This window comes from Malania oleifera, chromosome 7 (genome assembly GCF_029873635.1).
Source record: "Malania oleifera isolate guangnan ecotype guangnan chromosome 7, ASM2987363v1, whole genome shotgun sequence".
In the NCBI taxonomy this organism is placed as follows: Eukaryota; Viridiplantae; Streptophyta; class Magnoliopsida; order Santalales; family Ximeniaceae; genus Malania; species Malania oleifera.
In genome coordinates this window covers 1-116,780 of record NC_080423.1, presented here as the reverse complement: position 1 = coordinate 116,780, position 116,780 = coordinate 1, and the positions used below count along the sequence as shown (strand labels likewise).

The following is a 116,780-nucleotide window of genomic DNA, read 5'->3' as shown; positions in this document are numbered from 1 at the left end:
AGAATTAATTAATTATTTTTAGGATCACTACAAAGACATAAAAGAAAGGTGGTGAAGATACTTTGATAAGTTGTTCAAAGAAAACCAAAATGAAAGATTGAACTTGGAAGTGACAAATGAAGAGAAGATTAAAAAAAAGGAGATTTATTTGTAAAATTAGAGTCATTGAAGTTAAGATGACATTAAAAAAGATGGAAAGTGGGAAATCTATAGGACCAGATAAAATACCAATTGAAATTTGGAAATGTTTAGGGGACAAAAGAATTATTTGGTTAACTAATCGATTCAATAATATTATAAAAATCAAGAAAATGCTAGAAGAATGGATGAAAAGTATGTTAGCACCTCTATATAAAAACAAATGTGACATTCAAAAGTGTAATTACTATCATGGAATTAAGATTATGAGTCATATGATAAAATTATGGGAAAGGATAATTGAACATAGAATAAGATTAGAGATGAAGATTTTAGAAAATTAATTTGGTTTAATGCTTGGGAGATCAACAATAGAAGTTATTTAATTTTTAAGAAGTTTAATAGAAAGGTTTAGGGAAAAGAAAAGGACTTGCATATGATTTTTAGTGATCTAGGAAAAGCTTATGATAGAGTACCTAGGGAAGTGCTTTGATGGGTATTAGAAATGAAGGGAGTTTGCAGTAGATATAAGGATGTCATTAAGGATATGTATGATAGATAGAATAGTGACTAGCATTAGGATCATAGGAGGAGAGTCTAGATCGTTCCCAATCTCAATAGGTGTTCATCAAGGTTCTACTTTAAGTCGTTATCTTTTAGCTTTAGTAATTGATGAAATTACTAGGAATATCCAAGATGACATCCCTTGGTGTATGTTGTTTGCAAATGATATTGTGTTGACTAATAATAGTAGGAGCATAAAGGAATCTAAGATGGAACTTTGGAGAGCCACCTAGATTCTAAAGGGTTTAGGATAAAGTAGGACTTAGACTAAATATATGAAATGTAATTTAGTATTAAAAGGAGTAGTAAAAGAGGGAAGATTAAACTGGATAATCAAGTGATTAATAGTATTGATGGAGATTTAGATATTTTGGTTATATATGTTATGCAAGGTGAAGGAAAAATTGAAGAAGATGTAGTACATAGAATTAAGACAGGTTGGGTAAAATGGAGGAGTGCGTCAAGTGTGTTGAGTGGTCGTATAATATCCTTAAAATTAAAAGAAAAGTTTTATAAGATGACTACAAGACCAGCTATGCTTTATGGTTCAGAATGCTAGACAACTAAGAAACATCATATACAAAAAATAAAAGTTGCTAAGATACGTATGCTAAGGTGAATGAGTGTTTCAACATTAAAATATAAAGTAAGAAATGAGCATATACAAAACTTTAGGCATAACATCGATTGGAAACAATATAAGGGAGGGGCGACTTAGATGGTTTGGGCATTTAAAATGCAGGCCTAATAGAGCACCTATGAGATGGAGTGAGTTAGTTATGGTTTCTGACATCAAAAGTGGTGGGGGTAGGCCTAAAATTACTTTGAATGTGATAGTGAGGAGTGATTTAATAGCCCTTAATCTAATAGAGAAAATGCTCTAGATAAAGTGAACTGACAAAAAAGATTCATGTAGTTGACCCACTAGTGGGACTTAAGGCTTGTTGTTATTGTATCATGTATAGCCTTAAAATAATATTAAATATCAATTATTAATATCATTAATAAAAATATATAATATAAATTTTAATAACGATATAATAGTTAAAAATAGAATAAAATACTATTCTGTAATAAAATATAATGATATTGTGGTTGTTTTATTATATTATTATTTCATATCAAATAATACACTATAATATATGAGAATTTTGTTACATTTAATAAATTACATGTTAAAAATAATACTTATAAAATGTAAGATAAAATATAATGTGAATAATATAGTTAAAACAAAATAATAATAAATATAGTAAAATATAATATGCAAAGTATAATCAAGTACATAATTATCAAAATGATTTTATTGTAAAAAATATTTATTATATAGCTTGATAAAATAATAGTATGTAATAATTACATATTTATAATATTATTATTCCATATTAAATAAATTAAATAAATTTTTATACTATTATGACATAATTGATAAATTATACTCATTTCTAATTCCTATGTTTATATATATCAAAGACTATCATACAATTTCAATTCTAATTCCTTGTCAAACCAAACATGGGAGAGGAATATTTTGTTTTTGATTCCGATGATTTCCGATTCATATTCCGAATCCGATTTCAGCTATGAACCAAATGCTATCAAAAAGTGGTTTTTTTATTTTTAAGAAGACTAGAGAATTGGTTTCTTTGGGAATTTAAATAAAAATGCAACCAACCACATTTTAGTATGGTTTTTTGCATTTAAAGAAAACACAAAGAAAATGATACCAAACGGGTCTTAGTTCATTATTTAGTGTTCTAATTTGGAAAACTAGAGCGATAAAAAAATTAGGCTTTAAAAATTTTCCATACAAATGTAAAAGAACAAGATAAGTAAGACATTTTTGTGATTATATGAAAAAAAAATTATTTTTTATCAAAAAATATTTTTAATTTTTTTAAAATAATAAAATTGAGCAATTTTCGGTGCCTTTTTTGTTTAAAAAATTCATAAAAAGAATTAGAAAAAAATATTTTTTTCACAATAATATTTTTTTCCAAGTGATCCTTCGTGGTATTTTACTGCATTTTTATTTTATTTTGTAACTTGACAGGGTTGTCCTTATCTTTTCACAAGGTAATAATACAACGTTAGGATCACAATGGCTTGACTTAATTCTTAGTTATCATTTTTGGCTTAACTTAATTCTCAAACATCTGTATGATTTTGCTTTTAAATATTCACATTTTTTGGGTCTTGGTTTAAGGTTTAGGGCTTTGAGATTTTGGATTTGGGTATTTTGTATTTAGGTTTTAGGTTTTAGGGATTAGCGGTTGAGGTTTGGGTTTTATGTCATGTTAAATGGGGTAGGAAATGGAATGCAATGAAATTTTAAATAAAGTCCACAACAAAATCAAATGATAAGTTCAATTCAATCCCTTAGGATTTCTATCGACGTCGAATTCCATCTGGGGTATCGACTTGGAAAATATGCATGATAATCCTTGAATAAGAAAGCAATGGAAAATGAGAGACGAACAATCATAAATAAGACATAGAGTCGCCATCTAATTTTTTTTGAAAGATAGGGAAAAAAAAAAAATCCTAAGTCTATGAAAATCAAAGATTGAGTTTGGGAGCACATTTGCATGTTAGGAAGGTAAATGCTTAGCCGTGTTAGTGATGGTTAACCAATCAACACCCCTAACGGCGCTCATTCATAGAACAATAACCGCAACTATGGGTGTGTATGTTTCTCCCAATTTTTTAAATTATAAAAAAAAAAAAAAAAAAACACCCATTTTGGTCATCCAATAAGAATTACCGTCTATGAGCACTCCAACACAACTTCTAAAAGCCTAAAGTATAACACTTAAAAGGGGTTTGACCTTAAAACCCTAATTTTGAAAAAAAAATGATGATAATATAGATTGAAAAATATTGGGTTTGTGTTACTGACTTGAAAACTAAAGTTAAGAAAAGGGTCACGGGATTTGTATTACTAGTCTTTGAAGAAGGTGAGAAAAAAGAGTGAGTTTTGAAAAAGGTTTTGATAAAATGCATGATTTTTGAAAACTGCTACCATTAATTCTAAACAATAAACGTTTGATTAGGTGTTCTTGAGTTCATTTAATCTAATCCCTTTGATTGGTACAATAATGCAACTTATGCAATACACTTGCCAATACATGTACATACACTAATTACACCAACCCTACATAGTAATAACATCAATAATATATATGTCATCACAAAATAATAGTCACACACTAACATTAGTCATGTGTACACTTTGTATCAAAGCAACACTTCCTTAAGTAAATAGAAATAAAATGGGTGGTGTAAAATTCTTTGATTTAGAAAGAAAAATCCCTTTTGTTTTGATTGAAAATATAAAAAGAAAAGGACATGACATCTAAATTGCCTTTTAGAAATAAAATAAAATGATTTGAGGTTGAGTTTACTTTAGGCCCCTACCTTCATCCCATGAATTATGCTTTTGGATTAAGCAAAACCTCAAGTTTAGGGTCCCTTCCATTTTGGTAAATATATTTTTTGTTGGGGTGTCAAATATTTTAAGTGATTAATTATTACTTTTATTAAGATCCATGTTAGAAAAAAAGAAAAAGAGTTCTAAACAAATCTTCCATTCAAGAAAAGAGATTACTCCCTTGAACCCTGTCTAGGTATTGAATATGGTTTCATATGGTCTAAAATAAAATAAATCCATCATCCCAAAGTTAAAGGTCAAGGTCAAAACATAAACTTGATAAAAAGGACATAACTTAATAAAAAGCACATAAACTCCAATTGAACAACTTATGCCCAATAGACAATAACTTCCTCCGCAAATCTTTAATTTAGGCAAAAGTACCACCACTTGAACCTAGACTCATGGGGCTTCAAAGTTATAGGTGGTAAGTCACATGGTTCTATTATATGAGTTCACAGTATGAGTCCACGATTGAGTCTCAAAAACTGTCCATAGGAGGTGCAATCCATGTTGCCAGTTTAGATAAAAATGGCCATAACTTTACTTTTAAATGTATAAATTTTGAACCAAAAAACCATCAAAAAGTAGTTTCTTAGAGCCTTAAAATGATATGTAATTGGTAAAATAACTCAATGATATGAAAAAAAATAGGATATGGTCAATGTAGGAACTTGGAAAATTTCGTTAAATTTCCTTGATACCACTTGTAATAACCTGAATATGTCATATTATAATAATCACTGATAAAGATAGCAGAAGTCCTTAAATGCTAATTACCAGAGTACTAAACTATCCCCAATACAACAACAATATCATTTCCAACATCACATTTTACATATCCTTAAAAGACTAGTATGAATACATCAAAAAACATGATTTAATTAAATATCTATTCTAAATAAAACCTTCTATCCCACCCACGCTTCCATTGCGCTACTCTGATTACTATTATGCTCCTCGTGACATCTGAAAAATATTTGATAATGATGGGGCATGACACCTTTTAGTAAGACAGAATAGATTATTATTAGTGTGTGGCAACATGAGTTTTAGTATATCAAAAATATTTCCATTAACTAATTAACTTTAACTTGAGAAATCATGTAAAACTATACTCACACCTGTGTATATATATTTTGATAATACATACTTTTCTCAAAAGGTTTAATAAATTTCTTTGTGTTCGTAATTCAACATATATAATCATGAAGAACCTCCCTCAATGGACAATCATATAACCATTATATAATAACCCCACATGATTGGGTTGTGCGGCCCAAATGTAAGACTTAGCATTGGCTAACCTACTAAGTTAAGTCAAACTATACGTGTCTGCAAGTAAGATTGGCCTACCTAGCCTGGTCCAGACTCTCATAGGGGTGCTCTACACTCCTCTGGGCTCAATTGACTTTATAATGACCAACACTCTTGCTATAGTGTGGTTGCACTGATATAACACACTAGCAACGGTACCGTACTCAGAACATAATTAGTCCATCAAGGTTCTCATAGACTATGATGAAACCTTTGCCCCTGTAGCTAGAATGGAAGCTATTAGAATGTTATTAGCCTATGCCTCCTACAAAAATTTTAAGTTATACCAAATGGATGTCAAAAGTGCATTCTTGAATGGGTATATTAATGAAGAGGTATATGTTGAACAACACCCTGGTTTTGAGGATATGGAAAATCCTAACCATATATTTAGACTAACTAAGGCGTTGTATGGACTAAAGGCCCCTAGGGCTTGGTATAAAAGACTTAGTGGATTTATAATCGAGAAGGGATTTTCAATAGGAAAAATTGATAGTACATTGTTATTTAAAAATAAGGAAAATGACATACTCTTAGTTCAAATCTACATAGATGATATAATATTCGGTGTTACAAATGAACATTTATGTAAAGAATTTGCAAAGTGTATGCAAGATGAATTTGAAATGAGCATGATGGGGGAATTGAACTATTTTCTAGGACTTTAAATCAAACAAGCAAAGAATGAAACTTTTATAAGTCAATCCAAATACATAAAAGAAATGATACAAAAATTTGGTATGGAAAATAGTAAACCCATACCTATGAGTACCACTATTAATCTAGACAAAGATGAAAAGGGAAAATCCGTAAATACAAAGCACTATAGAGGTATGAATAGAAGTCTGTTATATTTAAAGTTAGTAGACCCGACATAATATTTAGTGTGTATATGTGTGCACGTTTTCAATCAGCACCTAAGGAATCACACCAAATCGCCATTAAAAGAATCCTAAGATACTTGATAGATACTATTAACTTAGGACTATGGTGCCCTAAAGACACCGGTTTTGAAATGATCAGTTATTCAGATACGGACTATGCCGGTTGTAAGATAGATAGAAAAAGTACAAGTGGCACATGCCACTTCTTAGGAAGATCTTTAGTTTCTTGGTTTTCTAAGAAACAAAATTTTGTGGCTTTGTCAACTGCTGAGGCTGAATACATAGCAGCTGGTAGTTGTTGTGCACAAACACTTTATATGAAACAATAATTAAGAGATTTCAAGTTGAAATACACAACTATACCAATTAAGTGTGATAATACAAATGCTATTAATATATCTAAAGTTCCTATTTCACACTCAAGAACAAAGCTCATTGATATAAAACACCACTTCCTCAGAGATCATGTTCAAAAAGAAGAAATCATTCTAGAATTCATTAATACAAATGATCAATGGGCTGATATCTTTACTAAACCACTCTTAGAAGACAGATTTATAACCATTAGAAGAGAACTTGGTCAACTACATAGTAGAGAAACAAACTAAAAGAACAAGGCTTAAAGAAAAATCTACAGTCAGCCAACTGATCCTAAGGTCAGTCGACTAACTGAAGTGTTTTTCTTTTGGAACAGAGGCCAGTCAGCCAACTGACTCTAAGGTCAGCCAACTAACTGAGGTAGATTGCCTTGAACCCGAGAGCAGTCATCCAACTGACACTGAGGTCAGCCGACTGACTGACAGAGCAACCCTAGACTTGTTTAAGAAACTTAAAATTGTCAGTCTACTGCCTAAGGTTTGTCTCTTTGTGTGATCTAAGTTTGTTGTACACTTTAAAGTGTTGTATGATACAACACTTAGCTTGATTTTTGCTTGAAAAATAGGCTCATGATGTGTGATAAGCAGCATGTTACGTCTAGATGTTTTAAATTGCTATCTTGAAACTGGTATTTTTGGAAATTTGAGCATAAAGTCATTTAGTATGAAAAATGTTTTTGAAATATCTTGACCATGTATGCATATGATCCTATGAATGAATAAGAATTTGGCATCTCTAAGAAGTGCATGACATGATGTCAACTAAAGAAGTACATTGGTATCTATAAATATATTAACTGTTATTACTTGGTTTTTGAGAAATAAAGCATAATTATCAGCATGTAATGATACCTACACTATGACCATGATTTCGAAATTGAATGCTAAATATAAAAACAAGCATGACTATTTGACCATCGTAGCACACTATATATATTATATTGTAAAATATTGAGAAGTGTGTGATCATATGAATTTTTACCCTTTTTGATTGATGTCAAAAGGGGGAGTAGTATTTGAGCAAAAACTTTGGCAACTTTGGCATGATTAAGCATGATATTAAATTTTAAGCATGTTGAGCATGATATGAAAAATTGAGTAATGAGCATGTTTGGCCTTGAAACTAGAAATTGTTAAAATGATACTTATTGTAAGGGGGAATAGAATAATGCTAGTTGTAAGGGGGAGTTCTTTTCAACGCTACGCTTATTCATATTTTTTTTGCTCCTCATTTGTCATCATAAAAAAGGGAGAGATTGTTGGCCTAATTGGGCTTTTCAATCTTGTTTTGATGATAACAAAATGAAGGATGCTTTAACATGTGGTGTTGAGTGATTTGATTTTAGAACTAGGTAAAAGAACACTCACATGGAAGTAAGTTGAAGATCAATGACAATCTAGTGAAAGCTCCTCAGCACATTGAAGCAATGAACGTTAAATAAAGTAGCTTAAAGGCCAAGGAAAGCTTGAAGTCAAAGTGAACCTCGAGAGGCTGAAGGACTTAATGATTAAGGAGACAGTGCTTAGAAGAGTTTTGTAAGTACTTCAAAACCAATGCTATTTAGATATGTGAAACCCCTTAAAAAACAAAGACCTAGAGATCATCATTCGAAAATTCCTTAAAAATGTTTTGAAAATGTTCCAATTAAGTTTTTCAAGTAAACTAGAGCTTTAAAGAAATCAAGAATTGAAAAAATTGGAAAATGAGGTCTGCCCAGCCGACTGACCTATTTTGAACGTGGTTCAGTCAGCCGACTGACAGATAAACTTTAGAAAAGTTAACTATCCATCCGACTGACTCAAATGAACTACAAATACCTAGCCAACTGACAAAGCCCAGCCAACTGACTAAATTGAACGTGGTTCAGTCAGCTGAATGACAATTAATTTGAATTAAATTTTTTGAAAGTCAGAATGGTGTTAGCTGCTTGTCCAGCCGACTAACTAGTACAAAAATGACCCAGTCGAGTGGGTCAGCCGACTAACTCTGCGGGAAATTTTAAATTTCAAAAATGTGCTAGATATCTTTCAAATTTAATTCTCTCAATTAATAATTTTTGAAAAGTTGCCGAAAGGATCTGTTTTAAATAAGGAAACTTTTTCAAAAAAAGAGTCTATAAATACCACCTTTGAGCAATTAAAAAAAACGATAAGAAAAGCAAGCCAAAAGATCAAACGAACTATACGCTAAGGCCATCCTTGCACTGAAATTATCCTTAAGTTCCGTTTGCTCACATCATCTTGCTGGAGAAAAATTCTACGTTTTTGGTGGATTAAAAAATCAAAAGCTTGGTTCCGAGTTGCATTCAAATGTTTCTTTAGAACCATCGGTGACTACTAAAACTTTAGAGTTTCTCATGTTCTATTTTAGCTTTGGTTTTTGAAGTACAATTTAGAACTTAATTTGTACAACCTGCTCTAAATTTTGAGAGTATTTTTTGTACGCAGATCTACTTCTATCTTCTTGTACTTTGAACAATTCAAAGGTTTGTTGGATCGCTGGACCGAGCACAGGTCAGTGCTTGGAGAGGTTTCTTTTCTTGAAAAATGTAAGGTTTTTGTTCCACCCAGAAGGAACAAAATATAGTAAATTCCTTAGGTGGTTGACCTAAGGCGATGACGTAGGCTAGGGTAAGCTGAACCTCGTAAAAAGTGGTGGTGTCACTCTCTTCTCCTTACTCTTTTTTAATTTCAACAACGATATAACCTGCGTGAATGTTTTAATACTTGTAATCATAAAGTAATACATATCGGAATTTAAGTAAACCCAAAAAGTCTAATTTGTTCTTGGGCTTGCAGAAACCGAACAGGAGTACGTTGGTTAATCGATCTTTTGCGAAAACCGAACGGAAGTACGTTGATTGGTTAACACCCAAAACCTATTAACTAAAGGTTTAATTAAGTTATGATATTGAAAAGGTGTTTGAATTCATAAGTCAACAACAGGAATTGTACATTCATATATAAGACCTCTAAATATTCCAAATTGATTTCTTGTTATATGATTGTTGTGTTTGAATGGTAAATCAATTGATTGTGTTGGTTGATTGTGGATTGATTAGAAGAAATAGGAGTTAGTGTGGATTGCCTAATTAATAAAAATATAAGAAAACCTTAAGAGATTGTAAAAAGGAACAAGAGCTCCAAAAAGGGATCAAAGGAATTTTTAATAAACCCAATTCACCTCCCCTCTTGGGACTACACCTTAGGTTTCACCATAATTTCCAAATTAATAGGTATACCCGTAAATATAACCAATTTGCCAAATTTTCCAAATCCCACTCTCGCTTTGGAGTGATGCTTAGAAAACCCCAATTAAGAATTTCCCCACGTCAAAATGATGACAATCGCGACTAGGACCACGTGGTGGTACCTGATCGTCGATTTGACAACATATTTAAAAAGAAATTGGGAAAATGGGGAAAAGTTATCTTTCCCTAGGAGTACTGCCTAAGTTGTTCCCACGACAAATCTGCTCCAATAGAAATGTCGGCAGCAGGACCAGGAATCTAACAACACCTTCCGTTTTCCGATCTGCTACAAATCCATCGAGAAATTGAGAGAGAGAGAGAGAGAGAGAGAGAGAGAGAGAGAGAGAGAGAGAGAGAGAGAGAGAGAGAGAGAGAGAGAGAGACGGAGCGAGCTAAGGGTAGGAGGGGGCGGCTTCCTCTATTCTCCGGATCTCCTAAAGTTATCTTTAGGAATACATATATATATATATATATATATATATATATATATATATATAGATCTTATTTCAATTAGTTTTTTTTTTAAATCCAATGTAATAATGTTTAATTTAATAACTAATTATTTAATTTATCTTAATTTAAATTAATTTTTAATTTTTTTTATTATTTCAATCATTTTAATTTTTCGGGTCTTTACATTCTCCTCTCCTTAAGAAATTTCGTCCTCGAAATTTTATTAACTAATCATCCCTTCATATTACTTAAATTTATTTGCTAACTATCACTATAAGAAATCAGCATACATATCATCATATAAAACATTCAATTATTCTTCATTAAATTAAATCCGATACAAATCCAAAATCTTCATATAAGTACCAATATCACGACTAAGAAATATCACCGTCGATGGATTTACCGTGGTTTTCTGAAACCATCGACTGAATCAGAAAATCACAAAAGTCTGCCAAGAGATTTTTGCCTCCAAGCTATAAGACAAAATCTTATACTTCTCTACACCATACCCACTTCTCAACACCTAACCTACCCATCTCCTATTTTTCATCCTAACTCATTCCTATACTCTGGTATAAATCATCTCTAAATCCTCAAAATCCCAAAATCATTGCTTTGATACCATAATGTAACACCCCAAAGCCTTAAACTCGGGTCCGACTCGTTATACCTGATAAAATCCTGATAATCCATAATTCATAATATACGTAGTGGAAAACATAAACATAATTTCCATATAACATAATACCAGAGTTTACTAATTCTAACTATAACCCATAATAAATCATCCATCACCTACATTTTCATAAATTTACATAACTCCCAAAACATTTCAGTTTTTTCACAAACATTCTTTACTTAACAGCCTTAACACATAAAGACATAAAACATAAATATTTACATTCCCCAAAATTAAAATAGAAATATACCCTTTTCTTTTTCTATTTTCTCAATAATGCTATAAAAACCTCGAGCTCTCAAAGCTCGACCTCGAGGATGTCCTGAAAAAGGTAAATTCATATTCAGGTGAGACACATCCTGTGACGCCCCGATTTTCATACAATTTTTTTTAAATAATAAATAAATAATCATGTCATAAATCCATTAATCGGCCACATCAACAATCCTACTATCATTCATGCAACCTGACCCGCATTGGGTATCGGGAAAAAAAAAAGTATTTTATTAAACAACCTTACAGCGGAAGACAATATATACACATAAGTCAAAATACAATACCCAGAGTATCAACGTACATAAATACACAACACTATCTCATACCCAAAAATAATACAACCCTAGGGAATCACACCTCCCTAGTCAAAACTCACCCTGTATCTCAGGGTCCCAGCTCCCTATGATCATGGAGCTCTACCACCTGGCCTATCTCTGTCCCCTGAAAAATTTACATAATTTGGTTGAGACACATCTTAGTAAGAAGGAATAGATTATTTACAGTGTGTGGCCAAATGAGTACAATTATAATACACTTTACTTTTGAAATCACCATTTCATCTGAGAAAATACACTGATATTCACATACACATAATCATATAGATATACAACACAAGCTTTTATAGGCTTTAAAATCATTTATCAAATTCAATGATTTCCAACACATATTTACACGCGAAGTTCCTGAGAATAAGGAAGATTACCCGCCCATACAGGTAGCTTCCCTCTGCCCTAACACGTTATGTAGCCGGGTATAGCCATATCTGATACCCATCAGGGCAGTCACCTTACTCAATAAGCCCTCAGGCGGAGAGTTTCACTTCGCCTTATTATTTATATTATTAACTCACACTGCTCCATTTCTCAATTTTATCATTCTTTATTTCTTAATTTTCATTCTTTCTTTCATTCCTCATTTTAGCCAATTTAATCATTCTTTCACTTTTCATTTCCACTTTACTTTCCAGCTCATGAGTATCCTCAGTATCAAATACCAACATCGCGTCTGTAACTCATGGCCACCCTGAGGATCTTTCTATACACGCCATGCTTCCCCCCATGGTCAAGGTTGTGTGGCCCGAAGGCTGGATCTAACCGCGGTTGACCGACCTGGTTAGATCAAATATCATATCACATATCGCGTCTGTAGTACGACTGGCCGGCCTAATACCCTGATCCGAACTCAGGGGGTCCAACAACCTTACACAATGGCACAGTCGACTGTCACGCCACACGCTCCAAGAGTCCATGTGGTTGCACTAACACCACTCGCAACGGTACCGTACTAAATATCATAACCATCCAACAGGACTTACCACCACATACCCACAATCATTATGCGATATTGGCATTTCATTAATTATATTCCAATATATCACAATTCAGTTCAATATAAATATTCTCATCATTTTATGTGCACATTTCATCATCTCGTAATATCATATATCATATTTCATGTATTTTTCACATTTTCCTAAAATACTCATTTCTCATGCAAATAATTTCCACTCACAAATAAATACCACATTTCATTATTTTTCAATATCAATAATTCACAAAATCCCATTTTCCAGGCGAAACATTTCTACTCATATAATAATACCATATTACATTATTTTTCACTAATCAGATCAGTAATTCTCATTTCAATATTTTCTCAGAAATTACACATTATTATATTTTACACTCCAAAATATCACAATTTACATTTACTCAAATGCCACATAATTTATCTGATATTTATATCATAATAATTTTCAGACAAAATATCATATGCTCAATTTCACATATTCATTCAAATAATAATTCTAAAAACACTGCTATAATTTATTCCCCTTACCTGGCTTACTGAGAGTCTCGTTAGAATCCAAAATTTCACGCCCTTGGCGCTCAAAATTTAACTCCTGTAATTTACATTTTCCCCAAATTAATTAATCTATTTCTCCAAAGTAATACCCATCTAGCCTTCCTTAGGCCCTATATACCTCAAATGAATATTTAAACTATTATTTAAAACACCCACTTAATTTTCTAAATTTTTCCTGCAGGTCCCAAAATTACACCCGCGGTGCTCACCCGGACCCTAAATTCCAAAAATCCTACTTCAACCCAAAATGCTCAATATTTTAGCATTTATAAATTAATACTAATTAATTAAAAATAAGCCCCTAAATAACCCCTGCACTCCAAATTTGGGGTTTTGATCCGACACCCCCATAAGAATTTCGTTCCGCTAGACTTGTAGAGTAGATTCTCGTGGTGATGTTTGTTCGTCAATTGGGCTTATATTTTACAAGAAATTAAAGAAAAAAGAGGAAAATGGCTTATCCCAGGGAATATGCCTACACCGTTCCTACCACCGATCCGCTCTAGTAGAAATGACAGTAACGGCAAATGGAGTCCAGTGGTATCTTTGAATTTTCGATCGGGCGAAAATCCGCCACGAAATCAAGGAGAGAGGGAGAGAGAACGTGAGGAGAGAGAATGAGCCTGCGTGCGCAGGAAAAGGAAAATAAAAGAAGAAGAAAAGAAAGAAGAAGAAGAAGAAGAAAAATCTTGAAGAAGCCTGAAGCTTCTAGGCTTCAGGAAATAATAATAATAATAATAATAATAATAATAATAATAATAATAATAATAATAATATATTTAATTAATATAATAATAATATATTTTATTAATAAAAATAAAAATAAATTTTAATTAATTTTTTTTCTTTTTCTTTTTCTTTTAAATCCGATTAATTAATTATTATTTATTTATTTATTTATTATTATTATTATTATTTTTTTTTGAAAATCAATCCGCTAATTTTTTTATATCTCTGTTTTTGGGGTTTTTACATATCCTAGTAAGGGAAGAAAGATACATATTAAAACAGCGTGTGACCAACATAGGATAAATAAATATCATTTTAATTACATTTGCAAATCATCACATAACATTGAAATCGTTTTCTGAACCTAAACAATCACATGCAAATATTTAACCCACGAGATTACCCAAGGATAAGGGTGATTACCCGCCCATACAAGTAGCACCCATCTACTTTGATACTTAGGCAACCCTGAGGTCACAACTAAAGCATATCAGGGCACTCACCTTACTCAGTAAGCCCTCACGTGTTAACTTGATCTCGTACTCACGCATTCAACAATGGTTTACCGACAAAGGCCCTAAGGATAGGGAAATCTACCCACCCATACAAATAGGTTTCCTTTGCCCTAGTACGTACGTTATGTAACTACTGCCACATCTGAAACTGCTAGTGCACTCGCTTTTCTCAGTAAGCCCTCAGGCGGAGAGTTTGCCTCGCCTAACCGTAATATATTCTACATACATAAATACTTCTAATATCATAATACATCATTCTTTCTGTCTTTATTTAATCATACATATCCATTCATGTTCATAACTTAACATTGTATTGCATTTCACTTTAAATGACTCTTTCCCATTTACATCATTCACATTTGTCATTTCATTTCATGGTCATTCCATTATAATTTCATCGCATAACATTTTCATTTCATTCATTCTTTTTACATTTGGTCTTTAACCATCATTTGTTAGTCCACATAGAAATGCGCTAGAATCTGCTAACATGACTGTCTTTCAATAATCTTACATTTACATGGTTGCGTTTAACATACACAAGCAACATTGTCCATAACATACTTTATTCTCAATACTTTACTTATTTAGCTTGCATCTCATACATTTAACATATATTTGCACAGAATCTTATGCTACACAGTTTAACAATAAAATTCATATACATTCCTTACAAAATAAGTCAACCCATAATTAACATTTATATGCTGTAAATACATTTCATTTCTTATTTAACTTCTCAGAAAATTCCTTTCACTTTCACATATACATAACTATATCGATAATACTAGGCTCAGAAAACATAAATTTCATGGCTGGCATTTTAAACCCACATAAAAACATATATGCATAAATAACACATAATATTTTTTAATTCATAAGAACCTAATTTAATATATAAATTTCCCCCTTACTTGAATTCTCGAACTACATCGACAGGAATCCCACACAGATGCACGCGGCGCTCACCCGAACTCTGATTCAAAAACTCTAGTTCCATTAAATTATTCCTAAATAAAATACTATTTAAATATTTCCTAGGGCCATAATTTCCAAATTAATAGTTATACCCTCAAATATAACCAATTTGCCAAATTTTCCAAATCTCACTCTCGCTTTGGAGTGGGGCCTAGAAAACTCCAATTGAAAACTTTCCACGTCAAAATGACAACAATCACGACTAGGACCACGTGGTGGTGCCTGATCATCGATTTAATAGCATATTTAAAGAGAAATTGGGAAAATGGGGAAAAGTTATATTTTTCTAGGAGTAGTGCCTAAGTCGTTCCCACGACAAATCTGCTCTAGTAAAAATGTCGGCAGCCAAACCAGGAATCCAACGACACGTTCCGTTTCCCGATCCGCTGCAAATCCGTTGAGAAATTAAGAGAGAGAGAGAGAGAGAGAGAGAGAGAGAGAGAGAGAGACGAAGACGGAGTGAGTTGAGGGCAAGAGGGGGCGGCTTCCTCTGTTCTCTGGATCTTCTGAAGTTATCTTTAGGAGATTTGCTTATATATATATATATATATTATATAATAACTAACCTATATATATATATGTGCATATAGATCTTATTTCATTTAGTTTTTTTTTTTTAAATCCAATGTAATAATGTTTAATTTAATAATTAATTATTTAATTATTTAAATATTTAATTAATCTTAATTTAATTTAATTTTTTAATTTTTTTTTATTATTTCAATCATTTTAATTTTTTGGGTCTTTACAGTAGAAGAGATTTCCTTCTTCTTCTTAAAACTCATTCTTGCTTGTTTTCCTAGTTGACAAGCCTCACAAATTTTATCTTTGATGAATTTTGTCTTAGGCAATCCTTTAACTATGTCTTCCTTAACTAGTTTAGATATTAAGTCCATGTTTGCATGTCCAAGTCTCCTATGTCAAATCCAGCTAATTTCATTCATAACAGAGAAGCATGTCACACTCTGTGAGGTTAAGTTATCAAAACTGGTGATATAAACGTTTTCATGACGCTCAGTAGTGAACAATATCTTATTATCAGTTTTGTGTTCAACAATGCACTTGTCATGTTCAAAAGACACTTTATAACCTTTATCACACAGTTGGCTTATACTCAATAAGTTGTGTTTTAAACCATCAACCAGTAAAACATCATCTATAATTAGTGATGAATCATTACCAATTTTACCTACACCTGTGATCCATCCCTTAGCATTATCTCCAACAATGACAAATCCCTCATCTTTGGGGGTGATGGATGTGAACTTCGCTTTATCCCCGGTCATGTGACGTGAACATCTGCTATCCATATACCATCTGTCTTTTGAGGATGATGATCTTAAGCATATCTGCAAAAGACACAATTAGATAACTAGTTTTTGTACCCAGATTTTCTTAGGTCCATGGGGGGGGCCTAGCAAAACGGGTCATAACCCGTCGAGTCACCCAGACCCGCCCATTTTAAATGGGTCCAGGTTTAAGAAAGTTAACCCATTTAATAATTGGGTGGGTCATGGGTCAACCCGTTTATAAACGGGTTAAGTGGGTTTGGGCGGGTGACCCATTAATTTCAGTTCAGTGCTTCTTCCTTCTTCTCACATGCCTCACCAATCACCCTCATGGTTCACACTTCACAATCACACACACTTAAAAAAAAAAAAACCTAAGGCTATGTAAAGTGCCCCTTCCCGACTCCCTAACCCAGTAACCCCAAGTCCCTAACCCGCGCTGCGCCTCTCCACAGTCCACTCCAGTCTCCAATCTCCTCATTTGGCGGTTGGCCGTCTGGGTCGTCTCTGACCTCTCGGCTCTCAGCTCTCAGCTCTCAGCTCTCGGCTCTCAGCTCTCACTCTCTCTGTCTCTCAGATTCTCATTCAATCCTCTCCATCTTTCCTCTCTAGTCCGGCAGTCTTTCCTCTCCTCTGATGACTAGTGTGCTGCTACGTGCCGCCGTGCCGGACCTGCCAGTCGTCGTCTCTTGTGAACGATCCACTCGGACCACTCCACACCTTGAGCAGATCGAGTCGTCGTCTCCTCCAGGCACCACAGACCACTACCACAAGCATCAATCCCCCCCTCCACATGCGTCAATCTCCCCCCCCCCCGCTCCGCAGAGGACCAGCCGACAGCCGACAAGAGGTGGAGCTGTGGAGTTTTTTTTTTTAAATAAAATGCAGTTTTTTTTTTTTTAAAAAATGTCATTTTATATGAAATTTTAAAATAAAAAAATTATATATTTTTAAACAGGTGACCCGTTACTCACCCGTTTATTAAACGGGCGGATTAGGGTTGGCATGTGTGTGATCCGTTTAACATCGACCCGACCCGTTTATGACCCAGCCCGTTAGTGACCCGTCCAAACCTGGCCCGCCCGCCCGTTTTCTAGGCCTAATGGGGATTAGTACTAGATTCTCCTTTGACTTTTCATACTTTCTTAATTTTGACATCTTTATTTTTGAAAGGACAGTCAATTTTTATGTGACCCAATCTCTTACATTTAAAACATGTAATATTTCTATGATAGTCTTTAGTTGGAACATATGATTTTGACTCTCTTACAAAATATCCTATATAAAGATGTCTCTATTTCAGATTTTTCTTCCCATTAAAACCAACACCTTCCTTTTCTAGGGAATTTCTTTGAGCTCTTAGGAGTTTTTCAAAATTATTTTGTCCTTCAGTAAATTTATAAATAATCTTAGATTTATCTTTCGAATTCTTTTCTACCTCCTCAATTTTCAAATCCTTGAGAGATTTATTTTGGCATTCAACTAAACTTGAAAGTTCTTTGACTTTATTTTTCAAATCGAAAATTTTCTTAATTTTCTTCTCAAGCATTTTAATAGTGTACAAATATTGTTGTTTCAGTTCATCATATGAAAGCATGTCATTCTCATTTTCAGAATCACTACAATAATAAGAATATGATGAGAATGATGATTGTACCTCAAGGTCATCATGTGCCATTAGACACAGATTGACAATCTTGTTATCACTGGATTCAGATTCTGAACAGCTTGTGTTGTGCGTATCCCAATCGAATTTTAGCGCCTTCTTCTTTTTATTGGAGGCTTTCATTAGTTTGGGACACTCAGTCTTGATGCGTCCAACCTCTCTGCAGTTGTAGCATGTTGGTGGATATTCCTTCTTTTTCTTCATGCTTGACTCTCCTCTTTCTGATTTTGAGTTCCGAAATTTTCTGTTGAACTTCTTATTCTTCTTCAAGAACTTTCCAAACTTCTTTGTTAGCAAGGCCATGTTGTCTTTCAAATTAGAATCACTTTCTTCACTAGAGTTATTTGACGACGTCTTAAGTGTTGTGACTTTCTTTGCTTTGCTTTGCTCATTCTTCCTCTTATTTATTGCAAGTTCATAGGTGATGAGCAATCCAATGAGTTCGTCAACAAACATCTCCTTGAGATTTCTCCCTTTTACTATTGCAGTAGCTTTAGCTTCCCAAACTGGATGTAGTCCCTTGAGTATTTTCCTGATAAACTCATAAGTAGGGTAAGTTTTTTCAAGTGCATTTAAAGAATTTGTGATGTGTGTGAATCTAGTGTACATGGATTGAATAGAGTCATCAATAGTCATTTTAAATGCTTTATATTCACTAGTGAGTATGTCTATCCTACTATCTTTTACCTCCTTAGTGCCTTCATATGTAACTTATAATTTTTCCCAAATTTCTTTAGCAGAGTTACATGCCATTACCCTAATAAATTCATTTATATCTAATGCACATAAAAGCAAGTTCATCGCAGTTACATTTATTTGCACTGATTTCCAATCCTCTTCAGTATACTCATCTTCAGTTTTAGGTACATTTACCTTATCAACTACTTTCATGGGAACATGATTTCCCTTAGTAACTATTTTCCATATCTTCTAATCTACATTTAACAAGTATATGCTCATCCTATGTTTCCAATAGGTGTAATTTACACCACAAAAAATTGGTGGTCTAGTGGATGAGTATCCCTCATTGAATAGAGTTACACCAATGAGTGCCACGTGATCTTTTTACGAATGAACTATTAAATCTATGTAAACCCGCTCTGATACCAATTGTTGATTTAGGTGTAATCCTAAGAGGGGGGGGGGGTGAATTGGGTATTTTCAAAATCTTTCAGATTATTTACCACTTAAACCCTATTTCGAAATTTAATAAATTAATTGTAGGGGTTTAAGACTTATTTAAATTATTATACCAATGAATTCCTATCACCCAATTAATTGTTAAGTGCGTGTGAGGTTATTAAACATACACAAGCAAGATAGATATTAAAATGTAGTGTGGGAAATAAAAAGATAAGGGAAGAGAGAATGCAAACGCAAATTTACGAGGTTCAGCCAACCCGTCCTACGTCCTCGTTTTGAGCAACCCACTCAAGGATTCTACTAAAATCCTTACTCCTTATAATTGGGATGAAGCTTCCTTTACATCTGCTGCTTAGAAGAGGTACAACTTCCTCCTAATTTGTTGCTTACAAGAGATACAACTCTCTCCTCAAACCCGGTTTACAATCCGAATCGTGATTACAATTTAATATCAAATCTGCAAAACACTCAATGTTGTTTCTAACAAAGTTAGCGAGTACAATTGAAATTCCTAAAACATAATCATATGATGAAACTTGAAACTCAATATGTATGTAACGATACAATCATTAGTGAATGAATATGCTTCACCAAATTTCTCTTTTATCAAATCTTCAAAAATATTTGTATGAGTAATAGCTTTGAAGACAAGATGCACAAATATCAAATATGATCTTGTTAAAAGGTTTGTCTTGAATATTATAAAGATCTAAATCAATAAGCTTTCTCCCAAATTTTCAATCACAATATGATCTTTGTAATATGCAAATTAATATATGTATATATATGATGTGATTACCAAAAATCAAAACCTAATATAAGATTTTTTAGAAAATATCCCTCAATGAAATATATAGTTATGAACTTCTAAGGATATTTAATCAAATGGTTTTGAAGTATAAAAAATATCAAGTCTTTAACTAGATACACTCTTGAATAAAAAACTATTCAACCAATGGCAAAAGCCTTTCTCAAGTAATGATCTTATCAAAAACAATCTCTATATGTATATGAAGACTCAAGATCAATCTCTCTAATGATATTCAATTATAAATGATGAGAAGAAAAACTTTTGAAAATAATAAGTCGAATTACCAAACTTCAATACCAAGTTGAAATCAAGATGTGTAAATGAATTCCCTTTGATTTTTTGAGTTGATTTGCTCAAGCTTGATGAGTATAAGTTGGAGTGCAGGCAATCGTATAGCAATCTATTCAAGTCTCTCAATTATATGTCAAAAAGATGTTCTCTTTGCTTCTCGTTGATCTTGGCTTTCGCACTAGGGTTTAGATGTTCAATATATAGGCATCTTGCCCTTAGAATATATCTCAACCGTTGGATCAAAAAATAGCTCGCGTGTTCTTTCATTAAAAATTAGATTTTTAAACTTTCCCGCAGGTTCATATGACTAAGATTAAAAGCCCAGACAACTGAAGTTCCTTAGAGCTTCAAAAAATTAACTTGGACACAGGGTCAGACGACTAAAGTTGGGGTTCAGTCTTCTGAAGTGTCGGGTTCAGACGATTGAAGTCTGAGTTCAGTCTTCTGAGGTGCTTCTATCAGGTTATGTGTTTCATCATGAATTTTTCAGATGACTGAATTCAATCTTCGGTCTTCTGAAGAAATTCTTTAAACGACCGAACTTATCTTCGGTCTTTTGAAGTGCAATCTTCAGATGACTGAACGCTGAGTTCGGTCTTTTGAAGTGACCAATTCTTGGTTTTTTTTTTTTCTTTTTGATTCAAAAAATCTGCTTCGCTCTCTTTCTTGGCTCTTTTATAAAAATATTTTCTGGGATTTTAAAAATATTTCTAAGTCCATGAATGTCCCCTAATGATGTCCATGAGATGCATGAGTCTTAAGATCATTTAGGTTATGATTTGAGCCTCAAATTAAATCATATGAAGTATGTGAATACAAAAATTCTAAGTACCCATTCCCATGATGATCTCGAACTTGCTGCTTGCATCTTCATTCTTCTACTCTTTTAGTTTCATGGATTGTGCTAAGATATGTATGCTTTAATTTTCATGGCTTCCATGACTTGTTATCCTTTCTACATGCTAAATATTGTTCCTGTTCACAATCTCAATGCACATATCAAATACCAAGTGATTTATCCTTATCAAAACCAGATTGGACTCATAGATTCAACACCGTCATCACATATTCTAATATAAAATCATATTTCATCATTTCACAATATCTGCCGTTTTTTCAATATTTCCCATAAACCAGTATAAATCACATTTTATCATAAAATATTCTTACATGTTTATTGTACAGTAACAAAACCATTTCTCATGCCACACTAATTTTAAGTAATATTTCATTATATAATAATTGCTTAGAAAAATATATAATAATCCAAAACCACTGCTTTCATATGTCTGATAAGTCAGAAAATTATATACAATAGTTTCATATTCTCATGCTTTAAATTAATCAATTAATTTCCAAAATGCCTGACTTAATTTATTCCTCTTACCTTATCCCAAGAATGGTGCTTACGACGTCCCGATGACGAATCCACTCCGGTTAAAATGTTCGTAACAGAAATAGGGGTGAGCATAATTCGGTGAAAACCGAATTAACTGGATTAATCGGCTGAAATTGGCCGGTTCGGTTCGGGTAAAAAATCTGGTTCGGTCGGTTCGGTTAGAATTCTACAAACTTTCGGTTAATCGGTTTCGGTTCGGTTAACGGTAAAAGAATATCAGTTAACCGATTAACCGAATTACTAATTAATTACATTTTTAATATAATTTATAATTGGGTCGGGCAGTGAACGGTTACAGCAGTTAGGCTTGGGGCTTGGGGCCTGAGGGGAAAAAGGGTTTCGTTCACAGTGGGGATTGGGGATTAGAGTTAGGGCTAGGTTTCTCACTTTCTCTGCGCTCTGCAGATGCAGTCGATCTGCCCTGCAGGACCGTAGCTCTCCATCGGACCACCTCTCGGAGTCGGCAAATCCCCTCTGGCCTCTTCGAGTCTTCGGCAGCTCGGCTCTCCAGAGTCGAGCCTCTCGGCCCTCAGCGTCTCATTCTCAAGCTCTCAGCCACCAGCTCGCCGTGTTGCGTACAAACTCGGACCCCAATAACTCTTCCTCTCCTCCAGACCTCCTCCTTCGCTTCTTCTTGTTCTTATTCTTCTTCTTCTTCTTCCACTTTTGTTATTATATTTATCCTTCAGATTATTCAACAAATTTGGTTTTGTGTGTATTAGAGAATTCAACTTCAAAATATTTAATGGATGCTCCCAAACACCACCTTAGAGGTCGTTTGGTTAAAATCGGTTAACCGAATTACCCGAATGGTAATTCGGTCAGGTTCGGTTTGGTTTCCTTCTTCAATTCAGGCGGTTCGGTTAATGGTATTATTTAACTGAATTTTTTCGGTTAATTCGGTTAATTACTCGAATTTGGCCGAACCGACCGTTTGCTCACCCCTAAATAGAAATTGAAACTCAGGAATATTTTCCGTTTTTCAATTGATGCTCGTTTCACCGAAAAATTGAGGAGAGAGAGTGGTGTGAGAGAAGGGGGGTCTTAGGAAATAAATTTCCTGAGACTTCCTATATCTATATATATATATATAATATAATATAATATAATATTAATATATTATTATATAATATAATACTATTTAATTAATAGTTATTAATTAATTAATTAATTAAAATTTTTTTTGAATGACACTTGCACACATTATTTTTGGGATCGTTACACATTTTGCCTATAAATACAAGTCCAAAGACTTGTTTAAAGATTAATCTTAGTAATCATATATTATTTGCAAGCATACTTCAATTACTTCATCATATTTGTGCTCAACTTCTCTCTTACTCTTCAATCTTAGTGTGATACATTACTTTGAGTGAGTTGTTTGAGGATTTGATTATATCAATTATCAGCTCATTTAATGAGCATTTGTTTTGTAAATCATTATCATCATCTTGTTGAATTAGGGTTCTTGGTGAACCTAGTTCAAAGGTGCTTGGTGAACCAAAGTGAGAGAGTTCTTAGTGAACCGAATTGCAAGAGCTTTTGATGAACCTTACTGAAAGGCTCTTAGTGAACAAAAATGATTTGTTCCCGTAGTGTAAAGGTTTCTCCGCTTGTGAAGGAGTTGTGTTAGTGGATTGTGAAAAACTTGGGTGTGACTTAAGGGGTGAACGTAGGTAAAGGGCCGAACCACGTTAACATCGGTATTGAGTTTTTCTTCCCTTCACTTTAGTTTATATCTTGTGCATGAATTTTTTTTTTGTTTTTTTGTATAATGTGATATAATCATTTGTATCTTGTAAATGTTTAATATTTTGTAGAGAAAAGCAAAAATGCGCAATAAAATCTATTCAACCCCTGTAGACTTGACACTAGGGCCAACACCAACTAATACTTATCACTTTTTTAGTCCAAGTACCCATGTGATAAAATACATGTAACTATCACAAAAAACACATTATTGTCCAAATGATTGAATACATGTAACTATCACAAAAAACACTTTAATTGTCCTAATAAATTAAAGTAAATAATTTCACAAATTAACTTATTTATTAAATAAATTATAAAACTGAAAATTACTCTCTTATATAATGAACCAATTTACACAAACTCTTACTGAATCAAACTTTTAAAGTATTCCATTGGTGAGTTGCTTCATTTGCGGATGCGGTCCCAAGTATGGCTATAGTTTCCTCTTCCAGAAAGGAAGAAAAGAAGGGTGCAATCAGCAAAGTTGGTTTTGACGAGCGAGGGGAGAGCGGATAAAATTGACTACCTCACCTTGGGTTGTGTTTTGATTAGCTCTTCCCCAGCCTCCACTCTCGCTCTCTCAAAACAACTTGATTATTGTTTAATAATTATGCATCTTCCTTTCCTGTCGTCTCCTTTCGAGATTAATCTGCTTGGTCCGTGACCATCTTTGTTTGATCTAGGGTTCCAAATGAATTTTATTTTGGAAATTGGAATGATTTTTTTTTTTTTTTTGTGGGGGTGACGATTCAAAAATTTCTTGGCTCGTTATTGTCATATTTACATCAGTAAATTGTTTTCTATTGGGTCTGCTTGCCTCATCAGAGAGCGATGGATTTTATTTCCGAATGATTTCTTTTTAAAAAATTTTCCAGTGGGGATGACGATGCAAATGTTACTAGGTTCGTCATTGTCATGCCTGCAAATCGGTAAATAGTTCTCTCTTGGGTAATTATTTATACGCGTACCGAGGGACTGCTTGCATCATCAGATAGCTTCTGTCCAGCAAAATTTCCGAAGCGTCCTCAATTTCTTCTTCTTCTTGTTTAAATAAAAATTTCGCAGCTTGGAATCTTATGATTGGACTTAAACCTTCAGAATTCAAAATTTTCGAAGCGTCTTCAATTTCTTCTTCTTCTTGTTTAAATAAAAATTTCGCAGCTTGGATTCTTATGATTGGACCTAAACCTTCAGAATTAATGTCGGCATCACTTGTAACCTCTAGGGCGAAGATTGAATTGCTGATTAAAGATCTCTGTTGAGAAACATGGATTTGCATACCAATGCTCAGCCTGAATCTGCACGAATGGAACAAATCGTTTCCCAGTTTTTTTTAAAGAGTTTGCACATTATTCTGAACTCAAGGATTCCTTCTCTGAGACCACATAATCATAGTGATGAACTATCATCAGCATCACGAGTGAGAAGGAGTGACAAATGGTTCAGCTTAGTACTAGGAGACCGCCCTGCGGCCTTAGATAATCTGAATTTCTGGCACAGATATTTAATGGATCCAATGATAATTGACATCATCGTTGTTCAAAGAGGACTAGATTCTTCAGCTGCCGGGGCATCTGTTGAGACGGTCATAGAGAGGTGGGTTGTCCAATATGAATCTCTTCCGACAGTGGCTGCTCAAGCTGGTGAAATTTCTTCTACATCTTACAAGAAGACGTACAAAAAGTCAATCATACTTCTACGTTCCCTATATTCAACAATGAGGCTTCTCCCGGTGTCTCGGATATTTCAGCAGCTGGGTTCATCAACTCAGACCTATGATTTTGATATTATCTACAAGGTTTCTTCATTTAGTAATCCATTTAGAAGGGAAGATGAGGAATGCATGAAGCGATACAGTTTTGCCCCTGTGGATGCTTTTCCTGGCCGCCTTTGTGTCTCTGTGGTATATCGTCCAACACTGTCGGATTTCAATCTCAGGCCTTCAACTTCATCGCCACCACACATAATTACAGATTATGTTGGCAGCTCTGCCACCGATCCTATGAGGGCGTTTCCCTCTTCTGAGAAGGGCTTCCATGCTACCTCCTTCCCACTGAGAAGAACTCAGTTACCTTCTTCTGCATCCTTTCAACGCCCGCACAGCTGGACAAGTGGCCTCCACAAAGCAGCTCCTTTTATGCAGAATCAACCCCTCAGTGTCTCTCCGCCTGCATCCCACACGTATTCTGTACCATTTGATTTACCTACTCCATCCCATGATGTTTGTGGTAGGAATAAGATTCAAGATTATAGACCTCCGGCTAATCAAAAGGCTACTAGTTTTGATGAGTATCAGCTTTCACCTCCTTTCTCGCTATCTCCATCACCATCTCCTCCATCTTACCTTCTCCGTGCTAATCATGTGCATACTCATTTACGCTCGGAGACTGCTCCTGTAACTATTCCTCTTCCAGCAACGGGCAGAGGCCCCAAATACCCTTCTCCCTATTCTTCTGACCCAAGTAGGCATTATCTCCCCCCTTTGTCCCCCAAAAGCACAAAGCATGACCATTCACCACAGGAGTCTCCATCTGGATATCGGTCGTTGAGGAAAGCAGAATCACCAAGGACTGGAGAAATATTTTCTGGGATGACAAATCATTATGCTGGTCAGAAGGTACTGCTTCTATTTGTTGGTCTGGCTTTCCCTGTACTAAAATTTAATTTTTTTTATCTTTTTTTGTGTGCTGCCAAGTTCCATACTATTTTGCTTCATAGGTGTCCAAGGACAGCAAAGATGATTCAGGGCCATTCTCAGGGTTGCTATCTTCTAGTGGCTCCCCACATATTGGATGTTCAAGAAGCTCTAGTAGATTATCGTTTGAGGATGACTTGGATGACTGTGACTTCTCATGTCCTTTTGTTGTTGATGATGTTGATGCATCAGATTGCCAAGCTGGGTAATTTTATCTGCCTCTTATATCTTCCATTGTTAATGCATAGTGTCAATAATTACTCATTCAATTGAAATTGCAGTCTGTGTAAATTGGTGTCTTATTGTCTAAGTCATTGCAAGATACACACACACACACACACACACACACACACACACACACACATATTTGTGATTTCAGATAGCGTTTATGATAGAAGACTTCCTTGGGCTGACAGAATGTTATGTACAGAGGTTTCCTGCTATCATAATTCACATAATTCACCTTGACATACATTATTTGTTTCCATGGCCTGAGCTGGGCAACTTATTTTAATTTCTAGACTTGCAATTGCATATTCAATTTGTTTGTTCACTCTACTAGTTTGATGTAAATTGTTTGATGAGGGTTGTGATATATGAAATTTTAAACTATTCTGCTGACAAAGCTGTTGGAAAGAAGTGAACCTTCTACAGTATAGGGACACCAAAAACACAATTCTGTCCCATGATCTCAAATTTTTTTTTTTGTGCATTTCTCTCCATCCAAATAACCCAAGGAACAATAAAATAGAGCACCACCACAAAATCCTTTTGTTTTATCACTTTCCAAAATCTCTAAAATCAACAATCAAGGAAGCCTCCAATGACCAAGGACACACCCAACGCTCTTCCGACAAACCAAATGGGTTGTTCTATAAACACCAAGCTATGGGTAGTGCAAAAATAAATGAGCATTATCCTCACTACCATAATTGTCAAATTGAGATTCAAATCATGAATCGAAATTCCATTAGTGAATCATGAATCAAGAATCGAATTTGATTTTGTATAGAATTTGAAAAATTGTTTCCAAATGACATGCACTTATGTACTACAAAATAAAATAGCAAAACACTTTGAAGTTTCAACAAACATGGATCAATCATGTTGTTAATTGGAATGACGCTTGCTGTTGAAGCAAGTTTAGTAGGTCTTATCACCCTCCTATTATTGTTTTGTTACTACTTTGTCGTCTACTACCCTTCCTAAATCTATTTCGGAAGCGTTAGCCCATTATGGGTGGAAGGATGCTATGGTTGAAGAGATGAATGCTTTACATGACAATGGTACTTACAACTTGGTACCTCTTTCTCTTGACAAGTTTGTGGTTGGTTGTAGTTGGGTTTACATTGTGAAAGTCAACCCTTGTGGTTCTGTGGCTCGTTTAAAGGTCCGTCTTGTTGCTAAGGGATACACTCAGGTGTATGCTTTGGATTATTCTGATACTTTTTCTCCGGTTGCCAAAGTTACATCAGTACGTCTATTTATCTCCTTGGCTACTACTTGTAACTAGCCTCCGCACAAGTTAGATGTGAAAAATGTCTTCTTGCATGGTGGCCTTGAGGTGGAGGTTTATATGGAGCAACCACTTGGGTTTGTTGCTCAGGGGGATTCAGGCTTAGTGTGTCGGCTCAAGAAGGCTCCATATGGTTTGAAATAGTCTCCCAGAGCATGGTTTGGTCGTTTCAGTGCTGTAGTACTTGAGTTTGGTCTTCAACAATGTGTTTTGGATCATTTTGTGTACTATTGTCATACCCCACCAAGTAGGATCCTTCTTGTTGTTTATGTGGATGATATTGTTATTACATCTGATGATGATAAGGATATTCAGACTCTCAAACTTTTTCTACAAACTAAGTTTCAAACCTAAGATTGGGGACCCTTGAAATACTTCTTGGGTATAGAAATCTTTGGATCTCGTATTGGAACTGTTGTGTCACAGAGGAAGTATGTTCTTGAATTTGTTGGATCAAACTAGCTTGTTGGGATTTAACTAGTTGGTGCACCCATGGATCCTAACAAGAAGTTAATGTCCAATATGGGTGATTTGCTACATAATCCTGGACAATACTAGAGACTTGTTGGAAAGTTGAATTATCTCACAGTTACTCTGCCGAATATATCTTTCGCAACAAGTGTTGTGAGTCAATTTCTAGATTCTCCAAGGACAAGTCATTGGGACACAGTAATTCACATTTGGAGATATCTGAAAGGTGCACCTAAGAGAGATCTTTTATATCGTGATCAGGGTCACACTTGTATCCATGGATATACAAATGCAGATTGGGCTGGATCGCCGTCCGTTCGGAGATCCACCACCAGGTGTTGTATCTTGGTTCGTGGTAATTTAGTTTCTTGGAAAAGTAAGAAACAGATTGTGGTGGCAAGGTCAAGTGCTGAATCATAATATAGAGCTATGGCTCACACTTCTTGTGAACTTGTCTGGTTGAAGAACATGTTGGAAGAATTGGGTTTTTTGCATTCTCAGCCTATGAAGTTGAGGTGCAAAAATGGGACCAAATGTTAGAGGAGGAAAGCTTTATGGATTAAGAAGCAACGCAGTTGGTGTGGGGTCTTCAAAGATACAGAAGGAAACATTGGAGATAATAGAAGAATCGGATATGTAGAGGGATTGTAGTCCTGTTCACTCTCCAGGTTTTGCTTTGGATCACATTCATCCACTCCATCAAAGGGAAAAGGTAAAAAAGCCCAAAACTAGAGAGTCAGAGCATGTAGAAAGATTTGTTCGCAACTTAATCATGAAAGAACTAGAGTCTAAGCTGTTCCTTATTGTAAGCATCGTTTCTATGAAAAATTCTCCAAAATGGACGTCATTACTCCAATACTCATTGATGCAAGTTCTTTGAAAAGAATGGGTACTCCATTACAGAATTTTTTGCGGAACAAAGTTGAAATGAGTTATGTTTAATAGAATAAAAAAACTATATTGATGCCATACAATTATTTTACTCAAACTTGGAACAAAAAGGAGGGTCAAATGATCTCATTATCAAATCTAATGTTCACCAAATCTAGATAAACATTAATGTTGAAGATATTTCAAAAATGTTTAACCTCCCACTAGAAGGAATTTCTTCCTTAAAGGACCTAAATAAAAGGAAAGCTCAAAAGGTCGTGTTTGGTGAGTTGAGTGCTAAGCAAGATGTCTCCTTTTTAACTGTTGAAAGAAGGATAATTCATCACATAATTTCAAATCTATTGCTTCCTAGATAAGGATCCATCATAGAGGTTATTGATACTGATCTATTGTTCTTGTGGGGTATCATTAAGAAGAAGAAGAATAATCTACCAATGTTTCGGATGAATCATATGTTGAATGCAACAATGAAGAAATCCAATTCTCTTCCTTATCCCTATGTTGTTCATAAACTCCTCCTTCTAAGTAGAATTAAGTTGGATGATATTGCTACTCCAATCAAACCCATTACTTATAACAAGCATGCCCTTGTGTCCATGCAATTCATAGAAACAGAATCTATGTGGGTTAGGAAAAAGGATAAACCATAGGCTGTACACTTGCCTCAGAGTCTATACCAACACTTCTACTGCAGATCCCATTTCCAGCTATGTTTGTTATGACTTCTTATCAACTTCCTATTATTGTTTTGTTATTGATCTATCATCTACTACCCTTCGTAAAGCTATTTCAGAGGCCTTAGCCTACTTTGGGTGGAGGAATGCTATGGTTGATGCATTGAATGCTTTATAGGACAATGATCCTTGGGACTTTGTATCTCTTCCTCTCAATAAGTATATGGTTGGTTATTGCTGGGTATACATTGTGAAAGTTAATCCTGATGGTTCTATGGCTTGTCTTGTTACTAAGGGGTATACTCAGGTGTATGGCTTGGATTATTTTGACTCCTTTTTTTTTTTTGGGTTGCCAAACTTGCATCAGTATGCCTATTCGTATCCTTGGCTACTACTTGTCACTAGCCTCTTCATCAATTAGATATGAAGAATGCCTTTGCATGGAGATCTTGAGGAGGAGGTCTATATGAAGCAACCATCCGAGTTTGTTGCTCAAGGGGAGTCGGGCTTAGTGTGTCATCTCAAGAAGGCACTATTTGGTTTACAACGGTCTGCTAGAGCATAGTTTGGTTGTTTTAGTGCTATAGTACTTGAGTTTGGTCTTCAATGGTGTATAGTGGATCATTATGTTTTTATTATCATACTTCATCGAGTGGATCCTTCTTGTTGTTTATGTGAATGATATTGTTATTACAGGTGATGATGATAAAAGTATTTAGAGTCTCTAACTTTTTCTACAAACTAAATTTCAAATGAAAGATTTGGGTCCGTTGAAATGCGTCTTGGGTATAGAAGTATCTAGATCTCGTATTGGAATTGTTTTGTCACAGAGGAAGTATGTTTTTGATATGTTGGATAAAATTGGATTGGGATCTAATTGGATGGTACACCCATGGAATGTAACAGCAAGTTAGAGCTGGATATGGGTGATTTGCTACCTAATCGTGGACAATAGTAGAGACTTGTTGGAAAGTTGAATTATCTCACAGTCACTCGGTCGGATATATCTTTTCTAACAAGTGTTGCGAGTCAATTTCTAGGTTCTTTTGAGGACAAGTCATTGGGACGCAGTAATTCGCATCTTGAGATATCTCAAAGGTGCACCTGAAAGAGGTCTTTTATATTGAGATCAAGGTCACTCTTATATCCATGGATATATAGATGCAGATTGGGCTAGGTCGTCTTTCGAACAGAGATCCATAATCAGGTATCATATCTTGGTTGGTGATAATTTGGTTTCTTGGAAGAGTAAGAAGCAAACTATGGTAGCGTCAAGTGCTAAATGAGAATATATAGCCTTGGAAGTTGGGTTGGCCGTTGTCCTATCTAGGGGTTCCTTTGGGAGGTAATCCTAGATCATCTAGTTTTTGGGATCTAGTGGTGGAGAGAGTGTCCAACCTTTTAGATGGGTGGAAAGGAGCCCTTTTTCCTTTAGGAGGGAGGATTACTCTTATTCAAGCTTGTCTTTCTAGTATTCTGTTGTATTTTCCTTCTATCTTTAAAATTCCAATGGGAGTCACTAGTAAGCTTGAGAGAATTATGAGGGATTTTCTTTGGTTAGGGGTAGCGGGTTTTGGGGATCATTTGGTGAGTTGGGAGGTGGTTTGTAAAACTAAGAGGGAGGGTGGTTTGGGTCTTTTAAATTTGGTGTCTAAGAACACGACTCTTTTGGCTAAATGACTCTGGTGGTTCCCGCTAGAGGTTTCTTCTAGCTTAAAGTTATCAAAAGTAAATTTGGACTTGATGGGAATGGATGGGATACTAATTTGGGTTCTAGTTCTAGATGCTCTTCGGAAAGTCTGTGGAAAGCTATCTCTCAAATTTACCCTCTCTTTATTCCCTGAACAAAATTTATTTTGGTTAAGGGTTGTAATATCTGTTTTTGGAAAGACTTATGGATGGAATGTTGTTTTGTCCTCCTCTTTTCCCCGCCCTTTTCAATTGAGCTTAGAGAAAATGATCCCATTTCTTCGTTTAGTGTATACTCGGGCCATCTTTTACCTTTTTGGAATTTTCATTTCAGGAGAGCCTTGAATGACAAGGAGACTATTGAGTTTATTGTCTTTGTTGGTTATGTTGAATAAATGTAGTGAATCTTCCAAAAATGATAACTGATATTGGTTGTTGGGTCCTTTGGGAGTTTGTTCTTGTAAATATTTCTTTGAATTCTTGGTTGGGACAAATTTCTTTTCTCCACTCTACAAGATTATATGGAAGGTCAAAATATCTCCTAAAATTAAAGCATATCTTTGGTTGGTTGTGCTTAGTAGGATAAATACTAATGACTTGTTGCAAATAAGGAGACTTTAAAAGCTCTTCTTCATGATATATGTATGCTTTGCTTTGATTGTTCAAAATTTGTTTCACATATTTTCTTGCATTGTGATTTTGCATGGAAGGTTTGGAAAAAGTTACTCAAAATTACTTTGAGGAAATGTAGGACTTATTGGCAATTTCTTTTGTGGTGTTTAGGAAGAAGAAGGAAGGAGTTGCATTATGGAATTGTGCTTTAGTGGCTGTGTCTTGGGGCTTGTGGAAGTAACGTAACTTGCACATATTTTCAATTAAGAAGTCACCATATTGGTTGGTGTGGGAAAAGGTTCTAAGAAGAGACTGCCAATTGCATTGAACATGTGAAATACACATCCCCTTGAAAAGGTTCTTTTTATTTTATGGTTTGTGGGATATGGAAATTTCAAAGGGATGTGTATTTCATATGTTCAGCGCGATTGGCAGTCTCTTCTTAGTTGCTGTCTTTTATTTTTCGTGTTTCTTCTTTTTAGGTTTTCTTGGGGTTTCCTAGATTTCGTTAAAGAGATGTATTCTCTGCTGATTGTTCATTATTTCTTTGTCTAATGAATTTTTTTTTTCTATAAAAAAAAAATTGAGTTGATACTCCTTTGGAACATGATGTTGTGAAAGGATGTTGGACCGGATTTTGAAAACAAACATTGATATAGGCATTTAGTTGGCAAGTTGATCTACTTGAGTGTTACTAGACATATCTTTTGTAGTGGGGGTGGTGAATTGGTTTAGGGAAAATCCCAAACAACCCCATTGGTATGTTGTTTGTAGGATATTGCGATATCTCAAAGGTTCTCCCATCCAAGGCCATTTTCTTTTTAGATGATCAAAGTCCCCCTTTTATGACTTTTTTGGGTCTTCTCCATGTTTTTGAGAGGGTGTTTGGGTTTCAGACTAACATGGGGAAGAGTGGTTTAGCTGCTATTAATGTGCTTGTTGTGCGTGCTAGGTAGTGATCCTTTATTGTGGGGTGTGGTTTTTTTGGATTGACCTTTGACATATCTAGGGGCCCTTTTGGAAGGAAATCCAAGATATGTGAATTTTTGGAATCCGGTAGTGAAAAGGTTGGGAAAGCATCAAGATGGTTGGAAGGGGACTCTATTCTCTCTTAGGGGTAGGATCACTTTTATTTAGGCTTGTTTGTCTAGTATCTTGTTTTATTTGTCAATATTTAAGATTCTTGTGGGGATTGCGAGTAAGATTGAGAAAATTATGACAATTCTTGTGATCCGAGATTGGGGGTCATAGGGATCATTTGGTGAGTTTGGATTTGATCAAAATTGGAGGATAGTTTGGGTCTTGGAAGTTTAGCGTATAAAGGCACTGTTCACTTAGCTAAATGGCTCTGGCAATTTCCCTTTGAGGATTCTACGCTTTGGCATATAGTCATTAGATGCAAGTTTGAGCTGAATGAGAATGGGCGTAATACCAAATTCGGTTATAGAAGTTCATTGGAGAGCCTGTTGAGATCTATCTCTCAAATTTACCCCCTATTCATTCCCCTTTACTATTTTGGTGGCTAATGAGTCCGTGGAAGATATTCATAGAAGGAATAAGAGTGGGTTCATTTTTAAATTGGATTTTGAGAAAGCCTATGATAGAGTTAGTTGGAGTTTTTTGGATAAAATCTTAAGGGTTTGTGGTGAGCGTTGGCCCCCACAGTTAAGGGGTTCTCAATAGTTGTGAATTGGGAACATATATCTTGGTTTAGGGCTTCAAGAGGTATTAGAAAACGTGATCCACTTTCCCCTTTTTGCTCGTCCTTGTAGTTGATCTTTTGAGTTTGATGGTGGATAAGGTTGTGGATTAGGGGTTGGTGAAAGGGTTGGAAGTGGGAGAGAGGGAGTGGCGGTTTCTCATCTTCAGTTTGAGAACAAAATGATCTTCTTTTTAGATGATCGGAACCCTTCATTCAAAAGTATTTTGGGTATCCTTTAAATTTTTTAGATGGGTGTTGGGGCTTAAAATAAAGATGGGGGAAAGTGGTTTAGGAAATATAAATGTGCTTGTTTACTATTGAGTGAGTGTCTTCTGAAATTGGTTGTGATATTTTGGATTGGCCTTTGACTTATTTAGAGGTCCCTTTGAGGGGTAATCTCAAAGTTATGGAGTTTTGGAATTCGGTAATGGAGAGGGTGGCCAAGCAGCTAGATGGTTGGAAGGGGGCCTTTTTTTCCTGGGTGTGGAATCACTCTTATTCAGGCTTGTGTATCTAGTATCTTGTTATATTATTTGTCTATTTTTAAGATTCTAGTGAGGATTGCAAATAGGATGGAGAAAATTATAAGAGATTCTTGTGATTTAGAATCGGGGGTCTTAGGGATCATTCAGTAAGGTGGGAAGAGGTTTGTAGGCCTAAATTAGAGGGAGGGTTGGATCTTGGAAATTTGGTGTCTAAATAGATCATCCTCTTAGCTAAATGGTTATGGCAATTTCTCTTAGCAGATCATTCACTTTGGCATATTGTGATTAGGAGTAAGATTAGGTTGGGTGAGAATGGGTGGGATACTAGTGTTAGTTTGCAATGTTCTTCGAAGAGTCCATGGAGATCTATCTCTCAATTTTTTCCCCTTTTCGCTCTTCACATTAAATTTGTGGTGGGGAGGGGTTCTCGAATTTGTTTTTGGAAAAAACTTGTGGTTGGGGAATGATGTTTTATCCACATGTTTTCCTTATCTCTTTTGGTTGATTCGGTTAGCCCTTTGGTTTCTTGGAACTTTCATTTCAGAAGTTCCCTCATAATAGAGAGCTAGTAGAACTTTCTTTCTGTCATTATTGAATAATTGTCATCTTTCTTCAAATAGGGATGTTCGGTCTTGTTCTTTAGATTATTGGGGTTTATTCTTGTAAACCATTTTTAAAGTTTTTTATCAACTCCCAACTCTTCTTTTTTTTTTTGGGTTCTTTTTATATTCACTTTTTGGAAGGCCAAAGTTCTCCTAAAAATTAAGGCTCTCATTTAGTAGATTGTGCTTAATAAAATCAATACGAATAACCTGTCGTACATTAGGAGGCCTTTGAAGGCTATATCTTCAGATGTTTGTGTTCTTTGCTATTTGAATTCTAAAACATCTCATTTTTTTTTTTAATAGTGATTTTCCTTGGAGAGTTTGGAATGAGTTATTTGGTGTTGTGGGGAAAAAATTGGGTTTGCCTCATATTGGTGGAGGAACTGTTGGCTACTTCTTTCGAGGGTTTTGGAAGAGGGGAGGATAGGGCTGTACTTTGGAAATGTGGTATGTTTGCAATTTTGTGAGCATTATGGTTGGAGCGTAATGTAGAAATCTTTTTGGGGAAAAAATTGAATTGGCAGCTAGTTTGGGAAAAGATCAATGCCTGGCCTCTTTGTGGTGCACTAGTTTTGGGTGTTATAATGGAGTTAGCTTTACGAAAGTTTGACGAGATCGGAGAAATCTTTTGAATTGATTTTTCATTTTCTTTCTTTGTTATTTTTAGTTTGTTTCTTCTAGTTGGTTCTAGAATTTTGACATGTAATGTCTTATCTCGTCTTTGTAAATTTGTCTCCTATTAATGAAATCCCTGTTTTTGTTATAAAGAAGGGGTTCTTGGATTCATTTTTGGAAAGATCTTTGGTGGGGGAATGTGGTTTTGTCCACCTCATTTCCTTGTCTCTTCCTTTTGAGCTTATGGCAGAACAACGTTATTTCTTATTTTTCTGTTGATTTGGGTAGTCATTTGGCTTCTTGGAATTTTCATTTTAGGAGATCTTTTAATGATAGGGAGTTGGATGAGCTGCCCTCCTTGTTGATTTTGTTGAATAATTATCATATTTCTTTAGGAATGGATTCTCGTTCTTGGTCCTTGGATCCTTCAGGGGTATATTCATGTACATCATTTTTGAGTTCTTGACCCGTTCTAATTCTTCTTTTCCTTTTGGTCATCCAACATTCTGTTCCATATAGCATAGTTGATCTTACAGCCGTTCTGTATAACTTCCCTTTCAATTTTAAGGGTATTTTACGATCACACAGCATGCTCAAAACACTTCTCCATTTTAATCAACTTGCATTAGCTTTGTGCATTATGTCCTTTTCAATTTCTCCTTCATCTTGCATAATAGATCCAAGATATCAAAATCTACTAATGCGGTTGATATCTTCACCATCAAGTTTAATTTTTTCTCCAATATTATTCTTACTATGATTGAAATTACCTTTCATATATTCTATCTTATTTCTACTTATCTTAAAGCCTCTTATAATTATATTCGTTACTTATTTGGCATCTACAACACTATTTTTTAAGTTTTTGTGTACAATGATTCCTACCCCATTCTTATGTGTTTTGCTTTTCCAGAAAAGCTAAAGTTTGAATCTTGATTTTTCAATTTCTCTAGCTTTCTTCCCTACCCAGTTAGTTTCATGAAGTTAGATTAAATTAATTTTTCTTCTAATCATTGTCTACTATCTCCATGCTTTTACCTGTAAGTATCCTTATATTCGAAGTTGCTAATCTAATCCCAATCTCTTGAATTAACTTATTTACGTGCCCACGTCTAAAATGTTGGGGGAACCCTCCCTCACATGACACTGTACCCTGGCGCCAACACGGTGCGCTGCTTTAGGGTGACAACCTAACCCACCCTTGCCCACTTTTTGCTACACCCAGGTGGTATAAGTGCAACTCGTCGCTCATAGGGGATGCCCCAACAAATAATTGGTAAGAATCCCCAAATGTTTGTGTGCTTTGCTATAATAAATTAGAAACAAAATCTCATCTTTTTTTGCATTGTGATTTTGCTTGAAATGGGGGAGTGAGTTATTTGGTGTTTGTGGAGAGAGCTGAGTTGTCTCGACTTGGTGCAGGACTTTTTAGCTATTTAATTCTTGGGTTTTTGTGGGCGAAAGGGCAAGGTTGCGCTATTGATATGTTTGTAGGGGTTATTGTTAGAACTTAATGCTCATATCTTTTCGGGAAGAAGTTGAATTGTCTGCTGGTTTCAGAAAAGATTCACTACATGGCGTCGTTGTGGTGTGTTTGTTATGGGCATTTGAAAGGAGTGATTTTTTTTGTATGTTTAATGAGGACATTATTTCTTGGCTTGATTTTGGGAGATGTGGGTTTTTTTTTGTTTGCTTCCTTTTTTTTTTTGGCTGTTTTTTGTGATTTCCTTCTAGTTTGTTCCAAATTTATTGCAAGGGGATGTCTTATTCTCATTTTTTTATACTCTTAATCTACCAATGAATTTTCTTCTTTTGCTATAAAAAAATATAAATGTTATAAAAACTATAAGATCATGAGATAGTCTGATTGTAGATTGGACTAGCTTTATTGATGATTGAAGGTCTACTATTGGATATTGTACATTTGTGGGAGGTAATCTTGTTACCTAGTGTAGCACGAACAAAATTTTGTAGCAAGATCTAGTGCTGAAGTAGAATATCGAGCTACGGCTCATACTGTGGTGAGTTTAAGTGGCTGAAATCTCTTATGTCAAAGATGAGATTTTTGGTGAGGAAACCAAAAATATGTTTTGTGATAATTAATTTGCCATTTATACCATTTTAGCAATCTAATATTTCATGAGAGGACAAAAGCACATTGAATTTGACTGTCATTTTGTCAGGGATGTTGTGTTGAATGTGGTCGTGAGTGCTCCTTTTGCAAAATCTGTGAGAGGGAGAGAACTATCCTCAAGTCATGTCATTCATCTAATCAAAATCTCAACACTCCTCATTTGGTTAATAGATTTCATCTCAGAAGGGAATAAGCATTTTGTTTGATATATTTACTCTAGAATTTGGTATTATATAGAGGGACAAAATAGCCATCCCATCCGGAATACCAATCCTTTAAATGCTAAAATAAGCATTTTAGTTTTGTGGGACAGGAATGCCTATTCTGTTTGTGTATTGAATCGCACTATAATGCTAATTGGTGAGTTAGTCGTAGCTAAACCAAGCCAAAAAAAAAACCAAAAAAAAAGTTGCAATCATCTTCTTCATCTTCTAATCCCCCACCCTTTGTGAAAGGTGTTCATTAGTGAATGGTGATAGGAGATTATAATATGGGGTAAAATGCACTTGTGGTCACTGAACAATTGACTAAATGCACAAAGACACAAAATCACTCAATTTTAATTTTTGCAACTAGATCTCTTAACTTCCAAAGCATTGCAATGTGCCTTTTCTGTCCAATACTAATGGGTTTTCATTAGAATTTCTTACATGGAAGGCCCAGGACCCATGCAGACCACTTTCTCTTTTATATATATATATAAAATTAATTTATAAAAATAATAATCTGAACTATCAACAGGCAGACTCTCCTCACCGTCTTTTGTACTCCATCCTTCACTCTCAACACTTTGCTAAACAAATTAAGCTGCCAAAGGGCTTCTTGAATCACTGTGGCCAAGTTGAGACGATGTTGAAGTTGAGGCAGTTATGCTTCTTGGGCGTAACACTTAAGTCTCATGGCCCATCTGACGTGGAAGCTGCCCAAGAGACATAGCAACTTCGATTGTTTTGATCATAGTAATGAGTAGTATTAACTTCCAAACCCATTTTCTAGCCCATCTCCTCGTCTACGAAGTCGCCACGATCATGGTCAAAGAAAGGGTGTGAAAGTTAAGGTGTTATCCCGAGAGGGGGGGGGGGGGTGAATTGGGTTTATAAAAAATTCTTTTTAGTGTTATTACAACTTTTTTGTACACTTAAGCAAACACACAAGAATGACTTAATGTTAAATCAATCACAATCCAAACACAAGCCAAATACCAATCACAAACCAGACAATAAACAATTAACCAATCATACAATGCTTAATCAATTTGTGAGAGCTGCTGCACTTGCTGTTTTTAGTCGTTCGCCAAATTTCAGTTTGTAGCCCTGTATGAATGAATTTTTATGCGCTCCTTTTAACCAAGATTTCTAATCAATGTACTCCTTTTAAGGTTTCTGCAAAATATTAACCAGCGTACTTTCTTAGATTAAAAGGTCTTCTCAATCTTAGTTTTTCAGCAAACCTGTACTTTGAAACACAATTTGTATATGCTGAAATTTAAATAGAAAAGGGTAGAGAGAGTGAGACCGAGATTTTTTACGAGGTTCGGCTTATCCTCAGTCTACTTCCTCGCCTTAGGCAAGACCACCTAAAAGATTCCACTAACTCGTTCCTTTGCGGGCGGAACAAACTGATTATAACCCTTCTTTAGCGTGGAGCCCCCTCTCCATGCGATACCCCACGCTCACTTTGATCCCCTACTATGTGGCTTTTGCAAGTTTCAGAAATCTGACTTGCTCAATGCTAATTTTCAGTTCACATGCTAACGCTGGCAACAATTGGAGAAGTTTATGGGATAGCAATGGTGACCCTAGAATTCTTGAAAGATCAATTGAAGATTTAACTGGAAATGAGGTTACCCATTGATTATTATGTGTTGACACTTGTATCAATTGAAGATTTAACTGGAAATGAGGTGTTTACCCATTGATTATTATGTGTTGATACTTGTATAGCATTTGAAGTGTGACTAGGTAATTCCCAATACTATGTTTCTTTTTGTGTGAGGAATTAAAAATAGAAAACAAAAGATTGCTATTTTTCTCATTGTTCATCAAACGAGGATGCATTCAGCAATATGTTGGGGATTAACAGCTAAAACCACACGAAAGCACTAAAGCAGTAGTTCTTATTCTTTCCATTTGCTGTGACTGAAGTAGTGTAAATGTGTGGTTAAGTGATATTTTCTTTGGTCTTATCCAGTGACTGATCCCTCTTATTACATTTAAGTTCATTATTTTTCTGTTCACTGGACAGTTTTTCTTCAATTTTTTGGTGTCCAGTCTGAATCTTGATGGGGCAAAAGCTTCAGAGTGCACTAGTTCACTGCCATTCCTAGCAGGGAGGAAATCACAAGATGCTGCTGTTGGTGCCTTTGTCCGCATGCTAAGGACAGCACCCCCTCTTTGCCAAGATCCAAGTTGTTACTCAACTCACTCCATGAAGTCTGAGCTTGAGGGACAAGTTGGTGCATCTTCAGAATTCTTGACGCCTCGTAAAGCAGCTGATGCGCTGGAAGAGCTCAGAAGTTACAGGGAAATGAAAGACCTGCTACTCTCCAAGAGTGAAACCCGGCTGGTTTGAAGCGAGGAAGCTTAAGCGGCTAAGCTTAAGCCTGCTGTTATGAGGGTGTCTATTCACTTGACGTAGGTCCTAGGGAAAATTAAGATGTCCAGATTGCTGGTAGTAAAATACAGACATTGTCGTTGTTTGTTGGACTCTCTTTCTTCAGAAGGTGGAGGCTACATAGATATCATGATTAAAATTGGTCATCATATCGAGATAAATCTCTGGATTTTCTTTAATGGGTTGCTTTTCTAAATAAAAAGTAATGTATTATAGGTTATTAAGGCTTGCTATATATTGTTGGTCCACAACCTATGCATCATTTAGGAGTATTTGGTTTGGGATATTAAAAATATTTTCATTCAAGGACATTTTTAGAAATCATTTTTGGAATTAGATTAATGTCTCATGGAAATATTTTTGTATGGTTTGCATTGTAACATTCCTAAAGAATGTTTTGTTCAACATAAGAATGTTGGTTGGCATTTTAAGAAAATGATGATTATACTTTTAATGTGTATAAAAATATATGAAGAATAATTATATATTTTTTTTAACGTAAAAGCCTACAAAGATATGTACTTATTGAATTTATGTATTAAAACATTAATTAACACATAATAATCGATTAATTGAAATAATTGAGAGCAATATGAGGTCTAAACGTTAACTATTATATTAATTTTTAATAAGACAATAATAACGTTAGTTTTATTAATAAGTTACAATGTCAATTAAAGTGCTGATTAACATAAAGATTAACACTTTTAGTACACATTTTAAATATTTTCTAATTGAAAAATTAATAAAAGTTGTATGATTAATATTTCTAGTTAACATTACAAATGGACCAATATTTATGTTAATTAATATGTGTTAATTAAAATTTAATCAATTTTTAATTAAAATTTTAATTATTCTCTAATAAAAATTGATTTAAAATTTAATTAATTTATAAATAATATCTTTAATTAACATTTTATACATCTATTTAAAATTTTACTTTAATTTATTGATAATTTATTATTTGAAATATAATAATAGTGTTTTTAGATTGTATCATAGGGGCATTACTATCTAAAAGCTAAACTAGTAAAGACAATTTAGTTCAAAAATAAAATTTTCATGAAAAGAGGTGGAAATAGGATATGCATGTTTTATGGTGATCTTTTCATTCCCAGAAGTGTAAACATCTCTACTGCATGAAATCCTCATACTTGGACAATAATGGAAATGAAATGTCCTCAAAAAAGTGGAGGCTACCATATTATGTACATATAATGGTTAAAATTGGTCGTCAAAACGAGATAAATTTCTAGATTTTCATTACAAGAGATGTTATTATTTTTCTTTAATAGGCTGCTATTCTAAATAAAAAAAGTTATTATAGATTGTTAAAAATTGATACGAATTGTTGGCCACAACCTAAGAGTTTAGGGGTGCTTGGTTTGTAACATTGAAAATATTTTATGAAATGACATTCTCGACAATCTCATTTTTATGAATATGATGTCTGGCTCATTGAAATATTTTTTGTATAATTCATATTGTAAGATTATTAGAACTTATGCAAGATTCTCATGTGAATGTTTGGTTCAACATGAGAATCTTAATAGATATTTAAGAAAATTATCATTATATCCTTGACAGGTGTGCAACTAATATATAACAACACTTATGTTTTTCGATACAAAAACCTATTAGGAATATGTACTAGTTTTTAGGGGATAAACCTCTAGCATAGGCAACAAACCACTGTACCATCTATGAGAAGATCACTCGAGGTTTTCAAGGGTGAACCTTGGACAAAGACAACAAACTGTTATACATAGGTGAGAAAACCACTATAGTTTTCGAGGGGTGAACCTCTAACAGGAGCAACGAACAACTGTGTCATTGTGAGAAAATTACTCTTAAGGTTTTGAGAAAATAAAGCAATCACATGGACAACGAACCGTTGTTCCATTAGTTAGAAAACTACTCCATGTTTTTGAAAGGTGAACCTTTAACATGGGCAACGAACCATTGTGTCATTTGTGAGAAAACCACTCTAGGTTTTCATGAGGATAAACCTTTGGCATGAGCAATGAACCACTATATCATCGGTAAGAAAACCACTCTAGGTTTTCAGGGGTAAACCTCTAGCTTGGACAACAAACCATTGTACCATTAGTAAAAAACCACTATAGGTTTTCAAGCATTGAATCTTTGACATGGGCAACGAACTGCTATGTCAACAACAACAACAACAACAACAACAACAAAACCAAGCCTTAGTCCCACTAAGTGGGGTCGGCTATATGAATCATTTTCTGCTAATTTATGCGATCATGGATAATTTCTTTTGATAAATTCAAGGATATTAAATCCTTACTTACAATTTCCTCTCAAGTTATTTTAGGTCTACCCCTACCCTTTCTACTACCCCCCACAGTAACTAAGTCACTCTTCCTCATAGGTGCACTATAAGGCCTACTTTGCAAGTGTCCATATCATCTGAGTCGTCCCTCCCTTATCTTATCTTCTATAGGAGTTACACCTAACTTACCACGAATATGTTCATTCCTTAATTTATCTTTCAATGTTATACCACTCATCCATCTAAGCATTCTCATCTCGGCAACTTTTACTTTTTGGATATTGTGTTTCTTCATCGCCCAACATTCCGATCCATATAGTATAGCTGGTCTTATAGCTATCCTATAAAATTTCTCTCTTAATTTTAAGGGTATTCTACGATTACATAGCACACTTGAAGCACTTCTTCATTTTAACCATCCCGCTTTAACTCTATGCATTACATTATTTTTAATTTCTCTTTTAGCTTGCATAACAGATCCAAGGTATCGAAATCTACAAGTGTAACGCCCCGAACCCTTAAAGTAAAATCCTTGATAATCCATAATTAACATAACATACGCAGCGAAAAACATAAACAAAATCTCCATATAACACAATACCAGAGTTTACTAATTTCTATTTATAATCCAAAGTATCCATTCAACACCTGCATCCCCATATATACATACATTTCCAAAAGCATTTCAGTATTTTCACAACCATTCTGTTCTCAACAGGCTTAAAACATAAAAACTTAAAACATAAATATTTACATTCCCCCAAAGTGTTTTGAAAATATACCCTTTCTCTTTAAGTCCCTCAAAATGCTAAATACCCTCGAGCTCCCTAGGCTCGACCTCGAGGATGTCCTGAAAAAGAAATAATCATATTTGAGTGAGACACATCTCAGTAAGGGAAGAAATATACATATTAAAACAGTGTGTGGCCAATATGAGATAGATAGATATCATTTTTATTTCATTTGCAAATCATCATATAACATTGAAATCGTATTTGAACCTAAACAATCACATGCAAATATTTAACCCACTAGATTACCCAAGGATAGGGGTGATTACCCGCCCATACAAGTAGCACCTCTCTACTTTGATACTTAGGTAACCCTAAGGTCACAATTAAAACATATCAGAGCATTCACCTTACTCAGTAAGCCCTCAAGTGGTAGATTAGTCCCGTACTCACACAATTCAACAATAGTTTACCGACAAAGGCCCTAAGGATAGGGAATCCTACCCGCCCATACAAGTAGGTTCCCTCTGCCCTAGTATGTTATGCAGCTACTGCCACATCTGAAGCTACTAGTGCACTCGCCTTACTCAGCAAGCCCTCAGGCGAAGTGTATGTCTCCTCCAATCGTAACATGTTCTACGTACATACATACTTCTATTATCATAATACATCATTATGTTCTGTCATTATACATTCATGCACATTAATTCTTGTTCATAAGTTAACTTTGCATTTCGTTTCACTTTAAGTGGCTCTTTTCCATTTACATCATTTACCTTTGTCATTTCATTTCATTGCCATTTCATCGTTATTTCATTGCATAACATTTCATTTCATTACTTCGTACTACAGCTGGTCTTTAGCCATCATCAGTTAGTCTACGTAGAAACGTGCTAGATCTGCTAACACAACTCCTTTTAGATGTCATCAGTTAGTCTACACAGAAGTGTGCTAGATCTGCTAACATGGCTGTCTTTCAGCTGTCTTACATTTACATGGTTGCATTTAACATACACAGGCAACATTGTCCATATCATATTTTATTCTCATTGTTTTACTTACTTAGCCTGCATCTCATACATTTAATATATAATTTACACAAATTCTCTTGCCACCCAATTAGCAGTAAAATTCATACATATTTCTCATAAAATAAGTCAACCCACATTTAACATTTACATGGACAAAATACACTTCATTTCTTACATAATTCCTTAGAAAATTCATTTCACTTTCGTTTGTTTACTTTCACACATACATAACTATATCGACAATCCTAAGCTCAGAAAACATAAATTTCATGGCTGGCATTTTAAACCCACATAAAAAACATATATACTTAAATAACACAAGTTTATTTTTAATTCATGAAAAACCTGATTTAATGTATAAATTTCTCCCTTACCAGAATTCTCGAACTACACCGACAGGGACTCCGGAAAAATACCTGCAGCTCTCACCCGGATCCTGAATAAAAATTCTAGTTCCATGTAATTAATCTCGAATAAAATATTATTTTAATATTTTCTAAGCTCATAAATTCTAAATAAATAAATATACCCTTAAATATAGTCAAATTACTAAATTTTCCAAATTAATTAATTCATTTCCCTAAAATACTACCCATCTAGCCTTCCTAGGCTTCACACACCTCAAATTAACATTTAAACTAATATTTAATACTCCCACTTAATTTTCTAAATTATGCCTGCGGGACCCAAAATTACACCCGCGGCGTTTACCCGAACCCTGATTCAAAAACCTTAATTCCATTTAAATTATTTCTAAATAACGTACTATTTAAATATTTTCTAGGGTCATAATTTTCAATTTACAGTTATACCCGCATATTTAATTAATTTGCCAAAATTTTTAAATCCCACTCTCGCTTTGGAGTAGGGTTTAGAAAATCCCAATTGAAAAATTACATACGCCAAAATGACGACAACGATGACGACTAGGACCACATGGTGGTACTCGTTCGCCGATTTAACAGCAAATTTAAAGTAAAATTGAGAAAATGGGAAAAAATTACCTTTTCCTAGGAGCAGTGCTTAAGTCGTTCCCACAATCAATCTGCTCCAGTAAAAATGTCGGCAGCGGAACCAGGAATCCAACGGCACTTTCCGTTTCCCGATCTGCTGCAAATTTATCGAGAAATTGAGAGAGACAGAGACGGAGCCGGAGGTGGCTGCGGCTGGCGCAGGAATTTTGCAGAGGGTGGGGGGGTGTGCTGCTTCTGATTTCTTCTTCTTTCTTTTTCTTTCTTTCTTCTCTTCTTATCTTCAGATTACTTTATATATATATATATATTACTTTAACTTATATATATACATATATTAACTTACTTATATATATATATATATATATATAATTTTAATTATTATTATTATTTTAAATCCAACGCAATAATATTTAATTTAACAACTAATAATTTAGTTGCTTAATTTAATTTAATTTTTTTTTTTTAAATTTTTTTCTCACGTCATTCCTTTTATTTATTTATTTGTTATTTTATTTATTTTAATCCTTTTAAATTTTCGGGTCTTTACAACAAGTGCTATTTATTTCTTTATCATCAAGTTTAACTTTGTCTCCAATATTCTTCTTATCATTACTAAAATTACATTTCATATATTCTGTTTTATTTCTACTTATCCTAATACCTTTAGATTCCAAAGCTTCTCTCCATAATTCTAACTCAGCCTCTACTCCGTCCCTAGTTTCATTAATTAATACAATATCATCTGCAAACAACATACACCATGGAACCTCATTTTGAATACTCTTAGTCAATTGGTCCATCACTAAAGCAAAAAGATAAGGACTCAAAGTGGATCCTTGATGTACACCAATGGCAATTGGAAATTCTCTAGTTTCTCCATCTATAGTCCTTACACTAATCATTACTCCATCATACATATCCTTAATGATATCGGTATACCTACAACATACCCTTTTTTTCTAAAACCTAACATAGAATTTCCCTAGGTATCCTATCATATGCTTTCTCAAGGTCAATAAATATCATATGCAAGTCCCTCTTCTTTTTCCTAAACTTTTCCATTAATCTTCTTAAAAGATAAATAGCTTCTGTGGTAAATCTCCCAGGCATAAAACCAAATTGATTTTCTGAGATCTTCGTTTCTAACCTTAATCTTTGTTCAACTACCCTTTCCCATAGTTTCATCATATGACTCATAAGTTTAATTCCACAATAGTTATTACAATTTTGAATATCTCCTTTATTTTTGTATATAGGTATTAAAGTGTTTTTCCTCCATTCATCCGACATTTTCTTAGTTTTTACAATTGTATTAAATAAATTAGTTAACCATATAATTCCATTATCACCCAAGCATTTCCAAACTTCAATTGAGATGTTATTTGGTCCCATAGATTTCCCATTTTTCATCTTTTTTAGTGCCAACTTAACTTTGTTAACTCTAATTTTGCGATTAAATCTTATATTTTTTTGTCTTTTCCTCATTTGACAATTTTAAGTTTAAGCCTTCTATTTGGTTTTCCATTATCACCCAAGCATTTCCAAACTTCAATTGAGATGTTATTTGGTCCCATAGATTTCCCATTTTTCATCTTTTTTAGTGCAAACTTAACTTTGTTAACTCTAATTTTGCGATTAAATCTTATATTTTTTTGTCTTTTCCTCATTTGACAATTTTAAGTTTAAGCCTTCTATTTGGTTTTCGTTAAACAACTTACTAAAGTAACTTCGCCATCTTTCTTTAATATCTTCGTCCTTAACCAAGACAATATCATCCTCACTTTTTATACATTTTACATTTCTTAAGTTCTTGCTCTTCCTTTCTCTAACTTTAGCAAGTTTAAATATATCTCTTTTCCCTTCTTTTATACCTAATCTATCATACAAACTATTAAATGATCTATATTTAACTTCACTAACGGCCTTTTTTGTATCTTTTCTTGCTTCCTTGTATTTTTCAAAGTTATCTCTGTTTCTACATTTTTGCCATGTTTTATACCAAATTCTTTTTATCTTTATGATTTTTTGTACATTTTTATCCCACCACCAACTCTCTTTGCTATTCGAGAATCTTCCCCTTGATTCACCTAAAATCTCTTTTGCTATCTTTTTAATAGAGCTAGCTAATCTATTCCAAAAAGTATTTGTATCTATCCCATCCTCTAAGGTCCAATCCCCATCTTTGATAATTTTATCTTTAAATTTTATTATATTTTCTCCTTTTAGGTCCCACCATCTAGTTCTCCTAGACTGGTTTATTTGATCCTTTTTCTTCCATTTTTTAATACGTATATCTAACACTAAGACTCTATGTTGTGTGGTTGGGCTTTCACCTGGAATAACTTTACAATCCTTGCATGATAAACGATCTACCCTCCTAGTTAAAAAAGAAAATTTATTTGACTTCTATTTTGTCCACTTTTAAAGGTAAGTGTTATTTTCTTTTCTTAAAACAAGTATTCATTATACTAAAATCATATGATATAGCAAAGTCTAAGATCATCTCCCCAGACTCATTTTTATTTCCATATCCATATCCATATCCTCTATATATCCTCTCATAATTATTGTTATTTCTTCCAACGTGTCCATTCAGATCTCCTCCTATAAATATTTTTTCAGTTCCTGGTATACTTTGTATAATACTATCCATATCTTCCAAAAATTGTCTCTTAAGATTTTCTGCTAAGCCAACTTGAGGAGCATAAACACTAATAATATTTATTATCTCTTGTCCTAATACCATCTTGATTTTTATAATTCTATCCCTTACTCTAGTTACATCCACAACGCTATCTTTTAAATTTTTGTCTATAATAATGCCTACTCCATTCTTATGTTTTTATTTTCCAGTGTACCAAAGTTTAAATCCTGATTTATCAATTTCTTTAGCTTTCTCCCCGACCCACTTAGTTTCTTGAAGGCAAATTATATTAATTCTTCTTCTAATCATTTTATCCACAATTTCCATACTTTTACCTGTAAGTGTCTCTATATTCCAAGTTGCTAATATAATCCTAGTTTCTTGAACTAAGGCCTTTACCTGTCCACATCCAGAATGATGCAGGAACCCTCGCATATTTGACATCGTACTCGGGTGCCGACACGGCGTGTCGCTTTAGGGCGACGACCTAGCCCACTCTCACCCACTTTTCGCTACACCCTGGTGGTTCAAGTGCAACGCGTCGCTCGTAGGGGACGCCCCAACAAATATTCGGTAAGGATTCATATCATAGTGATATGAAAAATTTTACGCTGGCTGTCAGCTACCTAACGCAAGCCTCCTCTTGAACTTGGGCTTGGGACCAGTTGTGTGTGAAAAAATTAGGACATTAAGTACATCACAGGCGGAGTTAACGAATTGCTATGTCATTAGTGAAAAAGTCACTCTAGGTTTCTGAAGGAATAAACCTCTGGCATAGGCAATGAACCACTATACAATCGGTATGAAAAACACTCTTGATTTTCAGGGAATAAACCTCTAGCGTAGGGAACAAACTGTTGTACCATTGGTAAGAAAACCGCTCTAGGTTTTCGAGAGGTGAACCTTTAACATCAACAATGAACATTTGCATCATTGGTGAGAAAATAACTTCAAGTTTTTAGAGAATAAACCTCTAGCATAGGCAACGAACCGTTGTACCATTGGTTTGAAAACCACTCTAACTTTTCAAAGGATGAACCTCAAAATGGGAAACATATCGTTGTGTTATTGGTGAGAAAACCATTCTAGGTTTTTGAGGGGGATAATCCTCTAGCATGGGAAACGAATAGTTGTACCACTGATAAGAAAAGAACTCTAGATTTTTTAGGGGATAAACCCTAGGTATAGGCAATGAACAATTATACCATTGATAAAAAAACCACTCTAGATTTTTGACGAATGAACATCTAACATGGGCAATGAATCGGTATGTCCTTAGTGAGAAAACCAATCTATGTTATCGAGAGAGATATAGAAATGAGAGAATAGAAAACCCTTCATAGTTTCCTAAACTCTCAATCAAATGAAATGTCATATTATGATATGAATTCAAGATGCATACCATGCAACAGAGGTGTTTCTGAACCATCAACTAGGTGTTTCCCTTTTCCTTTGTTGATTTAGTCTAATATTTAAAGAAGTCTTTTCAGCTCAATCTTTTCTTATTTTCTTTTCCTCTGTTTCCTTTTCTTTTTCTTGTTTCACTGCCTTAGTTATGTTGGATGCCACCAATTGCCTTTCTTGAAATTCAGTACTTGATTGGATGTTAGGATGTATACCTGCTTTCTACACAAATCCTCTGAATACTTTTGCATTGGAATGAAACCTTATGCTATCAATCCTTGTGTGTAACAATATTACTTTTTGAATATTACGGCTAACATTTTAGACCTCAAAGTGGTCTTAATGACACAAACGAAGCATAGGCAAGGTTTTATGGTTTAAGAAAGACAAGAAACTAACCTCAAAATATCACATTGATGCCCCTACCTCAAGTAATGTATAGACTCTTATTTTGATAATCTTCTAGTGATTTTGACCAAACTTGTGGCGAGAAATCAACAAGTTACTTATGTACTCGTCTCGAGATCAGGTCATTACGTAGTTTAGGACTCACTGTCTTGCCCCAACAATTCAATTGAGATAATAGACCAATGGGCTAATTTGGTAAGGACTTCATTTAGGATTGCAATGTAAGTTGGGGTTTACACACTAAAGAATAAAAGGATTGTAGGGCTCGAATTTCGTATTTTTGAGGTCTTTAAATTGGTTAAGTTATCACTCTTGAGAGGGTTCACAAAATTCTCTTTCAAGTTGCCATACGGCACTTTCTTTTTCATGCTCTTTTCATGATGAACTTCCATTTTCTTTTTGATTTTGCTCTTCCTAATTTTGCTTTTTTTTCATTTCCTTTTACTTTGACTTTTCATATTTTCTTTTCATTTGTCATTTCTTAATCACTAGAACCCTCAAAATTGTCTTAGTATGATCCTTTGACAAGTGATCAAGAAAAACATGTACATGCTAAATTAAGTTTAGCAAAGATAATAATGTCATTTCAAAGTTTGATGGATAGTCAGTCATCATATTGGCATTTGTCATTATTTCAATTAAATCATTATTTACCAAGAACCCCAAACCGAGCTAATTTTAGATAAGCGACAAAAAAAAGAAAGAAAAGCTGCTCGCTCATTTAGGCACAACAGGCTAACAAGTGGAAAGCCAATTAATCTAAGGTTCTTTTGGGATTTACTGTTGGCCAAATGATGGTCACTTGTCTTTGGTCCAAATATTAATAGTTAACACAGAAAATTTATCACTAGATTATATAAAACAATGTTTTATTCATCTTAAGCACATGTCAAGCCAAGGACTTCAAAACAAAACTATGGCTTATATACAATGATGTTCAATTGGTCCTTTCCTTTTTCTAAGCATGCCCCAGTCTTGTCTTCTTTTCTTCTCATCTTTGAATTTACGTAATCCATTTGTTGATTTTGGTGGTTCTGCTTTACATGATTCTATCCAGTGAACTAAGCCTTTTCTCATCAAGATCAAGATTGACATACCTAGATCAAACAAAGTCATTAACCTTAAACCTGGGAAAATATTATCATAGCATAATACAAATAGGATAATAATTATTGATGCAACATTGTATGCACATGCACAAGGACTTTCTAGAAAAAAATGTTTCTTTTATTAAAAGAAACTGAAATTGGCATTCTTTTTGTAAGTGGTAAAACACCCTTTTCAATTTTTAATAAAATAAAAAAAAACAAAATAATTTTTAAACCACAAAATTCACTTAAAAAAAAAAAAAAAGACCAACATCACTCATGCTCAACAAATTTTGAAGACTTCCCATTGTGAGAACATAACTTCGCCTTTACCAAGTAGCTTCTCTTCCTGACTATCAAGATCGATCCATTTTGCATCTTGCAGGTTCTGGACTTGAATGGTATTCACAAGTAGCATTTGAGTCTTGCCACTTTGGATAAGGCTTGTGAACCTTCATCAGTGGAAGGTGTACAACCAGGAGACGCTTAAGTAGTTGTGGGATCAATTTCGAATATGTTATGGATATAGGTTGAATTTTCCCTCTTTCCCTCTTGTGATTTATTTGCTTTTGTTCCAACTTCCCGACTTAGGTGGTTACAAGAGTAGGCTTTACCATCACCAATGGCTAATAAACAAAGACATTACATACAGCCTTTCTTTTTTTTTTTTTTTCACCTTTCATGCATTTCTTAGACCCCTCACCTTCACACTCTAATCATCATTTTTTTTTCAACTCCAAACCTCGGCGTTCCTTCATCCTAAATCCTTCAATTTTTTATGTATAACTTTATTATTTTCCGATCCTCACCATATTGACAAAACTTGCAGTAGTGCACCTAACAATCACATGAAGGCATAGGTTGAATTTTCACTCTTTCCCTCGTAATTTAGTTGCTTTTGTTCTAACTTCCCTACTCGACGAGAGTACCAATAAAGGGTTGGGGGGGGGGGGGGGGTGGTGTTGTTGAACCAATGACGATATTTCCTTCCACCTATATGCATATTCTTTGATGCTTTCATTCAATTGCTTCCTCAAATTGTAAAGTCATCCTATGTGTAGTCACACATGTTTATACTACAAAAAAAGCACCTCAACACCAAAACTCCTGTCAATTAACAATTCAAGTCCATATAGAATGCCAAAATTACACACTAAAATTCTATCATGTTGCACATGTTCCCCAAAACACAAACCTGTCAGCCAATAAACTTCAAATTCTTGTATAATTACACAAAAAAAACATGAGGGAAATTCCAAGGTACTTCTAGTTCTTGCTGAACATATTGGTTACTTCAAATGGAGTACTAATGATAACTATTAATTGAAAAAAGGAACAAAAGCCAAAGGTCACTTAATAGAAGCCTTGAACTTTGAGCAACAGATTCTAATGACGTAGCAAGCCTTCAAAGGTCAACACTGAGGAATGCCCATGAAAAAAAATTGCTATAGCTGGCAATACAACAACTAAGAGTTGCTACCCCCATCTTGTATAATTACACAAACAAAACATGAGAGAAATTCCAATGTACTTCTAGTTCTCGCTGAACATATTGGTTACTTCAAATGGAGTTCTAATGATAACTATTAATTCAAAAAAAGAACAAAAGCCCAAGGTCACTTAATAGAAGCCTTGAACTTTGAACAACAGATTTTAATGACGTAGCAAGCCTTCAAAGATCAACACTGAGGAATGCCCATAAACAAAAATTGCTATAGCTGGCAACACAACGACTAAGAGTTGCTACCCCCATCTTCTAGATCCCATGATGGTAATACAAATCAATACATGTCTTCCATCTCCACAATCCTTGATTTAGAGGAGCCTGAAAATGACATATTTGGGTGAAATGAGCTCAATTTTCTTACAAACTATAATATTTGTAACAATGATAAAAGCAACTCGCTGCTAATGTGCAAATTGATGTTAAAAAGCCCCAAATATTAGAAAAATTACAACCTACTTAAGTAACCACCGATTCTATAAATACAACTCACAAATTAGCACTATAAATTAATCATATAGATTTAAAGAAAGGTTAATAATAGTAAATGGTGCAAATTGATGTTAAAAAGCCCAAAAAATTAGAAAAATAATAACCTATTTAAGTAACAACCGATTATATAAATACAACTCACAAACTAGTACTGTAAATCAATCATACAGATTTAAAGAAAGGTTGATAATAGTAAATGGTATTTAAGCCAAGTTACGGGAGAAAAAAAAGGTGATTGAACGTCCAGTTTATGGATAGAAATTTCTAAGTGTACTAGTTTAAACATCAGTCAGTAACCAATAGAAATTTGGAAATAATCACGTATTGACATATCATACAACTAATTAGTTTCAAAAAGGCACTCAGCAAACAATTATCACCCTAAAGAGAAAAAATTGTACAAATTAAAAACACAAGCCAGAACCATCAAGTGAAGCGCATGGAACCTGTGACTCCAAGTATCTTGCATGTGCAAGCACCATTAAAGAAGTGATGAATACCTTCCTCAAACAGATACTTGAGACTCCTCTACATGATTCTTTGGTCCAGAGGGCATTTCAAAGCCTAATAATTTGTTTAATGCGCTTATATAGGCTCGAACACTGGAAACAACAATATCCATTCCTGCTCCAGTTCCACTGGGACAAAAAGATGAATAAGTACAATAGCTATTAGAAACATAAACAAAAATGCAAATTATGCAACTCAGTATAAAAGTATGGCATACCTAAATGTACGATGAATGGTTTCTCCAGTCAAAGCATGGGTTGCTGTGTGATTTTCCTCCCCACGAATTAGAACTCGGGTTGTAGCTATTGCATCTATGCCTTCTGTGACTGCACTCATGGAGTACTCAAGAAGGGTCACTGGAACCTGCATAAGGGAAGCAGAAGAGCAAAATAATGCCTAATGTCATGGATAAATACATCAACCAAGAAAACCCGAGTCCCCTTAAAATGTCGACCCGCTAGCATCCATTAGGAATTATTGGATTTATGAATGTCCAAACTAACCACCACAAATATACCATAAAGTAGAATCATTGAATGCCTAGTATTAGTAGTAGGACAATGACTTTGTCCCTTTCATCCAAATCCAGCAAAAAGAGCAAGGTCAGATTGAGATTTTTGGATTCCATTGTTTTCCTCAAGTATATGCCAAACTCTGCCTAGTCTCAGTAGTAAGACAATAACTTTGTCCCTTAGTCATCCAAATCCAACAAAAAGAGCAAGGCTAGATTGATATTTTTTGAAAGGATCTACTGTTTTCCACAAGTATATGCCAAACTGCCATGTAGAACAGGAGGAAAGCAAAACTGCCATAGCAGAAGGCAACTTTTACTTATGGTAATTATTGTTGCTAGATGTCAAAGGTGGGGAAAAAATGTATTCTTCTATTGGTGATCATAATGGCTGCAATCTGGAGGGGGTCATTCTGCACAGCAAATAGAATATATTGTTGCTTGATCATATTTTTTTTACACCATGGCTCCATTAGGGACAGAAAGCACAGGCTTCCAACACAGCCGGATTTGCATTTTGGGCGCACATTAATGGTTAGCAACTTAGCAATGAGCAACCAAAATCTATACCTGCAAATTTCAAAATGAGGAAAAAAGGGCATCTCAATTTTACCTCCAATATGGAATTTTCATTTCCACAAGCCCTCGAATTTTTATTAAAAAAAGTGAAGTATATATCAAATAAAATTACAAGATGGATGTCCATATTTGGAGATCCACATCCTAAAGCAATCTCCATTCTGCTGAGAAATTCCCATTCTCCCAAAATGTAGTAGAATATATAGCCATGCAAAAATCATTGCTACTCTCTGCCAACATCTCCATCATAACCAAGACCTCATTCTTCCTAATACTTTCACAACAAAGTCATCACCAGCAGATTTGAGAATTTCTGTCAGTAAAACCACATTCCCAGTGTTATCACTTAATGTCCACATCACTTAAATTGCAACCTCCACTAACCTAATACCACCTCTTCCACTAATCTTGCACTCACCAACTACTTCCATGGACCAGCCACTTTCACCTCCATCAGCATCCCTATTTTCAATCTTCTGCCTCACTTCTAGACAAAGACCCCAAACAAACCTATGGCACTACATAAAAATCATTTGTATGCATTACATAAATTGTTGGGAGCAATACGGAAATAGAATCACAAATAAGAATGATAACATCATATCCCATCATCAGGAATTGGAAACCAGAGACCCTTCCATACACAGTATCCTCGTATATTGGACAAATTTTAATGGTCAAATGACGGATGCAACACATCTTACTTAGGAGCAGTCCTCTCTCTCTACACTTAACCTGGTTTTGTCACTTCTGCATTTAATGCATTTTCTAGCTTCCCCTCCAGGGCAGATTTTTAGATCAATTAGTGAGTATGCATTCATTCCTAACTCGATATTCAAAGCAAAACAAAGCTAAACTCATCAAGCTATTTCAGGAACGCCTCCTGCCTTGCCTTTATAAACTGTCCATGTTCCTAATTGTAGGCAAACCTCTTTCTGGTAACAGTATCACAGATGACCCAGTGATTCTGGTATCAAATTTGTTTCTCCCTTTACAAACCTGTCAACAGCTCAGACTTGAACCAGATTCAGGTGATCCAAATCCTGTCCAGCAAAGGCTAAAATGTTGTCTAATTAATTTGATCCAATAACGCATGACTCCTACAAAATGAAATACAATTCCAATTCCAGAAAATACTTCATATATATTCCAATAGTCCAATGTATAATTGACCAATCACAGGGTAAGAGGAAAGGAGCCTAACTCATGGTTTTAAATAGAGGCTGCGACCATCAAGTTACCTCATTACGTAATGGTTTTTTCGATCCCCAATACTGTTACACCTTGCTAAATAGTTGGGAAGAAAAATCAGTTGTATCAGCCGTTACGAACGACTACAATTAAATAACCATTACAGGACTATTACACAAAAATGTTTTTTTTTTTTTTTAAATCTTCCTCATTTTTCTTTCTTTTTTTATTTTTTACTTTCACAAATTATTCTCGATAAGCTGTGTGAGGGGTGAAGATTATAATGAGGGCGATAATGATACAAAAATTATGTTTTTAATATTCACAAGAGATGCATTAATTAATAATTTGACATAAACAGTATTTTGTAAAATATTTATTTTGAGAATGTACTTGATTTAATTTTTATTTTTTATATTTTTTGAATTCAACCTTATTTTTATTTTCTTATTTTTTTCTCTGTTCAAGTTGTTAGTACTTTATTTATTTAATGATAAATTTTATGATTATATATTATAGGTTCAAAGCTTAGGTTATAATTTCATAATATAACTTATTAGTTCAAATCCATTAGATTTTTATTACTAACATATAAAATAGTAAATTTTTTTTAATTTATTGTTTTATTTGTATGTCTTATGTGTCCAATAGACTAGTGGATTGTACAATGAATTTTTATTCATTAATTTAACAAACATGTGATTAATGAAAAAGAATATATATATATATATATATATATATATTCTTTTTCTGTTAAAATCAGTTTAGAAACAAATGTAAAATTTGCTAGCTTTATTAAACAATACTAGTAAGTTGAAGTAGTAATTTAAAAGGCGTTCTTGAGGCGCGCCTGATGCGTTTTCAGCATAAAATGCCCTAAGGCGTAATAGGAAAGGCATAAAGCCTAAAATGCGTATGCATCATGGGAAAAGGTGTACGCCTCAGGAAGAAAAACACGCATTTCATGCCTCAAATGGGCTGGCGTACGCATTTCTAGAGCGTCAAAATCCCTTGACAAAGCTTCTTTCCTCCCCCTCTTGACGAAACTTCCGTAGCTCTCCCACGATTCCTCCAGCTCCTTCTCCCTCTCCGACGACTTGACGAAGCTTCCGTCGCTTTCCTCCAGCTCCTTCCCCCTCTCCGACGAGTCGACGAAGCATCTGTAGCTTTCCTCCAGCTCCTTCTCCCTCTCTGACGACTCGACGAAGCTTGTCATCTCTCTCCAACGAGTCGTGGATTCCAATTTGATCTGCCTCTGATATTTGGTCATTTACAAATTAGTGGAGGATCCATTAATTTGGGTTTTCTCTTCTTTTAGTAATGTGTCTCATGCTTATTTTTTAACATGTATTATTTGTGTTTATGTAAAATTGGCTTATATGATATTTAAAAATTATATATATATATATATTCATTATTTAAAATTTTTTCTCATTTTTTTACTATATATAAATTGATTTTATTTATTAATTATTTAAAAAAATATAGTCCCAAAATGCTTACGCCTCAACGCCTTGAGGCTTACACCTAGCCTCAAGGAGGGTAAAATGCCTCGCCTTACGCCTTCGCCTTTTACAACATTGAATGAACTAAAAAATCGAAAATGCTCTAAAACTTTTTTTAAGAGTTAAGAGCTTAAAACATGTAAATATACCAATATAAATAAGATTGTGTGCAAAACAAAAACAAAAAAAAAAGGGCATCACAGGACCAAAAGGCTCCCTGCTTTGCCAAGGTAGGTGGAGGGTCATCATAGTATTTTCTTGCTTTATTCAAAGAGGTAGTTTCCTTGGACTTGAATTCTTGACCAACCAATCACCTTACTATTGATCCAAGGCCCACCCTATAAAATTGTGCTTGGAAAAAAAAAAAAATTCACGACCATTATGCAACATCCGCTACTCCCATTTCCTTATACACCATAATCCTTACATTACGCTACCTACTACTGCTATTTAAAACCATGGCCTCAGTGTAGTCTATCTATACAACCTCTTTGTGATAGGGCTATTGACCAATTTTCTTGAAACATAATATGGGATAATCATTTCAAATGGTTTTTCATTTAAAGAATAAATAAAATGGTAGATACAGAAAATTACATTTTAATGCAATTAGGAAACCCAAAAGATGAGAGATTCAATCGTATCAATTTTGGAGAGTAGTGAAAAAATGCCCCCTCTCTCCTATTTGGGGTGTAAGTTGGGGCAACTTCCAATCACATTCTTAGGCCCTCCTTAGGTGCCACACTTATAGAAAAGCGAGTATAGCTCATGACACCTTTAATAAGCCAGGTATCAAATTTTCCAAATGGAATGCTTACCTTCTAGAGGGAGTAGATCAACTTATAAAAAGTGTTCTATTTAGTCTCTCATGTACTTCATGACCCTTTTTCCATCCTACAATTGGTGTCCCCCAAAATGGCAAGTATTGAAAATAGATTTCTTATAGTCTACAAGATAATTACGAGTGCTATCTTGCAACAGATGGGGTAAAGTAGTCAAACAATATCCTGGGGGGTGGATGACAACCCATTTAGGGTTTCCATTCGAAATACATGGGGGAGATGATGCTCTTTGTGGAGATGTTGTAGTAGCAAATAATGGAGAAGCTAGAAGTGAGTTCCCAATTCGGTGAAGATAACTATGGAATGAGTATTTGGAAGTTTATCACTAAGGCCTGGGAAGTTCTCTTTGAATCTATATCTTTTGAGGGAGAGGGATTGTAAATTCTATTCTCTTGGTCTTGTAGGATCAAATAAAGTTTGCATTTTTTTTGGATAGAAAAATAAATTATTAAGATAAAGAAGGTACAAATAGGATAAACAACATGTCTTCTAACAAGGAAAACTTTAAAATAGAATTCAAAAAGAAAAAAATATTTTTTCAAAAAAATAATTGAAATTATTTTGTAAGAAATCCCCTCTTTAATGAATAACACTCTTTTCAAATTGCTCAAACCTGCTCTGTCAAATCTTTTGCATAACCCATGTTTCACTCCATTACAAGTTTCAAATACCTGTCCTTTGAAAGCAATCAATTTTAACACCCATTTTATCCAATAAATCCAAACAATCTTCACAATACAACTATCCTCCATCTTAATTTTTTTGGATTAAAGAAGAGAATTATTAGTAAGTACCAAATAGGAAAGAAAGCAAGATGTCCTCCCATAATAGAGAAAAAAATAAATTTCCATCTAACCCCTTTGTGTACTCCAAAACAAACCTTGAAGTTGTAGCCCAAAGAAAAGAAAAAAAAATCACTATATCCCACAAGAAGAAAATTTAGATTACCAGTTTACTTAAAAGCTTAAGCATATAGGTTGTGGACCAACAATGTATTCAAGACTTAACAATAGTAGGCTAGCAGCCCACTTGCAAGTGGAGAGAAACATAAAATAAACAACACTCATTACAGGAAATAAGATAATTCTTAACAACAAACGCAAGCGACAAGGACCTCCTGACAACCATGGTACTCATACCAATTTTAAATTACCACTTCATCTAAAAGCTTAAGCTGTTAGGTTGGACGCAAGCAATGTATATCGAGCATTAACAAGAAAGGAGGTTTGTACTCCAAAATTCTACTATTCTTCTCTTTCCACGAAACCCAAAGACTAGAAAACTAGAAACAATGGTGCAATACATTCCCTTCTCATATGAAAGCCCTGATATTCATCCATATAAAATCACCCGAATAAGGACAAAATTACATTTTGCCAAGCTTGCATCAAAGTTCTGCAGCCATCTCACAATGAAGAAACAAACATTCATTTGTCACATTAAGAACAAACACATCATACAGATATCTGAAGTAACTATCTTACTAGGCTTTACCACTTGCAACAAACCACTATTATAAATTCTGTTAACAAAGTCTAAGCGAGTACCTTGATTTCACAAGGAATTTTAGCAATCCAAATTGTTTTTTTTTCCAAAGAAAAAGATAAAAAAGGGACATCAACAAAATGCAACAAAAAATAAAAAGACCAGAAAGAAATTCCATAATTATCCCATTTCCAGGCTCTAAAATCATGTTTAGGGTGAGAGGCAAAAGAATTAAGAACATCCATCAAGCTAAAAAAGGTCATACACTTTCCTCTCATTGAGATTTCAACAAAAATATCCAAAGAAAAGCTCCCTCCATATAATAAAAGGAGGCAATCACAGCATTATGAGTGTAAGATGGTTGATACAAATAGGAAACATGACAAACAAAAAAACATGCCCGACCCAAAGATCTTCTTGGAAATAAATAAAATTGTTATCAGCAACCCTATATCAGGGAGGAAAGAACATATCAGAAATTTAATAAACAAATTTCCAAGGACTCACATAAGGATCCTTCAACATCCCATGGCTCCCACCCATTGTGATGAAAACACATGCATACTCTTTATTTGTCAACTAAGATCCACTCATCACTTTCTTATTCACTCCAATTTGCCAATCCCCACCGATGAGAGAAGATGAACTGGCTTCTTCCAGACAGGGAAAGGATAACAAATCATCTCCTATATTCTTCCACTCGCTGATCTCCCAATTATTTACACAAATAATCTCAATATTTTTCAATTGAAGTGCTCGTCTATCCCAAATATTTTCCAAATTGGGTGTGCTAGACACGAGAGATCGCATCATACCAGAATCCATTTTTGACCAGATGTGCAGGAAATTCATCTAACCATAATCATTCACACCCAAAAACAATATCAACTTCCTCTCTTCATCAAACTCGTTACGTCATTTTCTACCCTCCACACATTTGTTTCCATTTCCATGATCTCCCTAAAGAGCCATTTACTGTAACATTTAAGAAGCTCCCACCACTATTCCATTTAATTTTTTTAATGTGCAGCTCTTCTTGATTTTGCTGCTTTAAAAGCAGATGCAGCCCAATCAAATTTAATTGCCTTCATCCATCATGCATCCTTCTCAGAATTAGCACACCAAGATTAAGAAGATACCCATCAAAACTGAACCATCTCAAAAACCACCACTAAACATTTCCCAGTCATCATCACCATGGATTCCAAGCTCTTGCCTATTAATGTCAATACATGAAATTAATTGTTCTTGATTAGGCCCAAGAACCTTCAATCGATATGACATCAGGTTGCACTTCAAAACCCTCAAATGATAGAATCCTGAACCTGCTTTATTTGAACTCCTTCACACATGAAAATGACTTCTAGTCATGTGTTTGATAAGATATCCTTTCCTTTGGAACCCCCATCAAACAATTGTGAATAAGCAGATTGGGTGATCATTGTTGAGAGATTAAAGCATTAGACAACATTCTTTGCCTGAGAACTGTTTTGAATCTTGATGACACTTAAATAGAGTTATGATGATCATCAAGAGGTCTTTCTTGAGCACTGCCAATTATCACCAGCTATACGGTATGATGCCTCCCCTGAACCACCCTGTTGATTAATAGTTGTAGACTTCTCTCGTTTCCATTTTACCACAGGCTTATCTAACAGCCCATCATTTTTAAACAATTACAATAGTGCTGTTCCACTGATTATGCTGTTGTTGAGCACTCATTAATTGTGCGATGGGCTTACTTAAATATCCTAACTATTTAGATGATGGAATGAGTTGGAAACACATTGAGCTGAAGAAGGAAAGTATTAAGTATTGCAATTTTTAGAAGGAACGGATCCTGCAGGCCTAAAGTTGGTACAGATACATGCTATATGCTAATGCAACCCCTATGCTTGCAAACACATGCATTTGGCACCCCTTCTGCTTTCAAAGGCTTGCAAATCCTAGGCACCCCTCTCCTGTGGCATTATTTTCTCCCCTAAAACTGCTGCTCAACAACATTTGAGAGATTGCCAACTACATTTCTGCACTTCCATTCCCAGTACCCTTTCACAATGTCTTTCCAACTAGCGAGTGCCATGCTCTATCTCAGAGGGGCTTCCATTTACACGCCCAAGAATAAATTCCACAATTTCAAAGCTCCAGAAAAAAAATAATTTCTTTCAAAGCTTCCGCAAATCCTTGCCATCTATCCTCATTTATACCCCCAGGAGTGAAAAATAGAATACCTTGTAGCATTTGAACTCAAGCCCACATCAAGATCCTATATTCTATTTGTTTTGTAGAATTCGTTCGACCAAAACTTCCTTATTTGATTAATCACAAGAAATCACAAATCCATCTCATTGCTGACACAAAAACCCAAACCATTTGATTCCAATTCCAATGCTTCTCCAGAAAATGAATGAACTCCCTTCACCAACCTTTTCTAATCTAAAATTGGAGCTCTTGCTTCATTCGAGATTGACTTGATAAGAGCTCTCACCTCCATAAACTGCCAAAATTAGTAGAACTAATGCCATCATATTGAGAGAGAGAACATCGCAATGCATTGACAGTTACATCACCATATCCAGGTTAGGGCATTTTTCCATTCATGGATTTCGTTTCCTTTAAGCTTTACAGAATAGCTTGAGGGTGGACAAAGAGCAACAATGAGATAGAAATTGGCTAAAATGGATGTTTCTCAAGTATATCCTCTTAATATGCATCCTCAGAAGAAATTTTAACATGAATCACGAGACATTTACTTGAAAGCTATATCTAAAGCTACCATAAGGCTGCCTCTTTCACGTGGGAAGACATGCTAATGCACATTGACTATCAACAACTTCCAAAAGAGAAGCATTATGATGAATCGCTGATGTATTTTCAAGAAAAAAGAGGAATTTTTTTTAACCTTCTTCAATGCCCTATAGTTAGAAGCCATATATCAATTGAAGAAACTCTAAGTAGGAAGACTTCTAGACTTCCTGTAAGTTGGCAAGTGAGGAGCTTCTCAGTTGACAGGGTTTATTTGGCAGGAAATCAAAGGAAAAGATTTGGGGTTTCACCCCATTTGGCATTTGGCATTTTTGGCTTCTATGGGCGAAGGAAACAACAAACTTTAGACAGTGCAGAATTATCTTTCCTCGCTTTGAAGAAGAGATGGATCTAAACTGTTTATATATCAGAAAATGGGTCTTCTTATTCTAGGTGTTTTGAACTTCATAGGTGGAGGCTTTCATTTATACATGAGAAAAGAGCTTCTGCACCCAACTTTGTGTGTGTGTGTGTGTGTGTGTGTGTGTGTGAGAGAGAGAGAGAGAGAGAGAGAGAGAGAGAGAGAGACTTCTGTGCTTTTGAGGATGCCTCTAGCATCTTCTCATATGTTTTCCTTGTTCTGAAGGAAAAAAAAACGTACAAGAACAAGGATCTCTATGTATTAGCTTTCTCATATGATTAAAGCATTTTATACAATAATGAGTAAAGATAACTATGAATCCTCTCCTACCTTTACAATAAGATCAATGGCCTTGTAAGCTGAATCAAGAGGTCCATTTCCAACTGAACAAGCAATATGCTCTTCCTTATTGGTGTCAATGAGTTTAATGGTTGCAGTGGAAAGACCAAGGGTTCCACAAGTCACCTGTACAATAGTAGAATAGGTACATTTAACAAAAGTGTTGCTCATAATCAATCAGAGTCGGATGAAGAGAACCCCCGCCCCCCCTGGGTGGGGCAATGGGGCAGAGGAGACCGTGTACAGAGAGAGAGAGAGAGAGAGAGAGAGATCAGTAAAAGACTTAAAAAGAGGGACTGGAACACTGGATTTACCTGCATATCACCAAGTGACCATACAACTTGTGGCTGAAAAATTTCGTCAGATATCAATGCAATTAAATCAACATCGGTAATATGCTGCTACATCAAAAATTAAAATGCGAGAACAAGCAAAAAACATCTTAGTAAATGAACATATCAGAAAACAAAACTAAATGTTCAGAGACATAGTACAGAATAGAGTACATTCATATGTAACAAATGCCACCTAGCAACAGGATTTAAACTATCAATATCCAATGCCAAAAACTAATCTAATATGCTGCTACATAAAAAATTAAAACAGGAATGCAAAAACATCTTAGTAAATGAATATAAAAGAAAACAGTCAACTTTCAGAGAAGTAGTACAGAATAGGATTGCAGCATCCACATGTAACAAATGCCACCTAGCAACAGGATTTAGATTATCAGCTTTAATGCCAAAAACTGATCATTTGAGTGGCTGTTTAAATCAAAGTATTCAATTTCAAAGATGTTTAAGGGGGAAAAAAGGACAAAATGGGAACTAAAATGATAATATGAAAGCACCAGAAGACGTGCATAAGGCCAAAATACTATCGGACCTGCTATCCTCCTTATAAAAATATTAAAAATAAAAATATAAAAAAATAAACAAAAAAAAAAACTCGAAAATGATAATCCAAAAGTGATGTTTCCAATTTCAATCAAGGTCTTAAATTTCGATTTCAACTCAAATTTCGATGTCAATTTCGATTTAAATTTGAAAAAATAATGGAAATTAGTAGTAAAGCATGGAATTCTTTGCGAAACTTTAGAAATAGTTTACAGACATAATAATGTAAGTTTTAGAACTAATAGATGTATTAACATCTATGTAGTGTATGAGGTGGAAAGTTGAAATATTGTATGTGTATCAAAAGTATTTGTAAGATAGTGTGCATTAAACATATTTAGTTAATACAAATGAAATTCATAAATCATTTAAATATTATTTATTTTACAAATAATGATAATTTAGACATGAATGGTTAAATAAAATGTTGTTGTAAGTTTATCTTTTCATATAATTCCAAAAGCACTTGTAGTAATTTTTTGATTCAATAAAAATCAATAAAATAAATTAAGATAGAATTTTCACCTCACTCCTAAGTATCTCATTTGAATTTTGAGGAAAGTTCATTGTGTAATTGATATTTCAACAAGTTTAAAATTTTGAGATTTCGATAAAATTTGGATGATTTGTTGAGATTCCGATGGAAATTATGCAAGATGGAAATCAACTATCATTTCGATTTCAAGGGTGATGGAAATCAGAAATTTCGACAATTTCGTGGAAATTCAAGACCATGATTTCAATTAACATGCTCAACACAAATTTATGCCCAGTTTACTTAAAAACAAAGATACCCTGGGAACAATGGTTTTTCTATTGAGATTGTGCTAGGGCCTCTTCTTATTTAATGATTTGAACTACATTTATTGCACATCAAATAGTAACTTCATGACCGCTCCAGTTTCCACCTACTCAGCTATCGAATGAGTCTTCTATCTTTTCTGTTATATAATGATTATTTTGTGGCATCTTTGGAAGCATATAATGCTGTTTATCTTAAATAAAAGCTGTAAATCCTGACAAAAAAAGGGGAAAACCCAGTGCAAAAAGCTCATGTGTATGCAGGGTCCAGGGAAGGGGTAGACCACGATAGGTCTATAGTACACAGCCTTACCTTGCATTTTTTTTAAAAACCAATCATAGAACGTTCTAGTTAAGGATCATCATCCCCTAATGCCGAGTTCCTATTTTAGATATGTCTAGTTTATCAACCTAGGGACACCTATTGATCATCCCACTATTTTTCCCATGTCTCTGTCAAATTAGGGGAGAATTAGCCTTTTTGGAATTTGGCATTTTAGATTGAGCCTCAAAGCATTTTAGGCATGTCGTACCTTGAGGCAAGCCTCGATTGAGCCTTTTAAAGCTTTTCACACGTTCATGGCAATATCAAATGCTCACTTTCACCAGTTGTTCATCATGACATGAAAGTAGGACCAGAGTTTCAACCTATTGTGTCACGAGCCAAACACTTCACACATTGATAAGGGCCATGCAGCACTAGTAGTATCATACAAGCTAAATTGGTCAACTGAAAGTAAACTGCAAACTCACCAAACAAAAATGTTCACAAGAATTGAATAAAAAACACACAAAATGCAATGAGCAACATGAGAAATACAATAGTCAAGCAACGAACAGTTAGGCAACCCAATACACCTTATCAAGCCTCTGTAGGCAATGTGTGCTTAGAGAGAGAGGCAAGTATGGTAAAAGTGTTTACAATAGCCAATGATTTACACAACAATGAACACTCACCCTCGCATTAAGAGCTTTCTATGCCATTCCTTGTCTAGCACAAGGAAACATCACTATAGCTAAGGAGTCACACTCCCCATTTCTCCCTAGGATTTCTCTACCTGAAGAATAAACCCTATACTAGTATCTACATGATGGTTATCCACCCCATGTGCACAAGCCAAGCGGGGCAGTCATAGGGCCCTAAACAAGCTTGGAAAACAACATTTTTCCATGGAACTACGACTCTCCTTTTACCATGCAGAAAGACCCCCTTCTACCAAGTCATGACTGTCACAAATGAGTTGTTTAAGCTAAATCAGGAATTTAATGCTTGGGATGCAACTCAACCACCATAAGTTATTGTAACCATTATTCCCCATGTTGTTAACACCCCTAGGGTGTAGAGAGCAACATGTTCACAAGAATTGAATACAAAACACACAGAAAGCAGCAAGCAACATGAGAAATGCAATAGTCAAGCAGCCAACATTTAGGCAACCCAATACATTTTATCAAGCCTTTGTAGGCAATGTGTGCTTGGAGAGGGAGGCAACTATGCTAAACACTTTTACAATAGCCAATGAGTTACACAACGATGAACACTCACCCTCCGATTAAGAGCTTTCTATGCCATTCCTTGTCCAGCACAAGCAGCTATAGCCAATCATAAGGCCCTAAACAAGCTTGGAAAACGACATTTTGCTATGGAACTACAACTCTCCTTCTACTTTGCCGAAAGAACCCCTTCTACCAAGTCATGATAATCACAAACGAGTTGTTTAAGATGAATCAGGAATTTAATGCTTGGGGATGCAACTCAACCACCATAAGTTATTGTAACCATTATTCCCCATGTTGTTAACACCCCTAGGATGTAGAAACAACATGTTCACAAGAATTGAATACAAAACACACAGAAAGCAGCGGGCAACATGAGAAGTCAAGCAGCAAACAGTTAGGCAACTCAATACATCTTATCAAGCCTCTATAGGCAATGTGTGCTTAGAGAGGGAGGCAACTATGCTAAACAAGTTTAAAACAACCAATGAGTTATACAAGGATGAACACTTACCCTCCCATTTAGAGCTTTCTATGTCATTCCTTGTCTAGCACAAGAAAACATCACTATGACTGAGGAGTCACACTCCCCATTTTCTCCCTAGCATTTCTCTACTTGAAGAATAAACCATATACAAGAATCTACATGATGGTTATCCACCCCATGTGCAACAGCCAAGCGGCTATAGGCAATTATAAGGCCCTAACAAGCTTGGCACATGACATTTTGCTAAGGGACTACAACACTTGATGTCTCCTTTAACTCCACAAAAAGACCCCTTTCTACCAATTATGATAGTCACAAATGAGTTGTCTAAGTTGAATCAGGAATTTAATGTTTGGGATGCAACTCAACCACAATAAGTTAATGTAACCATTATTCTCTATGTCGTTAACATCCCTTGGATGTTAATTTCAATTCTTCTTTGGCTTAGAATATTGCTCCAATCCAAAAAAATAAAAATAAAAAACCCACTTACACCTCTTTTGGCCATATATAATCTAAAAAGAACCAAAAAAACAAGTCATGGGGCCCACTTCATTTGAATCAATTTCCAACTGTACATTCCATCAATATAGATAAATGAAATCAAATTTTCATTCCCTCCTTCAGAAAGAACAATGTTAGGATTCCCAAATAAATTGTGATTTTCTATTTATTGATAGGTCCCCAAATCAATTAGGATTTCTAACTAGTCTATTATGATTCTTGTTGGCACTGGATTCTAGTCTGGGAGATGTACCGACAAATGGGAAGTGTTTGCACAGTGATTCCCCAAACAAGAAGGTCGAATAGGGGTCAAAAGGCTCTAAGAAGACATAAAGATTAAAAATACTGAGTCGCCACCTTTATTATTTTTTTTGTTTTGGGAAAATAAAGGAAAAAACCCTAAGAGATCTATGATACATTGAAAATGGGTTCGGGAGTATATTTATGTGTAGGGAAGCTGATAGACTAACCATTCTAAGGGGAATTAGCCAATTAGCATCCTACCAACACCCGTTCTAAGAATGATTACTGCTATGTGCGTGTGTCCTAACTAAGAAATAAAGGATATCCCCCTTTTGGGTCATTCAGTGAATCCAAGAGTCCAAACAAAAAGGGTTAGAAACCCAGACACGATCTTGTTTGAAAAGGGGAGTTCGGCCTCAAATAATCCTAGATCTAGAAATTATGAAGTAAAAGATTAAAAAAATATAGTTTTGATTGATTGCCACGGGTAAAATCAAAGATAACTCTATCCTTTGAACATAAGGTTTGGGAAAAATTAACATCGAAATATCAAATTTCAATCAAGGACTGGGTGAGGTGGATGAGATTATTGATTGAATTTTGAATTAATGAAAATTGTGATCTCCATCCCACGATTGAAGTTAAAGAGTTTAATCTTGACGGGTTAAGACTCTCCTAATTGACATTGGTTTTAATGGAGGGTTGAAGTCAATCATTCATTAATGTGAAGCCTTTGGATTGGCAATCAAAATTTGAGTGTGGTTGAAGTCAATCATTAATGAAGGTTTGACGATCAAAGTTTTAATGACCGAAATCAACTCTTACATGGGAGCTTTGAAAATCCTTTGATTATCAATCAGGGTTTTTAATGATTGAGTCAACTCTTCAATTGAAAATTTGAAAACCGCTAATTTTTAATGTCTGATTGGAGTCAACCCATGAAGATTTGAAAATCATTAATCAACAATTAGGGATTTAATGCTCTGATTGAATCAACCCTTGAAGATTTGAAAATACCTAATTAACAATCAAGGTTTTAATTGATTAAGTCAACTCTTCAAGATTTGAAAATCCCTTATTAACAATCATGGTTTTAATGCTCTAATTGAATCAACCCTTAAAGATTTGAAAATCCTTAATGGATAATCAGGGTTTTAATGCTTTTTGATTAAGTGAAATCTTGAGAATTTGAAAATCCTTAATTGACAATCAATGTGTTAATTGATTTAGTCAACTCTTGAAGATTTGAAAATCCCTAATTCACAATCAAAGTTATGATGCTTTGACTAAGTCAACTTTTGAAGACTTAAAAATCCCTAACTGACAATCAAGGTTTTAAAGCTTTGTTTGAGTCAACCCTTGAAGATTTGAAAATCCCTAATTGGCACTTAGGGTTTTAATGCTTTGATTGTGTCAACCCTTGAATATTAGAAAATCTCTAATTGACAATCAGAGTTTAATTGATTGGATAAAGCATCTTTGATTTTCCTTCGATTATCCTTGGAGATGCAAATAATGCAATATTAGGGACTATGGGCAAAAGAGGATCCTTGACAAGTATGCATAGCCAATTTAACCATTTAACAAGCATGTATAGGCAAGCTAAAAATTGTAAATACTTAGTACAGATTATTAGCACATGCATGAGCAAGTTTGGACTCACTGCCAAGCACACCTTTAAAATTTGCGATAAACCCTCATACCATCAATGAAGCCAAGTGCATTGACTAAACGTCATCACGATGACAGCTTTCAATACAAAATCTCACATATCATGGAATACATGGACATATTCATGTAAGTTGACCTTATTCACCAAAAGAGGTTACCAATCCTCTTTATTTCATATATCCTTCATTGCTCAAAAGATAATCCATGAGGACACTAAAGAACTACTAAGCCAAGGTAAAAAACTAAATAGAGCAAACCAAGTTGAGATAATGCATCCATTTAATGGAAGGCGGTAGCCTGATTCCAGCCATTCTAGTCGAGACCTTCATGACTCTTAATTTTTTCCGGATTAATGGGAGTGGAGTCTTTAGGTGCTGCACTCAATTACTAGATGTATGCCTAGTCGGTCCTGCTTTGGTCAAGCTATAGATCTTCAAGAAAATATATTGGAAAGATCTGAATCCTTTAGAAAAATTTGCTCTAAATTCTTGAAAGAATCATGAGTTGAAGAAAAGGGAGGATATTATAGAGCGTCTAGGTGGAGGAATAGTCCAATGAGTAGCCATCTAAATGTCTCTGAGGTCCTTAATTGTCAAATGTGGACAGTTTCCCTGTGTCCTGCTGTTTGGAGCAAGGGTTGCATCAGTTATGCCCCATCTCTAGTGCTCCAGCAGATGAGGCAACACTAATTCATTCCTCGCACCATAGGGCTGATGCAGTTTCATTTCTATTATGGAAATCAAGCTAACATGGGGGAGTTCGCAGAAGCTAAGGTTGTCTATTATCATCAGAGATCCCTAGAGAAAGGGAGCGTGTCGACATTGAGTACTACTAGGTACCCTAATGGCAGAAGGATAGAGGCAAGGACTACAAATTCCTTCAACATATGGGCCAAACAAGCCTCTTCCAAAGCCCGACGACCTAGAGGACTACTACGAGGATTTATGGGCTTGACAAGAGGTCTACTACTAGGAGTGGGAAAGAAAGAAGCAGAAGATGAAGGCGAAATATGGGATCCTAGAGGCAGAGAATGAGATATTGCAAGAACGCGTAGAGAAGAATGTCCAAGCCCAGTCAAAACTTCAATAGAGAGTCATTACATTAAAGAAGAGAAGGAGAGAGCTAGAAGAAGAAAACAAAGGGTTGGTTAAAAGGTTGTGGCGTAATCGAGAAACAGAGGAGTGAATGAGGGCCCTAAAGCATATGAACCAATTCTTGAGGGAAGAGTTGAGGAAGCAAGACCTGGAAACTATCTATTGGAAGAACAAGGCCTATAAGCAGGGCACATGCAGTAATGTCTTCGACCATAGGCTGCAAGGCCTGCAATGGCAAGGTGAACTGTTAGCCCAACACTAGGTGTTCTTAAAAGAAGCCAGATTGAAGATAGCCTATATGATAGCGATACACCAAGCCTTGTGAGGGCAACTAAGCTCATTAGACTCCTTATTACGAGAAGCAGCCCAAGTTCTACACTTGAGAGCCAAGAGACTATTGAGTAGCTTGCACCCAACAATGGCTAACACCAAAATGCCGAAGATCCTATCACATGTCATGCAGTTCTTCAAGGGAGCCGCCATGGTATACCGCTCCCAGAAAGCAAGCAAGTTAGTAAGGACTAAGAAGATGACTCTAGGCCAACTTATATAGGACATGTAATTCCTTAAGGATTTGTAATGATAAAATAGTACGACCCCCATGAGATAACATTTCCACATGGGCTACAAAATTGCAATGGATAATGAGACATGGTTGATTTTTTTAATGAGATTTGTTTTTCCTTTACGAATGGTGTGTGAATATGTTTGTTTTCTTGGTGTTTGTTCATTTATTGGGTTTTTTTATTTCTTTCAATAAGATTTGGGCAAAATTCCTCCTAAGAAGTAAACTTTCCCCATCACTCGAGGTCCAATAATTACTAGATCCCAAGCAAGAGAGATGGATCCTTAGGACAGGTAGAACACAAAAGGATCAGTCAAAATAAAATTTGAAGCCCTTGAAAAATCACTATCAGATATAATGACCCTCCTTAAAGGGAAGGTCGTTATGGACCTCAATCCTCAAGTCCCTCCAGAACACTAGTCTTGAGACTTCTTCCGATTTCCCGTGCCACCTGCATCGGCTCATAAGGCTCCTACAGTGGAGGAATTCTCAGTCAATGACCACATGGCGTATCTTAAAGAACAACTACAAACCATACAAAAGACATAGGATTATGAGGGCAGTGAGTTTGAAAAGCTATGTTTATCTACCGATGTCAACATACCAGTAAAATTTAAGGCCACTGAGTTTAAGAAATATAACGGGATGGGATGCTTGAAAATTCGCCTCCAAATGTACGCGTGTAAGAAGATGATGCACATGCAGAATCATAAACTTTTGATTCACGTGATTCATGAGGGCCTAGTTGGACGCGCTGCATGATTACGCATCAAAGTTATGTAAGTAGGTATTTAAATTTATGCATTAAAGATTATAATTTTAATTAAATGCCTGATATGTTCAATATTTTAACATTGAGCTCAATTTATACTATTTGGGTCTTTATTCGATAATTTACAGATTTTTGGTATTTTATTATTGCAGGAAATTATTTCGGAAATTAAAGTCGAAGAAAATTTTTTTATGAGGCCTAATGATAAGTGAACAAGCCATGTGTGTGTGTGTGGCAGTGAAGTGTGAAGGGCCGAGCGTGCATCATTGTGACTGTGGGCTGTTCAGCTTGGCCTTGCACAAGACAGCCCATGCACATGCAAGAAGAGGCAGCTCTTGCAGGGGGGGATTGGGAGCCGTGCGAGGAGACAAAAAAGGGAGTGAAGAAGGCTGCTGGCAGCAGCTGTGGAACCAAGACGACACACACGGCTTGCTCTCCTCTCTTCTCTCTCTCGGCTCTCCTTCTCTCTTTACTCTCTCTTTCTCTTGGTGATATTTTAATATTTGTTTTGAGGATTAATAAATTCAGTTTGCTCTTTATTTAATGGAATGAATTCTAGTATGTGTTATTTTCATTATTAAGTTCAAATTGCTCTTTTTTAAGTTTTGTTTCGAATCTTAAATATTTGTTTGGGTTATTATTTATTATAAAAATCAGTTTGTTTTTCTTATTTAGAGTCTTTGTTGGAACTTAAATATTTCTTTGTGGTATTTTTATTATTAAAGTCAGTTCTTTTTTTTCTTATTTTGTTTAATCTAGTTTGGGCTTGTTATTAAACTTGGTACTTTTATCTGGTTGAGCTTTATTTATTAATGAGTTTAGTTTGTTTTTATTTTGGATGATTGCAGTATTTAATTATCTTGTTATTCTAGTATTGAGTCTAACACTTGTTTAGTTATTCCATGCATGTTTAATTTTTAGCTAGGGTTTAAGTTTCAATGCAAAAAAAAAAACTCAAAAATCCCAAGAACTGAATCGGAATTGTTTTCAGTAAAATTTCTTTTCTTACTTTCTTTTGGATTTACACAATGTTTAGAATAAATCTTGCATTTCCTGAGGCGACAATCTGGCCTTTGGGCATAAATTTTACATGACAGAACTCCTATACTTGAGATCGCCTTTACGCTGCTCATTTTTAGAGCTAGTCAAGTTTTTGGCGCCGTTGCCGGGGGATGCCAGATTTAGTTTCAAACTAGTGTTTTTCCATTTTATTTTGATTTCCCTCATGAAAAAAAAGAAAAAAATTTCAAAAAAAAAAATATGACTGCACCTGCACCACACACGCTTATGGATTTTTTGCAGTCCACACGAATCACTGCACCTTCTTACACTGCTTTACCTAATGATGCACTTAATTTCCCGATTAAGCATGGGAGGATGTCAATGATACCTCAGTTCCACGGGACAGAATCTGAGTGTCCTTATCAACACTTGACGAATTTTGAGTTGACTTGCAATATTATTATTACTATAGCTGGAATTGATGAATTTACTAAACTTCGTTTATTTCCTTCCTCTTTGAAGGATAAAACAAAGATGTGGTTTATATCTTTGAGACCTCACTCTATCTCTAATTGGGCTGATATGGAACATGAATTTCTGCATAAGTTTTTCCCTCACAGAGAAACCTGGTCTACTATTTCTACACTACATTGACTCCTGTATCGAAACAGTTCGTCCATATGGTGTTCAGGAGATTTCTTTGACAAGAAGCCTGATGAGGCATTGGGTTTTCAAGATCATTTAGCTGAAGATGCTCAGTAGTGGAACATTAGGATTGACAGAAAACCAATTGCAGCTCAACCATTGAGAGCAATACATGGTGGAAAGTGGTATGAATTGATGGATGATATTGATGTTTAGGCATGTCTGGATGAAATCACCAGAAAATTGGATGCTATGGAGATTGGAAAAGGAGAATAGTACAGAGCATCATTGGAATCAACCTCCCCAGTTCTTTGCACCACCTTCTCAGCCGACATATTATTAGACTGCGCTTCGACATTAGTATCAGCCACATCAGATTCCTTAGACCTATTCTTTAGCAGCACTTGCTCCACTGACGAAGTCTCTTGAGGATAGCATGGCACAGATGACTAATACACTTCGGCAATTTATGCCGATTAACACTCAAACCATAAATGAATTGCAGGGCACCATTAATGAAATGAGCACACAATTGAGTACCCCAGAAAAAGGGGAATTTTCGGCACAACCTCCGCCTGATCCTCAGGTATACCAGCAACAACATCAACAAGTACATAATGTCTCAAGGGATTCTCTTGAGACAAAGAAGGCCGTTAGTACTCTGAGAAGTGGAAAAGAAGTTTCCCGACCTGAGATACCCATCGACAGACAAACAGTTGTCCCAACACCTGAAGTTACAACTGAGACAGATGAAGCTAAAGAATAATTAGAGGAAGTGAGCCCGGAATTGAAGAAGTCAATTCAAGCCTAGCCAAATATTCAAGTACAAGGGACAGCCATGGAACCGTCATTACCTATTGTAGTAAATGTCAAAGATTGCAATGCCGAAGCAAATCTCAGCAATAGTAAGGTAATAGGTGCACTAGATGAAGAACTTGAGCAGAATGGTGAGAGTTCAACTTTCAAGGAACCCGGTAAAAATTTTAATATTGATGCTTCTGAAGAACTAAAGGAAACTGTTCCGACAACTTTTCCTCAAAAACTAGTTCTTAAAAAAGTAAATTTCCTGGAAAACATACTAAATAAAGATCATTTCTTGTTAAAACAAGAAAGTCACTCTGCATATGTATTGTCTGGTATTTTGAAGAGCATTAATTCATTTGAGGCTAACTTTCGTGCAGGTAATAAGAGTGATTCATTGTGGTGACTCAAATTTAAAGACCCGCCAGTTCAATTTATAAAACTGCACCCACCATATGAAATTCTTCTAGAGCCTCCTCTAGACATACTATGATTTTTTTTTTCCTTTATTTGCATTTTGTTTTATTTTTTTTTATTTTTAGTTTATTTTCAGGCCCTTTTCTTCTTAGTATCAGTTTTTTTTTTTTTCTTTTACTGCTTTACCCAGGTACTCCTCTATTTCCCTCCTTATCATCTTTTTCGTCTCCCTTATGCTTTTACATTGAGGACAATGTTTCATTTTAGTTGGAGAGAGAGAATTTGCATGTGCAATTGTGTGTTGCCACCTGATGAGTTTTACTATGATATTTGCATATGATGTCTGCATATCAGTTTGGTCCATCCTTGGGAAAGTGTTAGTATTGAGCTCAAAAGCATACTAGATTCCTCATTTGTGAATGTTACATGCTAAAATTTTTGTAGTGCAATCAGAGTTTGAATCAAAAGAGAACTTTATCAATTTCACTTAATTTCAACTAAGGGAAGGATGTTGAAAGTCTTGTCACACACACTACACAGGTTAGAAGACTTAGAGAGACTACCTTAGATCGTTTTTGGTTGATATACACATTCACGAGACTTGTAACACTTGAGAGAGCACCCGTGGCGACTTTGATACCTTATGAGGTACTGTTGAGTCATTTATCGTTCTTTTGAGTTTTTGTCGTCAACTCAAAGTTCATGAAACTCAACTTTCCATTTTCTTCTTGATATTCTTTGTACACTAGTCTCTGTTTTTGACTTACTAGCCTAGAGGTGAGATCTAGTGAGGAGAAACCTAAGTCTTGTAGCTTACTCAAGATGTGAAGGGTGAGTAACCCCTAGAAATAGACTTATTTTATGGACTCCTGTTCGAGCTTAATTCACATGAGTGGTATGAAGACAATAAAAGAAGTGTAATGATTGTCCTAACTGACCATGAAAAGAAAAAAAATTGAAGAATGAGCAGAAGAAAGAAAAAAGAGAAATAAAAATGCACCAGGATGAGGTGAAAGATTAATACCTGCTTCACACAACTACAATAAAAAGCCAGGGACACAACACATGCTCTCCACATATGAAAACTCTTCAACTGCATAATGTCTCAGATGTATTCATGTCTAATTTGTGAATAAGTCGATCTAGGGTGGTCTTGGTTGGACATGGCGAGTAGGTGAGAAGATGTTAGGGTGAAAGGTCAGACACCTCACAAATAGGCTGGATCCTTTTCAGATTAGACCACTTCATATATTTAGCGTTTGTTCCTTGCAATATGTGGGATGTTTAATCATGACACTCCTCCTCACATATGACGAGTGAACCCATCCTTTTGAGTGTTTTTTAGGGCAAGCCAATGAGGCCGAGTCAAAACAACCATTCTGTAGGTATCCATGGATATCCTGGGTGTAACGAATCATACACATAACACATACTTCGAGATTTCATCTATTTATACTCGAATTTATACGGCTACATTAACTCTGAATAATTGTTGTGATTAAAACCATTAATGTCTATTGGTGGTCAATCTTGGACTTTTGATTTTCTATCATGCACGCGAGCTTCCTATGTTCCTAAGCTCATTAATTATTTTTATAGCATGTGATTTTCATAAGTATTGGAATTATGGTTGCTACTCCCTTGGTCTGAATGCATTCACGTTGTTCGCTAGAGATTAGCAAAACATTAGTTGGGGGTGTGATTATGCGTCAAATTGCATAATTAGGCATTTAAATTCATGCATTAAAGATTATAATTTTAATAAATACCTGATATGTTTAATAACTATTTGGGTTTTTATTTGATAATTTACAGATTTTTGGTATTTTATTATTGTGGGAAATTTTTGGTATTCAATGTGACTGTGGGCAGTTCAGCTGGGCCATGCACAAGACAGCTCATGCACATGCAAGAAGAGGCAGCTCTTGCAGGAGGGATTGGGAACCATGCGAGGAGACAAAAAAGGGAGTGAAGAAGGCTGCTGGCAGCAGCTTTGAAACCAAGACGACACACACGGCTTGCTCTCCTCTCTTCTCTCTCTCTCGTCTCTCCTTCTCTCTTTACTCTCTCTTTCTCTTGGTGATATTTTAATATTTGTTTTGAGGATTAATAAATTCAGTTTGCTTTTTATTTAATGGAATGAATTCTAGTATGTGTTATATTCATTATTAAGTTTAGATTGCTCTTTTTTATGTTTTGTTTTGAATCTTAAATATTTGCTTGGGTTATTATTTATTATAAAAATCAGTTTGCTTTTTCTTATTTAGAGTCTTTGTTGGAACTTAAATATTTCTTTGGGGTATTTTAATTATTAAAGTCAGTTCTTTTTTTTATTTTGTTTAATCTAGTTTGGGCTTGTTATTAAACTTGGTACTTTTATTTGGTTGAGCTTTATTTATTAATGAGTTTAGTTTGTTTTTATTTTGGATGATTGCAGTGTTTAATTATCTTGTTGTTCTAGTATCGAGTCTAGCACTTGTTTAGTTATTCCATGCATGTTTAATTTTTAGTCGGGGTTTAAGTTTCAATACAAAAAACAAAAAAAAAAACACTCAAAAAACCCAGGAACTGAATCTGAACTGTGTTTAGTAAAATTTCTTTTCTTATGGATTTATACAACGTTTGGAATTAATCTGCATTATCTGAGGAGATGATCTAGCTATTGGGCTGAATATTACATGACAGAACTCCTATACTCGGGATAGCCTTTGCACTACTCATTTTTAAAGTGACACGTTGGTATGCCACGCTATGGAAGGACTTGGTTGATGGTTTCATCCTCGAACACCGATTTAATCTGAAGATAGCTCCCACCAGGTCATGGCTACAAGGGATGGAAAAGAAGAAAATTGAGACGTTCCTAGAGTATGCACAAAGGTGGAGAGAGAAGGCAACCTAGGTACAGGCATACAGCCGCACCTGGAGAACAAAAACATGGTGGAGTTATTCATAGGAACATTCCAACTTGGGCTTAACAACTTGTAGTAGATGCCCTAGAATGTTCCCACAAATAACTCCACCATGTCTTTGTTCTCCAAGGGTGGTTGCACCTGGGCTACCTTCTCCCTCCACCTTTGTGCATACTCTCGGAACATCTAGATTTTCTTCTTTTCCATCCTTTGTAGTTGCGACCTGGTGGGAGCTGTATCCAGATTAAATCGGTGCTGGAGTATGAAAGCATCGATCAAGTCTTTCCATCTTTAAATCCTACTTTTGTCTAATGTGGCATACCAGCACAGCGGCGGCCAATCAAGCTCTCATGAAACATGTGAATCAAAAGTTTATGATTCTTCACATGCATCATCATCTTGTGCGGGACATCTGGAGGTGACTTTTCAAGCATCCCATCCTTCTATATTTCTCAAACTCAGGCGCCTTAAATTTGACTGGGATGTTGACATCGATAAATAAACATAGCGCTTCAAATTCACTGCCCTCGTAATCCTGTGTCCCCTATAAGGTTCGTAGCTGTTCTTGAAGATACGTCATGCGGTCATTGACTGAGAATTCCGCCACCATAGGAGCCTTAGGAGCCGGTGCAGGTGGCATGCGAAATCGGATGGAGAGACTGGTGTTTTGGTGAGACTCGAGGAATGTGATCCATAACAGCCTTCCTTTTAAGCCAAACCATTATATCTAACAGTTATTTTTCGAGGGGTTCGAATCTTCTTTCGACTGAATTTTCTGTATTCTACATGTCTTGAGGATCCATCTCTCTTGCTCAGGATCTAGTAATTACAAGACCTCAAGCAAAGGGAAAGTTTTTCTTCTTAGGAGGAATTTTTTCCAGATCATACTAAAAGAAATAAAAACACACAATAAATAAACAAACACTAAGAAAAAAAACATATTCACACAACTTTCATAGAGAAAAAACAAATCTCATTAAAAAAATCAACCATGCCTCATTATCCATTACAATTTCGGCCCATGCAGAGATGTTATCTCACGCGGGTCATACTTCTTTATCAATAAGAATCCCTAAGTAATTACACGTCCCTTGAAGTTGGCCTAGAGTCATCTTCTTAGTTTTCGCTACTCCGGCAACTCTCTTGCTTTCTAGGAGTACTATACCATGGTAGCTCCCTTGAAGAACTGCATAGCATTGATCAGAACCCCCTCATTATGATGTTAGTTGTGGTCAGGTGTAGGCTACTCAAAAGTCCCTCGACTCTCACGTATAGGAGTTAGGTCATCTTCCCTACTTCTCATAATAAGGAGTCCAATGAGATCAATCGCTCCCACGTGGCGTGGTGTATCTTCGCCATATAGGCTATCTTCAATCTAGCCTCTCATAAGAATGCCTAGTGCCAAGCTAATTGTTCACCTTGTCATTGCAGCCTAAGGTCCAAGAAATTAATGCATGTGTCCTACTCATAGGCCTTGTTCCTCCAATAGATAGTTTCCAAGTCTTACTTCCTCGGCTCTTCCCTCAAGAATTGGTTTTTATCCTCTAGGGCCCTAATCCACTCTTCTGTTTCTCGATTACCCCGCAACCTTTTAACCAACCCTTCATTTCCTTCTTCTAGCTTTCTCCTCCTCTTCTTTAATGCAATGACCCCTTATTGAAGTTTTGACTAGGCTTGAGCCTTTTTCTCTGTCTTTTCTTTCTCCTTCATCTTCTGCTTCTTTCTTTCCCATTCCTAGTAGTAGGCCTCTTGTTGAGCCCAGAACTCCTTGTAGTAATCCTCTATATCGTCGGCATTCAGAAGAGGCTTGTTTGACTCATATGCCGAGAGACTTTATAGTCCTTGCCCTTGTCTCAAAGCTATGCAGGGTACCTAGTAGTAGTCAATGTCAATGCGTTTCCTTTCTCTAAGGATCTCTAATGATACCAAGCAGCCTTAGCTTTTGTGAACTCCCCCAGTATCAGCCTTGCGGTGCAAAGAATGAAATGGTGCTGCCCCATCTGTCGAAGCTCTAGAGACGGAGCATAACTAATGGAACCTCTGGTCTAAACAGCCATCCAAACAATAAGGACCTTTGAGGCATTCAGACCGCTACTCAATGGACTATTCCTCTGCCTAGATGCTCCATAATAGCCTCCCACTTCCCCAACTCATGATTCTTCCAAGCATATAGAGCAAATTGCTCTAAAAGGTGAAATTACTTTCATAAATGTCGATTGCCTCAATCAAAGCTGCTCTATCCAATCAATTAAAACCTTGATTGCCAATTAAATATTTTCAAATCTTCAAGGGTTGACTCGATCAAAACATGAAAACCGTGATTGCCAATTTGGGATTTTCAAATCTTCAAGGGTTAACTCAATCAAAGCATTAAAACTTTGATTTCCAATTAGGGATTTTTAAGTCTTCAAAAGTTGACTCAATCAAAGCATTATACCCCTAATTGTCAATCAAAGATTTTCAAATCTTCAAGAGTTGACCCAATCAATTAAAACATTGATTATCAATTAAAGATTTTCAAATCGTCAAGAGTTGACTCAATCAAAGCATTAAAACCCTGATTGTCAATTAGCGATTTTCAAATCTTCAAGGGTTGATTCAATCAGAGCATTAAAACCTTGATTGTTAATCAATGATTTTCAAATCTTGAAGAGTTGACCCAACCAATTAAAACTTTGATTATTAATTAGGGATGATTCAATTAAAGCATTAAAACCCTAATTGTCAATTAAAAATTTTCAAATCTTCAAGGGTTGACTCCAATCAAACATTAAAAGTTAGGAGTTTTTAAATTTTCAATTAAAGAGTTGGCTCAATCATTAAAAACTCTAATTGACAATCAAAGGATTTTCAAAGCTCCCATGTAAGAGTTGATTTCGATCATTAAAACTATGATTGTCAAACCTCCATTAATGATTGACTTCAACATCACTCAAATCATGATTGCCAATCCAACGGCTTTTGCAAACACATTAATGATTGATTGACTTCAACCGTCCATTAAAACCTAATGTCAATCAAAAGATTTTATCTCATCAACATTAAACTCTCTAACTTCAATCGTGGGATGGAGATCACAATTTTCATTAATTCAAAATTCAATCAATAATCTCATCCACCTCATCCAATCCCCAATTGATATTAGATATTTTGATGTTAACTTTTCCCAAACCTTATGTTCAAATGATAAGAGTCATATTTCATTTTACCCGTGACAATCAATCAATCAAAACTAATTTTTTATCTTTTACTTCAAATTTTCTAAATCTAAGAATATCAAAGGTCGAACTTCCCTTTTCAATGAAGACCATGTCAAGGTTTCTAACCTTATTGTTTGGACTCTTGGACAATGATTCTTCACTAAATGACCCAAAAAAGAGATTTTCCTTTTTTTTTAATTTTTTATTTCTTAGTTAGGACACACACACATAGCGTCAATTGTTCTTAGAACGGGTGTTGGTAGGATTCGATTGGCTAATTCCCTTTAGAATGGCCAGTCTATTACCTTCCCTACACCCTACGCATAAATGTACTCCCGAACTCGTTTTCTTTGTATCATAGACGTCTTAGGGTTTTTTTATTTATTTTCCCTAAACAAAAATAAAATAAAATAAAGGTGGCGACTTCAAATTTGTAATCTTTACATCTTCTTAGAGTCTTTTAAAACATGTTCGACCTTCTTGTTTAGGGGATCCCATGCAAACACTTCCCATTCATTGGCACATCCCTCGGACCAAAAATCCAGTGTCATCAATTCCCAACGAATTTTATTTGATGTCAGGATTATTTAATGTTGAGATTTTTATTTAATGTGTTAGGATTTTAAATCAATTGGGATTGAGTCCATTAAGGACTTGGATTGGGATATTTACCTTCCTAATATGAGTAAGTTACCCTACCCTATATATATGTAATCCTACAGGGCTTTCCATCCAAGCAATAAGATAATTCATAGCCTTTGTCTAATTTGGAGGTAGATCCCCTAAGTGATCAAACCCTATTTTCTCTTACTATCCTCCCTTCTTAAAATTTCCCCAATTTCTCCACAATAAAAACCTAAGGTCTTTTCAATTGGTATCAGTGTCAATGTTATTGTGGATGTCTTTAACACACCAACAAAAGCGAGATCTTTGAATTCTTGATCTTCACTTATACACAATGGCCTCAGAAGATTTAGTAAAGTTCCAAATGGAAGCCAGGATAAAGGCTAAACTTAGCAATATGATTAAGTCTCAATTTGAAGATATCCAGGCATCACTCTCTAAACAACTCATTACATCTTCCCATAAAGAGAGAGAAGATGATGCCTGTACATTAGCTAATGGTAGGGAGCAATCGTACGTGCACAAAGGAGGTTACTAAGGAGAGTGTGATTGTAGTCCTTCTCGTATGAAGGTGGAATTTCCTCAGTGGGACAATGATGACCCTACTGGTTGGGTTTCTAGGGCTAAAAAATAGTTAAGCTTTCACCGTACTCTAGAAACATCTAACGTTAAAATTGCTTCTATTAGTCTAGATGGTGATGCCATTCAATGGTATGACTAGTTTGAAGCTCATTATGGAATGTCTTCATAAGAAGAATTTGTTTCTAGATTACTTGTCTAATTTGGGCCCACTAGATATGAGAATATCGATGGAGAGCTCGCTAAAATATGCCAAACTAGCAATGTGTTGGAGTACCAAACATGATTTGAGTGACTATCAAACAGGACTGATAATTGAAATGAAAGCCAACTCATTAATACTTTTATTGAAGGTCTCCTACTTGACATTTAGAGCGAGGTCAAAGTACGTCGGCCATGAACTATGACCGCTGCAATTTCCTTTGCATGGTTAGAAGACGAGAAGTTGGGAGAAGAACAACGTCACTCCAACAAGACCAATTAGCAAGTAGAATGTCAACAACATTATCACACCACCTGCTTCTCGCAATCCTCTTGCCAAATGATTCACTCAAAAGGAACTTAAAGAGAGAATGACAAAAGGTTTGTACTGGTCTTGTGATGAAAAGTAGCATAGAGGACACAGTTTCAAAAAGGGACGATTGTTGATTATTGAACCAGTGGAGGAGCTAGAGGAGGTTGAGGATGAACCCCCCCCCCCCCGACTCAGATCAAGAAGGTATGGAATCTAATGATAATGATGAATCTATCACTTCTTTAGTTCATGCTTTAGCTGGTTATGCTAATACTTAAACCATAAAAATTAGCGACTTCCTAAAATACCAACAAGTTACTATCTTAATTGATACAGGTAGCACTAATAATTTCATGGACACAAAATTTGTTGAGCAGCTAGCCTGTTCTGTGGAGCAATGTGAAAAGTTAGTGTGAAGGTTGCAGATGGAAGGACATTGACATATCGGAGCAAGTGTTTGAGGGTTAAACATTCTACGCAAAACCATGGCTTCTATGTTGATTTCTTTTTGCTACCACTAGAAAAGAAACTGGTAATGAAGTTCGTCGTATATGGCCAGAGAGTGACGCTTAATGGCAAACATTGTGGTAATGTCACTATGGTTTCAAGACATCGTATAGAGAAACCCCTTAAAAAGGAGTGACATGGTTGCTTGGTACGACTTTGAGCACTAGAATTACAAAATCAATCAGGCCAAGATGAAGGGCTAGCCTCTCTTATTGTAGAATTTTCTAGCCAATTTGTAAAGCCTTAGGGATTACAACCTCAGTGAACACATGATTCCTCTATTTCTAGGTAGTGTCCCTACTAATGCTCATCCTCATCGCTATCCTCATTTTAAAAAAAAAAAAAATAGAAAATGTAGTGAAAGAAACGTTAGAAGCAAGTCTAATTCAACTAAGTTCTAGTCCATATTCTTCCCGTCTTATTGGTGAAGAAGAAGTATGGCTCTTCGTGGATGTGTGCTAATTATCAAGCACTGAACAAGAACACTGTAAAGGATAAATATCCTATACCTGTTGGGGATGAATTGTTAGATGAGCTGGGCAATGCCTAGCAGTTCACCAAACACAATATCCACCACACTGGTTACTGCCCTGCCAGATTTCGACAAGGTGTTCATTATTGAATCTAATGCATCGGGAGTTGGCATTGGTATAGCTTTAATGCAAGATTGACGCCCCATTGCTTTTACCAATAAGGCTCTTTCTCCATCCCACATCGACATGTCTATTTATGACAAAGAGATGCTAGCTAGCGTGCATGCAGTTACAAAGTGGAGATGGTATTTAATTTGTCAAGATTCCCAAATCTGAACTAATCATAGGAGTCAGAAGTATCTTTTGGAGCAACGAATCTCTTCCATGGAACAACAAAAGTGGGTCACTAAGTTGTTGGGCTATGACTATGAGATTATTAACAAGAAAGAGACCGAGAATGTGGTGGCAGATGCACTCTCACGACTTCCTAAACAAGTTGAACTTATAGCTATTTTTGTACCTACATGTACTACTCTTGAAAAAATTAAGAAGGAATGGTGCCAAATCTGGAGACTAGAGGCATTATCCAAAAGCTACAAAAAGAGCCAACTTCAGTCCCTCTTTACCTTTGGGACTCTTTAAACTTACTATATAGAGGGAGTAATTCAGCTCACAAGGAAACCATATGACAAGAATTACACACATCACCAACTGCAGGTCACTTTGGTTTTCTTAGAACTTACAAGTGCATTTCTCAAGAATTTTACTGGAAGGGAATGAAAGGTGAAATAAAAAGGTTTATGACAGAATGTGATGTTTGTCAATGACAGAAAGGGGAAACCGTGGCAAGTCCAGGCTTTCTACAACCTCTTCCTATTCCAGAAGAAGCTTGGACTGATATATCCATGGATTCCATTGAGGGACTACCATCTTTTCATGGTAAGTCTAATATTTTTGTTGTCGTGGACTGCCTCACAAAATATGCTCATTTTTTGTGCCATAACTCACCCTTATATTACCATAAGTTTTGCTTGTACTTTTGCTGAGAATATTGTCAAGTTGCATGCAATTCCTCAGTCTATTGTTAGTGATCATAACAACCTAACAAAGTCTTTACCAGCAACTTTTGGAAAGTGCTTTTCCATTTGCAAGGAACACAATTGAATATGAGCATTGCATATCATCCACAATCAAATGGACAAACTAAAGTAGTTAACTGGTGCTTGGAGACTTATCTTCGTTGCTTTGCTAGCAACAAATTGAAGGATTGGGCGTGATGGCTCCCATGGGCTGAATGGTAGTATAATTCCACTTATCATGCCTCCCATCAAGTTGACTCCATCTGAGGTTGTTTATGGTCGAGCTACTATTGTTCTTGCATAGTATTCAACTGGATCATCCAGTTGATCAAGTTGACAAGGAGGTACATGATCGAGACAAAGTGCTTTAGCTCCTCAAGGAAAATCTTCTTGCAGCTCAAGCTCATACAAAACAGCAAGTTGATAAGCACCATAGTGAAAAGGATTGTGTATTTCTCAGTGGGGGATTGCTTATTTCTCAAGCTACAGCCCTATAGACAGATATATGTGGTTATTCATTCTTCAATGAAGTTCGTCTCCTCAATTTTATTGGCCTTATAAGATCCTAAAACATATAGGCCATGTTACTTGTCATCTGGACTTACCAACAAGTACTAAGGTACATCCAGCTTTTCATGTCTCTTGCCTCAAAAAGAAGTTAGGGGAGCAAGTTACTGTGTAGCACCACTTGTGTGATGTGGCACCTACCAGTGAGGTTCAAGTTGCGGCCACAAGCAATTTTGAATCGTTGGGTAGTCAAATGCACAAATCGAGACATCATAGAACCTTTAGCATATCAATCCTCAGAGTAGAGATTCCCAGAGTTTATTGTTGCTCAACTTTAAGGACAAGGCTTATTTGAAGGAGGTAAGAATGTTAGGATTCCCAAATCAATTGGGATTTTCTATTTAATGATAGGAATTCCCAAATCAATTGGGATTTCTAAATAATCTATTATGAATCCCAATGAATTCTATTTAATGTTAGGATTATTTAACGTTGGGACTTCTATTTAATGTGTTAGGATTCCCGAATCAATTGGGATTTAGTCCATTAAGGATTTGGTTTGGGATATTTTACACTCCAAATAAGAGTAAGTTTCCCAACCCTACTTTTCCATCCAAGCAATAATATAATTCATAACTTTTTGGCTAATTTGGAGGCAAATCCCCTCAAAGTGATCAAACCCTATTTTCTCTTACTATTTTCCCTTCTTAAAAGTTCCCCAATTTCTCCACCGTAAAATCCAAGGGTCTTATCAAAGGTTGTTAATATTAACTAGTTACCATTACAATCCACTTTGAAACAGATGTCTAAAAGTTTCAAACAAGAACTAGATTAGAAAGTTGATAAAAATTCAAATTAAATAGTGATAGCAGAATTTAATAAGTATGCAAGGCCTTTTAATGAAACTGATATAACAACATTATTGGGAATATAGAGTACATCACATATTACTGACTTGCAACAGCAGATTATCACTCGTACCTTTTTCCTCTCAGCCACTGTTTTGAAACGGCAAAAGATATTATCAAGTTCCTTACCATCAATATCATATCCAAGCTGGCAAACAGGAAGAACAATTTTAAATACAATCAAACAAATCCAACAGCCTTTTACATAAAACATGAAATTTCAGTCATTTACCTCCAAAAGTCGAGTTTTCAAAGCATGGCGACCACTACAACAAAAATTTAAAAATGAATATGTCATTTTATAATCCTTGGAACCATTTAATTTGAAATATATAAAATAAAAAAAAATAAAAAATAATGACATGATCTGTCAAGGTAGTTTCACCAAAAATATAACCATAGGTCAACTGCAATCAAGAGATATTTTAAGAAACTCATAAGTGAAAAGTTAACACATGATAGCCACTCAAGCCAAATTCAGAAATTTCCTAAATGTGCCTCACTCCTTGCATAAACAGTTTGCTGCCAAGACATCTTCCCCTGCTCTCCTGTGTGGGGCCCAAAAAATCATGAATCAGGGACAGTGGCAGCGACAGGAAAATAGAGAAAATTATCCATTCTCCTCTTATCATCAATTTTAGAAACAGGCATAGGAAAATCATATTTTTCCTGACACTAGCAAAGAACCAGCATGGACTGGGAATAGACCTGATATTCCAAGATATGCATGTAATCCTGCCGTTGTTACTTACTCTTGGCCAGAGAAATCACATGCACAAAACAATTAAAGACATTGTGGAGATCAGTCCTGATGGAGGCCACATAAGTACCAGGAGACCTTCCACTCTTCAATCTCAATCAAACAAGATTTGGCACAATCCGTGGAGTACCCCAGAAAAGGTCTCCACATCCATGTCGAGCTGAGACAGATAATTGACCAGAGTACACCTATCACCCATTAGGGCCTTCATCTGCTCCCAATATGTAGTAGCTCCCAGATAACAGCCCATGTGATTGCACTAAAGCTGTAGCCCTAAAGCATGAAATGACATATAGGATTCTCTTGTAATTAGGCAACTTGTTGTATGCAAATGCATTCTCCCTTTGCATGATTGAATCAGTCTCCATCAACTCAAACGTGATGTTCAAATGAGAGTGTGAGGCAGGGTGTGTAGCACAGCAGGTGCACGTGAAGTATCAGCATGCATCAAAATCTTCAACTAGTCTATGGAATCGAACCTTGGAAAGCCAAGGTTGCTCATTTACTGCAAGTAGCTGTTCATTGGTAGAAAGAGCCAGCTCGTCCTGCTACAAGATGACCTAATTACATCTCTAATTTTCCATACCCTTCCTCAACCTTGCCAGGCTGGCAGTGAGATTATTAACTTGACAATCAACAGCATCAAATTCAGGAAACTCATTCAAAGGCATCAAAATCTGTATTCTTCACCATTTTCACTGACAGGTAGGGTAGCGCATTCGTCCACATCGTTTTTAAATTTGAGAGAGAAAGAAACATGTTATTGGAAGAGGAAAAGAGTGAACAAAGGAAGAATGATGATGCTCCTAAGGTGAAATATAAGCTAAAAAATAACAAAGAAATAAAAAAAACAAAAAAACAACAAAACAAAAGAAACAGAACAAAACAAAACAAAACAAAACAGAACAACAAAAAAAACAAAGACAACTTAATAATGCCTGCCAATCCCCCTGGGGATCCGAAAAACAAGTTCCCTTAAAACACCCCACTGCAAAAACCTAAAGAGAAGTCATTCTAAGAAAGACAGCCAAAAGATCCTCACACCGTCTCTTTTGGAAAACCCATAATTACCAGAAAACTCTAACACCCTATGAACCACATATTGGTGCAAACATTCCAAAACATGGTAGGTTTTCATTTCAGAACACTAAATCTAATGATGCAAAGTTTTAGTTCAATATTTTTCACATAACAAAAAAATTTATTAGGCAAAAGATGGGAATCATCACATTTTAATTCTATTGCTGTCTTTATTAATATATTCCAATTCTAGATTTAGAAAAAGCTCAACATCCTCTGCAAAATATACAAGTGTCATTACACTTTTTTCACCAATATATCTGATTAAGTATACCCTTAATGTTCCACATTTTAGAGCATGTGCCTTACCGCAACCCCATTTCCATTCCATGAACCAGAATGTTCCATGTTCCCATTTCTGAAAACCCAATTCTCTCCAAAAAAATTCAAACAACAATCTACACCCCATAAATAAATGAACACTGTAGAAGAAAATAAGAACGAGTTTTCAAAATGTTAAAGCAGAAAATACAACCATTTGGTTCTACTATGAGATTGCTGGTGCTAAGTGTATCAAGAACCACCAATAAAATGAAAGCCTCACTATTAGATTGTTGGCATCATTCCATTTGGCATTCCAAACAGAATGACAAAGCAGAAAATACATATTGCATCCAATCAGATGGTCAGTGAGAAAATTCCCGAAGAATCCAAACCCAAACACATCCCTCCTATTAAAAGGTCAAGTCTTCCAAAATCAAAGCAGAGAAAAGAGCCCCTTTACCTCCCTATCAACTAGTTTTCTAAAAGAACAAAACTTCCAAGTAAGTGTTATAATTATTGGTAATAGAAAAACAATCAAGAGATTAATAGCACTAATAGATTTAGATATCTCGGATCTATTATGCAAGGTGAAAGGGAAATTGAAGAAGATGTAGTACATAGAATTAAGACAAGTTGGGTGAAATGGAGGAGTGTGTTAGGTGTGTTGTGTGATCATAGAATACCCTTAAAATTAAAAGGAAAGTTTTATAAGATGACTATAAGGCCAGCTATGCTTTATGGTTTAGAATGTTGGGCAACTAAGAAATAACATGTACAAAAAATGAAAGTTGCTAAGATGTGTATGTTAAGGTAGATGGGTGGTTTAACATTAAAAGATGAAGTAAGAAATAAACATATATGCAATAGTTTAGGCATAGCACCGGTTGAAAATAAGATAAGGGAGGCGCAACTTAGATGGTTCGGGCATTTGAAACGCAGGCCTAGTAGAGCACCTATGAGGAGGAGTGAGTTAGTTATGGTTTCTGGCATGAAAAGAGGTAGGGGTAGGCCTAAAATAACTTAGAATGAGGTTGTGCGAAAGGATTTAATAGCCCTTAATTTAATAGAGGAAAATGCTTTGGATCGGGTGAATTGGCGGAAAAGGAATCATGTGGCTGACCCCACCTAGTGGGACTTAAGGCTTGTTGTTATTGTTGTTGCAGAGAAATAATCATGGTTATTAAAATTGCAATCCAGATCATAGAATTGTATGATTCTACCACCCAGATTCAGCCAAATGATCCAAGCTGCAACAAAAATCAGAATCAAGTAGAATCATGGCAGAATCAGTAGAATCGTAGAATCGCAAGTAGAATCATACCGACCCTACTTTGTTGCCTGGATTGGGTGTTTTTTCCTTTTACTTTTTGGTCTTTAATAATATGACCCAATACATGTTTTTATTAGCCCAAAGGCCCCAAATGGTTTACATTTGACCCAAAGTCTTCACAAACTGGGAAAACATAGCTCCCAGCATCCCATCAATGAACAGATTCAGCAGAATCAGCACTTCACATCCCTGGAGTTCAACATCTCTGTCATCTCCTCTTTGAAGTTCAGCAGCCCAACACCTGAATTTCTCTCCTGTTCAACAACCAGAGAGCCCTCCATCTGGTGACTGTGTTCGATCAGCAGCAGGCAGCTGCCAGCAGTCTTGGTGTTCAACCAGGAGTTCTTTGGTGTTTGACAACCAGAGTTCTTGGTGTTTGGCAAGAACTCAATCCTCAGTCCTCTTCTTTCTTTGGTGTCCAACAAGAACACCTCAGTCCTCTTCAACGCAGAGTTCTGGTTGTTCATTTAGTAACAGCAAAGAAAAGGAGCCAAGCCTGCAGACCGAGCAGAGCTTCAGAAGTTTGGAAAGCTTCAAGAAAGACTCAACTGCGAGCTCTGCTTTTCTTCTTCTTCTTCTTTTCTTGCTCTTCTTGTTTTTCTTCTTTTTATTGTCTGACCTTTTATTGTATTTTATTTCTTATACTTACTAAGTTACTAATCAAGCTTTTAGTCTTAAGACTTGTCATATCACATATATAATTTTTTAAATGTTTATTTTACATGGAAATCAGAATCTTACAATTCTTGATCCAATTCTACAATCCAATCCTGCATACCCCTCTGTCACGGTCCGCCTTTTTCACACCGTTGTGAAGGGCCGTGCGGCGCTAGCTAAAGCACTCTTGCTTAACTAGCCAGCCTTTTGTTTACCAACATTCATCCACGAAGCACTTTCATTAACATTCAATCAGATAGCAGCGGAAATAATAATCAATTCATGAAAGCCGTGGCAACCAAGCAGTAAATATTGAAGCAAACGTAATTCATTAACAAATCCTCCGTTGACATGTTGTACTTAGCGAGGGAGGCAAGTAGGCTAAGCACGTTGACAATTGCTAGTGAGTTTTACAATGATTGATGAACACTCACCCTCCCCCTAAAGAGCTTTCTAGGCCATTCTCACTCTAGCACTAGGAAACATCAAAGTGACCGAGGAGTCATACTGCCTTATTTGGCTTACAATGAAAGAAATACTAGAAAATAACCCTACACTAGTATTTACATGATGGAAACCCATCCCAAACACACGAGATAAGCGGTCATAGGCAAGCATAATGCCCTGAACAAGCTTAGCCCGTGACATTCTCCCCCACTTATGCGGTCGACGTCCTCGTAGACTTTTGGCGGTAGGTACACTTCAAAGTTGTCCACGAACAGTTGAATATCTTCCGCAAAATCCAGCTGATTTCTTTGTCATCAAGGCATTTCCACTCCACTAGGAACTTCTGCCGCTTCTTCCTTGAGGATATGAACATTCTGTCTGCAAGGATCTCTTCAACATCATGTCTGTCAGGTGGCACTGTCTTCAACTCTACGCTGTTTGACTGACTCCTGCTCAGGTTGTTGGTGTTGGCGTTGAATGGCTTGAGGAAGTTGACATGAAACTGCGGTCTTCTCTCCTGTTCTGCCCATTTCTTCATCTGCTTAGAAGCTTTCTCCAGATAGGCTTGGGCAAAGTCTGCATTCTGTCTCCCTTCACTGGTGAAGATGTACGCCTTAGGACTCTTTCGTCTGTACGGCTCGCCCACTGTGTGAGGTAACAGCGGCAGCTGGTCTGTAACAAGCTCAATAGGGCTCTTGTTGATAGTTGAGCGCCTTTGGGCGTTGCCACAGAATGGAGCCACATCAAGTAGTTGCACGCCATTCTTCTGGTTGTCGTTGACAAAATGGCACAAGTACTCATCTAGCAGCTCTCTGAATCTCTTCATCTGTTCGTCTGTCTGTCGATGATAACTCGAAGAGATGTCAAGGTGTGACCTGAATATCCTGAAAAACTCTGTTAAGAAGTTGTCAGCGAACATTAAATCTTGGTCACAAATAATAACTTGGGGAAAACCCCAATGTTTCACAACAGTCACAAGGAACAATTGTGTCGTCCCCTCTGCCGAACAGTACTTTGGTGCGGCCATGAAAGTACCATACTTCTTCCGCTCCCCCTTGTCTTGTTGGCAAGTGAGACAAGTTTTGGTATAATCAACCACATCATCCCGCGTGTGCGGCCAATAATACCTCCCCAGTAGTCCTGTCATTGGAGTCATTCTCCGCGAATACCCCTTAACGAACTTCCTGCAGTAACTAGTAAGGCCAAGAAAGGAACGCAACTCCTTCACTGTTGTGGGGATCTTCCGTTCTTGAATCCTCCTTACCTTCTCCATACCCCTCCGGATACGACCTTGTTCAACGACTTGACCAAGGAATTTGTTGCTCCGCCGAGCGAAAGAGAAATTCTCCTTCTTCATATTCAGACTGTTTCCCTTCAGCCTGTCGAACACCTTCCGTAGATGCTCTTCACGTTTCCTCTGAAACGACACCGATACTCCCAACGGTGTTTTGGAAGGGCGAACACATCCCGCTTCCACTTCATCAAGCTGTTTCCCCAACTCTACTATCTCTCTAGGCGCAATCCAACATGGCCTTTTAGCAGGTGGTTTCACTCCTGATAACAACTTGATCTCTTGCTCCACAGTCCGTCGTGAAAGCAAATTTTGAGGCAGCTTATCCGGCAACACCTCCTTATCCTCATCCAACACCGCTTGGATGGTTGTAGGCTCCAGCTCTTGGCCTACTTCTTTGTCTACCACCACCGTGGCTAGACGTGTCTGCTCACCCTGACCCAATCCTTCATTGAGTTGTATGGCTGAAAGGGACTTCCCTTCATCTCCTTTCGTTGCAACGACTTGCACCATGCACGAGTGATCTCCCATCAGACACAGAGAACCAGCCGAAGGCATCAGCACTGCCCTCGTCCCCATTAGGAACTCCATTCCTAAAATGACTGGATAGTCATCCAATGGCACCGCTGTGAAATTCGCATGACCTTCCCACTGTCCAAGCTTTATAGCCACTTGCTTGGCTACTCCCAGAGTAGGCTGGGCTACAGAGTTAACTGCTTTCACGCGTCCTGTATCCTTCTCTAAGGATAAGTTGAGTCTTCCTGCTTCCAACTGCGAAACAAAATTATGAGTAGCTCCCGTATCCACCATAGCGCGAGTACTCTTCCCATTTATCCTCAAGTCCACAAACATTAACCCTTTTGCTCGTGTAACTTTCGGTATTTTGGCCTGCTTTTCCAATGCGTTCACTAACCGCACTGAACCCACCCTCGGGGCGTCATCCTCTTCCCCATCGTCTTCCACTGCCTGTTCTGCAATAGAAGCCTGTAAGGCATTAAGTGATGCTTTGTGAGGGCACTCAAAAACTCGATGAGGACCTCGACACAAGAAACACTCAATTTTACTCTTCCCCTTTCCATTGGGTGTGTTGAACCCTCGAGACGATGAAGCTTCCTGTGAGGTTGATGAATTAGGGTCGGCTCCCCCACTCTTGGGTTTGCCATTCTTGAAAGACTTTCCACCGTTTCCCTCTCCGCCAAACCGTTTGGACGAAGTGGTCTCATCACCAGCGTAGTCTGTCAAGCGTTCTGCAGCCGCTTGTGCAGTTGACAAGTCTTGAACCCTTTGTCTATGAAGTTCAGTTCTTGCCCACGGTTTCATCCCCTCTAGAAAATAGAACAACTTGTCCTTCTCCGACATATCCCGAATATCCAACATTAAAGCAGAAAATTGTTTCACATATTCACTGATTGAACCCGTATGCTTGAGATCTCTCAGTTTTCTCCTTGCATTATACTCAACGTTCTCAGGAAAGAATTGGGCCTTGAGCTCTCTCCTCAAGTCTGCCCAACTATCAATCACACAGCTTCCATTTTCAATTTCTCTGTACTTGGTACGCCACCACAGTTTGGCATCACCAACCAAGTACATGGTCGCAGTATCCACCTTTGCCTGTTCTGAGGCCATCCTCACAACGCGAAAGTACTGCTCCACATCAAACAAGAAGTTCTCTAACTCCTTGGCATCTCGGGCACCCCCATACGTCCTGGGTTCTGGCACCTTGGTTTTGCTAACTCCCGGAGTGTTGGAGTTCCCCATAGCAAGAACCATCACATTTACCTTTGCATCCAGATCTGCCATCCGGGCTTGCAAAGTTTCCACAGTGTGGCGAAAGTCCTCTGACATGTCGCCTATCAAACCTGCTTGATGTTTTTGTGATCCCCTCACTTCATCAACAAGTTCTCTCATCTGGGCCACCTCCGCGGCCATAGTGTTGGTTGACTCTTCAACCTGTGCTTCCAGCACGCTGATCCTCTCAGCATTGTTTGGTGCCATGGTCACTTACCAAAGCTTTCCAAACCCAACAACGAAGGCAAACGAATTCACGTAGCAACTCAACCTTGGGCTCTCACCAAGTGTCACCGACTTGGGCTCTGATACCAAATGTCACGGTCCGCCTTTTTCACACCGTTGTGAAGGGCCGTGCGGCGCTAGCTAAAGCACTCTTGCTTAACTAGCCAGCCTTTTGTTTACCAACATTCATCCACGAAGCACTTTCATTAACATTCAATCAGATAGCAGCGGAAATAATAATCAATTCATGAAAGCCGTGGCAACCAAGCAGTAAATATTGAAGCAAACGTAATTCATTAACAAATCCTCCGTTGACATGTTGTACTTAGCGAGGGAGGCAAGTAGGCTAAGCACGTTGACAATTGCTAGTGAGTTTTACAATGATTGATGAACACTCACCCTCCCCCTAAAGAGCTTTCTAGGCCATTCTCACTCTAGCACTAGGAAACATCAAAGTGACCGAGGAGTCATACTGCCTTATTTGGCTTACAATGAAAGAAATACTAGAAAATAACCCTACACTAGTATTTACATGATGGAAACCCATCCCAAACACACGAGATAAGCGGTCATAGGCAAGCATAATGCCCTGAACAAGCTTAGCCCGTGACATTAATGATCCCACTTAAGATCCTGAATTTGACAACTTTGGAAATAACAGCATTATGGACCATAGAAAAGGCGAACGAGATGAGGAAACCTAATACATAAAGCATAGTCCCAGGGCCAGATAACCTCCCAAAAGCAAATGAGACTCATCACCCAATTTTTATTTAGTAAAAGGAGTCAGAGGAACATCTAGTACCCAGAGTTACATTCTAACCATTCACCCGTAAGCCAAATTTACTTCAAATAACTATATGCCACAGGGAGTTCACCTCTAACGTAACAAACCACCTCCCAACTAACCAAATGAACCCTCTTCTTCCTAACACCGACCGAAGAAAATCTGACATTTTCTAAATCTTATTAGCTACCCAAACAAGATTTTCAAACATAGGTAAGTAATAAAGAGTAGTTGTGAGCATGGTCTTAAATGTCCACGAAATTATCAAAATTTTCGTCGAAATTTCCGGTTTCCGTCACCCTCGAAATCGAAATGGCAGTCAATTTCTGTCTAGTATAATATCCATTGAAATTTCAACGAATCATCCGAAATTTATCGAAATCTCAAAATTTTAGCGAAACTTGTCAAAATTTGAACTATGCAATGAAATTTCCCTGAAATGCAAATGAGAGATTTTGGAGTTAAGTGAAATTTCTCTCTTAATTTATTTTATTTATTTTTATCGAAACAAAATATTATTCCAAGTGTTTTTGAAATTTATGAAAAAGTAAATTTAGAACAACATTTTATTTAACCATTCATGTCTAAATTATCATTATTTGTATAATAAATAATATTTAAATAGTTTATGAATTTCATTTGTATTAACTAATCACTAAATATGTTTAATGGACATTATCTTACAAATATGTTTGATGCACATATTATATTACAACTTCTTCACCTCATAGACAGCATAGATGTATTTACTTGTAATGTATTAGTCCTAAAACTTAAATTGTTATGTCTATTAATCATTTCTAAAGATTTATAAAATAATTCCATGCTTACTACTTATTTCCATTATTTTTTCAAATCGAAATTGAAATTTTCGTCGAAATTTCCGTACTTTTGGAGTTTGAAATTTGAGTCGAAATCGAAATTCAAGACCGTGGTTGTGAGGGGCACCTTACTGAGGGTGATACAAACACCTATAGAACATTAGGCACCCAGTTCCACTTGTCCAAACATTCAGGCAACTTAGCCACCACTGGATTCCAAAAAGCTATAGATGTAAGATTACCACTCAAGGGGGCACCTAAATAGGTTTGGCCAGTCTAAAATACCAAACCCAGCTAAAGAAGCCAACTTTAGAAACCCTTACAGAACCAAAATTAGAAACCCCATCCCACTCTTGCTCAAATTAATTCTAGAAGCACAAATCTTCTCCAAATTTTGAAAAATCATAACATTCAAGAAAGACTATCTGTGATCAGCTAGGAAGATAATAGTTATCATCTGCAATCTAAAAATGAGACACTAGCATCCCCTTAATCCACCCTTAACCCTCTTACAAGCCCTCTATCCACAACCCTATCCATCAATCCATTTAAAACATCCACAACAAGAACAAACATGAGTGGAGAAAGTGGATCCCTTGCCTAACAACCCCTTGAATCCATAAACTATGACTTATGTTCCCCATAAATTCTCACCAAGAAAGATGCATAAGATAGACACCCCCTCATCCAAGATACCCCGCCTCTCACCAAAACCTTTATTAAAGAAAAACCTTATTGATAAAATTCCAAGTTTCCAATTAACACAACTCATATTACTTCTCATTATCCAGATTAAATATGATCACCACCTTATTAGCTATAAAATAGCATCCTAAATCCGTCTAGCAGCGACAAAAGCACTTTGAGACTGAGAAATAGTATCACCTACCACTGAACACAACCTATCTGCAACAATCTTTGTAATCGTACACATAAGTAACCAAACTGATATGACAAAAACCAATATTTTAATGAACCAATTTTTTAAGGCACAAAAGTGATAAGCGTAGAATTAATACCTTTACCAAGAATCCCATTTGCATGAAATAATTAAAATTCTTGAGCAACTCCACACCCCACATCACATTCCAAATACTAAATCCATCTAGACCTAGAGCCTTATCCTTACCAATCCCAAACACAACAACCCTAACTTCCTCCTCCTCAAAGGCCCTTCCAACCAAGCTACTTGGAAATTAGTAATGTATTCGAGTACGAACCCTCAATCATAGCTTAAAATAAGATCTTCCTTGGTGTAAATATTAATTAAAAAAAAAAAAAACAGTTGTAGTTTCTTTAGCATTCAATCATGCATCTCAAATAACCTCCCCCTCTCTCCATTCTAATTCTCTGACTGGATTGCATTTGAAAACAACACGAGTGTTAAACATAATTAAAATACGCCATGTTGTCCTGAGAAGGGAGAAACTACCAATCCTTACAAATACCCCAAACACTGCCTCCATCCACACACTCAAGTTTGGTTTCTTGCAAGAAGTCAATATTAGGAGGATATCAATTCAAGAACTCTCTGATTAGCCCTCTCTTCAACCTTACCTAGCCTTGTTACAAGAATAGATATATGCTAGAGGAATTTGATTAGAATCTCATAGGGACGAACAATACTATGTAGCTAGAGAGGTCTTTTGAAGTACTAGAAAAATTAAGTAGTACTCAAAATGAATAGGGATGAAAGCTTCAAGTCTTGATGATTTTACAATAACATTTTTTGTCAAGAGAAATGGGCAGTCCTGTAGAAGGATATTATGAGGTTCTTTTGGGGTAATTTCATAGTTTGGGGTGGTGGGAAATAGTGTGAACTCGACTCTATAGCAATAATTCCTAAGAAGGAGAGATCTAAAGAGGGTGAGGGTCTTTAGACCTGTTAGTTTGACTTCTAGTCTTTATAAGATTTTAACTAAGGCCTTATCTAAGGGGACCAAAGAGATTTTAGGGGATACGATGAAAAAATTTTAGATGCAATATAGAGCTGGTCAAGGATGCGAAAACCAAATGCCGCAAGGGGGGGTGATTGTGTTTAATACTCAATTCACCCAAAATGGTGAATTTTTTTTTTTTGGGGTGTAAAATGGGGTGGTTAAGAATGGTGGTAAACTCTGCACTGAGATGGCCAAGGATGCGCAAAAAGCAAATTTGGGGGAGCTGGGGGGATGTTCACACTCAATTCACCCAAAAGGAGGAATTTGATTATTATTATTATTATTATTATTATTATTACTACTACTATTTTTTTTGTGTAAAAAGGGAGAGAAGGTTTCGGTCTAGAGCAAAGGAATTAGGAAATAGAGATTTTGCAGTTGACAATACGTCTTTGATGGTGAACGGACAACCTAGAGAGTGGTTTAGGGCATCTCAAGAGTCGAGGGCTAAGGCACAAATCCCTGATCACCTTTTTTGCTCACCTTGGTGGTTGATGTTTTAAGTGGACTATCTTGCATGCCTAGGGTTTAGAGGTGCTTATACGTTTAACATTTGAGAGGGAGGAGGTGAATTGTCACACCTTAAATTTGCTCTCATGATGATATTACTTTTTCTTGAGGACAATGTAAAGGAATTTTGGAAAGTCATTACTTTGTAAAGAGTTTTGAAAAAATTTCAGGACTAAAGATCAACATGCTCAAGATCAAGGTGACTGCATTATTTTGGGTCATGGTGCTAAAGCGGGAGGCTTTAGCCAATTGTATTTCTTTAGCTTGGCATTTGTCCTACTTAGTTCTTCCACTAAGGGGGTAATCCTAAAGTTGTGACCTTATAGGATCCAATGGTTGAGGGAGATAGTAGGTTGGAGGGGTGGAAGAGGGTAATTTAACTCCTAGTGGTTGTATTACATTCACTTGTGTTTCCATTTCTAACATGCCCATATATTTCTTATCCATTTTTAGATTCCCCACAAGTGTAGCAGGAGTTCTAGAATGGCTTATGCAAGTTTTTCTTTGGTCTAATATGGATGAGAATAAGAGGGACCATCTTGTTAGTTGGGATGTGATTAAAAGACCTAAGTTTGAAGGCGTACTAGGGTTTGGTGATGTGGTTCCTAAAAACATCTTTAGTTGGAAAATGGTTGCGAAGTTCCCTTCACAGGTTAATTCATTATGGCACAAGGTGATTAGGTAAGTGTAGAATTCCTCAAAATGGATGGGATGCTAGATAATCCTTGAAGCTTATTTTTTAGGTTGCTCGCATTTCTTTCCTCTTACTCAGTTCAAAGTGGGTATTTTATGTTTTTTCTTTCCTATTACTCGGTTCAGAGTACGCAACAATAACACTATTCAATTTTGGGAGGATATTTGGGTGGGAAAAGATTTGGTTTTCTTGGCGAAGTTGATGCCTTATCTGTTTAGGTTTTCTTCAAAACAAAATGCATCAATTAGTTCTTCTTCTCTTCCGAGAGAGAAGGGGGGGGGGGGGAGAGGCTCTTTTTCTTTGGATTTTCATTTCTTTCGAAATCTCAATGAAAGAGAGCTCAATGAGGTTACTACTTCACTGAATGTCTATCATGTTCCCCATAATAGGAGACATGTCAGAGTCTAGATAAGGGATTCTTCTGGTTCTTTTTTTCCTTTTCCTGCATCATATCATTTGGAATTATAAGGATCCTTCGAAGATCCATACTTTTATCTAGACCATGACTCAACACGATTAATACACATGACTGATTACAAGTTAGAAGACCCTAGAAGGCCCTCAGTCCAAATATTTGTATGTTGTGTCGAGAGTCTAACGAGACAAATGTGCACCATTTCTATATTTTCAAGTCGCAAGCCAACTATAAAGTGCTTAATTTTCTTGCTTTGATGAAGCGTCTGGTGTTTCAAAATGTGGATGATTTCTTATTGGTGAGATATTAGGACTGTGAAAAGACTAGAAAAGGAAGGGCTTTATGGACATGAGCCATTTTTCTACATTGAGGACCCTTTGGATTGAGAGGAATGCAAATTCTTTTGAAGGCTCGAACAATTTCTCCTCATTTGTTGTGGGAAAAGGAGTCTTTTTGGTCTCACTTAGGGCGCATTTTTTAGGGTTTTACAGGGGGGATGTTGCTGTTGGACTTTCAAAGGAATTGGAGCGCAACACTTCTATAGTTGTTTTAGTTGATTTTTGGAGGATGTCTTGTCCTCCACAAACTCTACCTTTGTCTCTTTTTATTTAATGATTTTTTTCTTATCCAACAAAAAATTGAAAATATTATTTCCCCTTGTACAGACATCTCTTCACTTAATTTCTCCATCCTATTTTTCCCTTCTTGTCACTTAGGTCAACATTCAAGCTAAACTTAGCAATGATGGGGCTAGCCAAAAGACCAAACATAATCCGAGACCAGAATGATTTTAAAAAACAAAAATAAAAATACCCTCTACATGCTATAAAACTGCTTGGTTTTGGGCCATAGTCTTGACTTTCGAGATTAGTTAATTGTCAAGCTTAGCTTAGTAATATGAGGGTCCCACAATGTAAATGGCTTAGTGCCAAATATATTTACCAGCACAATTTCACAGCAGATAGGAAAGCAAAGATGTTGCTCATGAGTTTCTGCTTGAAGAGCAGAACAATATGGCAAATAAGGAGAAATAAAGGGTTAAAATGCATCTTTGCTCATGAGTTTCCGCTTGAAGTGCAGAACAATATGGCAAATAAGGAGAAATAAAGAGTTAAAATGCATGCTAGATGATAAAGAAAAAAGTTGAAAGATCAAGTAGGAATAAATAAATTAATCAGGCTAAGAAGAAAGTACAAATGCTGCAGTACATGATACTGCATACCTAAGTTTTCCAAGCACAAGACCAGATTCATTAGACCGAAAAAGTCCAATATCCTCAGGAGCTATAATCTCATATGTACCTTTGTGTTTAAGCATTCCATCCTGGGCAACAAGAAACACATCTTAAATCATGTTAATGACATTTTTGTTTACCAACAAAAAGATGACATGAAAAATATGGCGCCTAAAAAATGCGAGGCTTATACAAATGGAAGTAATTTATGTACTGGAAGAGCAGCCTAACTTCCAAAGAAAAACAAATCTAGCTTAAAAGATAGCAGAAACGTGCATTTAAATGTGTTAGTTTTATGAGAAAGTAGAGTTAAGAGGCTTAAAAAGCACACATTTTGGTTAAAGAAATGAAAATAAAAACATTTGTTGTTTAAACCTTACCTGTGTGAGACCAAATTTGAATCAAGAAAATAAATTCCAATTGTTAAAAAAATAATAATCACAATATTTGTTTTCAAGAGAAATCAATGTGTGATATTCTGGTAACACAAGCAGCTGTCCAGCATCAGAAAAAGCCAGTTCAACCGTGCAGAGAAATCAGTGATCAGATTTCAAGATCAAGTTTATCTCTTCAGTTGGGAAATCTTAATTTTAACACAACCTGACTTCTAATTTATGAACACAAGATGCATGCAACCAAAAGATACAAATGATCCAAAAAAACAATAGTCCATCCATAACCATGCATCTTAGGTAAAAACATGTATATGACTATGGCAACATAACCATGGCATTGAATGTGCAAATAGTAAGAAGTACAAAGAGATCCTTGGCTTTCAAACAATTGGCAATCGTACCTGATGGATACCACTTTCATGAGCAAAAGCATTAGCTCCAACAATGGCCTTGTGTGGCTGCACATGCAATCCCGTGTACTCAGCAACCTAGAAAAAAAAACAATTAAAGTAAGAAAATCCAATACAAGCATATTCAATCAATAAGAGGATAACTAAAAGGACTAAATTAAAAAATTAGAGCAGGAAACAATACCATCTTGCTTGCCATAACAATGTATTGCGTTCTGATCCCAGTATAAAGGCCTCCTAATAGTTGCTCTCCACGGCATTTTAAAGCCATTACAACCTACATTTTGAGCAGGATAGGATGAAAAGGGAAAGAAAAGGAGGAAAGTAAAGACGAGAAAACTTATCAATGCATGATGTACCAAAGTCACAGTTGAAAATATCAGTAAGTTACCAAGTTTCAATTTTCAGTTTTGTTTGCAAACTATTTAAGATAGCAATGCAACCAGATGTACAAGAAGAAAAAAGAAGGATAGGCTTAAGCAAAAGCTAAGCTAGAAATAAAAATTCCAGTGATGCAAATGGCTAACTGCCAAAGTGATCTAAAAATCAGCATGCCACAACTCCACGGTATAACCATCCATGAATTAAAAATTGGGGGCACCTAATCATTCTGCACGTAAAATAAATCTAATTTCACCATGCCAAAAAAAAAGGAAGATAAAAGCGAATAGAAAATCATAGGCACCCTCTGCAGTGAACTGTATAGAAAGGCAGTGGGAGCCACTCAATGTCCTATGCCAAGGTAAATTGTGCTGACATAATGAAGCACAAAGGTGTGAAAATCTGCTTGGTTTCTAATCTAATGACCAGATGGAGTGATTAAAATTTATTATATTTTATATACCAAGCCAAGGAACACAAATTGAAGGCATGGAAAAAAAAAAAGATTTGAAAGGAGCAAGGAAACAGCGGGCAGAGTCAGGGGTATCCACCCACTGATCTACATAGATACATACACAATTACAGTGTGTGTGCATGTAATATCGTCTAACGCATAAAAAACTGCTTAACTATAATCAACATAAACTGTATTTATTTTCTTGTAAGTAATGACTACAATTAAATATATTCACAAATCAGAATTATTTTCTTCTTTAAAAAGTCCAAACTTATTAATCAAAAAAGTATCACGAATAGGTTAAGAGAAGGAAAAAAAAATGTAAATGCAGGAATGAAAGCGCATTTGAGGTGAATTCACAACAGGAAAATTGCCATATTAAATGATATCATTTGGTGAGCTCACGAACAAAATAATGACACCTAATCTAAATGTGAAAAAAATAACTCCCTCATGATAAGCATATCAATATAAATTATGGATTTATAACCATTAAAAAATAACATTAGACGCACCCTATTTCATTCAAAAAGGGTAGAATGTTAAAGTCAAGAATACCAAGGAATTGAAATGAATAGTCCAGATATTTGTGTACAAAAGCACACCTCCTCCAAGGATGCATTCCCAGCTCTTTCACCAATACCGTTGATGGTTACTTCTACTTGTCTTGCACCAGCACATACCCCCTGAAAATTTAGATGAGCAAAGATAAGAATACAATTTGATTATCATAGCCCGACAAGAATTACTACAGAAAATGAAATGGTGTACCCCTATTGTGTTGGCAGTAGAAAGTCCAAGATCGTTTTGGCAGTGCGTTGAAATGATCACATTTTCAATTCCAGGAGTGTTGGATTTAATATCAGCAATCAGTTGCCCAAATTCACTAGGCAAGGTATAACCAACAGTATCAGGGATGTTCAGAGTTGTGGCCCCAGCAACAATTACTTCCCCCAAAATTTGATAAAGAAACTCCCTGTCAGATCTGATAAGTACCAAAAAGAATAATAAACCCTAAGTTTAAGAAGAAGCAATTACCCAATAAACTCATGTAGTGGTCACATAAATTATCTGAAAATGTGAGGAGAAAATCTCTCATGGGAAACCAAATATAGAATCTCTGGCAACATGGAAAATCATTGAGAAAATCATATGCAGTGAGCAAACTGCAGGATAACAAACCAAAAAGCTCATATTCCGATAAAACAGGACAAGAAGACAGAAAATTTGAAAAATAAATAAATAAATCCAACATCTTCTCTTCATTTTCCATTTACACAAATAAACTGAACAGTATTCAAGGTAACCAGAAGACTAAGTTCAGCAGATTTTGATTGACACAAAAAGATAGTCTTTATTGCTGGAAAGCCTTAAAAATTCAGGTTACATTTCAAAACAGGTAGACAAGCTATTCAAAATAATTCAAGCCATCTCCTCAAATACACAATATCCTTCAGTAATTTATCTTCATATGTCCAGTTAAGTTGTATTTCCCAAAAAAAAAAAAAAGAATAGAAGAAGAAGAAAAAGATCAGAAGATACAAGTGCAGAAAGGCCATCTGAAAGAAAGGTAGAAATGCCACAGCCAAAAAAGAAATATCAAATCCTTGAATATTTCCAAAATTAACCACAAATGCATGATCAAGAATGGTAAATAATAAGTACCACGACACCCCACCCTACCCCCATCCCTGCTTCGATGCACCTAAATGGTAGTCTCCATTTTAGCAAGTATATTTTCCCATTAGCCAATCCATAGAACCACATTGACAAAAAAGGAGACATCAAAATTCTTTAGATTATAATATATATATATATATATATATATATATATTAAAAGAGAACAATTAAAAGTACAATGAGAGGAGAACAAGTGTCGTCCAAAAAAATCAAATAAAAGAATTACAATAACATTGCCCCTCTAATCCTTTTGAATATCAGACCGCTACATCCCCAAAAAAAGAACCCAAATGAATGGGCCCAAAAGGAAGCCAAAGACACTACTATATCCAAGGACTTGAATTTCAATTTGAACAAAAAATTTGTTGGTCTCAATTTACGAAAATTTCGATGGAAATTTCGACTTCGATTTAAAGAAATTACGGAAATTTATAGTAATGAAGGAAATTTACAATAAAACTTTAGGAAATATTAAAATAGATGATTATGCTTAATATGGTATCAAAATACATTAAAAAAATGCATATATGACAAGTTTTTAGTGTGTAGGATATTAAACTGTATAACGCGAAACAAGCTATGAAATGAAGAACATTCAAATGATTATAAAGTTTTGAAGCTATTCCTTTGATGATTTAAGCCAACAAATTATCATTTTAAACAACTACATTTTCAATAAATATCATACATTTAATGATCTAATACCATATGGAGTTTCTTGGTGGCTCAAAGTCATCTCTCCTATCCCTATCATTGGGATTTCGAGATGACATATATTGTTTACAATAATCACTCCATGTCATATAAATTCCAAAAATATAGAGTATAGGTGTACATGTGTTGTTCATACTCCTCCATAGTCATCTGTATCATGGCAATTTCTACTCGACCAAAAGATTTTCTTGTACTAAGATGTCTTCTTGTAGGTTCTACTTGTTGTGTCTGTCCATAAGATTGTTTTGCATTTGCATATTGGTCATACCGATATTCTTGGCTTGTTTGTCCATACGCATAGGCATGTGATTGCCAATTTCCATATTGTTGTGCTTGCTCATATGCATACAAAAATAGTTGGCCATATGTAGATTGTGAGATACTGTTATGTGTAGATTCATAACCACTATAACTATTGGAGTCAAGCTCTGTTCCTATACTCATCATAGATTCCAAACTAAGGGAAAAGGTCACCTCCTCTATTTGATGCATCTTCCCTTTTCTCTTTCTACGAATGTACTGCTTATCAACTGGACGCATTTCTCTTTGTGGACCCTCATCTTCTAGTTGGGGAGGATGTGAATATTCCACTTCTAGTCTATAATCTTGTCATCTCTCATTTCCTCCATAGTCCCCACCATCACTACCTTGCCCACTACTACTGTCGAGGTTAGATCTGTCACCACCAACATCGTCATCATCATTATCATCATCACCACCAGAGGGCATAGTGGATGAAGTTCCATATCTAGACCCAAGATTCATTAGTGAATCATCACTGCTAGATTTACTACTTTTATCATTACCTGATTAACATCAATGCGAAAGTCATCTCGTGCATGCTTGGTCATTTGTGGGTGGGGACTTCCGTCTCGTTCATCAAGATAGGATGGTCTAATTCACTAGAAAAGTGGATACTCATACTCGTCACCCAATTCAACTAATATGTCAAGGTCCAAGGGATCTTGTTCAGCCACTTTGTCCATTTCAGCCTCCATATCTCTTATTCGAAACTTCATATTGTAATAATAAAAAACAAGTTGTTGAAGTCTGATGTAAGTTAGTTTATTTCTTTGCTTTGTATGAATGAGTGCAAATGTGCTCATATTTCGTTCACAATCTGATGAAAATGCAGTTTGGGACAAAATGTGCAATGCTAACTTCCTTAGAATTAGAGCACTTGATCCATACATCATCCACCAATAAGTTGTGCAAGATATTTTAAGAACATAAGTTAGTACTTAGTAAATTGTACTTGAAGTTTGTAACTTTGTATTATACGTTTATATATCAATACTTACCAGGTGCCATGGTTGCCTTAGCTGCTTTAGCAGCTGCTTCTCCAAAACTTCTTTTCGCATCTCTAAATAGAATAATCTAAAAAAAATTATTAAATAATTAACATGGATTAAGACTTATTATATTTAATTTTTATTTTGAAAATATATCTCATTTCCAATTTGATCTAGGCCAAAGGAATGTGGCTCAAGGATATCAAAAACTTTATGAACTGCATCAAGAAAATAAGGATATTTCCCAACAACCTCTTTGTATTGACATTTGGATTTAAAAAATATGTTGTCAATCAATTAAAGTAAAATATAAATATGTAATAAGTAATTTGATATATGAATTTCTTAAATTTTATAAATATTTTATACCTACTGCATGAAGAGGATGTTCAAGGGTTCTCTCCCACCGGTCATTGATTACTTTGAGAACCCATCTTGCACTTCTTGCACCTACTTCAACAGCGTCTCTCATCACTCTTATTGCTTCAAACACAACTCCTAATGTTAGCCACACTTCACTATCAACCACACGCAATATTCGATATATAGGCTCATAAATGTTACAAACTTTTACCACTCTATCCCAAAATTGATGGTTAAGAACCGTGCTTTCAATTTCTCTACCCAATTTTGTTCGACTAAGAGCATGTTCAACCCATTCATCATATGTGAATATAGATTTTAAGCCTACTTGTTTTAATTTTTGTAAGCTATCAAGGGTAATGTAGTTTGTAGCAAATTGTGTGGCCCCTGGACGCACAATATGCCCTTGACAGTGCTCCCTCATTTTAACAAGCAAACATCCATGGTTATATATAAATTAGTGATCTGTCTCCACTGTAAGATCATTGTGCTTATTGCCTCTTTTTTCTGATCTCCTAAAAAATGAGATTAATACAATGGGCAGTGCAAGGAGTCCAATACAAGTTGAATTTTTTCATTAATTTTATACCAACTTTCTTGTAGGCACTGCCATTATCAATCACCACCTAGACAACATGTTTCTTTCCTACCTCTTTCACAGCAAGTTTTAATAGGGAATATATATATTTAAGGTCTTTTATTTTGTCAGAAGCATCTACTGACTTTAGAAAAATTGTGCTCCCTTTCAAGTAAACCATGAAATTTATGATGGATGTTGGGCATGTCCATCCATCACACATTACAGTGCAGTCATACATGGCCCACTTTTTCTTCACTTCTTCTAAGTGGCCTTCCATTTCTTTTACCTCTAAATCAAGGTATTTTGTTCTAATTTCATAGGGTGTTGGTGGTGGATCGACTCCTGTTCTAGTTGCTTGGCAACCTCACACTATGTTTTTAAAATAAGGTAATTTTGCCTTCTCAAGTGGAACATTATCATATATAAAAAACTTTGAAATTAACCCATTCATTTCTTCTTTTATTTTACCTCCTTTGAATAAATTTTTCAAGCTTTTTTTGTTTTGCTGTGTTTGGCTTATAATATTGAGAAGGCTTTGAAATATATGGCTCTGTTTTTTGCTCTCTCACACTTTGAGATCACCTCATCGGAGGTCACCCCCCACTGCTACCAGCCCCAAAACTGCCTCCTTGTTGGCTACCTACCAACCTACGAGATTGGTCTCTTTCCCATTCTATTTGTTTTGAAGCATAGAATGCTTGAAGGCATGCAAACCTTTCATAGGGAGAGAGAAATGTCAAACAAGTATGCAATATCATCAGCATCGTCCTCTTCATCAATTTCTTGTGGTTGCATCAAGTTCCCACGCAATTCATTTTTTATTTCCTCCATTCTTTCTATTTTCTTTGCCTTAGCTGCTATTTTTCTTTCTAAAACAATTTTCATTTCCTGTTTAACTTTTGGAGGTACTTTGTCACAGAATTTTATATTAGATTGTGGGTCATAATTTGCTAAGTGCATTTTTAATCTTGTTGCACCACCACTTTTAATTTGTATTCCACAGTATTTGCAAATAAATCCATTCTTTACGTTGGGCATTGGGCATTGGGTACCCATCTTCCCATGCTAGATCTTATTTTCTTCCTTTAGAAATTTTTGGAGATAATTTTAATTTCCTACAGGGTTACAATGAATCGATAATTAAGTGTTAAATTAGTCAACAATTTTAAAAGGAAATTATTTAAGATGTTTTATCAATATAAAATTTATAAATAAGACAAACATAAAACATTAAATTAAATTTACGAAATTTAATAACAATTTACAAAATTACTAATAAATTATGGAAATTAAATTAGTCAAATAAAAGAAATAATTTAAACTATAATAAGCTAATAAGTAGTAAATTACTTTAATTTATTAAATTACTAGGCTATAATAATTAGGTGTTAAATTACTATAAAATTTTAAAAGAAAATTATTTAGATGTTACTCTACAATTTTAAAAGAAAATTATTTAGATGCTAAATCAAGATAAATTAATAACTAAGAGAAATATTAAATCATTAAATTAAAATTAAAAAATTAATGATAATTTTTACAAAATTACTATTGAGTAATAAATTTTGGAAACTAAATTATTCAAATAAATGAAATAATTATACTATAATAAGCTAATAAATAGTAAATTAATTTAATTTTATTTAGCTTCTAAACTTACTATTTATCATTAACTAGGATTAAGGGGGTAAATGGGAGAGGTTAGTAGGGAAAATGTATCTAAGGAGGGGCAATCTCGTAAATATATTGGGGAGGAGTGAGATTTTAAGTAAATACAAAAAAATATATAACTTAAAACTTAGAAGTTAAAACTTAAAACCAGACAACCAGCTTTGCATTTCTTTTTTGTGTTGCTACTTGTGGAATCGAGTCTCGACTTGGTCGTGTTCGCAGCTCTGCGAGAGAGAGATTGCAGCAAAAGGAGGAGGTGCTGCTGCTGGCTGCAACTTGGGAGATAGAGGTGGAGGGTGAAACCGAAGGCTAGAGGGAGAGGATTGAAGGGTTGGAGCCATGGAGGGGAGCTGAAGGCCAGGACTTTTCAGAGTTTGAAGGTGGAGGCAAGAGGCAGCTGAAATCTTGGGTTTTTTTTTTTGAAGTTTGAAGGTGGAAGATGGAAGAAGAAGCCTTTTGTCAAGGACCTTGAGGTATGTATCCTAATGCATGCTACAAGCTAATTTATAGAAAAAAATTTCCTTTTGTTTGCATTATTGTGTAGATATTTTCATTGATAGCCGGTAGGGTCTTCAGCCTCTTGATGAATTTGTGGAATAGCTGGCTTGCATCTGCAGAACATCTCTGCAAGATCTCTTTTTTCTTTGTCATGACCCATCTAGTAAATGAAGTAGATTACTGAGACTTGACTCGAATCTCTCCAGTCTATACTGTATACTCAAGAGTTGCACAAAAAGAGCGAACAAATCACGTGGGAAAAACAAAATAAAGGCAGAGAGCAGCACAAAAATTCCTCCCCCACCCCCCCCCCCCCCCGGGCAATTTTTTTCCCCTCCATCATTTCCAGAAAATTTCGAGAGAACATCCGAAATTTTGTTTGAAATTTAGCGAAATCTTGAAATTTCAGTCGAATTTCTGCAAAATTGAATTTGTATCTCAATTTCTCAATTTCGACATTTCAACCAAAATTTAATCCCTTGACTACATCCCACAACAAAAGTTGCCACACAACTTCGTCAATGATTCCCAGTCCAATACAACAATAACAACAACAACAATAACAAGCCTTAAGTCCCACTAGTTGACTAGCTCGTCCTCCTCATTGGTGCACTAATTGCCTACATTTCAAATGCCCAAACCATCTATAACTGCAACTTGCTTATCTTATCTTCTACTAGCGCTATGTCTAGCTTATTGCGAATATGTTCATTCCTTAATTTATCCTTTTATGTTATACCACTGATCCACCTTAGCACGCACATTTTGGCCACTTTTACATTTTGAATGTGTTGTTTCTTAGTTTCTTGTTTCTTAGTTGCCTAGCATTCAGATCTATAATGCATACTTATAGTCATTCTACAAAACTTTCCTTTTAATTTTAATGGTATTCTATGATCGCACTGCATGCCCAACGCACTCCTCCATTTTACCTAACCTTTTGTGACTCTGTGTACTACATCTTCGTCAAGTTCTCCCTCCGCTTGCATAATAGATCCAAGATATCGAAATCTATTAGTGTTGTTGATTTCTTGATTGTCAAGTTTAATCTTGTCATTCTTCCTCCTTACATGGCTCAAAGTACATTTCATATCCAAACCTCTAGACTCTAAAGTTGTTCCCAAAAAAGTTCTAATTTATATTTTACCCCTTCTTACTTTCATCAATTAAAACAATATCATCTACAAACAGCATACAACATGGGATCTCGTTTTGGGTATTCCTAGTAATTTCATCAATTACTAAAGCAAACAAGTAAGGGATTAAGGTAGAACATTAATGTACACCTATTGTAATTGCAAATTCATCATCAGTTCCCAACCCAATAGTGAAGAAAAACATGAACATTAGTTTCTTTAGACTCACAGCACATCATGCACATATGAGGACTAAGGTCATAAATAGGCTCTTCTACCCTTAACAAATCATGCTTGTTAACCCCATTCAAAGTCACAGTCCATACGGAAGTTAGAATCTTAAAGAGAACCTTTGGCTTCAATATCACGTAGCTCCAAGGAAAATGATTAGCAAAAGGAGTTTTTAAGAGGTGAAGGAAAAAAGCATTAGAAGAAAAAGAACCCATAGAATCCCACATCAAAACTCTCTCATCGCCACTATTGAAAACAACAAACTAATCCAAAACAACAGTAAGCAAGGAGAGCTCCGTAAACCTCTCTTTCATTAAGATTCCTAAAAAATGGAAAACAAAAGAAAGAGAAGTACAAGATTGAGATATTAATATACTTTAACAAAACCCAAAGTTAATCACTAACCAAAAATAAACGATTGAGGAGGATAGTAAGCAGTACACCCTACATGCATAGAACCCAAAAACGAGGAACTCTAAGAGAAAAGCAACAACTAGACTCACATAACTTCAACAAGGAACAAGAGGAAGAGGATAACAATGTTTGTCTAAATGTCATCAGATGTATAGTGGCCACATTAGTATACTTTTGGGGTGTGAAAGCACATCAATATCTTCAATACATAGGTGCGGAGATGACGTCTGCAGCTTGTCGTAGATTGGGTTAGTTCCACGAATTTTGCGTAAAAAATAGTATAAAAAGGTCAAATCTCAAGCCTAGTCTCATCCACATCCTTATCGAACATCCTAGGTAGATAAGGTTTTTATCAATTTGCGAGTGTTTGCAGAGTACCCATTTGTATTAGTTAAAATGCTACCAAGATCTTGTGTGATGTTCTAACCATAGAGGTAGTGATTGTCTTAATGAGCCACCCTAAGATTTATGATGTCAATGCCCATTATTTTGGGCGAGAGATCACTAATGTGTTAAAACATGATGGTTGGAAGATAAATATGCAACCTAGCATTCTCACTGAGGAGGTTTAAAAAAAAAAAAAAAAGGATAAGCCCTCAACACCAAGCAACAGGAGAGGTTGCATCTTGCCTTGTGGAAAGTTTGAGAGAGGGGGTAAGTGGTCATGGCATGTGTTAGTGTCACAAGCTAAGCTTGTTCAGGGCATTATGCTTGCCTGTGACCGCTTATCTCGTGTGCTTGGGATGGGTTTCCATCATGTAAATACTGGTGTGGGGTTATTTTCTGCTAGTAGTGTCTTTGTAAGCCAAATAAGGCAATATGACTCCTCTGTCACTTTGATGTTTCCTAGTGCTAGAGTGGGAATGGCCTAGAAAGCTCTTTAGGGAAGGGTGAGTGTTCATCGGTCATTATAAAACTCATTAGCTTTTGTCAATGTGTTTAGCTCCCTCGCCTCCCTCGCTAAGCACACGATGTCAACAGAGATGTTAATGAATTGCGTAGATACAATATTTACTGCTTGCTTGCCACTACTTTCATGAATGTTTACTGTTTCCTGCTGCTATTTGATTGAATTCTAATGAAAGTGTTTCGTGGATGAATGTTGGTAAACGATTGACTGGCTAGTTAAACAAGATTGTTTTAGCTAGCGTCGCACGGCCCTTCACAAGGGTGTGAAAATAGTCGGACCGTGACACTTGGTATCAGAGTCCAAGGTTGAGTTGCTATGTGATTTCGATTGCCTTCTTTGGGGGATTTGGAAAGCTTTGATAAGTGACCATGACACCAAACAATGCTAAGAGGATCAACATGCTGGAAGCACAAGTTGAGGCAACAACCAACACTGTGCAGCGGAGGTAGCTCAAATGAGAGAACTTGTTGATGAAGTGATGGGATCACAAAAATATCAACCAGGTTTGATAGGCGACATGTCAGAGGACTTTCGCCAAACAATTGAAACTTTGCAATCGCGGATGGCTGATCTGGATGCAAAGGTGAATCTGATGGTTCTTGCTAGAACCCAGGATGTATGGGGGTGCCTGAGATGCCAAGGAGTTAGAGAACTTCTTGTTTGATGTAGAGTAGCATTTTTGTGCTGTGAGGATGACATCAAAACAGTCAAAGGTGAATACTGCGACAATGTACTTGCTTGGTGATGTCAAACTGTGGTGGCGTACCAAGTACCAAGAGATTGAATCTGGATGCTGTGTAATCGATAGTTGGGTAGACTTGAACAGAAAGCTCAAGGCCCAATTCTTTCTTGAGAATGTTGAGTATAATGCAAGGAGAAAACTAAGAGATCTCAAGCATACGGGGTCAATCAGGGAATATGTGAAACAATTTTCTTCTTTGATGTTGGATATTTGGGATATGTCGGAGAAGGACTAGTTGTTCTATTTTCTAGAGTGGATGAAACCGTGGGCTAGAACTGAACTTCATAGGCAAAGAATTTAAGACTTGTCTACTGCACAAGTTGCTGCGAAACGCTTGACTGACTACATTGGTGATGATACCACTTCGTCCAAACGGTTTGGAGGAGAGGGAAATAGTGGAAATTCTTTCAAGAAAGCCAAACCCAAGAGTTGGGGAGCTGACTCTAAATCATCAACCTCAAAGGAAGCTTCGTCGTCTCAAAGGTTTAACACACCCAATGGAAAGGGGAAGAGTAAAATTTCGTGCTACTTGTGTGGGGGATCTCACTGAGTGAGTGAGTGTCAACGCAAGGGATTACTCAATTCCTTACAAGCTTCCACTTCGGGAAAAGTGGTGGAAAGCGAGGAGGACGAGAATGATGCCCCGAGGGTAGGTTCAGTGCGGTTGGTGAGCGCATTGGAAAAGCAAGCAAAAGCACCGAAAGTTACACGAGCAAAAAGCTTAATGTTTGTGGACTTGAGTAATAATGGGAAGAGTACCTGCGCTATGGTGGATACGAGGGCTACTCATAATTTTGTCTCACAGTTGGAAGCATGGAGACTCAACTTATCCTTAGAAAAAGATACACGACGCATGAAAGCAGTTAACTCTGTAGCCTAGCCTACTCTGAGAGTAGTCAAGCAAGTGGCTATAAAGCTTGGACAGTGGGAAGGTCATGCGAATTTCACAGTGGTGCCATTGGATGATTCTAAGAATGAAGTTCCTAAGGGGGGCAAGGGCAGTGCTGATGCCTTCGGTTGGTTCCCTATGTCTGATGGGGGATCACTTGTGCATGGTGCAAGTCGTTGCAATGAAAGGAGACGACGGGAAGTCCCTTTTAGTCATACAACTCAATGAGGGATTGGGTTAGGGTGAGCAGACCCGTCTAGCCACGGTAGTGGTAGACAAAGTAAGTCAAGAGCAGGAGCCTACGACCATCCAAGCGGTGTTGGATGAGTACAAGGAGGTGTTGCTGGATAAGCTGCCTCACAATTTGCTTTCACAAATGACTGTGGAGCATGAGATCGACTTGTTGCCAAGAGTGGAACCATCTGCTAAAGGACCATGTTGGATGGCGTCTCCAGAGATAGTAGAGTTGGGGAAACAACTTGATAAATTGGAAGCGGGATGTGTTCACCTTTCCAAAGCAATGTTGGGAGCATCGGTGTTGTTTCGGAAGAAACATGAAGAGCATCTACGGAAGGTGTTCAACAGGCCGAGGGGAAACAGTCCGGATGTGAAGAAAGAGAAGTGCTCTTTTGCTCAGTAGAGCAACAAATTACTTGGTCAAGTGGTTGAACAAGGCTGCATCCGGAGGGATATGGAGAAGGTAAGGGTGATTCAAGAACAGAAGATCCCCACGACAGTGAAGGACTCGTTCCTTTCTTGGCCTTCCTAGATATTGCAAGAAGTTTGTTGAGAGGTATTCACGGAGAATGACTTCAATGACAGGACTACTGGGGAGGTATTATTGGCTGCATACGCGGGATGATGCGGTTGATTATACCAGAACTTGTCTCACTTGCCAACAAGACAAGGGGGAGCGGAAGAAGTATGGTACTCTCATGGCCGCACCAAAGTACTGTTCGGCAGAGGAGACGACACAATTGTTTCTTGTGACTATTGTGAGATATTGGGGTTCTCCCCAAGTAATTGTTTGTGACTGAGACTTAATGTTCACTGACAACTTGACAAAATTTTTCAGGATATTCAGGTCACTTCTTGACTTCTCTTCGAGTTATCACTGATAGACGGACGGACAGATGAAGAGATTCAGAGAGCTACTGAAAGAGTACTTGTGCCATTTTGTCAATGACAACCAGAAGAATGACATGCAACTACTTGATGTGGCTCCGTTCTACGGCAATACCCAAAGGACATTTTTATTATCTTCATAATATTTAGTATATGATATTTGATTCAAGGACATGAATAACTTGTGTTCAATTAGATTTCAAATTTATTTTAGTTTTGGAAATATTAACCAAACAGATTGTGCGTTTTCAATTTTTAGTTACTATATCTGTTTTTAAATCTTTGTTTCTAGCTATCATTTCCAGAATTTCCAGTAGTGATACCAATGGTCCCTTATGGTTTGTTTGCTGGATTTTATTTTATAACTTTTGGTTTCATGGATTTGGCCTTGTTTCTACATTTTGAGGGACAGGCCTATATAACTTTCTAGCAAACAGTTGTATGGGGCAACTTGCATTATTTAAAAAAAAGAACCCTAATTGCATTTTGTCTTTTCCTTTAGTTTTCATTTTTTTCAGTTCATTTCATTTTCTCTTTTATTTTTCTTTTTATTCTCTCTCTTCCCAATCCATCCTGCAGCAATCTCGTAGGGATTGACCTAGCCATCAAGAGATTCCAATTGCTATCTATAGGATCACAGCTAGAGAAGCAAGGGCTACAGCAGACATCCCCAATTTTCCCTCCAGAACCTTCCAAATGCAATCTCCAGATAGAAGATCAAATCAAAGAGGAAGATGGAACTCTCACCCACCACATCACTCCTATTCCTATCAATTCCAAACCACAGCCCAAGAAGTGTGAGTACTAATATGAACAACATATCATTATCAAATTGAACGAACGAGGTTTATTTAATACCCAGATGGGAAACTTACAAGAATTTAAATTTATCTTTTTGCTTAAGTTGCCTTGAGAACCAAAAATAAGCAGTGTCAAGAACAGTCAGTACACACCCTGATCATGGTACCATTACTTCTCAAACCTTTTGAAACAAAAAATGGGAAGTGGGGATGATGATGATGATGATGAAGAGATAAAATAAAGCAATCAAGTACTAAAGGTTTTCGATCAAGAATGCACGAACTTAAAACAAGTGAAACAAAATATTATGAAACCATCACGTATTTTTTTTCCGACCCTTTCTCAGCAAACAAACAAAGCTTTCACCAGCAAAATCTAACCTCCCTGCATCTTCGGGACTGAACTCCACATCCTGACAGCCAAGGCTCCTTGCGTATCTCACCATAGTCCTCGCAGTCTCAATCACCTCGTCCCTCGACTTCTTCAGCTTATACTGCATATGAATCTCGCTGGTTGCAATAAACGTATGAATCCTGGGCCGCTTTGCATGCTTGACGGCTTCCCACGCCGCATTAATGTCGTTCTTATTACACCGCGCCAGACCGCATATGACCGGCACGTACCCCTCGCCGTCAACATCTTTGCCGACCTCGGCGGCGATCATTTTCACGGCCTCAAGGTCGTCCTTTGAGGCCGCAGGAAACCCGGCCTCTATTATGTCAACGCCGAGCTTGGCGAGCTCGCGGGCGATGTCGAGCTTCTCCTTGCTGGTCATGGTGGCGCCGGGCGATTGCTCCCCATCGCGGAGAGTGGTGTCGAAGACGCGCACGTAGGCGGGGTCGGAGATGTGGCTGGGGATGTATTCCGGGCGGCGACGGAGAGTGGAGGAGCAGATTACGGGGGTTTGGTATATTCGGGTTGCGAAGGTGTGCGATTCTGGGGCATGGTGAAATGAAGCGGAGTTCAAACAGAAGAGCGAGAGAGATGGATTCCTGGGAAGGAAAGACATGACGGCGGTGGTGCTCACAGGGGCGGCACCGGCGGTGGTGGGGGAAAATTTGAGATTGAAAGATATAGATGCCATGGAGAGAGAGAGAGAGAGATTAAACCCTACAGAACAGAGAAGGGAGACCTATGAATCGGAGGGTTTGGGCGCCCCACGTTCCACAGCGACGTCTCTCATCAAACAAAGCAGGCGTACCTAAATCCGGCACGGATTCGGGAAAGAATATCACAATGGCTTCGCCGCTGCCGAAGACAAGGTGCGCCTCTCCACCTTCATTTCCCGGCTTGCATTCTTTCATTTCCCGTTCCTTAACATTGATTCTCAAGAATGTAAACATTTATTTCTAGAAATTTGAAATTACAAACCCCTCTTCGTCAATAAAGACGCCCAATAGGCTAGTTGACTGGTCATGCCAGAGACTGTTTGTCCGTGACACCCAATATGATAATGAGTTTTTAATTTTTGGGTGCACATCATTTTAGGAAGAAAAATGGGACCAAAAGATTTTAAAATAATTTTTAATAATTATTCTTTTAGAGTTTAGGACTTTCCCGATGTACACGCTTCTCGGTTTTCCCGTGGGTTTTAGGTTTTTAGGGTTTAGGGTTTAGGGTTTAGGGTTTAGGGTTTAGGGTTTAGGGTTTAGGGTTTAGTGGTTTAGGGTTTAGGGTTTAGGGTTTAGGGTTTAGGGTTTAGGGTTAGGGTTTAGGGTTTAGGGTTTGGGTTTAGGGTTTTAGGGTTTTTTCGGTTTAGGGTTTAGGGTTTCGTTTTAGGGTTTAGGGTTTAGGGTTTAGGGTTTTCGGGTTTTGGTTTTACGGGTTTCGGGTTTAGGGTTTCGGATAGGTTTCGGGTAGTTTCTGGTTTAGGGTTTCGGGGTTTCGGGTTTCTGGGTTTGGGTTTTCTGGTTTCGGGGTTTCGGGTTTCTGGGTTC

General features: G+C 36.1%; 2 protein-coding genes across 8 annotated transcripts; one reads left to right on the top strand and one right to left on the bottom strand.

Moving 5' to 3' along the window:
- Positions 1 to 24,176: 24,176 nt before the first annotated feature.
- Positions 24,177 to 40,733, top strand: LOC131160002 (autophagy-related protein 13a). 4 transcript variants are annotated; one of them, XM_058115276.1, is made up of 3 exons: positions 24,177 to 26,428; positions 26,530 to 26,711; positions 40,171 to 40,733. In XM_058115276.1, the coding sequence occupies exons 1-3, from the start codon at positions 25,079 to 25,081 to the stop codon at positions 40,469 to 40,471; spliced, it is 1,833 nt and encodes a 610-aa protein (XP_057971259.1). In that variant the 5' UTR covers positions 24,177 to 25,078; the 3' UTR covers positions 40,472 to 40,733. The 4 variants fall into 4 exon arrangements, with proteins under 4 accessions (XP_057971259.1, XP_057971261.1, XP_057971262.1 ...); XM_058115278.1 differs by having other exon boundaries at positions 24,185 to 26,428; positions 40,145 to 40,733; XM_058115279.1 differs by having other exon boundaries at positions 24,185 to 26,428; positions 26,507 to 26,711.
- Positions 40,734 to 52,518: 11,785 nt separating this feature from the next.
- On the bottom strand, positions 52,519 to 116,238 carry LOC131159539 (2-isopropylmalate synthase A-like). 4 transcript variants are annotated; one of them, XM_058114547.1, is made up of 13 exons: positions 115,224 to 116,238; positions 102,569 to 102,782; positions 102,403 to 102,483; positions 101,144 to 101,236; positions 100,951 to 101,037; positions 100,143 to 100,243; positions 86,144 to 86,177; positions 85,985 to 86,059; positions 63,531 to 63,614; positions 63,208 to 63,342; positions 53,816 to 53,961; positions 53,589 to 53,726; positions 52,519 to 52,917 (listed from the first exon to the last, which is right to left on the bottom strand). In XM_058114547.1, the coding sequence occupies exons 1-12, from the start codon at positions 115,925 to 115,927 to the stop codon at positions 53,594 to 53,596; spliced, it is 1,887 nt and encodes a 628-aa protein (XP_057970530.1). In that variant the 5' UTR covers positions 115,928 to 116,238; the 3' UTR covers positions 52,519 to 52,917; positions 53,589 to 53,593. The 4 variants fall into 4 exon arrangements, with proteins under 4 accessions (XP_057970530.1, XP_057970531.1, XP_057970532.1 ...); XM_058114548.1 differs by having other exon boundaries at positions 63,531 to 63,563; positions 115,224 to 116,232; XM_058114549.1 differs by having other exon boundaries at positions 102,569 to 102,683; positions 115,224 to 116,232.
- Positions 116,239 to 116,780: the final 542 nt, after the last annotated feature.

What these genes read in the sequence shown, in the direction of transcription:
- LOC131159539 (XM_058114547.1), bottom strand. Translation starts at nt 115,927, where the DNA reads ATGGCATCTATATCTTTCAATCTCAAATTTTCCCCCACCACCGCCGGT. An exon ending in ATGAAAGTGGTATCCATCAG is followed by an intron (nt 100,244 to 100,950) that starts GTACGATTGCCA and finishes CTTGTTGCCCAG; the next exon opens with GATGGAATGCTTAAACACAA. An exon ending in CTTGTGCTTGGAAAACTTAG is followed by an intron (nt 86,178 to 100,142) that starts GTATGCAGTATC and finishes TTTTTGTTGTAG; the next exon opens with TGGTCGCCATGCTTTGAAAA.
- LOC131160002 (XM_058115276.1), top strand. Translation starts at nt 25,079, where the DNA reads ATGGATTTGCATACCAATGCTCAGCCTGAATCTGCACGAATGGAACAA. An exon ending in ATCATTATGCTGGTCAGAAG is followed by an intron (nt 26,429 to 26,529) that starts GTACTGCTTCTA and finishes TTTGCTTCATAG; the next exon opens with GTGTCCAAGGACAGCAAAGA. An exon ending in GCATCAGATTGCCAAGCTGG is followed by an intron (nt 26,712 to 40,170) that starts GTAATTTTATCT and finishes TTTGGTGTCCAG; the next exon opens with TCTGAATCTTGATGGGGCAA.